The sequence below is a fragment of the Esox lucius genome, chromosome 5, assembly GCF_011004845.1.
Source record: "Esox lucius isolate fEsoLuc1 chromosome 5, fEsoLuc1.pri, whole genome shotgun sequence".
Lineage (NCBI taxonomy): Eukaryota > Metazoa > Chordata > Actinopteri > Esociformes > Esocidae > Esox > Esox lucius.
Window position 1 is genome coordinate 20,746,750 of NC_047573.1, and position 142,221 is coordinate 20,888,970.

The following is a 142,221-nucleotide window of genomic DNA, read 5'->3' on the forward strand; positions in this document are numbered from 1 at the left end:
CAGTCACCAGATCTCAACCCAATAGAGCATCTTTGGGATGTGGTGGAACGGGAGCTTCGTGCCTTGGATGTGCATCCCACAAATCTCCATCAATTGCAAGATGCTATCCTATCAATATGGGCCAACATTTCTAAAGAATGCTTTCAGCACCTTGTTGAATCAATGCCACGTAGAATTAAGGCAGTTCTGAAGGCGAAAGGGGGTCAAACACAGTATTAGTATGGTGTTCCTAATAATCCTTTAGGTGAGTGTATATTTATCAGTCTGGCCCCGTCTCCCCAACCCATCCTTTGCTAAGCCCCTGCCGGTGCCTTGGTAGCCTGCACTACATCGGCCTGAAGAGGTGAATCCAGGCTACAATCCAATCAGGTCAGTTTGGGTTAAATAACTGCCTGCCCTGTTACTGAAAATAGGTGATTTAATAGTTTGAATGATGATTTCTGTATTCGGAATACAATCAAATGTACTAAAGGTGTGTTTTTCAGGGACCACAATATAGGCAATCCAAATCTGTGAGTTTGGTACGGGGGAACCTAGCACTAGACCTATATGACTTTGACCTTTCTGCATGGGCGGATCATGTGGGACAATGTAAATATCTTAAGGCATTATAGTAAAGTGCTAGCAGTAGTATATTAGGGACACTGCCGTCCCGGCCATCCCCGGTCCACCAGACCCCTCCAGAGATCTACATGTTGCTGCTAGTCCAGTAGAGGTTGTCATAGTTACTGCTGGAGTCCGATTCAAGTAACAGTGCTGTTTCTACGGTATTCTCGTTCCCCAGTGCTATAAACTTACCAGCCTCTGTTATATCAGTTAATGCTGTTGTTATACCATCAGAAAATAAGGATATCAAAATGACAGGTTTAGATAAGGACTTAGTTATATATATGTATGTATGTGAGGACTTAAGATGGCTCATAATGCTACCTCTAAATAATGCAGGATAATTAATTGGTACATTCATGATTATGTGCTCTAGATTGGGTAGAATGAAAGTGAATATTGTTTTTGTATCTTAGATGGCTACCAGACTGGGAGTGACCAACCCACTTGATACCTTTGCCCCTCTCTCCCTTATTTTAAATCCTGGGTGAAGTGCTTGTTAATTATATAATGAAGTTTTTAATCCTTGATACGGTCCACCTTTTTCTATGGTACCACTCGGACAGAAGAGAAATACAAAAGCCTTCATAAAGAGGTGGTGGTGCGTGAAGCATTCAATATGTTTATTGCAAACTATTTAAATTAAATAAATGTATTTCTATCAATTACATTTCTACATCTAGTTGTACATTTCTACATTTCTACATCATTTCTACTTTCTAGCTTTACAGCAGATTCCCTTTTATATTGCACATTGTGATATTTAACATAAATTAATTAAAACATGGAAGAAGCCATTTAAAATGATATTTGTTAAAGCAGTAAACCAAGAAAAAGATTCCATCACATCCATCAAATACTGCGGATGGATTCTTAAAGAAATTAACTACAACATCAAACTCAGGAAGTTTGTGTTTTAATTCAATGTTAGGTGTGAACCTTTCAATGTTATTACATACAAATGCTGTTTTACTGTACTCTCTTTCTCAATGGCTTTCTGTTTTTAATAACTTCATGTAACCTGTAGCTGAGAAAACATTGCTCATTGTAAAGCAACAAAAAAAACAGGCATAAATAAAATGTGTGGTTTGGACTGGGCTCAAGTTGCAGCGAACGTGGGAGAGTTGTTCTGGGTAATGTGCAGGAGGGTAACATGTGTGAAATCACTGATGCTCTTCACTGAGATCCCGGCGATGTGACTGAGCTCCTCCACTACCTGGTGAACAACAGTAGGATCGTTACCAGTTCACTGTTCTTTACCACAGCCTGCACTGTGGTAAAAAAAAGCACACTCTTGGTTTTAACTTAGCAAACTGCAACATATAGCTGTAAATTGAAGAAGAAATAAAAGTTGCCAAAACAAAAAATGGACAGATTACAAAAAGGATGTATTAGGTAATTCACCAGTTCCCAGTTGAAGACATTGAGGATGTATGCGCCTACTGCAATGACACCAACACCAAGAAGCATGCAGTCTTCAGTCACTGACACAAAGGAATTTCTGTTGGTTTTCAAAGAAGACACATTATGACTTCCTGATGACTATACAGTACACACGTGACCTGCCTATTGACAGATGAAGACGACTGCTATCAATAGCCTTTGTTAAAGTAGTGCGCTTGTTTGGCACTAGAAACGAGTTACCTGAGAATTACATGAAAATGGTGATGCTGTGTGTTGTTATGATTCTGAAAGGTCAGATGGCAAGCAACAAAGACAAGAAACTGCTCTCTGGGGCAGTGTCTCCCAACCTTTTTCAGTTACTGTACCCCCAAAATGTTTTTGCACTGCTTTCAGTACCCCTGAAGTACCCCCTCATGTTAATATCACTAGTAAGTCTATGGTGTCATGAGTGTTTTACAGTACCCCCTGTGGAGAGGCCAAGTACCCCCAGGGGTCCTAGTACCCCTGGTTGGGAACCACTGCTCTGGGGAATAGGAAAAGTGGCTTGTTTCAGGAGTGGCAACTTTTTCAGCCAGAAGAGTCAATCAGGCTCACTTAGGGTGACAATATCTCATAGCAATTACTTTAAATGTATATATGTTCCTATATTAAACAATGTTATTGTACAGCAAGTTATTGCTAGATTAAATTAACAGGTATCTAGCAGAAGAATTTTCGTCAATGTTCAGGTCACCAGAACCTTGGTACATACTTTATTAGAAGAACCAAAATATCTGCTTTAAATGTGTACATTTTGAACACTGTTTGACAAGTACTTGTAAAACATTTTGCCACCGATTGGTCAATTACTCATTGTTAAAAACAAAAAGAAAGTAGGACGCTACCTACCTCTGTTCCTCTGACGGACTCAAGCACCCAGTGGTGGCCACCAGCAGGGAGTCATAGATGGCCTTCCTCTCAAGGCAAATAAACTGAAGCACACGACTGCATAGTTGATGCAGGTGTTCCAGGGGAACAGAAGAGTCATTGTGCCCTGCAGGATGGGATGGGTAGTGACTAAGTCATCACTTTCATACCAGTATCAGATTCCGTTTTATTTGTACTTTAAGACAAACCCAACATTTTACCAGGTATAATGACACTGCTAGCAGTAAACAGCACATAGGGACAGAATACACAAAATCAATGCAAAGTATGCAATTATATACAGCAGGTGGTGAGCATCGGAGTATGTGAGCAGATGAGCTGTCAGAAATCCCACTCACAGAGGCACACTGCTCCCAGAGTTTAATAATCATGTTCCTGCTCAGCAAAAAAAAAATCACTCAACTGTTCAGTATTCTCACAGGAAATTCCGGAAATGCTGCGCCATACCGCTCCGTTAATGCCTGGGTTTCAAAACATATTTAAAAAAACATCTCATCTAATTAGGTAAACTACTATTTGGTTTTGAAGTAGGCCTCAAAGCACGCAGCAGATGTATAGGATGATGAAGGCAACCAAAATGGTCTTCATAACAGCAGAGTGCTACCGGAGTGAAATTGAAGCAGGATGATTCTTTCTGTGGATGTGTTGGACGAGGTAAAAATAGACTCTCCAATGGATGTCTAGAGCAGGGTCAAGACAGCCTGGGAGATTTCTTAATTTCGCCGACACAAGTGGTACAACTACAGGTCAGCCTTTGGTGGATGCTGTCCTCCCACATGAGATGGTGGGAAATCATGCCCCCAAGGATTTAAATGATTCAGCCAAATTGACAGCTCAGCCCTCAATCTGAAATGGACTTAAAACCAAGTAACACCAAGAAGCATTTGACTGCACCATAGGTGCCATCTGCAGTTGCTCAATTTTCTGACTTAGAAATGAATAGAATTCAGCCATTACCTGTTTGTTTAGGTGTGAGGCACCCATTGCATGGCAAGGGAAACTGAAACTTTCTGCTGCACTATCACCCTAGAAATGATTCAGCCAGGGACCACATTGCAGTAGTTTCAAATCCAGTGACGAAAGTTTGGAATTTTGCTTTACCCACGTGTGACCCGGCCCAACCCATTGTTTTCTGGGACCAATCGTTTTCTTTACGGCGTCAACCGCTGATTGCTGTGTTCAAGACTTTTTTTAATTGGATTGTATTGAGCAATGTGTGTTATTGGGCGGTAAATAACTTTGGACTATTGATTATCATACATAACGTGACAGACTTACCAAGCACCTCCAGGAGTATCTCCACATAAGTCAGAGGGTTGGGGGCATTTAGCTCAAAGTCAAGTGCTTTCAAGATCATCAGTTCTGAGTCCATGACAGTTTGCTTGGACACGCTGTGGCCCATCGAGTGTAGAAACTGCACTGCTGTGTTGTTATCAACCACCTGGTGAAAGAAAGGATGAGAAACATCACAGCTATGTTACAAATGGTGGTACCAACGTGGACCTATACAGAATCCCATTATAATAACAACAATCCCAATACTCACAGAGCTGTGCAAAGACAGTTTGCTTGCTAGCTGCACACAAGAGAGGAGAATGAGAGGGAACTTGTCTCTCAGTTTCTCATAAACAAGGTCCTCATAGTTTCCCGTTTGGGCAGCTGCTGCACCAGCCGGTGTGTGTGGGGTTGAACAGAGATCCTCCAGGTGCTTAATCATAAACCTGTAAGGGAAGTCAGAAAATAATGAATTGGTTGTACTAATATTGACATATAATTGATCATTCCAATCCTACCTTTCGAGTAACTCAGCAGCATGATATCCAACTAAGGGGTCAAGTCTCAATTCTTCAGTTGCCAGGAAAATGCATTCTGTTGAAATGATTGCCAACATCAAATCAAATCAACCTTCTCTTAGAAAGCCCTTTTAATGAGCAATTGTCACAAAATGTTTGGAAAGATACCCAGAAAACGTAAAGAATAGGAAGACTACACAAAGGTTTGGAAGCTGTGATTTCTGTAATAAGCGTGGGTGTTAGTAAATACTACTAACTGATAAGGTGCCCAAACATTTGCAATTGCCACGTGTAAAAAACTTTTCAGTCAGTTAATTCAGCAAACTGCATTTCAATTTGCATAAATATTTGAAGTTTTTGTTCACTGTAAAAAAAAAAATCATTATAAAAAAATCATAATTTGCCACGGGTGCCAAAACTATCTGTATATCATGTTAAAAAATTAACCCAGTTATAACACGTAGCCTATTCCTTTCTATTAAATAGCAATTATTCAATCATATAACATCAAAAAACGGCCCTTGACTGGGACAGGCCACAAGACTAAGAATGTCCTGCAATATCAGCATGTGGAGGCAGTTAAGTAAAAAAGGGCGGTTAACGTCAATGCTGGCCGTTACCAACCAGGTTATCCGTGCTTATCTAGCAGCAGAGGCGTAGCTAGGATCATAACACATTCGGAAATGTTCGATGTTCACGCTAGCGACGTCTATATTGCCATAAAGCGCGATCGGAATTACAGATTAATAGATAAGGGGCTATTTTTGGGGGGATGGGGTCTATTTGAGATCCGGGGCTATTCAGAAAAGAACTGGGGCTTATAGCCCCGGACGCCCAGGGCTAACGATGCCACTGTCTAGCAGTTGCCTGCAGTTATAGTTATAGTAGTAGGTAAGCAAGCAACTAACGTATACTTAGATAGCTAAATACTTACCAATCAATCTTTTATCTTTAAAATCCCCACTGTACCTCGATAAATTGCTAAGTTTCTCTTTGTTTCTGATGTTGAGATGTATGAGAAAGTCTGATAAGATATCAAAAGAAGCTTGCCCAAATATAAGGTTTTTGCATTGTCTTTGAGAGAATATTATATTTTTCGCCATAGCTAAAGTCAGAAGAACGTTTTTAGCTTGCTGTTGAAATACGAATTTCAAATGAAGATGAAAGGTCAGTATAAAAACGGCCAGGTTTTCTCACGCTGTCTGTTCTTTAATGCAGTACTTAATATTCCCATGAGATGGCGTAGATTCCGCATCGACATCTCCACAAACGTAACAAACCGCAAAAAATATTTTCAAGTGGGAACCGGAAGCTTCTGGGGGACCATTTAGAGTGTTGAACAAGCAGACAATTTACATTTTGTAGTGAAAATGGCTGACCGTAAACCGACGGCGGATCCTGAAGTCCCTTTTGCAAAGAGGATAGACCCGAAAAGTGAAGATCTTACAAGGGACGAGTTGTACTTTATCAGACAAGTGGAACTGGCACAATGGAAGAAGAAATCCCAGAAACTAAGAGGCCGTAATATTGCCACAGGACTTGCTATTGGAGCTATTGTAATGGGAATTTGTATCCTTGCCAAAGCACGTCCACACAAGGTTAAGGACGTAACGTATTGTGTTACAATTACCTAACTCAATAGCTAGTACTAACCGGCATAACAACCATTGAATGTATGAATTAACTAGCTGTTGAATGTCACTTTACACATTTACATTTGTTCTTTCGTAGATGTTATTATTGAACGCACGTTGTGGTGATGAACAACATTTACTACGTTTTTAATTAGCCTTGTTGTGTCTTGAACTGTATTATCTAGCGAGCTACATGAGACGTTAATTAGCTACTTGAGAGTTAATAAATAGAACCCCAAAGCTCGCTCTGACTGCAGGTCACTATTGACAGCGGTTGCAATTATAGCTGAGGTCGGGTGTGAAGCATGTCTGCCATAAGTGTATTTAATGATCTTGAAAGTACGTCATGGTGGTTATGTACATAGCTAAGCTTGTTAGCCTGCACATTTCCTGCATTTGCACATTTGCTTTGACTGCTACTCCTAGATGGCTACACGTTTTACTCGGTGTCACAGGAGAAGATTATGGATGAGCTGGATGACCAGGCCAAGGTCGCGAGGATGGGGGCATCAAAAACCGGTGCCAACTAACAATGATCAGTTGGACTGATCTCAGATGAGACTGTGCGGTGTGCCACCTGGTCTACCTGAATTAACAGGCGGGGACTAATGCTGACAAATGCTGGATTTACAACATTTCCCAACTGTTAGCCTCTTACAACTCAAAAGGCAGACATGGACCCCGTTTTGACCTGGACATGTAGGCTTGGTGTCGTTGTATTGCTCTTCAATGTGATTGAACATGTTTGTCAATAAAAATAATGTACTACTGCCCGATAACCCCTTCCCATTACAAGACACTTGGAACATGTTCATTAAGCACCATAGTGATTGAAACAGGAGAGACATTTCCTGTTAAGTGATTTCATGAATTCTATTTGTGTAAATTGTTTTGTAGTTCCCTACAACAGAATCATACCTTTTTTTTCTAATCAATCTATGAAAAAAAATATAATTTTAATTGTTAATTATACAGTGGCCTTGGCATTAATGGGGCTATGAGATACAAACACATACTACATTACAAAATATTTATGTTGTTAAAAGTATAATATTATGAATTTGTTTTTTTACAAGACAATAAATTACATACTATGGTCATTGGCATGTTTCATGTAGTTAAAGTCTCAAATGTACTCCTATTGCTACACGATCACAGAAGCAGAGAACACAATCATAATTCTAACTGTATTTATTACATATGTCAAAATATAATTTACAGAACATAATGTAGCCAGCAATCCTACTAAGTATAAAATAAGACATTGCAAGGGAAAGGCACAGATTGAGCATGGCAGGACAGGAGCTTTGCCTTTGGAAGCAATGCAATCGGCCAACAATCATACATTTGGTACATTCATATATTCAACAATGTTTTTTTCTAGAAATATATACATTTGTGGAAATCTTGGATGTGTCATCTGCAGTACAATTCAGTGTGTATATTTAAGGCAATGGCTAATATAGGCTCACAGTTACATTGTTATGGTAGTTGTACACTCCACTACCTGTGCATAGAAATATGCTACTGTATTTACTGTAAAGTAAATTAGTGACTACTGAAGTAACATTTACTAAAGTGCAGAGGGTGCATGAATAATTACACATTGCAACTCTGTCTGTGTGTGTGTGTTCGCTCACTGTCAATGTTTTGTGAATGTGCAAGAAATATAGGTTTTGAAAATGTAATTTAATTTCTAAATGCATTATTTCATATTTACAAATCTACAGTAATAGTGAGAACCAGTAGAGACTCAGTAGTCTAGACCTATATATTTTTATTTATGTTGAAATTCTAATATCAGCTGAAAGAGACGTTTGTTGCAATTAACCTTTCTTTTTTCAGAAAATCCGTGTGGCTGATTTGGCAATACTTTCAGTGGATTAAGGAGTAGGTTAAATTATGTTTCCTTCATATAGAGCAGGGTTGTATCCAAATTCCAATACTGCATAACCTTTTATTCTTCATTTTACTACATAATGTTATATTAAGACTGAAATCTAAATTATGTTTCTGCCAATACTATATTGTTCAGCAAGGTAAAGGTACTTATATTGTACTTAATGCCTAATGTAAAACAATGTCTTTCTGCATGCTTTTACATTTCCAGCATAATCATTTTTAATTAATCACAAATATTGCATCACTAATTTTACATTTAAAAACAGGCAGACCTATAGTAAAATATATGGACTACCATAGTCAGAATCTAGATGGCAGTAGCGAGCTGGCAAACAGACAGTCCAACCTGGAAAGTGAGTGAAAAATCATGAGCGCTGTTTTTGGAGAGCCATCGGTGATACTTACTGAGCTTTCTCCCAATACGTTTTTGCAATGATAAAGAAAAAAAGATTGATAAACTGCCCCTCAAATCTCTATAGTATCTTCTGCAAGTTATTACCAGCTTTTTACTTAAGGTACCAAAGGCAGAGCTGTTGATCACTGTGGTATTTTCTTTATGTATAGCCAACCCACAATTCTCCAGTATTGCATAGTATGGGGAAAGATATTTGGGTGCGCTACTTATCGTTAACTCTTTTAGGCTTTAGCCTCAGTTGGAACACTGTCCTCACATTCTTGATTTGGTGGCGTCCTAAAACAGAGGGCTCGTACTTCACTTCACCACTGTATCTGGAAGTGTTTTGTTGGGGGAGGGACTGATGACAGAGGTCCTGTGGTCCCCTTTGAGGTATATCATTCATTAGCTGTCCCTTCATTACTGTGGGTTAGTGACTTCCTCCAGCAGGATGGGCTTGACCACTGCAGTCACTTAAGATGAGGTAGTCCAGGTATTCTACAGCATACTTGGCTAGAGATTCTTACTGGTGACAGAAAAAATATGCAATGGTTATATATCTCTTCAGTACTGAGATGGAATAGAGCATTTTGCATCTGGTTTTCCGGTCAAACTATTTTAGACAGCAGAATACGTATAAGACTTCTGTACACAGGAGTTAAATGTCCTTTGCCTCAAACTGAATTCTGTGCACTAAATATACCACATGCTATTTAGAATGTACCGTTAAGTAAAACTATGCAGTCAGCTGCAAATATTAACATACTGCGCTCACCCATAATGACTGCTATGTCTGGAGCTCATTAATTTCTTCTATCCTGCGCTGACTTTGCTGATAGCTACTCCGCTGTGTGTACTTAGTATTACTGGGTTGTGCAGTTGTCCCACTGGGCTACGTGTAAACGAATGGACTAACTGTAAGTCGCTCTGAATAAGAGTTTCTGCTAAATGACTAAAAGCCTACTATTTCTAACCCGTGGGTACATGGGGACTTAGCCACCATGAAGACAAGGTGAAAACCCACCATTCTACTGACGTCCGAGGCGAAAGTCACCCCTTTAGAGGGCTTCTCCTGAGAGCTGCCGCCACTCAGAGAGTTCCTCCGGATGACACTTTGGAGGGAGAGAATTTCCAGGCGCTGCAGGCTGTTTCTGCGGGAGGAGGACAGGTAACTCCTCTCCTTGGACAGGCGGCGCTGGCGACTGGACAGCATGACGGCAGGAGAGACGATCCCTGCAGGCGGAGCCTTCCCCACCCTCTCATACAGCTCCTCGATCTCCCGCTTCTGGGTCGCCTGGAGACGCTGCACCTCCGCCAAGTGCCTGAGAGAGACAAGAAACATGACCTCGTATGTATTTACTAAGGACAGATGAGGAGAAATACGTTTCTGACACTTTGACACAGTTAAGAGAAGTAAGACAAAGGAAACGTCAAAATGAAACAAAACGGCTGCAGTCCCACTAAACTCACTTCTCTCTCATCTGCTGTAGCTCCTCCCACACGTCCTCGTCCTCACTCTCCGAGTCGTCACTGCTCATGCAGGTGAAGTTCCGGCTGTAGCTCAGCCACAGGTGGTGCAGGGTTGAATTGTAGGCGGGGCTCCCTGCTCCTCCATCCCACAGGCCACGCCCCTCAGAGTCCACTGCCGTGACAGACAGGCTGCTGTCAGCAGACGTGCCCATCAGGCTGAGGCTACACGTTCTCCTCCTCCTCTTCCTCACTCTGTGCTCTTCCTTTTTCTCTTCCCCCTCGTCTTGTTCTCCCTCTTTGTCTTTCTCCCGTGCTTTTTCACGCGGCTGCTCGTCGGTTCTAGCCCACCCTACCGGGGGCTCCCGGTCCTCCCCCAACGGGAGGTGCCGGTGAGGAGGGGAGAGGGTGAGGGATGTGTTTAAGCTGCTCTCGGATGCTCCATGCTCCTGCTCCTCTGTGCTGCTGTCTGAGGGGGTGGAGCTGCTTACGGTTTTGGATCTGGGGGGTCCAGAGGTGCTGGTGCCTACTGACTTGGGCCCGGCGGGGTTAGAACCCTGTCCTCCTGGTGGAGCAGGCACAGGGATATCCAAACTCGGAGTTACTTGGAAACGTCCTACTGTGACAGCAGCAGGCGTGGGATCTATGGACAGCAGCAGGCAGGATTAATATCAATACAGAGATAATAATAAAAAATAATGAATGATCACAAACTATAATGGTTTCATTTTATTTGCTATTAATGTTGACTCCTATTCACACACTGAATTAAGTAATGCTTTAGTTACGCAACTTTCTGCTGGAAAATCAATCTGACTGCTACACACTGAACTGTAAATACTGGCAAAGTCTAGCTGTGGTGAGGCAATAAGAAAAGGATTTAGCTTAAGGTCTGCCGCTAAACGGGCCCATCTACCCTACTGGCTTGAAAAGTTGCTTTTCTCTGTTTAATGGGAGCCTGGCTGTGCCTTCTCAAACAGAGCCTGTTTTGTGTGTTCAGAGTGGGCTAAGTTGCTCAGGGACTGGGGCAGAGAGGGTTGGTGTAAACATAGACAGGTAAGGAGGATGTGGGAGGAGAGGCCTGTAATGAGCTTGGAAGCCTTCTGGTTGGTCGGTTCTGCTGGCCAAAGCATCTTATTGGTCAATACTGGTAGGAGGGCAATAGTCACAGCTATGTATTGGTTTAATTCAATGGAACATTTCTGCCAGACGTGGTTGTGCAACAGATCTCCAGGCGCTTTGCTAGGAGGTAATATTGGCTGTATTTACACCGACAGCCCAAATCTGATCTTTCTGTCACAAATTGGTATTAATGTATGAGCTATGAATAAAATCTTATGTGAAATAACATGATTCTATCGGTTTATAGACAAATTAGTGGGAAATAAATATCATAATTGTGTTGCTTTTGTAAACGCAGCAAATGTCACAAACATTCAATGTGGACAAGTAAAAACTAAATACGGAACTGTAAACAAAGGGAAGGGCCGACTTTAATTAGGTCTTATTTAGGATGAGTACAACATAGCACAAATTTACACAACAAACAAATGGCCGCCCTCGTCGAGTGTTTGTGTGTCTGGGGTTGGTGTGTCTGCGTACTCTGTGTCTAAATACTGTGCATTTATTTGTGTGCTAACAAAAGCCCCATATGTCACGCGACACCCCTCACATCCCACCATCAAAAGAGAGCTTCTTTTATTGCGTTTTATTATTGTGCTTAAGCCCTATTACACAATAGATCATGATGTCATGTATATTATCATGTATTTTGTATTATTATGTATATTAACATGTGTTTCTGGTTGGACCCCTGGACACTGTGGTATATTGGCAATATTCCACAACCCCCCAAAATGCCTTATTACGCTTAAACCAGTTATCAAGGCTAGTAGAGCAGTGATGTCATGTCATTTCACGGCTATCAGCCAATTAGCATTCAGGATGCAAACCACCCAGTTGATAAATATAAACCTACACTACCCCCAACAGAGAAGAAGTGGAAAGTCTTTAAGGGCCTTACCTCTGTAACTGGAGGACACTCTGGGTTTGGGAGCGCTGGCCTTTATCCCGGGCACCATAGGTCTCGACATTGATGTGGTTGAGCTGAACGATAATAACTTTGGAAAAAATAAGGTTTATTAAAAAAAATATATCTTCACACAATAATTTGAAATTAAGTTGATAAAACATTTCCAGTAAGCTAGGCTTGCGATGTGCTAACATCAGCTACGGTATGTTTCAGTAAACAAAAATATTCTGCCGGAATGACAGCACGTGTCACTATCATAGTTATTTATGTTCTGGTTGATTCCTTACGGAGATCTCTGGGCTGTCTGGGGGAGAGACGGACAGGTCAGAGCCGGATGCAGAGTTGGACACGTCCGACTGGTCCTGAGGAACCATATAGCATCCCTGGGAACTGTTATGTAAATGACTCAGGGGTCTGGAGGACACTGTTTGCTGTGAAACCATCTGTGGGCTTCTTTTCTGGCTTTCGTTTCCCATTGTAGAGGGAGATACGTGGTTATGCTGCCAGGCGGGAGGCCCATTTTGAGAGCCTACGGATCCAGAACCTTCCATCCGCAGCTGTGGGGGAGTGTCTGGGCCCTGGTAGACACCGTGCTGCCGCCCTTGGTTGGGCATCCCACCCTGGCTGTAGTTGACCTCCACTGGGCCTGTCTGGTAGTGGGGAGAGTAGCTGGACGGATAGCCGGACTGGGAGTGGGCTAGCTGGGGGTGGAAGCCTGCCAGGGGGGGTATGCCCTGGTTCGCCAGGCTACTGGCTGGTATGAAGGATTGGGCCATGCTCATGGCCATGGAGATCACGCTGGCCAGGGAGAACAGAGGCTGTGTGTGGGCGGGCCACATGTTGGGGTGCTGCTGGAGCTGCGCCGGGGGGGTCAGGGGGTTCCCCTCACCACTGTACTCAGGGGTGCTCGGGACGTCAGAAAGGGGGCCACCGGGGGAGGCCGGGCCTGGGGAGGAGACCGAGGGGAACGCGGTGTTGCTGGCGACACGCGTCAGGGGAGAGTGGGCCACCGCTGGCTTGGGGGAGCCAGGGTTCACTGTGTAGGGGAAGGGGAAGTGTGTGTGGCCCATGTAGGGGGACATATGGTAGAGCTGCTGATGTTGTTGCAGGTGGGGGTGTTCTGGAGAGCACATGGAGTGTGGGTGGGGCTGATAGTGGTGATAGTGAGGAGGGCCTGGAAGAAATAGAACAGAATAACACAGTTGTTATTTCCAGAAGACAATAAGACAGCACTCTTTTACAAAAGGACCTCGACTCCACACGCAGAGCTTGAATTATCACGATCATGCGTGCTTCTCTGTTTTGTTTGAGGGTTGACATCACATGGAACTCCCATCCATACTAAATGATTCAAGAAAAAAGCAAAATGACCTTTAAACAACTGATAAAACAACATGTCTTGGCATGACAAGGTCTGTTAAGAGAGAAACACACACTCAGTGTAACACACCTTGACACACACACACACAATCCACACAGGTTGTTTTAGGTCGTTTTGTGAGACTGTTCGGTTCTATAAATGCATCAATGTTTTGTTATTTGACACATTTTCTGTGGACTAACTGCTTCTTTGACAGGAAAAATACGGAGATTCAAAAAAAGAACAAACAAACTTAAAAGAGCTAATTTGTGTTGCCACACTAATGTTTCAGGTCAGGGTCCTTCAGCATTTATATAGAGGCCATGGCAATACATTTGACAGCCACAGGCCACACCCTCTTCCTCAGTGTTGGCCCAATCAGAATATTCTATCAAGGGGATCCGAAAGTAATTAAAAAAAAATTGTATAAACAGAAAACTAGAAAAGGAACATTCCTCAGTGAGACCTGCTGGGCAACTGTAACCAAGTGGTCTATCTAACTTTGGAGCAACAACAAAAACTGTTTAACCCCAACCAAACACAAATAACATATTTCCTGAGAGGGAACTTCACACTTCACTAGAAACACTGTTTATGTAAAAGAGCAATGTCTCTATGGTGATTTTACTATGTCCTCACACAAACTCTCATTAGATATCTACTTGAGCAGAACCCCTTGGTTATAAAACAGTGGGAAATGTTGTCTTGTTGGTCCTTCAATCATCCTGCCAAGTGACATCAGACGGCAGGAACATAAAATCCCTTTTGTGTGGTGTAAAGATGGTTTCCATGGCGAACGGCTGGGTTTAGTCTTACAAAAGCCCTGTTTACGAGAGAGCTGTGATGATGACGTCATTGCATAACTGGTGATAACCAGAGCGGTCGGTGGTACATGGAGACAAATCCAGTTATGGGTGATTTCTCGATGGCGTCCTATTCGTCAAAATGAAGTGCACTACATAGAGGATAGGACGCCATTTGGGCCATGGACGCGGATTTGGTTGAGACCAGAACATTCATGTAGTGAGGAAGGACTAGTTTAAACATTTCAAGTGAGACGGAAGTTGAAAACATGTGTATTTTTTACCAGTCTTTAGTCAGTTTGGGAAGACTCAAGTGGAGACTTTAGCTCGGGTAGATAACTCCTTAGGGACTAGAGCGAACCCCACTACACCACCGAATCCACTGATGTGACATTTAATTCAACAATGGCTCCCCACAGTCATGAACCAATGTGACACAGAAGAAAACCATCCGTTCACATGTTAAATGCAGATGGAAACAGTTTGGGCAAAAGTCCAGAAATGAGGTTGCAGGCTAGCAGACATTAAGAAATCTCACTGGGCTGTTGATATGTCCGGCAGAGTGCTGGTTCTCAACACCAGGCCTCGGGAACCAGAGTACTCCTGGCTTTCATTGTAGCCCTGTAATCAGGGAGTGATTTAGACCTGGGACGCAGAAAAACAGCAGTAGTATGGGTCCCCAGGCTCCCGGAGATAATGGAGCCAACGGAGTTCAGACCTAATGGGTGGGGGAGGGCTGTGTTTTTAATTTGCTTCCAACAGCCTGTCTTACAGGGAAACGGCGTGGGAGGGGTGGCTCGGTGCATGGTTTTGTGATGAGGATACGTGTGTGTGCGGGCAAACACGTCGCAGAGTTTCATACTGTAGGTGCGCCGGGCTGGGTAAGCTATACAGTGAGAGCATTCAGGTCTTGAAAAGAGGCAACAAGCGTCCTTCAGGTGAGGTAATTACCCGAGAGGCCCTGGGGCAAGGCCGGCTCAGCACCAGGCAGGCACAGACCTGGGCTTTGAGGTGCAGGGAAGGTTAGCCGGCGCCATGCAAATGTCCTGACAATACTAAGAAACGGGCCAGAGGAGGGGTTTTTACTACAGTGTCGGCCCCGGTTTGTGTTCTTTCGCTGCCAGGATGACGACACGTCCCAAAAGGCACCCTGCTGCTCAATAGTCCACCATTCGTGACCGGGCCCTTGTCAGAAGAAGTGGCCTAGGTGTAATGGGGCACAGTTTAGAAAGCAACCGTAGTATTCAGCTGTGACGTTTCTCCTCTCTGTGCAGTGAACAGTAAACAACGCTAAGTGTCTTCAGATGTGACGGAGATGGAGGTGAGGAGAGGTGGGTAGTTGGAGTACCTGAGGTGTTGTGGAAGGACTGGGAGCGTAACAGAGGTCTCCCTGCTGGTGAGGCCGCCTCCGACGGACTGTAGTTGTCTCCAGCACCCGAGGGGCACAGGGGTGTAGCGCGCACTCCAACACCGGGACCGGACACGCTGTAGTCTTCAAGAACAGACACACAGACCCACACAGTCAGTCTCAGTCAGTGGGATGACACACGGTGGCATGAACACAAGCCAAAGCTCAGTGTTCCAACCCACACTGAGAACGGCCATGATTAGACCTGAACGTGAGCGAAGAGAGACTAAGCACCAAAAGATGATGCTGAGACGAAGAACTGAGTTTGTTCAGGTATCTCACCAGGTAGAGAAGAGGAAGAGTGTGTCCGTTCCAGAATATGATTGTGAAGATTAGGCTAGAACACAGGACACAGAAACACAGTTAATCTTATCCATTAGTATTTAGTATTAATGAATCATGTTAATCATTAGTTAACCCAGTGTTTCTTTGTGAGATGTCAGCTGAATTTAACTGGGATCATGTTAATGATCCATTATAATTTAGACCCATTATGACAACCATTAAGACCTATTTAGTGTTCCCACTCTGCTTTGGTCCAAACATTTGAACCACTATAATCTGAGCTAATAACTAACTGTAAACCCTACTAAAGAGGAACGCAACCCTCTAGAGTCAAAGCTTTATCTTATTTCCTTGAATTACTGTAGAGTAATGATTAGTCACAAGAGAACGTGCAGTAACAGCAAGGGAAGGACATTTATGTCTTGGAGTAGACTTCTGTCCTCCATGCCAAGTTTCTTCTGAGAACAGTGCATCTGAGATTAAAAAATAAAACAATTGAAGCAAATAAACCCAAACCACAATCAGGACAAAGACAAGCAGTTTTCAAATGTAGCTACATTCTATCAGACAAATCCCATTTTGTGTGGTTTTAAAAGGGGGAAAGTCCGGGGGTTTACGGTGGGAAGAAATTGTTCTGAAACATCCATGGGGGGGGGGGGGGGGGGGGGGGGGGGTCTAACCAAGAGATGTATTTGGATCGACAGCCTGTTTTCAATCAGGTCCTGGTCTGGAGCCAGGAATGAGAGATTTCCAGGATAGCCTGAGGTAATTATGTACCCAGGAGGTAGTGTGTATGTATGTGTGTGTATGTGTGTGTGTGTGTGTGTGTGTGCTTGGTGTGCATGCATGGGGTGTGGGTTTCTTGTGTGGGATGGATGTGTGTTCCATGGGGATGTGCATGTGTGTAAATGTGTGCATGCATGTAAGTGTGTGTGTGTGTGTGTGTGTGTGTGTGTGTGTGTGTGTGTGTGTGTAAATGAAAAATCCTAACTTTCTCAGTACATAATTAAAACATCTGTAGAGTTGGATGGCTGTGTACTGATTCCAGTCCATAACTCCTTAACCCGTCTCTGTTTCTGAGGCCTTGATACCCAAAAGGCCCCTATTAAACACACTTCTTAGTATATATTTTACAGTCTGGGATAAACACAGAAGGATGTGATGTGTTTGGAGTATAGTGCATTAGACACCATAAAACAAAAACTCTCTTCCATAACTCTTCATTCTACAGCCCCAGCCCCATGTGACCTCAGTAGGAAATCAAACATGGATTTAGTTCTATGGTCTACTCGTTAGAAGACACATTAAATGTGACCTAGAAAAATAGGCAGGCTGCTGGAATTTGATTCTATATTAAAGGCACCATGGTGATAGAAACAAATCAGTGATATTTATTATGGGTACCCTGAGTTGGCACCGACCTGTGATGCGGACAGCGAGTTGACCCCATTAGGGTACTGTTGGCGAAGAGGTCCGTGGACGGTCTGCTCCTTCATTAGAACCTCCGCCCTCTTGATGATGTCACGCATGCGGTGAATAAATCCTTCCTTTTCCGATGATAGGATGAACTCATTGTGCACCTGTAAAACACACGCCGTGAATTATTCAATGTAGCATTAGCTATAACATAATGATACTTAAAACCTGTCTGTCAATTCAATTGACTGTGGTCCACCTTAGCTATTCAAAGGCTTTTTGTGCAACCTCCACAAATGGTGCTAACTTCCTGGAGAGGTTTAGAGTTGGAAGAAGGGAGTTTGTGTAACTCTGTGAATTATTGGGTTAGTTGGTTGGTTGGGTGTGGTGAATGGCTCCTCATGTCAGCATGTTTTAATTAAGCCTGCGCCACTGTACTGAACTAATAACCACACAGGCTTTTATAACACCAGACCATCACAGTGCCAAGACTGGATGAACAAAAGATCACTGTGTTTCATTGAGAGTCGGAATAAACAGAACACTCAGAGAACACAACGAGTTCTAGAACCTACTACCAACCAAGGCCTAAAACACCCTTAGCTAATCATGCCCAGTGCTTCACGTCCTCCTAAAAAGACACAATTTCACGACATAGAAAGATAGAGACAAGTGTGTTTTGACTGGAAGTAGGACACTGTGTGAGACTGGAGTGGATAGGAGTCTGCTGTAAAGATAAACTGAAACTGCAGCAACATGAATTAATAATGTCCGTGGTCCCTGATAATAGTGTATATGTCAATGCGTTGTTTATAACAACAACTGGTTATTAACAATGATATTCACTTGATTAAATGAACTGAATCCCAAAATGACCAAAAAATACTACAAAAAGGCTGTAATATTTTATTTTAAGCACAGCTAACAAACTCCAAACAGTGTCAACACCAATAAGCACAGAATTCGATCAAACCAAAAGAAACCCATTGGTCATAACAAGAGGGAATGTACTAACCATGACGGCGGCAATGTCCTCTGGGTTGTCTCCATCCAGGTCGAACTTGAAGGTCACCATCTTGTCATTGTGAGTCTGTAGCTGACACTCCACCACCCGGTCGTCTTTGTCAGAAAGCTGCACCCAGAGACACCACCCTTAACGGCTGAGTTGGTGTGTGTTACATATAGACTACAGACACACTGAGGCAGCATCAGACATGTGTCTGTGTGTGTCTGTGTGAGTGTTTGTGTTTGTGTGAGTGTTTGTGTGAGTGTCTGTGTGTGTCTGTGTGTCTGCATGTCTGTGTGTCTGTGTGTGTCTGTGTGCATGTCTGTGTGTGTGTCTGTGTGAGTGTCTGTGTGTGTCTGTGTGAGTGTCTGTGTGTGTCTGCGTGTCTGTGTGTGTCTGCGTGTGTCTGTGTGTGTCTGCGTGTGTCTGTGTGTGTCTGCATGTGTCTGCGTGTCTGTGTGTGTCTGCATGTGTCTGCGTGTGTCTGTGTGTGTCTGTGTGTGTCTGCGTGTCTGTGTGTGTCTGCATGTGTCTGCGTGTGTCTGTGTGTGTCTGCGTGTCTGTGTGTGTCTGCGTGTGTCTGTGTGTGTCTGCATGTGTCTGCGTGTGTCTGCGTGTGTCTGTGTGTGTCTGCATGTGTCTGCGTGTCTGTGTGTGTCTGCATGTGTCTGCGTGTGTCTGTGTGTGTCTGTGTGTGTCTGCGTGTCTGTGTGTGTCTGCATGTGTCTGCGTGTGTCTGTGTGTGTCTGCGTGAGTCTGTGTGTGTCTGTGTGTGTCTGTGTGTGTCTGTGTGTGTCTGTGTGTCTGCGTGTCTGCGTGAGTCTGTGTGTGTCTGTGTATCTGCATGTCTGTGTGAGTGTCTGTGTGTCTGTGTGTGACTGTGAGTGTCTGTCAGAGTGTCCGTGTGTCTGTGAGTGTGTCTGTGTGTCTGTGCCCCATATTTGTGTAAGCATGGTATGTTTGTGCTTCCCCAGGCCAGTCTTGGTGACACGGGTCACAACAGAAATGCAGTACGGCAGGTGAAGAAATAACATTTTGTACTACCACCATCCCCTCAGAGAGGACTGAATAAACAAAAGTAACGGATATTCAGAAGGCCGGTGAGGGGAGGATGACTCAAAGTAACAGTATCAGACACATGGAAACCAGCAGTGTCACTTAAGTGATACTGTTCCATTAAGTCTAATTCACCAGGTATTATAAGCCATATTATTATTCTTATTTTTTGTCTTGGATTCATTCATTGATGATTGATTTTCTTTACCCCAGTGATGCGCAGCCTTGAACGGGCCCTCTTCCGGAACAGTTTGCTGGCCATGCGCCTGGTGGCAGTCTTGCCGCTCCGCTCTGATAGGCCCTCGTAGCCGCCGTCACTCAAACCCGAGGTCACGTCGGAGGCGTAGCTTTGGAGGTGATTGGTGCGTTAGAAAAATTGCCGTTAGAATAAGTAATTTTGGAGTTAATACATGGACGATGCTATGAGACAGAAATGACTAGCCATCAAAACCGGATCCCTGCGTTTTGGTTCAGCAACCGATTGCGATTTTTATTTGCTCCAAATAAAACCTGTGGTACGGAACATACATATATATATAATGTGTTACAACATGGGCGTAAAGGGATGAAGACACACCTCCTTCTGAAAACAAGTGGTCATAGGAGAGGAACAACAAAAAAAATGTTCTCTTCAGGAGTGTAGCGTTTATGTCATGTGTTTGGTTACTCAGCCTTGAGAACACGCAGTACTTTTTAAAAAAGCCTCATGGTTAATGAATTGAGTCCCCTGGGTCTTTAAGTGCCAAGGACCCTCCCCCTCGCCCTCTATCATCCATACATCTCTCCCCCACTCTCTCCCTCTATCCATCCATACATCCCACTTTCCTTCCCTCCCTCCCCCACTCCTCTGGGGCCAGTAAACATTTACAGACAGACACTCTATTGATTGGTTCCACAGTGCTTTTTAACCATCCTTTAAGATCGGAAGCACTTCTGGGTAGCAGTGTTATTCGCCTACTTAGGATGCAGGAAATGGAAACGTTCTAGTTTACATTCTTCTTGTTTCTGAGGTTCTTGTTTTGACTTAAGTTTTACTGTATGTCTCAGTGTTTTACTTGTTCTTTTTTTTAACTGTTTACAATATTTCCCAATGGAGAATAAAAGTGTCACCCAATACTGACAAAATATAGCGTATGTGCAAATTCTAAAATTTATTCACGCAAACACACAGTTTAGATTTGACCATCCTCGAGGGACTGTCCTTAACTCTAATCCCCAAAAAATGAAATCTTAACCTTAACTTTTAATCTTGATATAACATCTTGATATAACATCTAACTTGAAAACAGACCACTGAACCATCCCCACAAGGTCACATTGTCCGTGTTTTACTACCATTGCAGGGATTCTTCATCCCCATCACGATGGACATAATCTAGGGGCTTCCCCACAGAGAAGAAAGCCACCCACATACTGCTAAACAGAAAACACACTCATCAGAAACATCTGATACCACAGTACAACAGAAACCTCGGTAAACAGAGCAGAGAAGGAGGGCTAATAATTCCCTGCGCTCAGTCCGTTTGGACACGCAGATGTGTCCGTAGGCTTATGAAGCCAAGGGGTTTGACACGGTTTCTAATAAAACTGGACGGGTAAAGCATCTATTCCGGAGTGGAGGGTGATTAGTGTAGCTACCTGTCCACGGGTGAGTTGAAGTCGCTGGGAGAGTGCCCTCCAGAATGCCCCTGATCCATATCGCCCAATACAGCAATACTCTACACACAGAGGAGAACAGGGACCAGTTAGCTATGACCCAAGAGATATTTGGTGATATACACATGGGTTACTAAGGTAATTCAATGAATCATTTGATGGAGGTATTGTAATCCCTAAATAGGGGCGGGCCATGTAAGACTTGTCAATCAACATCTCCTCTCCACTGCTCAACTCGTACTATTTACACCGCCCACTCACAGAGGGGAAGCGAAGGGCCGGGATAGGGTGGTGATGAGGCAGTCCGTTGAGGGCACCAGGCCCAGTGTTCTGGGTCGGCGTGGGAGGGGTCATGGTTAACCCACTGAGGCTGACCGCTGTCTCCAGGGAGTCCTGGAGGCCGGAGGAGATTAGACAGGCGTCTGTCTCGCAGTCAGCTGTCAAAACAAACACAAGACATCAGCCATGTGATTGACCAGGCGGGGCCTGACTGAAATATTTTTTTGTTGGTGGTGCGGGTGGCTTGGGGGGGGGTGTGTACTGAGGCTTGGCAAAGCATGTTTTGTGTTATCTATATATTTATTTTTAAATGATGCCCACATTACATTTTCCTGAGCTAACGGCATGACTACTCAACCGCAGAATCTCACATACAACCATAATTAAGCTATTTAGTTGGTCAACTTGTAACATTCAAACTGGACATCCTACTGTACATGAAGGGAAGCATTTCCCTATCGCTGCACATTTCTTAATGCAGTGGAGGGAAAATAGAAAACACCCTTGAAACCAGTAGGAAAAGGAGGATCACAGCTTTTTTTATTGTTACTAAAAGAATTTTGCAACTATTAAGCGTTTTTGCAACAATGTTTATCTTGAATGCACTGTGAGACCGGGGCTTAAAGGAACATGGTGAAGTGAAAACGGCAGTCCAACATACAGTATAACTGTCAGTAAATCCTTGGGACTAAAACTGTTAAAGTAATCAGTTTGTTGCCCACTAGTGACGACATAATGATTACATTACATGATTACATTGTAATCTCATTAGCCGAATCATTCAAATGTGGCAGGTTATGTATGGGCGCTCAAACTAGTGACACCCCACCTCCAAAATCTCAACTCTAGCCCTGCATAAGACCATTCAAGAATGAATTATTCAGTTATCTATCAGCTCTCATTCCTTTCTCTCCAGTCAGGGTCATTCAACGCCACAACAGTTAGGAAATCGACAAATAGCCCCATTTACTGTGTAAATCAACATGGCGTTTATACCCAGGGCATGTTAATGAAACTCAACACCCTAGGTCTCAAGGTCGAAAACAGACCCCTGCATCCTAAACAGCCCTGGTCCCTAGTTAGTGCCCTATTTGACACGCAGACACAGTGCGAGTAAGCTGAAGGTCGAGTGTCCTCACAGTTGGCGGAGGAACAGCTGTTGTGGCGAATGTGGAAGTGCTGGTGTTGGTCAGCCTCCGGCTCCTCCGGTTCATGACGGTTGATGCCGGACTCCGCTGAGCTGTTGACTGGGGACAGGGCACGGACCGGGGGGGTGTGACCCCGACTCTGGGCGGGGTGCGGGATGCAGGCGGGGCTCTGGGGAGTCTCCGGCATTAAGGGGGACCTGCCGGATTTCGGGGAGGCGGTCTGCTGCGTCCGCTCGGGCTCTTCCTCCAAAGCCTCCTCCTCTTCCTGCTTCTTCTTCTCCGCCAGGCGCCTCAGTTTCTCCCGCTGGCGCTTGGTGGCGTTGACACGGTCTCGGATGGCCTTGGCTACCGGCTTGAAGTCGGCCTCGCACACGAAGCCCAGCACCACCTGGGAGACGGACAGGGAAGAAAGAGCCCGGGTAACATACCGGTCTACAAGCATCCTGAGTGAAACACTATTCCATTGGAGTGCACCCACAGGCAACAGAATGGTATTTGGAATGCAGGAAAGGGAACATCACAAGGCACAAGGCTGACAAACGGTGGGAATAGTTCACGCTCAATGAACTAGCCGTTTGGAAAAACAGTAATGCATTGAGGTCTTCATCCGGTTCTTTCTATATGACATAGTACCACACATGACAGGAGGCACGTCATCCACAGCTACGGAAGTCTCATCTCAGCCACAAAATGCTCACAGGGCAGGAGACTTGGGTCGGTTTCTGTAGCCCGGGGCAGCTTGGTGTAGTTCCTTCCTGTGTAGATAATCTAATGTACTGAGTGGATCTTGTGTGCGTGTGGAGGGGCTGATCGGAGACCAGTCGATATTCTTAAGGAATCAGTATAACAGACACAGTTGTTAAATAAATAAGGTGAACAGTGCCACCGTCCACCCAACTGATCTTATTGTTGTTACTATTGTGAAAGACTCTTTTTTCGCAGAACTTTATTGTCGCTGGAACATGGCAAACGGACGTGGCAGGAGGTAAACCTTTAGGGAGGTCAGCTTTAAGGGACAGCGGTACATCCTGTCCCAGTCAGAACTTAGTGCTCTAAGCTCAGACAGGCCTGGAGGACAGTGGCTGCATTCCAAATGGCACCCTATACATTGCATCGTCCTGGTTCCCCTGTAGAGAGCACTACTAAGGCTCCGGTTACAAGCAGTGTCCTATATAAGGAACGGGGTGCCATGGGGGGAAGCACAGAATATCTGTAAACGCTCTCTCAACACCCAGTCTGAAAACACTATAAGACTCCCCAAGCCCAGAATAGATGTCCTGGATGATAATAAATGAGATGCTGGTGAAAAGGCAGGAGGAACAGGTAAGGAGTAGTGGCTGTGGGCCAGTCCAGGCCCTCATTAAAAGTCACCTCTGCTAAGGGGCCTGGAGGACACATCCAAAACTGCACACCGTTGCAGAGTGCACTATGTACGTTTACACTGGGTACACTGTAGTGCATCAAGGGAACAGGGTGCCATTTGGGACCGAACTCAACGTGTCCTGTCCGAGATACATAATCATATTTAGAAAGAGTGACCACCACATTAAGCCTGAGCCTCCCTCCCTTCTAACATTTCTACTGCAGATGATTAGACGTCGAGCTGTGAGCTTGACACAGTGTCTTCAGGCACGAAAACCTCACCACATCGGCTTAGCATGGATTGTAATCGCATAATAAACTCTGTTGAAAACCACATTCTTGGGGAATCGCATTCACTGTTTCTGTTGGTGGGGAGTCAGTCGCGAAAGGCGGTTCTCCAAAAGATACATTTACATTTTAGCCATTTAGTTGACACTTGTATCCATCGCTGCTTACAGTCATTTCATTCATCTTAAGACAGCTAGGCAAGAGAATAGCACAATCCAGTAATAGTAACTATACTAACTAAAGTCACTATCACCAAAGAAAATACAAAAAAGCAAGCATGTGCAAGCATGAGTTCACTAAAGAGAATGTGTGTGCAAGAGTGTGTATGTGTGTGTGTGTGTGTGTGTGGGTGTGTGTATGTGTGTGTGTGTGTGTGTGTTTGTGGGGGGGGGGGGATCAAGGATTCTGCTACTTTAATTCAAGGGGAAACTGGTTTCACCTTCAGGGTGTCAGGACAGAGAAGTGATTTAACTGGGCTCTACAGCAGCCTTTCTCAAACCCAGTTTAGTGGGTCGGCGTCGGAGGCACTACCACCAAACTGCAGCACGTAATTCTTAAAAAAGTCTTACTGCTTGCAATGACGCTCATTTAACCATGCTTGCGCAAGTTTCCTCTAATGTCACCCATTTTGGCACAGACAGAATGCTTTTTCTATTTTACTCCTTCGAATGAAGCTGTAGCTATTGGAGCCATTAGCTTTAATGACTTAATAGGAGGACTCTCAGCAACGAGTGCATGCTTCGGTTTCCCTCTGCACTCTAAAGCCGTATAGAACACATAACAAGGTACTGAGGCAAAAACTGCCCTTTTTTTGGGCAATATAGGCCAAATACCACATACCCCTCATTCCATATTGGTTAATGTTTTGTTAAAAATCTAAATAAGAATGGCAACAGCCGAGATTTAGAAAAAATATATATACAAACCCGATTCCAATAAAGTTGGGACACTGTACAAATTGTGAGTAAAAAAGGAATGGAATAATTTACAAATCTCATAAACTTATATTTAATTCACAATAGAATATAGATAACATATCGAATGTTGAAAGTGAGACATTTTCTAATGTCATGCCAAATATTGGCTCATTTTGGATTTCATGAGAGCTACACATTCCAAAAAGGTTGGGACAGGTAGCAATAAGAGGCCGGAAAAGTTAAATGTACAGATAAGGAACTGCTGGAGGACCAATTTGCAACTGATTATGTCAATTGGCAACATGATTGGGTATAAAAAGAGCCTCTCAGAGTGGCAGTGTCTCTCAGAAGTCAAGATGGGCAGAGGATCACCAATTCCCCCAATGCTGCAGCGAAAAATAGTGGAGCAATATCAGAAAGGAGTTTCTCAGAGAAAAATTGCAAAGAGTTTAAAGTTATCATCATCTACAAAAAACTCTATAGGTCAAAAAAGAAGCCGTATCTAAACAGGATCCAGAAGCGCAGGAGTTTTCTCTGGACCAAGGATATTTTAAAATGGACTGTGGCAAAGTGGAAAAGTGTTCTGTGGTCAGACGAATCAAAATTTGAAGTTCATTTTGGAAAACTGCCATGTCATCCAGACTAAAGAGGACAAGGACATCCCAAATTGTTATCTGTGCTCAGTTCAGAAGCCTGCATCTCTGATGGTATGGGGTTGCATGAGTGCATGTGGCATGGGCAGCCTACACATCTGGAAAGGCACCATCAATGCTGACAGTTATATCCAAGTTCTAGAACAACATATGCTCCCATCCAGACGTCGTCTCTTTCAGGGAAGACCTTGCATTTTCAATGTCATGGCTGCATAGAAGAAGGATCCGGGTACTGAAATGGCCAGCCTGCAGTCCAGATCTTTCACCAATAGAAAACATTTGGCGCATCATAAAGAGGAAGGTGTGACAAAGAAGACCTAAGACAGTTGAGCAACTAGCCTGTATTAGACAAGATTGGGACAACATTCCTATTCATAAACTTGAGAAACTTGTCTCCTCAGTCCCCAGGCGTTTGCAGTCTGTAATAAAAAGAAGAGGGGATGCCACACAGTGGTAAACATGGCCTTGTCCCAACTTTTTTGAGATGTGTTGATGCCATGACATTGTAAATCAACTTATTTTTCCCTTAAAGTGATTCATTTTCTCAGTTTGATATGTCATTTATGTTGTATTCTGAATATAATATTGAAATATGAAACTTCCATATCATTGCATTCTGTTCTTATTCACAATTGTACAGTGTCCCAACTTTTATATAAAACTTGTATATTTTTTTTATATTAATGCTTTACTGATATAGACAGTGGTAAAAGAAAGGGGGCGGTATTGTTCTGACAGAGCCGTGAGCTGGACTCAAACCCCCGCTGCAGCAGTCAGACTGCATGCGACGGCAGAGGAGATCTTGAGATGTAAGAATTCCCTCCTCAACAGTCACAGATCATGCGCCCATGGTGACAGGCCCACTTGACATTTATTTAGCGTGGTCGCCAGGCGACCAAAACCCTGCTCTGAGGCAAATGCAGACATTGTTTATTAAACACCGCACATTATGGCAAATAAACCTGAAAATGTAAATGTGTGCTGCTCACCATTTCCTGAGCCACCTCCTCGGGCACGTCCTTGTAGAGTTCAAACAGGAACTCAATGGCGTTGTTGTCCTTGTACTTCCCATGGAGTTTCTTGGTGTCATCCATGCGGAGCCACAGCTTCAGGCCTGACTTCAACATGTCATCCTCCTCAGCCAACTCAACATGGACGCCGTTGTTCTCCTGGAAGAACGTGTGCTCCAGCAGATCCTGAATGGTGTACCTGAAGAAAATGAATAATGCAGCTATTACACTTAATGAATTAATTGTACACTTTTGTTTTTGCAGAGTGGCCTTTTATTGTGGGCAATAATCATGCTGTCTAATCAGCATCTTGATATGCCACACCTGTGAGGTGGATGGATTATCTCGGCAAAGGAGAAGTGCTCACTAACACAGATTTAGACAGATTTGTGAACAATAATTGAGAGAAATAGGCCTTTTGTGTACATAGAGAAAGTCTTCAATCTTTTAGTTCAGCTCAGGATAAATGGGGGCAAAAACAAAAGTGTTGCGTTTATAATTTTTGTTCAGTGTAATAAAGCATCATAATTACAACTCCATTAGGAAATGTATATATTTTAACTAAGCAAAAATGACTGTGGAATGTTAGTTCTACCATGTGTGTAACACATCCAATGTTTTACTAAATGTGAGGAAATTAAAGGAAGCCCACTGGACCAATACCTCTCATCTTTGTCCATCCGGATGCATCCTTCAATGATCTCTTTGAGCTCTGGGACCTTGACTTTGTAAAAACTGTCTGGTTTCATGCCCTGTGAAAAGCACACTGGTTAGCATTGCTTATAAACCTGCTTGGTTTCAAAATGGAGAGCAATGGTGACAGGGGAGCACAAATGTGGTCATTGTATTTGTTTCATTTGATGTTGCCTGAACAGAATCATGTTCCTTTATTGAACCGACTATACACACTATGCAGTAAAGGTGAGTGTGAAGCTGACCAACTAATGCCTAAAGCTGGCTGACATCTGTTGCCATGTAACCTGCCTGCATGGCATCATGCTCAGCCTTCAGGTAAAATAAGGGAGAGGAGGAAAGAACAAGGGAGTGAGACAGTGAGTGGAAATAGAAAATACCAAAGAGTTTGTTTATCTGTCCTCTGTTTAAGTGTTGTCGTTGGCAGTGTGGCTATAGAAAGAATGCAGACCTCTCACTATCTCATCACCCACCCCGGGACAGCTCAGTGAGCAGTGCATTGTGGGTCCTGAACTGGTTCAATCTCCTTTCCCTGAGACAACACTGATAAAAGGACGGGGCCGATCACCCTCTTGTCTAGAGCAGCCAAGGTCAACATCCCAGATGTCCAGAACGTTTTCTCAACCTAATGTGGTTCATTGACCATGACAATAAAATAATTTGGTATAAAAATGTGGTGTTGCTGGTTGGTTAACAGGTTTCCACAGTCAACACTGTGAGGCTGGCTCATCATGTTTGGTTCCGTGTTTGGAATTTGACAAAGGTCAAATCAACAATATGGGTGCACGCATCTCAAATGGTCACGTTTCGTCTGACTAATCTGATTTGCAGAACACTTGGTTGTTAACAGAATCTAAAGGATCGATATGGTAAAATGTGACCTTATGTTAGGACTAACAGCAGATGTGAGATGACGCCCGCAGACTCCTTTGAGTAGGTCCTTTCAAATGTTTCTTATGCACGGTTGACTTTATGAAGGATGAGTCGCCACCCTTCAGAGACGTCTACAGTATACTTAGGGACTGCACACGCACACTGGCTCTCTGGAATTGTCACTCGCCCTTCACAAACTCTACGATCTGTTTGCTTTGCTGTCTGTCTCGAGAGAGGGGCAGAAAGAAGAGAGAGAGAGAGAGAGAGAAAGGTGCTTTTTGTGCTGTAGACAGACGTCATTTTCAAAAACACCTAATTCTACCGTCGCCAGCCCAAACTCAATTTGGCATCCCCACCCTGTACGCTCCACCCCATAGCCCAAGAACATAGCACTCAATGTGGTGGTTCCTGTCTTTCCTTGGTAGTAAACATCCCTTGTCCAGTAGAGTTTTGGCCATTATCAACAGCAGTGAAGACCCTTCACAGTGCATTGCTTTACACCAGAAATTAAAAAGCAATATGGTGCCATTTGGATACCACATCAAGTTAATGCCTGCAATTTAGAGGGATATTTCTGAAAAGATTCTCTCTTTTAATAACCAAATTGTACACAGTTGTTAGCGTTCCTGGTCTTGCTTAGTTGACAAGAAAAAAAGGATAAAATGGGGAAAAAAAGGAAATGTCCTAGATTTCAGGCGAAAGTCTTGATGATAGATTCTGCTTTCCAGAAACAAACGGTTCCCACATGAAAAGATGAAAGTATCATTTTAGTTAATTTACAGCTTGATGTGAATTACCATTTTGAAACCCTGCCACATGTCCCTGCTGGCTCCTAATGGCCGACACGTGACTCAATGGTTCCACCTTTGCAAAGAACAGCACTGGAGGCTCAGAACAAACGTGAAGATTAGATTAAAAAATGTCATTTCCTACAGACCACAAAAGCTTAATTCCCAGGGGGTTAAGCAATACTGAATTTCTACTGGCGAGTCCAACTGTGTTGTGTCAATTGAGACCTTGTTGTCTCAATTTGTAGAGCACATCGTTTTCAGCACCAGGGTTATTTGAAACCGGGCCACCCATATTAAAAGATATACAGTATCTCACAAAAGGGAGTAGGCAAATATTTGATTATATCTTTTCATGTGACAACACTGAAGAAATGACACTTTGCTACAATGTAAAGTAGTGAGTGTACAGCTTGTATAACAGTGTAAATTTGCTGTCCCTTTAAAATAACAACACACAGCCATTAATGTCCTAACCGCTGGCAACAAGTGAAAATGTCCAAATTGGGCCCAAAGTGTCAATATTTCATGTGGCCATCATTATTTTCCAGCACTGCCTTAACCCTCTTAGGTATGGAGTTCACCAGAGCTTCACAGGTTGCCACTAGAGTCCTCTTCCACTTCTCCATGATGACATCACAGAGCTGGTGGATGTTAGAGACCTTGCGCTCCTCCACCTTCCGTTTAAGGATGCCCCAGAGTTGCTCAATAGGGTTTAGGTCTGGAGACATGCTTGGCTAGTCCATCACCTTTACCCTCAGCATCTTTAGCAAGGCAGTGGTTATCTTGGAGGTGTGTTTGGGGTCGTTGTCATGTTGGAATACTGCTCTGCGGCCCAGTCTCCAAAGGTAGGGGATCATGCTCTGCTTCATTATGTCACAGTACATCTTGGCATTCATGGTTGCCTCAATGAACTGTGGCTCGCCAGCAGTACTCATGCAGCCCCAGACCATGACACTTCCACCACCATGCTTGACTGTTGGCAAGACACACTTGTCTTTGTACTCCCTACCTGGTTGCCGCCACACACGCTTGACACCATCTGAACCAAATACGTTTATCTCTGTCTCATCAGACCACAGGACATGGTTGCAGTAATCCATGTCCTTAGTCTGCTTGTCGTCAGCAAACTGCGGGCTTTCTTGTGCGTCATCTTTAGAAGAGGCTTCCTTCTGGGACAAGATCCATGCAGACCAATTTGATGCAGTGTGCGGCATATGGTCTGAGCATTGACAGGCAGACCGCCACCCCGTCAACATCTGCAGCAATGCTGGCAGCACTCATATGTCTATTTCCCAAAGACAACCTCTGGAGATGACGCTGAGCACATGCACTCAACTTCTTTGGTCAACCATGGCGAGGCCTGTTCTGTTAAACCTCTGTATGGTCTTGGCCGCTGTGCTGCAGCTCAGTTTCAGGGTCTTGGCAACCTTCTTATAGCCAAGGCCATCTTCATGTAGAGCAACAATATTTTTTTTCAGATCCTCAGAGACTTCTTTGCCGTGAGGTGTCATGTTGAACTTCCAGTGACCAGTATGAGGGAGTGTGAGAGCAATAACACCAAATTTAACCCACCTGCTCCCCATTCACACCTGAGATCTTGTAACACTAACGAGTCACATGACACCAGGGAGGGAAAATGGCTAATTGGGCCCAATTTGGACATTTTCACTTAGGGGTGTACTCACTTTTGTTGCCAGCAGTTTAGACATTAATGGCTGTGTGTTGGCTGTGTGTTATGCAAGCTGCACACTCACTACTTTACATTGTAGCAGTGTCATTTCTTCAGTGTGGTCACATGAAAAGATATAAAACAAATATTAGCAAAAATGTGAGGGGTGTACTCACTTTTGTGAGATACTGTATATTCTTTGAATAAACGTTTCTGCGAAATTGTGTACAATGCTCCCACTTACGCTGGTGACTTTGCGGTAGATCTGAGCAGCGTTCTGACACTCGGAATACGGGTACTCAGAGGTGGCCATCTCCAGGATACACATCCCTAAGGCATACACATCCACCGCCTCATCATACTTCTCCTCATACATCTCCGGAGCCATGAACTCAGGAGTGCCTTTAGGTTAGGGCAGAGACAAGTAAATAACAGTCACCATAAAACACATACACGTGCAAACACACATGCTATCACACAGGATGTGACAACGTGGGTGATCAAAAGGTATGTATCTTGGCTGGGCGCTGATAGCCAAGGGCTCAACACCAGAAAACCACCAAATGAGAAACTACAACGAAAACTAGATGACTGCTAACTCTTATACACTCACCGATGACACTTTTAGCGAAGGAGGCACTTTTGAGCGTGGCCAGGCCCAGGTCCCCTATCTTGACGGAGCCGGTGGGCCCGGTGATGAAGATGTTGTCACACTTCAGGTCGCGGTGGATGATGGGAGGGGCCCGGGTGTGGAGGAAGTGGAGGCCCTTCAGGATCTGACGACTCCAGCGCTGCAGCAGCTTCAGCTTCATCTCCTTGAACCTCTTCAGGTACCTACAGGTAAACACAGGGTTTACTGGAACGCAACGCCTAACCAAGTTCACATACGAAGTGGTTTCCTTCACGTCATATAGCACAGGGCAGGTCAGAACAGTCAGGAACTCATTTCAGTCAACATTTCAGCTGTTTCACCAAAACTTGTTTTCTATAAAGGTTTGATTATCGGGATGAAAATCAAAACGTTTGGGATTACAAAACAAACGGGACAAAACAGGCACAACAGAGGGTTTGGCCAAGATTGGCAAGACGAACAAGCTTACGTTTTCAGCGTGCCTGAGGTCATGAGCTCGGTGACCAGGAGGATGCATTTGAGGCCCTTGGAATTGTCTTTCCATGAGTCGTAGAAGCGGACGATGTTCGGATGCTGCAGACCCTTTAACATCTCCACCTCCTCGCTGAACCTCTGCCGTTCCACCTTGGTCAGCTTACGCGTCTGCAGGGAACACAGCGCGGATATCATCTAGAATCGCTAGGTACAACTATTCTATAATTCTATTCCATTACCACTATCATTTCGGCCAAGTGAAATTCAGGGCATGTGTGAATGTACAAGGCCCATGGATGACAATATGAATATGATCGCATATGAAGTGAAGTTATGGGCAGAGCGTATTACAGGTAAAACACATTATCAAAAATAAATACAGCATAATCCTATCAAGATGTGTATGACGGAACCCAGAACCACTGACAGCGACATGTTCCTGCACTAATGAGTCAAACTGGGCAAAAACCACAGGTCGGTCATCAATCTTGCTCAGCTATGTTACATAATCATTTTTTTCCCATACAGTTGATATGTGACTTCAGTGCATGGTAACACAAGGTTTTTGAAACCTGTCAAAAGTATAACCAAACATTATAATCACCAGTCGAACAAAGTCATTTCTGTGCGTAGCGCTGGTGCATGAATGGACTGATTGAGTGTGTAGTCACAGAGCGGTGCCGCCGAGGGGGGGGGGGGGGGGGGGGGGGCGGGGGCTGTGGTGGGTGGTTACCCCGTGGAAAACTTCGGAGAAACCGGTAGACTTCTACAACTATGAATCCTGCATTGAGGCTGTTTCGGGAAAAACACTGAGGGCGTGTTTATGTTTACAATCGACTGACCATGACCCCTTGTGGAAGGGTCTCCCGGGCGCTTGTGTTTCCAGGCCAAGGCTGCGTCCCAAATGGCTCCCTACACTCTAAGGTGCTTCTTTCGTTGGCAGCCCGTTCCACACCGCAATGCGGGGTGGTGTTGGGGAAGCAGGCTCTAGCGACACTGGGAGGGCCTGTCTCTGAGCGACCTCAGAGAAGGAGGCGCATGAGGGCTGCCCAGAAAAGCTGTCCCTCTGGTCCCGCACCGACCGACGTCCATCAACTACCAGGCACTTAATTACATGTGGATATCGAATCAACCACAGTGCCTGGTGTTTTCAATCCAGACCACAGACAACTTTTTACCTAAGAGTATTTATTGTAACATGGATCCGCTCTGATGGGACTACAGCCAATACCTTGTGTTATTCTAGTGTGTGCGGTGTCTGTGTGTGTACATGTCTACGTGCGTTAGAGCACGTGGGTTCTCGGCACAGAATCCCGGTTCAGAGCAGAAGGCCACACCTCCTTTGGATTGACAACCACGCTGGCCTATTAACTGAAGGACCGGTGCAAAGGGGCGTTGTCATGTACGTGCCTTCAGCCGCATGTTTAACCAGCCGACCAACAGCTGCCTGAATGCTCGCTACGGTGCACAAACCACGACACATTAAAGAATGGCAAACACAGAGATGTTGGCAGAACACTTGTGGAGGCTTCCGAAGGTGTTCGGTAATAGGTGTCAGATCATGGGCTGGTTATTATTATGTTGACTCATCCAAAACCAGACGCATCGAACATCTGACTCATCCAAAACCTGACCTGTAAACACAGGTTTTGGGGCCATACTTATGTGCTAAGGCCATCAGTAACTTCTGATAGGCAAGTTAAAGACATATCTGGACATATCAGGATAAATAGTTGAATAAACAAGATTCAACACTGCAATTATAATCGTTGCATTTAAATATATATACACATACAGTATATAGCTGGGTGAAAAATGAAGGGAAACACCATCATGAAGTGTCTCAGGAAGGTGTTGGGCCACCAGCCCCAAGAACAGATTCAATGTGTCTTGGCATCGATTCTACCAGTCTGGAACTACTGGATGGATGGAAAGCCATTCATCCAAAAGATACTCCCTCATTTGGTGTTTTGATGATGGCCGGTGGAGAGTGCCATCTAACACATCGGTCCAAAATGTCCCATAGGTGTTTCATTAGGTTGAGATCTGGTAACCATGAAGGCCATGATTCACAACATTTTCATCAAGCCATTCAGTGACCCCTCATGCCCGGTGGATGGGGGGCAATGTCATCCTGGATGAGATCTAATAATGAATCCGCTTTTAAAGTCACTTTTTGTTTAATAACTAACCCTTTAATAACCAGACTCAAAGCTCCAACTGTGATGTTATAGCTCCGCTCATTAATTGTGAGTAGCATTTTTGCAAGACTGGTTTGGTGGGTCCCTTTCACATGTGACCCAGGTTCATATCATGGTCTGTGAGGAAAAAACAAAGGGTGACACTTTGCAGGGCATTGCCAGTGGTATATATCTATGGTAGGGACCTTGATTTGACCAAATTATCCAACTATCTGATTATTATTTTCTGCATGGCTATTGTTAGCCTCGATCATTCAGACAATAGGTCTAGGCTTTGTCAAAAACAGTCCGGAAATTGAATAGCCAAGCCTATAGACGAATGTTGCACGCATTCAAAACAGATGGTGTCCTGCTTGCTTTATGACCTAAATGCATATGAGACTTTAGTCTATCCTACACTTAAATTCACTTTTGGAATTGTAAAGCAAACAAGTGTTCATCCAATCAGAAATAAAGGTTGCAAGTAACTCCGGGATCGGCAGTGGTAGTTTTTCAAATCATACTGCCCTGGAATGGATTACAACTCATTTTGATGATCATGGTTAAGAAGATCATCAGTTAATACAGTAGCTCTGGGCTATAGTGGTTTAATTTTTTATTTAGTTACCAGATAAAATGTACTTGGCCTCTGGCGTCATGGCTGGTTATGTCTGTTTGGCCAAAGAGAAAATCCAATGCCAAACAATTTCGGATGAAGGGTTTTAGCAAAGCTAAATGAGTATGTCCATCTATTATTAAAGTAATGAACACTTCGGGATGGTGTGTAATAAATCAAATGTATCAAAGTTGTCATTATAATTATCAGTCACGTAGCAAAAATGTGTGAAAAAGTAGGAAAACAAGTTAGAGAAGAACAAAAGTACACGTATGCTATCATGGGACAGTCCTACGTGACATGGCCAAATATATAGTGACATATTAACATAATTTAACCATGAACACATGGATACAAGCTGCAGATAATTACGGTCGATAGTTTTCTGCTGTGCCTTATGTAAGAAATAATAACAGGGACAGGCCACTTAACATGGTTTGAACGTAAAGAGGTCCCCTACAGTAAATGCTCACACATGCTGGACCATAAACCTGCCTTCTCAGTACTGAGCAACCTGGGCAAGTCTGGAGCACTATATAGTAAAGCTGGGGCCTCTGGTACTTCCTAGAGGGAGATTACAGCACTGACAGAGAATGCCCCTTGGGTTGATATAATGCATGGTCTTTATCCTGCTTCCCATTGCTGCTGACCCACTGTATCAGACCCTGGCTGACAAACCACTCACATGAACGTTGCACCAAACTACACTACGGAACCACAGACACATTCCTCACTGTCACCTCGTATTCATCTATATGGCCTATGACACTATGTTCAATTACATTTCATCCAATCAGCGATCTGATTAATTCATACGTGACACTACTCCCGAAGATGTTGTTGCACTGCGGCGTGTAAAATTAGCATTGGTGTTGCTAAATGTGTCCTTTCTCTGTTTGGCTGGAGAAGATGTATTTCGGTCACTATGTGGAACGAGGGGATGTGTGTATTTTGAGTTGGGGTTTGTTCTGGCAGGAAGGCCCGGCTGCAGGGATTATTTAGGCCCCGTGCTCCCTGCTTCCAGAGTTACATAAGCAATGTTGATAGTTTGGATGGAGAAATTATCGAGAAATGAGAAGTCCCTGGAAGTCAGCAACATTACTTTCATGACTAGTGTGACTGTTATGACTGTTACACTACTTTTAGTATATGTGCGCACAGTTACACTAGTTTTAAAGCTAAACAAAACAACATTTCTACCAAAGCAGGCATGGAACAACAAGCAAGGGAGACAGAAGGGGAGAGAGACAAATGAATTACTTCGTTACGTGTCATTAACCCCTGACTCCTAGATGTAATACTCCCTACCACGTTATAACCAGAGGCTCCTTTAATAAGCCATACTGATAGATATCTTATAGACAACGTTGCTGATTACATCAGAAACAAAAGAGAGCTCCAACCAGGCACCTGGAGTTGAAGGGTTTCATATTCTGGTGTGACTGGTGGTCATCCTGGTCTGTGGTGTCTGACAGGTCAGGTTAGGGATTAAGGCTGAAGGGACAGGAGAAATCGGACCAGGGCTCTCTAGCCGGTACTGACCGGATACAGTTCAGGATCAGTGCAAGGCACCAAGGCCCATGTGTGATCCCTCACTAGCACACCATGTAAACACACACAGGTGTGTGCGCACACGCGCACACACACGCACACCTAAACACAGAGACAGACAGGGCAGTGTAAGGCACTGGGGTACCACTGTATACTTTCCAAGAAAAACTGGATTTGCTGTCTTAATGTAGCAGGATGGAGAGGAGAGGCAAGGGGAGAGGGATGTCAGTCATTAATCTAATAACCAAGCAGGATTCAGCATGACTCTCTCACCGGGGCTAGCATTCACAAAACCAGCCTGCTGCTTCAGTGGCGCCTAAAGCAATTAACTACACAAGCACACTGTTAGACCGCTGGACCCAATTCCTGTGCACTGCATAGGGGATAGTGTGTAGTTTGGGAATCAACCTTAGCTCATCATCAGAGGGGAACTATGCAGGCCACCTTTGACCTGGAGAATATTCTGGTTCAATGTTTTGTTGTTTTTTTATCTTGAAGGATAGTAAACTAGGAATAATTGCACTGTGCCTGATTGACTTGAAACAGAATGACTTGTGTCAGAAATATAATTATTTTTCAGAGCCAGAAAAACAGCTACACTGCCAGTCTTTGGGGAAAACTTGGATAAGATGTTTGAACTTCACATCTCAGTGAACCGTGCCAGGTAGAATGTTTTTTTTCTTTTTTTTGGTTGAGCCATTTGGGCCCATAGGGTTCTAGTCAAATGCTGTGCACATACGAGGGAATAGGGTGCCATTTGGGCCCATAGGGTTCTAGTCAAATGCTGTGCACATACGAGGGAATAGGGTGCCATTTGGGCCCATAGGGTTCTAGTCAAATGCTGTGCACATACGAGGGAATAGGGTGCCATTTGGGACCTACTGTACTGGCTATTTCCCATCCAGTCACAAAGCTGCAAAGTCACATCTGCAGGTTAGCATTTTGTTTTAACAAGACTGACCACTTTGTTGTGATCTATTGCTGAACTATACTATAGTAGGGCAGTTCAGGAAAACTTATCTGTCCTCTTTGGTCATTGCCTTTTAAAGAAAACACATTTTATCTACCCTGAGCATGACCCTGTGAAGACAAGGCAGTAGCAACAATGTTAACAGGTTTACTGTATGTTCTAAGTACTTCAGTCAGCCATGGGTCACGGTCAGTTGGGGTCAGAATGAATGAGAATTACACTGTAGAATTTGAAAGACTCAAAACACCACGACTGTGTAATGATGTAACCAATGAAAGTAGTATCTGGTGTTTGGAAACCTTTTTTAAAATATTGTTTAAACCCAACGGAAGTGCATAGGTATATAGAATTTTGTTATTTAAGTCCCCTTTGACTTTAAGATCGCCAGAGTCAACATGCACAAGAAACCAACACCTGGTTCCTCTGATGTCTAAAACATCAGACCGGTATCCATTATGTCATTCCAAAAGACTTGAGTGGGCTGTCCCTGACTAACTCCCCTGTCATCTCTCTCACAATGATCTCTTTGACCATAACTAGTCATGCTACAAGATCAACTGTAACAGCTGTGTGAAAGAGGCTCTCTAACTGCCCAAACCAATTCGGTTCTCATACTCCTGGATGTTAGCTGCTGCCTTCCACACTATGATCCATCAAGCTTAAAAAATTCATTTCGAACTGCAATTTAATTTATAAAATCCACTTAATTTAATTCACATTAGTGTGTGATAATGGTTGTTGGAGAGGGCATTCTTCCAACCAGCAACCAAATAGAGTTTCCCGGCGCCTGGCCCGCCACAAGGTCTCCATTAGGCAGTATAATCAGGATTTAAACTCATGCTTCCTATGATATAATGTAGCTGTTCTGTGAAGCATTGTCTGACACCAATATGCACCTCACTTCAATGCAGGTAAAGGCAGCATCAAAACACAAATCTTTTGTTGGCAGTTTCTTAGACAATCAATGGCTTAGAAATGCAAATTGTTAAAGACTAAATATTGATTGTTGATATTTTAGAATTCCACCTTAATTCGTACAATGCTTTTATTTTTACCCAGCTCTTGATTAAATGGTGCAACAACACACCATTTCATTTTCCATTTGAACATTTTGAAAGAAATATGTGTAGGTACTACAGAAAGTTGTGTTTGTTTGTCTCTTTTGAGTTGGTGGCAGCTCAATTACCACTTCCTGTTACAAAGTACTTCAGTTTAAGTGTAGAGAAGGTTCCCTGACTAAGCGGTAACATGCTGTCTGTTTAGGCAATGAAACACAGCTTGATTACCACTAGCCCTTTAAATGCTTCCTCCCCACAGACATATTGGGCTAGATAGAACCCAAAACGTCCTCTCCCTGTACTTCTCTCGGAGATAGCACATCTGAGGTCAGAAAAAAGTGGTTATTCCCAATGTAGTGCACTACTTTCACACAAAGCACATAAGGTGATCATGAAATCTGTAAAAGGGTGCTATTTGGGATACACACAGTGTGGTGGGGAGTAGTTTGGTTATTGTCTTGTGCCATTGGATTTGCTGGATCTATAGACTGGATCAAATCAAGATTGGATAGGGAATTGAACTGGATATTATCCACTGGTTAACAGGCAGTGTAATTCATAGCTTTTTCTTCATCCATCGTCCTATGAAATCTGAAATGAGCCCATACTTGGCAAAGTAGGAGGAACATTTTTGCTAATAAATCTATTTTACTATCCTCAAAAATACTGTGTGTGCGCCACTGATTGTTAGTAGTATATTTCCACTAGCTTGAGAGAACACATTTTACAGAGCTACTGTGTCAGAATTCAATAAACATATTACGTCTCATTTGAGGTTTCTACACCTCTGGAGGTAGGAAAGCTATACAGCCTTTGACGTTTTTTTCCAGTGTACCTGAGAACTTAACAGGCTGTCATGTTCCACCAGTTACGTCTTAAAGGACCAGGGAGGAAAACAGCTCTTAAACTTGGCTTAAATGAGGCTCCCGCAAGGTACTGGCCAGGTACATGTGAAAGGATACCAAATTACACCCTATTCTTTATCCAGTTCACTACTTTCAGGAAGAGACCCTAAATGGTGATTGTCTATTCAGTGCAATGTTTTTGTCCAGGACTATGATTCATCTGTTTCTGCAAAACCAGCCCATTTATTCAAAATGAGAACAGGGTGTTGGGAATGGGGTGCCAATTGGGATGAGGCCTCCTGGCCAGGTAACTAATGTTTTAATACATTTGCCAAGGATTACAGGGGCTAAATAACAAAGGTCACAGCATAACCCAAAAGTACGGCCAGTCAGGTGCTTTCCCACAAAAAAGTATATTGTCTAATCTTGTAGGATTAAGCAGGTGAAAATTAAATGCACCGCATTTCATACCAAACCATTAAAGCACACTGTGAGTATGTAAAGATGGCCTGCTAAGAAATAATGCAATCAGGTTCATATCAGGTAGCACCATGTAATCAAATAGTAGATTCACTGTTTTCCTAGAATTGTCTACTACTGTACTGTAGGTACTATTACAAGGACAATTATGTGTCCAGTATTTATACAACATTAAGGGAAACTGAAATAGCCTGAGAATCAGACAGTGTCCCTAACCACAGTCAAGGAGATGTGAGGTACAGTACCGCATGTATGCATCCCAGATGGCACAATATTCCCTCGTTTTGACCGAGGCCTTGGTCACGAGTAGTGCACTTTCTCCTAGGGAACAGGAACTTGGGATGTACCCTGAGTGTCCTATTCAAAGGGAGTATTGTCTGGCGGGGGCCGGGACTACCCGATACAGTTAACGACATGATGGTATGCAAGAGGAGAGGACAGTCCTTCAGAGCCACAGGAAGTTAGCCAACCATCTGAATGATTTACAGAAAACAACACAGGACACCTGCTGCCAGGGGATGTAACTCTATCCAATGACACGGCCAGCAAATCACATGGTGGAAGTAACTGCTAGCACTGCGTCAGCATGGATGCGATTTGACTTTGCGCAACATTTACTTGGATGTCTAGTTGTCCGCCAGCGTGAGAGGGGATGGTTTTAGTGACTCTAAAATGGGTCTTCCACTGTTAAATTACTGTTTGCTTTTGACCAAGGAAACATATTTGAATATTTGTGGTTCTGTTTGGCCAGGCAGTGAGTTGGACACAAAAACAGGTGTAGCCACCATTAGTGTGTCTAAAAGTCATTACTCCTGTTAACCCTTCAGCCTGTGTATCTCAGTTGGTAAGGCTTGCTGGCTACAACAGCAGGGTAGTGTGTTACTGTAAGTGCCTCCGGAAAATAGCATATGCTAAACGACTTAAAATCGGGGGGAAAAATCACAGCAGTCCCAACATGCACTGCACATTGCCGGGTGGGGGGGGTTTACTGGAACTGAGGCACTGAGTTTGTTCTGAGAACTGTGATCTAGTCTCCTCCAGACCATTAGGCCTCACGTTGGTCTTAAGTGGCCACACATGAACACATACAACGCCCCCACCACCACCCCCCACAAGGCCACACATTGAACACATACAACGCCCCCACCACCACCCCCCACAAGGCCACACATGAACACATACAACGCCCCCACCACCACTCCCCACAAGGCCACACATGAACACATACAACGCCCCCACCACCACCCCCCACAAGGCCACACATGAACACATACAACGCCCCCACCTCCATCCCCGACAGCGCCAGATGTGAACACATACAACGCCCCCACCACCACCCCCCACAGGGCCACAAGTGAACACATACAACGCCCCCACCACCACCCCCCAACAGGGCCAAAGGTGAACACATACAACGCCCCCACCACCACCCCCCACAGGGCCACAAGTGAACACATACAACGCCCCCACCACCACCCCCCAACAGGGCCAAAGGTGAACACATACAACGCCCCCACCACCACCCCCCACAGGGCCACAAGTGAACACATACAACGCCCCCACCACCACCCCCCAACAGGGCCACAAGTGAACACATACAACGCCCCCACCACCACCCCCCACAGGGCCACAAGTGAACACATACAACGCCCCCACCACCACCCCCCAACAGGGCCACAAGTGAACACATACAACGCCCCCACCACCACCCCCCACAGGGCCACACATGAACACATACAACGCCCCCACCACCACCCCCCACAGGGCCACACATGATCGCCACCTCTCCCAGGGACAGAATATAATAGAACACACAGGCACCTACCCTAAAAACCACAGAGCCGTGGAGTGACGCTGTATTTTCCTACAGCTTAAACCTGTTTTTCAACTTAACACAGGCCCACAGGCCCACTGCAGATGATGGATGGTTTAGACAGATCGAACGGCGTCAGAATATCATCCTCCGGCTCTCTGTGTCTCCACAGCAGGCCAGGACCAAAGATCCTCTGCTCATACACGTGTGGCCACATTACTTGACAACATGCGAACCAGCCGGAGCTATCAAAAAAGATTCTGATTCAACAGCTCCATCTGGGACATTTTAAAATAGCTTTGGCATGAGCATAAGGTATGTTCTTAACTCCATCACATATGCATGGACACAAATTAATAAGCATCACTGACGTAACTGGCGGAGGAGAGCAGGAGGAGGCAGCCAATAAAAAAACAGGATTAGGCCCATATCTGGGAGATTGGGCAATAAGCATTGGATTTACAGTCCAACAGAGAATCATTTTTTAAAAAGAGAGAGCAAAACTAAAGATTATCCCCTGTGATTAAGCCACCAAATCACTTATATTCCCACATTTTAACAGACTGGAAAAGTTGACAATAGGCACATTGATGAGTCCTAAAGTTACTGTAACCGTTAATACAGAGGGAGAGTTTCCTATAATGGGAGCAACTTTCGAGTTTTCAGACAACTTTGTCTGATCCAAAAGTACCGCCAGATGTGTGGTAAGTACAATAGCACAATCATGACTACCGGCAAAGGGAGATTTTGGGTTGGGATTGTTCCACTGACTATTTCCTTGGCGACTCAACCACCAAATAAGAGGCACAGCCCCAAAATGTAGGGGGTAGAACAACACATAGTACATATCACAGTTATCAACACATTCCTTCAATTCGGTCACTCTCATCAACTGGGACAATAGCATATTTAATGTTTTAGAAGAGAATCTCGTTTAACAGCATACTACAAGGGATTAGGCAAGGGCATCAGATTTAATTTAAATCAGCCTCTTACGTGATATCACAGGAACTGAATGATGATGCAAACCCAGTATGTCCATATCTTAACGATTACTAAAATACGAAAAGAAAGGGATCTGAATGTTTTTACGCCAACCTAGAACGCGTGATTTCAACAGCCCCTGTCCTACAACATGCACACAAGCGCTTGCGTCCTGTGGAGGCAGGCATCTTTGGCGCCAAGCAAACCAAGAGAGCTCATGAGCTCCAGTCAACATGACGAGTTGGCGTACACACTGCTCCATTGAGAACCTGCACCCTCCACTTTCCCCAAGGATTCAAAGGACTGTGAAGATATTGATGGATCCAGTCAAAGCATAAACAGTGTGGATGTGGGCATCAGTTAAAGTCATAGGACATCCTTCAGTACCATTTAGAACTGAACATGAACCACTCTGTCGGAAATAATGGATTCACACACACATTCAGAGTAAGCACACCACTGACGACGTTAAGAAAATGAATAATCTGCGTCATGATGAAACTCACAATGTACAATTGTATACAATAAATAAGAGTTTAGGAGTTAGGTTTAACCATTTTAATCTGGCACTGATAAGGGAACATGCACCACAAAGCTTTAATGTAAACTGCAGAGCTTCTTGCTCTTCTGGAGCCCACCATGATCACACCAGCTCCAGCACTGACTATAGCAGCCTCGGTGATGTCAGTACAAACCTCCGTCTCAACACTCCTGTTCTGATCCACTGTGACACAAGACACACGTACTGTTTAGCAAGCCTAAAAACAGGATTAACACAGATAACTAAATGTTGAAATGTACTCCATTTGCTGAATGATTTGATTAAAATGCGATCAGTAGATGAATCATTTCCTCCTTTGTCATCACTATTTGTTGCATACACACATGGCTTGTTTGTTCTAACAGTGGTGGTACAGTGTTGCCTTCACCTCAACATGTGGCAGCCAGCCATATGTGTTAGTAAGCCCAAGTTTGTCTTGAAATGGTTTTACAGGGGGGCCAAGTGTGCCAAACACATTAGAGTCCCCTATAGAATTCCTATAGCAGTGAATCAAACACACCACTGTATTTACATACTAAATACTACCAAATCAACATATGGTCACTTCACATCAGTATACCTTTGTTTAAGTATCAACAATGTTACAAAAATGGCCAGGGCAATTCTTTACAAATCCCTTTTTCCCATACTGCCCGGTTAGGTGCTTGTCATCAAATAGATCCACTAGCATCAATAGGGTGAATGCGAGTCAATAATTCAAAACACGTTTGTTTTCACTTCTGAGCTTTTCTTTGCCAAACGCACCCCAGTCTAACCCTGCATTCTGCACAGTGTCTCAGATAGCCAGGGAGGAGGAGACAGTTTAAGACCTCACTGCTGAGGTCCCTCAAAGCCTCCTAAAGGAGCATGTGATAAAGGATTCCTAATTACGGTTTAAAAGGTGAGACAGGAGAATTCATGCCACAACTTATGTGCAATAAAGTTTGAAATTGGACTGTTCATAAATAGAGGAGATGGAGTGGACTATTCTGAAACAACAGCAGGAATTATAATATGTTGTGTAACCTTTCATCAAATTCATTTTTGTCTATTCAAGTACGGTTCCGTGCCTTTGATTAAGGATTAGGCTAACGACTCCAAACTATAAATGTCACCCACAGCCAGTGAGCTCACTAAGACTTAACAAGGAGTTGTCAGAAAGGGTGAATGGTGGTCTTGGATTCAAATAACATCAACTACAAAAAAAACGTTTTATTTTGTTCCCAAAATGATCTAAGAACTCAAACTTAACAGGAGTTGTGCATAAAGGATGTGATCACCAAACAAGCTGATAAAGCTAGACTATAAGGTGTAACATTGGCTGTTATTTATGACAGTCAAGTTATATTAACAATGTTAATATGAAAATGGAGAGAGATCCTTTACATCTGATTAAAAAAGATGTATAGCGTTTTAAACAAAACAAGTCTGAATCGTATTAATAATTTAGGAACTGGTGTTGTCCTAGCTTGGTTACTGTCCGGTTTTAAGATCAAGTGCAACAAAGAAAGCGGTAAAACTAGTAAAACTGAAACTGTCTCAAAACAGAATAGCACGCTAGTCCTCAACTACAGTCAAAGGACTAACATCGACACCATGCAGCAGGACAGTGTGAGAGGTTTAGGTGGAATATAAAAAATTGGATGGTCCTATGAAAAATTTGAAGCCCATGTTGGAATTTAAAAACAACCTGTATTACATGTCTGCATTGACTAATATACTTACATAGCCCACCAGACATGTCATAATGGGTCTCTGCACTGTACTCAAACCAAAAACAGATGTGTGGATCACTTATGTACAATCATGGAATGCTCTGCCAAAAGAGTAGAAAGCAAGACTAGATTTGCTTTCTTTATTTTATCTGTCATAAATATTTTATTCAACTGTAAGAATAGGAAGACTGTATATGCCCTGTCATGTGTTTTTTGTGGACTTCAGAAGAGTAGCTGCTGCATGAGCAATAGCTAATGTAAATCCTAATAAACTAAACCAGGTTTGGTGGATGTAGCTGTAGACATACAAAGATTGAATAGAACAGCCTAACCGCTCAAGTCAATGATGGCATAATGGGTAAATGGCAGTTGTTGCAGATGTACCTTTTGGAGCAAAGCAGATTTTTTGTAAAACAGGAAGATCAAGCAGAAAGAGTACTGATGAGTCTTTGCTGTGATTGGTTGACTCAGCTCAAGGACATTACAACAAATACATACAGCTACAAAATTAAGAGACCACTGCAAATGTAATGCATCTGTTCCTCACTCAAAACTTTCCTTTTCAGCTTTTTTGGAAATGAAAGAAAAAGGTGCAGTGGTCTCTTAATTTTATCCGGAGCTGTATGTCGCATGAGTCACAACGGTTAGCATAATTAGAATGTAAGTATTAAACTACCTTGGAAATTATTGCATAACAATATAATGTTCCTGGTCAGAGCGGCGCTGTCACGCAGGTTTGTTTACTACCCCTGTCTCATTTAGGTACCCGTGGCAACATATGGACAAACATGCATGTGCACAAGAATGTGTCAGCGTCTAACGTTATGGTCAGTCAAGCCATGATAACTTTGTTCTGTGGTGCAGAGGACAGTCAAGGACACCTCCTCAGTGGGGTTGGGGGCATAAAGCTCACAGAGTGACCACTGTTTTCAATGGTAAACAACCGGAGTAATCTTATTTATGTCTATGAACCTATGGGATGAGGGGTGAATGCAAGGAGTACATTGCTTAGTTAACACAGGCGCATTCTTCCCATCTTCAGTAAAAATAGTAAAAATAGAAATGCAAATATCACTATTATATTTAGTTTATATTAGTCTACATTTGCTGTATATTTATATCAGTCTAAGTCTATATCAGTCTAAATTGTCGACATAGCCTAATCAAAGAACATGCAGCCCAGATACCCATGAATACCCCACAAGAAATTACTCAGGGGCCTCTTCAGTCTGACACCAGGGGGCTCTTCAGTCTGACACCAGGGGCCTCTTCAGTCGCCACATTTAAAACAAACTCACAACAAACGATCGTATTGGACAGAACCATGACCACATGGAACCCCTGTCTATTCTCAATTACTCAGGCCAATCGCAAAATTACCATTAAAACACTGATAAAACATCATCCCGTGACACAACAAGGACAGTGAAGAGATGAACACACTCTAACAGAGACCAACACACACAGACACGGTCTCCATGTGTTGTTTTTAGGTTGCATTGTCCTATTTGCATTTTTTTAGACTTGTCAGGTCTATAAACGAATCAGCGTTTCGCACATTCACAGGTTTTCCGTGAATCTCGGGGAAGAGTAGCTGTTGCTTCAGGAAGGAGCCAATGGGAATCTAGACAGATGATATGGGGAGGGACCTGGTCAGGTGTCACATATTTTAATCACCTCCACCCTGACAGTTGTATGCATGCGTTCCCCTGGCTCACAGTAGTACACTGGTTTACCAGTGAAGGGCCCCTGGCAGTGCTGCTCACCAGAGCCATATTAACCCAGTCTTTACCAACAAAGTGTCACGGCACCGAATCTTAACATGACCGAGGTTCAACGCCATAATTAAGCTTGCTGACCTGGCAAGCTCTCCCTCAGTGTCAGGACACCATGAAGATGACTGTGGGCCACAGGAAGCATTAACCTACTTTATTAATTATTTATCCACCATATTATCCATATTATTCTAACATTGAAAGATTGGGAGGTGTACTGTACGTGCCAACGTTCTAATCTAATTGGCTACATTAGCAAAATATAAAACAGGTCAAGGCTTGACAACGGAGTGTTCGTTCCACGAATCCAGTGCATTTCAGCTGGTATAATTTCACCAAATGTTAACATCACAAAGAGCACGTGCGCCAACTTCATAACAAAAGACATGTTATTCAATTTTCTGGGGTAAAAAACTAGAACAGTTTAACCTTATTAAAAAGAGAGGTCAGTTCATGTAGCTGTGTCGACTTTAAAATCAGGGACATGTACAAGGTTTTCTTCCATTTTTAAGACCTTTTAATGCTTTATTGGAAAGAGACAGTGGTGAGAGACAGAGGAGGGTTTCGTGTGAGACAGGTTTGAACGTTGGACCAACCCACATCATGGAATCATGTAAATGAATCACTTACTATGTGAATTTATTTACAAAAAGGTCATCTATAAATATAGAGATTATAAAAAATAAAAATGTTTTACAAAAAGTATATTTATTATGTAATAATTAATTAATCAATATTTATTAGAAAATATTGATATGCAGTAATAACAACTTTACAACAAAACTTTTCTTCAAAGGAGAAGTCTAAATGCAAATACTTTTCACTTTATTGATTTACTTTATTTGACTGCAGTGAATTTCCAAAGTAAAAATAGGTGAACAAGTTCTACTTAAACAATTAAAGAGATGCAAAAATGTCCTCTTATTTGTGGAACGATCCAGCTAACTATAGCACGTCAGGTTAGCGTGCCAAGGTGACATAGGCAGACAAGCCGGCCCTACCAGCTGCTATCTGAATCCTTCTCACAATCCGGGCACGGACATACACCTACCTGCCCAGCCGCCAGATTAAAGCTCAAGCAGCATGGTTAATAGAGAATTAGGCTACATCTACTGACGGCTTCTTATCTAATTCTGCCATGTCAACTAACTCCTTTCCTGCTTTCTGACAGCTGTTCCCACTAACTGTCTTCCGACAGTCAACTGATTCTCCTGAAGTCAACATGGTAGTCCTCAAAAGAGGGGGGACAACACTGATCAAATCAGAGCAGTGTTTTATACCGGGGGGAGCTGAGGCAACTACCTCGGAGGTCAGTTTAACACTCCAGTAACCACACCAACAACGATCACCTTTTAGGCTAATTAGAAGGGATTAGGGGGCTCAACCCGGCTAAAGCCTCCCTTCCGTATAGAGAGGAGAAACCAAACCAGGCCAGTGTGAACCTGGCAGCAGGCCACACTAAGGGATGGATAAGAATCAGGTAAATAACCCGTCCCCTACTGGAACCATTTCCCTTTCATAGTCCACTACACAGGCCTGGGGTGGGGCGTCTTGAAGCTCGACATACTTAATGGAAGATTATTAGGAAGGACTTCCAAACACACCATCAAAAACCCTTTGCTCAGCTATCAACTGTACTCAATGTGTCCCAAATACAACGCTATCTCTTATAGAGTTGTATTTCTGTTAAAGGCCTTTTTTAACCAGAAGAAAGGCATTAGGATGGGAATAGGGTGGCATTTGGAATGCAAGGTGGGAAATAGCTCTGGCTGCTGCTACATTCAATAATGGGGATCTGTGTGTCATGTTGTATTAAACTGACAGACTTGCTTCTGCAAGTCATCATAATAGAGTTTCAAACAGACTGGGAGGAATCGGTGCAATGTGAATCCCCTCAACTCACTCAAATAATCCCATTGTTTTGACTACAGTGTTATCTAGGGCACATGAGCAAATCCCACTAAATTGTGGAATACTGGGACCTGAGGATTTCACTCAAATAAAATGGAGGAACTGCTCCCGAAGCCCTTCAAATAACATAATTTTTTAAATAACACTGAGTGAATAATCCAACAGCAACGTTCAAGGTAATTTGTGTGATTGAGGATTTGGGGCGGAAGGTAAGTACGTCTCAACAGTTTTCATCTGGCTTCAGGTCATTGTTCATACGTAAGAAGGGCTGAGGGTGAGACTGAACGCTGGTGTGTTGGTAAATGAAAACACAGCTAGAGAGAGGATCATGGCAGGCAAGCAGGCAAGCCACCTAGAGATGAACCAGACCATTGACAGGTGGACCTCCTGACATGCATGATTGGCCCTAACCCATAAGGGCCAGCTCAATGTCGGGTAAGGAAATTAAATGCCAACAGACTGTTCCATTTAAATTCCTCAAATATAGGGCCACACATGATTAACATGGAGTACATTGTGAAATTAAAGAGAACGCTCTGGACATATTACCATACTAAGAACCATGAGGTTTTTGGATTTTACTGTATGTCCACAACTACCATTCCAACTCTTAAGTCAAGGACAGAATGTGTAGCCCTTACTCAGTGGTGTCCACAGTAGGCTGTTGTTGAATACCTGGTTGTGACTGGCTATAAGTTTATTCTAATCTTTATAATTAATGGTTGACCATTGAGATTTTTTGAAATATTCAAGTTTGGAAGCACTACAACCAGCGATGTAGAAAAATATGTATGAGAAAAATTAGTTGTCATTTGACTTTCCAAATCTCGAAATGAGGGGGCTTAGCAGGTGCTCCCTAAAAGGCTGCTTTCAGACAGGCAGACCAAATTTGTTTACATTTATTTTAAAACAGACGCACAACATATATCAAGGATAAACATATTTTGTCAATAGATTTACAGAAACTAGGTCTATAGCGTTACCCATTCACCACGAGAATAAAGCATTCTGATATAATCATGACCAAATTGTTACATGAAAAATAATGTCACGTCAAGTGTGTGACTCACCTGCAGCTCGCACCATGCCACTTCCACAGTAGTCTCTGTGTCTAGTCCTTTGTAAACGGTCTTAAACGAACCTCTCCCAATCTCGATGTTGAATTTCAGGTATCTTCCATCAGGTGAGGTGGCCACAGCTTTGGTCTCAATGTCTTCCCTCTCCTCCTGTTCGCATTTGCTTTCATACGGGCTGCGTGACAACACCTTGTGCGGTTTGTTTTGAACAAGCTCACCGTCAGAGTCTGAACTGGCCTCTTGGGTGTTGGGACTAGGGACCGAGCTCCAGTTGTTCTCCGGCGGGTTGACGGAGTCCGACACTTGGGTACAGAGGGGTGTACTGCTAGTGATGGTCGCGCCTGGACTGGAGACTGGAGATGGAGACGTCAGTGGAGTGTCCGTTTTGTCGTCTTCCTCTACTCGGGCCTCGGTTAACGTTAGAATATTCTCCGCAGACCATGACAGCGCCTTGGAAAGGGCCCCTCCATAGAGTTGAGGGTCAATGTCCATGTTAATTTTGTGTAGCCCATAAGAGTTTCTCCTGCCACTTAAGTTGTAGGTCCGAGGCATCGACGGCACCCGGCCAGATAAGCAGTCATCGTTCAGGTCAACTGAAAGGCTTGGAAAGCCGCGTCCAGCCAACTCAACGTCCGCGTGTGACATTGTTACGATTCTTATGCTTCAATTTTTATACTAAATAGGTATTTTAACCAAAATAAGACATTTTAACCAGGCTGTTGGCATAGTAACACAACATGCTGTTATACACATCTGTTTCATCAATGTATGCCATAATCCAATGTAGTAAAAACGTTCTCCATTATAGCCTTATGGTGGAAGAAGAGAAAAAACTAATTGTGGCACGTAGCCTGCAATACAAGCGAAATAGCCTGACGCACATATATCTTAAGACAATTAGGTCCTAAAATGTACAGACAATTGTAATAAAAGAAAAACTTGAAATTAAAATAGTCTGACACAAAAGCTGTTCTAATGCGGATAATGCATATAATACTTTTCAGATATTCCGAGTCAACGGGATCATCCAATGCTTTGGTGTCCGAGTCGTCAGCTTGAACCTCTAGTAAAGAAGGAAAAGCGCTGTCTAAATCAACTGAGGATTGAGCGTTTGGTGCGCTCCGAGAGAACTCCGCCTGGTTGTCACTAGCTTCTACTGCTACACACTGATATTCTATAGCCACAACGTCAGATTTTACAGCAACAAGGTACACTTTTTTTTAACTGAACTGAAGGTGGGTAAAGGTGAGTTATAAGGTTAACCGTGTAGGTAGGGGTTAACTTGGGTCAGGTTTAAAATAACATTGTAATACGACAAATTGTACAAAATAGAGGCGGGGTTATCAGTGCGTGGAAAAGACAGCTACGCCTCCGCCCCAGTCTTTTTAGCGTAGGCTACCTGACTTTGTAAAGCGCTGTAAAGAAGCAGGATTCACAAAGACTTTAAACAAACGGACTTTAACGGGATAAAAGTAAATTCACGTGTAACCAAAATATATTATTTCATGTGGAATAGTTAATATAAATAGTTAGTATGACGTGTAGTAAGCTTTGTTGGGGTGTACTGTACTGTGGGCAACAATCGTTTACTTTCTCGTTTGATTAATGCCAAGAGTTTCGTAAGAGAACCTTATAAGTACAGTGCATCATATGAATCCGTTAGGCACATTTAAAACATTAGATAAATAAATACTTTGAGGTGAAACAGCGAAGGGTAGCATTAACAGTGTACCCAAGAGAAAGGTAATATCACAGAGCTATAGCTTGGACTGTAACTATAGTGTAGCTATTCTATAGCTAACCTGTAGTTGGCTAACTACAGGTTGGTTTATTTTAATAGTCCACTCAGTTTGTAAGCAGAATCCAGAGAGATTATACAAATGCCTTTGTTGATGAGGAACTTGTTTTTGCCAATATGTAATTTTCCGTCAGGTTCCCAAAAGTTTCGCAAGTACGTTAAGCTATGGAATAGCTGGCTACTGTAGTTGTGGTCGAAGGTACCACAGGTCATTTTCTTGTTACAGGCCCTCTCGTTCCGTCTGTCCTCTGGTTTTTTCTCTTGGTTGGAAGTAGGCAGAGCTGATTGTGTCGTTTATGTGACAAACTGCACCTGTGATGGGACAGATCAGGGAATAAACGATTCTGTTTCCCACTTTTGGCTTTTTTATTTGAGTACCTTTTGGTTTTGATAGGTTGTGTTGTGGTTTTTGGTTCAGGGCACTTTTCTAAACATTTTATGCTCATCCATGCATTTCCTCTGCACTATGTTGTTGATTTAATAGTTATGTTTTGTTAGTTAATAAATGAATTTGTTATTCCTTTAAAGTAAACTCTGGACTGCCTTGTTTTCACACTCTCCCTCTAACCTGCTCTCTTGTGCTCTCTTACATACTTACATCCCAAGATGCTTTGCTTATTTAATTGCTAAAGGGGAGAAAGGTATCTGGTCACAATGTTTTATAAAAGTTACAAAGTCTATTGTTTGGTAATGAACTGGATCAAAATAACTACCAATTATGTATTCAAAACTTGGGTTTAGTACTATTCAACCATAAACACTAATTAAATATGTAAGGCCAAAACATGCATCTGGCTATTTGTTCTATATTCATATAGTTGGCTTTACTGGTCTCATTGACAGAAAAGGGCAATTGGAAGGGGACCAGTCTTAATTTTTGCTATTGCTTTTGACCAGCAGCCACTTTATAGATGTATGGCCCTGGACAGCTTAGTAGGTGGAGCTTAGTGCTTGCAACATCAGGATTGTGGGTTCTATTGGAGGGCAGGAAGAAAATACATGTGTTAATATTAACATTTTAGTGCTTTACAAGACACTCTTACCCAGAGCAACTTTCATACGTCCATACATTTTAGCCAGGTGAAACAACCTCAGTTTAGTATTCTAATCAATTAGTTCTCCCTTGCCCAAGCAAATGTCGGCGCTGGAAAGACCAAACAAATAATAAAACATAAAAGTTTACAAAAAACAACAGACAGGTGGCAGTGGAACTATTTTAGGTAGTCTACAGGTACTCTATGTAAAGTTAAGTTGCTCTGGGAAAGTGTCTATTGGTGATCATTCACACAATATCATCAGTCATCCAACTCTGATGAACAACATTGCTCTAAATAAAGATAGTATTTCAGATGGACAAAACGCAAGTTAGAAAGACATGGTTTACTTATGTAAAAGAAGACTGAGAGCCTGTAGGAGCTGGACTCCTCTAGTGTGATGAAACAAGACACTTATCACCAAGGCCACAGACAGCCACACCTGTCACATAGACACACACTCGGGAGTTATCAGCTAACACACACTAGAGCTCTGTTGGAACCAAAGACCAAGCTTAGAAATTGGCAGCTAATTTTTGCAGCCCTCCTCCAACCCAGCTGGCGACACGTAGGTCTTCAGTAAAATCCCAGGTCGAGAGAGCACGTCTGTCTCTGATTCCTGGGAAATTAGTTAGCAATAACTGGGTGGGGCTACATGTAAATAGCACACATCTTGTGTTTAAGCATGTTTTAGTGAAGTGCGAGAAAGCAGAGAGCTCGTAAATACTGCACATATTTTGTGTTGAGTGGGTTTCGCTGATATTTTGTGATGATTTACTATTGGGACCTAACATTTGGAAGGATTACAACAATGGGAGAAAGTCCAACTACTTGCAAATATTTTTGTAAATATAAATATGCATTTTTGATGACAAAACTAACATTTACATTTAAAGTAATATTTTGCATAATCTTATAAATGATAGGGTATGCATAATCAACCTTGTCTCCAGGGAATATGTAATATATTATATATGAAGCTGTGACAGCAAATTTTGTTGTTACATTACTTTAGGGTACATTACAATATGCTATCAAAATGTTTGTTATGAATTTGGAAAAAGGTATCATAAGTTACAAACTCTACTGAAATGTATATCTTATGAATTTACACAAACATAATATGTTCAATGTAAGGTTAGGTGTCACAGTACTGGGGTTAAGGTTTGGGTAAATGTTAAAAAACTAAAAAGTTAGGGTTAAGGTGGCCATTACAATGCTAAGGTTAAAGTTAAATTTAGGGTTAAGGTTTGGGTTAAAAAAGATTTACTTTCCATGGAGTCAAGCTTGCGGCCGTTGGACTAAGGCTCGTGTTCAAAGCAAAATATTACTTTGATTGTGAGTTTTGTCCCCAAAACTTCATACCAAGTTAGAAAAACCTTCAGTTGAATTGGGTCAGTCATATACCACTTATGATGTAGAAATCAGTATGAGAAAATGCATGACTTTGTTACTTCCGGAACCACATTCTCAGATAAAGAGCATGTGGTTACCTGGGGTGAAGAGATTATGGAACTCCACCCAAACAATGAACATGTTGAGGAAACGTGTAAATGAAAAATGCCATATGTGGGGGAGAGATCGCTCCTAGAGAGAGATCTTCTAAACCCCAGCAAAATATGCTTCTATTTAGGGGTCTACTTGTATGCAGGGTTGGGTCCGTAACAGTTACAAGTAACCTGTCCACATTTGTAATCAGTAACGTAACTTCTATATTACTGTAACATAATCTGATTACTTTGAATTGCTTTTAGATTACTTTCATATTAAGAGGCATTAGAAAACAAATAGGAACAGCCTATAACCAGTTGAACACTCTGCGGGATCAGTCAGTGTTAGAGTTTACATTGCTGGCCAAAAACAGAATTTGCATTTTAACTTATGGGTTTTGTACAGTGCCTTTGGAAAGGGTTTCTAAACCATATTGCTTCCTACTTGAATATGATTGGGCTACATCTCTACATTACACGCTAAAGGTCTGTCAGATATTCAGTCATTCCAATTAATCTAATAACCCTCGATCTTCCAGAATCTGGCTGTTTATCTGAAAATAACCTAAAATCGAAGGATGTGTTAACCTTTTCTGTTATTTGTTTTATTCGTGTTTCTAATTGCTTCAAAACATTGGTGAAATATAAATGGCAATTTCTCAAAAAGGGTATTGTCGTTGTATATAATAATCAAGATATCCGTAGCTTTTTGCACGTATATTAACACAGTAGTCTGATGTTTAGCTCCACAACCACCAACATTGTCAAAACGGTGCAGAAACCCTAGGCACGCGAACGCACGTTTGCAATCGTGAACACCCGCACACAAATACGTTTTACCCGCGCGAACGCAACATGATTATTAGGGCCACCAGCAATTGATTTTCAAATTGCAAATTATAGAAATAATCTATATAATCTGTGATTATACAGCTGCACTCTTAGTTAAAACTCAATGTGTCAGCAGCCAATGATAACAATGGATGCAATATTCTGAGATGCAAAGCAAACAGAATCACATGACCTAGCTGTATGAGCTGACTGAGTTGAGGTGGTTGCATCAAATGCATATCATCATCCTTCGGCAGAATGATTCCCAACACACCTTTTCTCCTTAAATATCATGATTAATCCCATCTGGAAGGCAGCCCATGTTACAGCTATCTAACAAATTGTTTTATAGATTTTTTTGAGTTTTTCAGTGCAACTTTTCTCAGCTGTCTTGTTCTGTGCATTTGAAAAAAACACATTGAAACTTGAACTATATAATACATAACATTTGAACTAATATATAACACGAAGTAGGCCTATAATTTTCCTAAGATGTGTCGAGTATAACTAAATCACCTTTAAATGAGTCCTCTAATATAGATAAGACAGTTTTTACCAATTAAACTAGAGCTTCACTAAACTGCTTATGCGCGTCCACGTTTTCGCGCATGATGATCACACACAACTGAGACGCTCAATTGTTATTTTGGTTCAAATAACGATGATTATGTAACGAGGTTTGGTTAAAAAACATCAAATTAGAAAAACAAGCATGCAGCCTGCCATAATTATTTCGCCCACATATTATTTTTCAATTGAATTTATCCGAAGTAATATTTTTTTTAAAGTATCTGCAATCCGATTACAATATTTTAGTTGGTAACGTAACGGATTAGTTACTGTTGTAATCCGTTACTCCCAAACTCTGCTTGTATGTGTATTTTATACTGTGTGGAGGTCAAAAATCAGAGCACGACACATAGGGACATCAAGCTCAATGTCAGCATGATCATTCCATATGGCAGCTACTACAACCACCAATTTACTTTTTGCTGCTACCAATTTTGAATGTAGCATTAGTCATTTATAAAACAAAAATGACATTGTCTAAATACTACGCAGCCCCCATTGTTGGACTGTTACAATAATTCATGGTGAATAATCACTTTTTTATCAGACTGTTTTTCTTCCCCCTAAGTTACATTAACCTTGATACTGCACCTAACAACAAGAACTTGCTTAAAAGTCTTGCTATTTGTACAAAATAAATAGACTGTGTAGCGCAAGCATGTCTTTTTTAGAAGCAAAGGTAATCCATCTGTACAATATAATACTCGTATTGTTTAACCTAGCCTGTAAGGGTGTAATACAGAAACTGCACTTTGGACACTAGGGGGACTCTATATCCATATAATCTTAACACACTTGGAGATACAGTAGGTAATACTTGTTGTAACCTTAGACATCCATTTTATATGCAAAATTAATTGTTCCTTTAATAGGTGAAATCAGACTGTCATGTACAGAAAAGTCCTCAATCATAACAGCAAATACATTTCCCCCATTTAATTTCTTACAGTATTCAATTGATAAAAAAAAAAGAAAAAGCATGAATAGAATACAAAGAAAGAATGTGCAGGAGTGTCATGGGTTGTGTGATAAGGGTATACAGCAGTCTGGTCATCCACTGATATTGTTACAGATGAACTAAACCAGGATGTACGGTCCTGTCACGACCATGAAAATCCTGGTCTGTTTTCTTCCACCCCAAATGTCTCAAGGACCAGGATGTCCTGACAGATTTATTTGGAAAGACTGGTGTTAAAAGAATAGCAATACAGCAGAGAGAGCAGAAGTCCACACCATCACCACCCCAACTAGTTTTTCAGAGTATAGTGTTACACAGGAAGGTTGAGAATTAAAAAGTTATAAATAAAAAAACAGAAGAAAATAGGAAAGTTACAGATAGTGGGAATTGTCTCTCTCCACAAATACCTAGACACAGATTTAGAGGTATGGGACTATCCCCCCCAGAATCCCCCCCACATCTGATGTAATGGACAACACCGGTTTACTGTACAGAAGATTCCCAGGTGACTTCCACAGATGTCACTTCCTAAACTGTTCCTGCAGATGGAATTTACTAGTTAGATTGGTTCCCTTCTAATAGCAACATGTTTTAAACTTGTTTGAACCAATGTCAAATTCCTAAACCAAAATAAGCACCATTATTATTAACCACTTAGGTGGGTACAAATAATAGCCTTTTAAAACAGCAGAAACCTCCTTACCCTGGTCCCAGATCTGTCTGCATTCTAATCGCTGCTTTTGCCAGAATAACTATCACTGAAGTTAACAACGCAAACAGAACTGGGACCAGACTGGCAGGACCCTCAGCCGACAAGGATAAAGGCTCCCACTTTGAGTAGAGCACTTGATCAGTTTCCCATGCAATGCATCTTCAGAAGAACTTGACCCCCTTTCCGTCATCCATGGTTATAATCTCTGCCTTGCCGTCTGTCTGCAGGGCCTGCAGCGAACGAATCAGCATCCACTCCTCCAATCCATGGAATTCTACCAAAAAATTGTTTTTTTAATTACTTTTGCAGTGCAGCCCAAACAAAGACGCACTACAGTGCACATGTCTTTTGGTACTGAGAAATAGCAGGCAAAATGTCCAGCACAATTCATGTTGATTCACCTTCACTTTCTGTGTCATCACCATTGGCAAGCTCATAGAGTGTAAACACTGTATTGACCATAGCGTTTTTAGAGACCTGAAATGATAGGAAAGAGGAATTTTCATCAAAAAATTAACAGCAGTGTTCAACACTTGGATTAAGTATATTACTTGCTTTACAAACTAACTACATACTATCAATAAGATTTCAATGAACTACTAACATGAACCACTCCCTAACACCTATTCTAAACCTAACCTTAGTAAGCATTTACTGTTAATTTGCTGTTAGTATGGAACCTATTATTTAAATGGTCAAAGTAAGCCTTACACTGACCAGGGCCTACGGCAGACATACTCACCCAGTGGTAAATCAGTTTGCCCCATTCTTCAGGCCTCCGCCACATGACCAGACACCGTGTCTTATTCTTGTCTAACCATTCCAGGTTCCCTAAAAAAACAATATACAGTTAAATTATTACTCGTATTAGAATACGTATCTGAACCATCCATCAACAAAAGCAGCTCTTACCTTTTTTCCTCAATTCCTCAAAAACAGTTAATATGGCGTCCGTTGATAGTTTTCCTGAAAGATGAGTTAAGGTTTGTCGCCAACGTTGGGTATCATTTCAGAGAACATCGTTTTTAAGTTTGAAAGTTTCCTTAGCCCCAGGAATGTGGAACCAGATATGTACTCCAAGGGGTTACTTTGCTTTGGTTAGACCTATGACATGTGCACCCATAACTAAAACTTTGACAAATGATGAATAAAAGGATACTATCAATATTCTTGTTGTTGAACACAGGGCTCTCTTGGGCTTCCATGATGTCCACAGTGTAGAGCTTGTGATGGCGGCAGTAGGACAAAGTTAGGGAGCACCATGCTGCAAGCTGTTTCTGTCTCGTATCAACATTGGGCTGTAACCTTTCAACCATCAAAAGCCATCGTTAGTAACAGCATTGCATTAACTTACAGGCTTTCAGGTTAGGAACTGGAAGGCTACACTGGAAGTAGCCTAAATACCAAACAATTATTACATGCTCGTTTGACGTAGTTTGTAGTGTGGACAGTAATAATAAATTCTCAGACCGTGTTTGTGTACAAGTTAATCAAGATAACCATCCAGCTAGCTTCCTAAGCAGGGAGAGCAACAAATCTTAACTTGTGAAATATAGCTGTGCGTATATATAGAGAGTATAAAGTATAGCTGCAAGGAAGATGGTTATATCTAGATACAACTTGAAAAAATATTAATTGTTTGAAGGCATTTTTCGATATTTTGCTCACGAAATGTATGTAAGCAGCTAACCGTTCTTAGATTCACTTCCCTAGCTAGCCGCTAAAAGCTGTAGCAAGCATTATCAAGGTAGGTACACCATTACATTCTCAAAATATATTCATTACAATCTACCATATAAAATCATTAGTTATACCTAGTATCGCAGTTAAATTGTGAAAGTGATAACTTACGTAAAAAACGGAGGAAAATTATACTGCCAGGGCCACTCAAAACTCATTGCAAAATGATGTACACACAGCTGACACCCGGAAAAAAGTGCAACCTCTAAATCGTTCCCCACAGACACCAAACAAATCTGTAAAAGTAGTTCTGTAGATATTACTTTTTGTCATTTCAGATTGATGTTAGAAGACATTTCGAATAGCCAGTGAAATAATGACACGTTTTTATTTAGTTATTTTTATTAAAGGAAAACGTGTATTTGCAGTAATGTACAGCATAAATATGCTATTTATTTCTATGTACACAACAAACATTTTTATTTTATTCATTTTTCTCTGGTCTTTCTTAACTACAATTAATGCTAGCAAACATAATTAAATAGAATAGCCCAATGTCATAATCATTATATTTGTTCATTTACAATGAAGATTTAATTAACAGTACATCTGCCTTCAGAAGAAAAAATAATTACATCTGATATACCAATACAAAATCTAGAATGGCTGTACAATATAGGTCAGTGTCTAACTCACATCATATCTTTTATACATTCCTATATTACAGTTACATACATTAACTAAATAAAAGCTAATTGACCTATTCAGAAACTCAGTAACATTGGTACATTTTAGGAACCGTTCTTTCAAATGTGTTTAAAAGTGTTTGTTTGACCACGTGATAATACAAAGTATCAACACTTCCCCGGTTGAATTGTTATTGGGATGTTAAGATAAAATGTTATTACAAGGAAAAAAAAGTTTATCACTTCAGAGAAGTGGAAAAAAGTGCAGTCATTATTGCGATATAGTGGTTTTTTTTTCCATAAGCGCACCATTCATACATTTGACCCCTGATTGACAAAGTCTTATGAGTGGTTTAACTGGAATTGAAGATGAATTTGTGTTTGTTGAGAATTAGCTCCACTATCTGGTTCTGAAAAACCATGTGCATGGCCATGTTGCTTGATTCCATCTCTGGGCGGAGAAGCGTGGGGCCGAAGACAATAGCCACGTTCTGTACAGTCATACGGTTCTCCTCCCCATAATCTATCACTCTAAAAAAAAAAAAAAGATTACACAGAGGAGAGCGAAGAGTAAAAAACATGTTAGGCTTAGTAATATCAGCAATTATTTCACCAATATGATAGTGCTTTGGTTAGAAATAGTGTTTTATGAAGCATATGGGTGAAATTTCAGACAAATATGAGTTTGAAAGACATTCTTACTTTCCCTAATAAACAACCTTGGTTCCTACTATTATTAGTAGTTTATATTTTTGCCTGGTTTTGCAGGGTTATAGGCTAAGTGTCTGTAAAACAGTATCTGAAACAGATGATGTAAAACAGCTTTATAAAAAAGTTTTATAATTTTTCTATTGTATATTTCCCACATTTTTCTCTGTTGCCAAATTCATAATATCCAATTTGTGATTATGGACTTGTCACAAAAACTCTACAGCAGGCGCTGTAGAATTACCGATCAACATGTGCCTTTCACTTAATTACATACTTTTTATATGCTATGCCCTATAGAAACACATTTTTTGGGCATTTTCACATGGTTGACTGTATCTAATTTCATGCTTTTATCAGTAAAACCTGAACGATTTGTGAAATTCAGTTTAGTAATAAGAAGAAATTGTGAGGAAGGTAGCTAGTGACACGTGATAAATTGTAATCTCATGAAGCAAGTGAAAGTCATACAGAAAAACCACCAAAAACATCTGATAGCTTAGACTTTCTAGCTCACACAGTTGGGTTTTGATAAAACTTACTGGAATTCTCACTATGATAAAAAACTGTGATTTGTGCCTTCACAAATGCAATCGATCAATGCTTTATACTAGCACATTCATACTGTGTGATGTTCACTGTGACATTTTATCATCAACACTTACAAAGCTATTTATAAGTCTAGCAGGTGCACACATCCTGACCAGATCATTCTAATCAGTGTGCCCAACATGCTAATGTCCTCACATTACAAAACCAAAGCCTTTAATAACATACTTGAGTAAATGGCTGAAGAGGAGTTCCATGGTATCATGGTTTGGCCGAGGGAGAGACTCGACCAGCTCACGCATATATAACACTTTCTGGTTGTAATCAACAATTCCTAAAAACCAGACCAGAGAAAACAAAAACTGTATAAAATAATTTGCACACATTTGTTATTAGGAAGATTATCTCAAGTAACTTTGAAAAGGGAAGTAGGGTAAACATGATTGTAAAGTGTTTTTTGAAGTGACAGACGTTTCGGGAAACTGAAGTAACATTTGCTGCATTTGCAATGATCATTTTATTTTAAAACCAGTTGGTATTTTTAAATACAAGCAGATTAGAATGGTGAAAAGCCAGTTAGAGAGAAGGGAAAAAAAAGAATTAGCCTGCCCATGTGAATGCCGCCATTTGTGGGCCAGTACTGAACAGTTTCATATGATGTGCACACTTGTGTGAGGTAAGTTTACATTTTGGGGCCACATCGTGTATAGCTAGTTTCTTACTGATAGCTTGGATGAATCGGCTGAAGTGGCTGAAGGGGAAGAGGGGTTCTGGAAGCTCCCTGAAGAATAGCTTCAGAGCCCCTGTAATGACATGGATGTCCTCCCACTGGCCATCCTCCAGGTCTAGCTCCTCTGTGGAACAGAATAACAAAACAAAGTTAAACAGGACAAAAACACACACTGAAATAAAGACACACACAAACACACACACACACACACACCATGGTCTGCCTTAAATCGTAGTTTCTGAATGACAGCTAGGTTTCCACTGACTCGGTACAGTCCATCCATCTCCAGACCTATGAAGCCAGACAAACATCAGCACTGGGGTCAATCACCTGTGCTTATTAATAAACTATCACAATGTTATTATTTGATTATTACACCACCACAAAGTTATTATGTATTATTACACTATCACAATGTTATTGCATATTCCTTCACTATCACAATGTTATAACTTGCACAGGACAATATCACTTCCATCACGTCATCACAACCTCTCTTTTCCACTGCTTTTATACATTTCTCCACAAAGCAGGGGATTGTGGTTTCCTCCCTCTCACACAGAAGTGCCAGGTGGCAGCCAAACACACCGTCTAAGGAAAAGGAGGATGGCGGTTAGAGTAGCCTGTCGACGCACGTCACATCCGCAGCAACACAAGGTTTGTACGAACTCAAATCAAACAGCATGATGTTTCTGAATTAGGAACCTAATCCTGACAGTCCAAGTAAGCGAGGCTGATTTGGAGAAGTTAACAATGCTCAGCCCTGTGAACAGACAGACTCTATGAGCCAACCTCGAATGTAACCCTTCTCCTTGATGGCCTGCAGGGTTGGCCGTTTCATGAGGAACTTCATCAGCTTGGTCCGAACCTTCTTCTGATCCGTCTCTCCACTGGATGAGTTAGCCGTGTTTGTTCTGGAAGCTAGGGAGGAGGAAAGAGTGTATGGAAAGATATAGTAGCAACTGGGTTTTAGTGTCAAAATTCACCCACAATCATGTAGATAGGGCAATTAACAACAGATGTAAGAGAACTATACTGGTTAATCATGTGCATAGTTAATAGTAAATTATGGAAAAAAGGTTTATATTCAATTCAATAAGATGCATTATGGTAATAAATCAAACAGTGATAGATGGTAGAACTGTTTTTAGACAAGTTGTGACAGAATTAAAAAGAAGGAAAACATAAAACTGAGTACCATGGTACCTCCGTGCACTGTAACAGTCAGAATAATTATATAATCATGTTTTATGCACTTGATGTTTGTTTTCTACTTATTATCTTACTTTGGAAAAATGGATTTGTTGAATATTGTAAATCCGTGATGTGTGATCGTAAAAAAACGTGTTCTTTTTTATCATCTCCACTATGCAATGTTATTTAAATGTGCAAATTAATTCAATAAAAACCTTTTTATTTTTATTTGTGTGAAGGAGGAAAGGGGGAGGGGACAGGGAACAAGTGATTGTCAAGGGGGAGTAGATGAAATGGTTGTCCATTATTATTTCGTACATGGACGCATTATTCATAGTGTGCTAGCCCCCTCTACTGTATCTGACTCCTTAACATGCTACTTCTATATTAACCTGTGCTCTGGTAGAAATTTCACTTTGGTTCCTCCTCCTTTGGTTGACTCCCATTTCATTTTGCTGCAGCCAGTGACTGGAACGAATTGCCAAAGACCCTTAAGGCTGACATTTCGTCTCACCTCACTCTTTCAAAATACACGAAACTATCTGTAAACCTGCTAAATCCACAAACCTGTCTGTAGGTGTCCTGCTGTATTTAGTGTACTTTGACCAGGTTAGCATTGAAAATGAGAATTGGTTTTGAAGTGACTAATCTATTTAAATAAACAGAACAGGTCAAACAGAACTAAAATAAGCACAGTGGTATAGAGGTCTGTGTGAGTCTATCAGAACAGCGTTACATATATTACTGTTGCCATGACAGCGAACCTACATGTTCGTCTCTTGTCCACAGTGCCCGGTGACCTATCATCTCTGTCTGTATTGGAAGACTTCTCAATGACATCCTCATCCTCCTCCTCAGAGTGGTGGGACTCCATCTCCTGGAGCACACGGACACACACACACAAAAGAAGTCACGCACACGAGACAGAAAATACAGACACCCACCACATACATGACAGTGAATGGACCTAAATTAGACCAGATCACAAAATGTTATTATACTCAAAATGAAGACATTCATTGACCAGAATGCAGTTGTTGTAGGAAGAACATTTCGATAGTACAGACCCACCTAAGCGAATGCTAACATGAATGATATTTGAACTGGCAGCCTTTGAGTGAAACCTGTGGTTCTTTGGTCAAATGTTTAGTATAGGAAATAAGGTACTATTTGTGTCAGCACAGGAGAGATCCCTTTCAGTGTAGTGAGACATTGATTATCTATTGACTAACGGACCTACCAGCTGCCACAAGTAAGGGGACCTACCAGCTGTCACAGGTAAGGTGATCTACCAGCTGTCACAGGTAAGGGGACCTACCAGCTGTCACAGGTAAGGTGATCTACCAGCTGTCACAGGTAAGGGGACCTACCAGCTGTCACAGGTAAGGTGATCTACCAGCTGTCACAGGTAAGGGGACCTACCAGCTGTCACAGGTAAGGGGACCTACCAGCTGTCACAGGTAAGGTGATCTACCAGCTGTCACAGGTAAGGGGACCTACCAGCTGTCACAGGTAAGGGGACCTACCAGCTGTCACAGGTAAGGTGATCTACCAGCTGTCACAGGTAAGGGGACTTACCAGCTGTCGAATGGTATCCCCTAGAACTTTGTACCAGTCCTGGATTATATTCTCAGTGTCATACTGTATTAGAAACTCAACGCCATTTTTGCTCTTCAACTGAAAGCAGACAACATATAACAGAGATTATTACGACTTTGTACATTTGCTTTACAGACTTACATCGGCAGGACATGGGGAATTTAGTCACGTGAATGAGTCATAATATTACATTTATGCTTCAATTAAATAAATCCTGACCTCTCTTCATGTATTTAGCACAACTACAACTAAAACATGCAGTACTAGTATAGAATTCCCATATTAGGATTTTAAAACAGTCAACTGACCTCTACTACATTTTTCTTGCTGGATTTATCCTTGGAAGCCCACCCAATCGTCGCCCCTCGCAGGTCCACCGTGACCTCAGGGACAATATGGTTGCTTTTGTACTGTGGAGAAACAACAACAAGAAATGAACAGAGGACGTGATGAAAACAGCATTCTAGGAAATCAGCTGACTGTCCCGTCTCTGAAACACGGTCAGGGATTTCTTTTCTGTACTGTCACTCTGTCATGGCCGTAGCACGCTCAGTCACAGGAATTTCCTCTTATCGCATGACCAATGTCAAACATCTGACTGTAGATGTTTCTGAGATTTAGCCTGGTTGACGAGACCCACATTTTTACACAGCTGGAGCTGGGGTCAGATAAAATCCTGTCTACGGGTCGGAAGAAAAGGCATCAACCTGGTGTCTCAAAGCCTTTCTGCAATAACCACGCCTTCTTCCCTCGGACTAGTACTCAATGTCACATGTGGCAGAGTGGCAGAGCAAGAATGTCGAACTCCGAGAGAGGAAGTCAGAGGTGAAGCAGCGTTGCAGCACAGTGAGTTCTTTATCTGTGCAGGTAGGCGTTTACCTCTGACTCAGAAGGCTTTCATCACTGCAGATTTGTTAGGTCTGTGTTTGTGTGAACATTGTATGTGTGTGTGTTCCTATTATACTATCTTAATGAGGACCGAAGGTTAATTAACATGGACCAAAGGTCCTCACTATGACTGTGAAACAACAAATCATTATTTTAGTGTAAGGGATGTGTGCGTGCGTGTGTGTGTGTGTGTGTGTGTGTGCCCTCTCACTCACCGAACCTCCTGTGGATGTAGACTTGGGATCTTTGTGAAAGGTCAGAACTCCTCCATGCAGAACTGTCCATGACTGGATCCAGTTTTTCCTTCTGGAAGGCCAGTAAATATGAGTTTTTACTGCATATCAGGAAAGGTTGCAGTGTAGAAAACCCATTGATAATGTCATGGATGACTACACATTCATGGATGTCTGAAAATTCCATCCTTTCATGCAGCAATTATGCCCAGAATGTGGATAAGGACAGGATTACCTTACTCTTTTCCCATTCTCTAAAACTTTAGTTTTGTTGAGAATACCAGCTTTTTCTAAAGTCGGCACCTGAAAAATAATCCAAACAATCTATTAAGTGAACCCAAATATTCAAGAGATTATGAATTGACTAATACAGAACAAAGCTGTTAATATTCACACAGAAATGTCAAAAAAAGCAACAGGACTACTGCATTTGACAACTTTGTCAAAATTACATTTAATTCCAACAAGCTTGCTTTATAACAGCTGTGTTTTATAAAGAACAGCATTAGTTGGATGACATCACACATTCTACTGTGAAGAGGCAGAGTGACAGTTGTTTGTTTTGGCTGAGAGTTTGCCAGAGGTGTATTCATTCTGGCAGACCCGAACAAGGAAAACCTGATCTGATGAACCTGATTGATGTACCAGGAAATACCTCACTGAGTCAGATCTGTTATCACCTTCTCATGTGTGACTATACAGCACCGCAGGCCCATGCAACTACTGTTCTACTTCAAAATGATATACATCACAACACTAACCCATAGATAGATGGCACACTAGTACCTATCAGGACATCGATAAGATATAAACACACCGTTCTGCTGAGACTCTGGGCTCTGATTGGACGAGCGTCTCGGAGGTCGAAAATAATCAGCCTTGAGAGAAAGACTAAATAAAAAAAACAGCAGGAACGAAGGAATGGCCACGGTGCAGTGCTACATCTGAGGTGACCCAACATGAGGGTCATTTAGGTTGGGAATTATTCGAGGGCTCAGGGCTGATCCAACCTAATGACGATCAGCAGAAAGCAGAGGGGTGGGACTCACGTGGGGCTGGCCCATCTCGGGGGAGTTGTCAGTACTGGAACCCTCACTGCCGTTGTCGGAGAGGTTTCTTCTGTGAGTCGAGAAGGACTTCTGCCCAATAGAAGAATAGAAGAAGACTGGTTTCGTATCAGTGTGGCCGAAACTAACAATGCACCTAAAAATAAGTTAGTTCATTTTGTCAATAAGCGGAGTGCAAGTTCTACACAGCCAAGAGTCTGCCACAACTTAATGTTGCCTCAGTGCTACCTGTTAAATGTGTTGTATAGAGCCACTGTATTTTTACCCCTGAAAATGTCCCTCTCAGGTGCTTTACTCTCTTTGGGGAGCCTTGTCAAGACGGCTCGGTCTGGGAGCCCTGAGGGTGAGGTATTTCCTACAGGGCTCTCAGTCCCTCCACTCTGCCTCACTAAACAGAGTTAGTACCAACAACACCACTGGTGTTCACTCTCAAATCTCTTACTGTAAAAAGCTCTATATTAGGAGGTATGTGTGTGTGTGTGTGTGTGTTATTGGTTGTTACCCTCTCCTCCGTGGCTAAGCACAGGTTAGCTGGACCGATGGTGTGTCTCCAGTTCTTCACGGCAGAGACCTCATCCAACCCATAACCGTTCCCCATGTTGGACTGGCTCGGTGCTACAGGAGCCTGGGTGGGTGAAATGGGAGAAACATGACGAAATGCCCCTCTAAAACCATGTGGACGAGCCTGGTCAGGATCAACCTCTATTTGATCAATGAACGCACAACATGTACTTAAAGACCAGTCGGAACAATGAACGTTCAAGAAAGATTCAACACAAAAATGTACAGGACCATTGGTCAGGAAAGCAAATAATAAAGTGGCGGTATATCCTTTTTAATATCAGAGTCTGTCGAATGGCAGCAAAGAAGTTATGGTATGTTATGTGATTATGTAGTAGTTAGCTGAAATCCACTGCGTTTGCATTTATTTTTCACTTCTCACAATTGCTATGCTGCTACTGTCCCTCAGTCACACCCAACAAGAAACCTGGTCCCGTGTTAAGAGCACAAGAGTTATGGGATATTTGAAACCCTCTTGTCTTGTCGCTGTACTGTTGAAACTGGCCTGAGGAAAAGGAGGATCTAGTGAATGGTGGCTTCATGTTCCAAGAGGAATGAAGAGGAGTAATATTAATGTTATGTTCTCTTTGATATGGACATGTTTAATTCATTCTGTTTATGTGAACAAGATCTTAAATCGTTATACAGTCTCTGTTTTCTGATCCTGACCTCAGGCAGGTTCCACTCGGACTTGGAGCCGTCTCTCAGGTAGTAGTACGTCTGTCCTCTGTCATCCAGCGATTTGATCCACTGTCACCGCAGAGACACACAGAGACAAAGGTCACTTCAACGATAATGTGAATGTCACATCACAGCAAGTTATTTCAAACCACTGATTCAATCGAATCCCAGTGAACTGATCGATGTGCGTCTTCACGCTGTCACAGTCCCCGACAGGCACGTGATTAAATAACAGGTACACCCGGACGTCCCTCTGCGGCTACCTGCTCAGGTGAGTGCTGGCTGGAGAACACCCAGGTTCCATCGGGGTCGATGCTGAGATTCCAGCCTGTCGGGGCGCTCCTGTCCAGGCTGGCACGGGGGAGGACCGACTGGGTCACATGGCTGGGGTTGTAGTCCTTGGGGAAGGAGTGAGGATACAGCTTTTCATGGGGTTCTGGTGCCTCAGCTAGGTCCAGGTATTCATCTGCTGGGTAGTCTTCCTCAGGGAAGGGAGGCTAGGCGCACGCACACACACACACACACACACGGACATGCACAGAGAGATGCATAAACAAAAATACACAGAGACACAACACGCTGACACAAACCGATGGGACACTGTGAGAACTCTACAGTCAGTTGGCAATAACACCCCTTTCTAGCTTCCTTATAGGGTTTTTAAGTTCCTAATTTCAAGCAAACAGTTTAAGCAGCTACTGTTCCAGCGATACCCTCCCCCACAGCCCTCTTTACAATAGCAGAAATGTCACAATGAGGTCGAAATCGGGGGAAAATGAGAACACACCGAAGGCAATATCTACAACCTTGTGGATAATTACATGATCTACAGTGATGCGCGTAGAATAACTCTCCGCTATGTAGGTGTGGGACACACACTGCCTGACCGAAAAGTCCACTGTATTTGTGGACGTCCCGTGTGTGTTACTAAAATAGGCAAGCTAAAGTGATTGTCTAAGTAGAGCAAGGCCTTACCGGCTCCTCCCCATGGGGCGTGTGCCCACTCAGAAGCCCAATCACAGTGGGGTATGGAGACAGAGGCTCCGGGGCATCCCACGACGACTCTCCCGATACCGGGTTGTAGAAGTACGTTCGCCCGCTGACCTCATCCAAACACTCCTCCCAGTCCAAGGTCCACGTGGGGGGCGAGGTCGAGGCAGACGACGCGGCCGGGGAGAAGGGTGGGGGGGGGCAGGCTGGCTCCTCGCCGGGAGGCTCGGGGTCCATGTGGAGGAGCAGTGGGTTGTCCCAAGTGGTCTGCCCCGACGCGGGGTGGTAGTAGTACTCCTGTCCACTCTCCTGGTCAGTGTGCACCTCCCATCCCTCGGCGTTCCGGCACGGAAGAGAGGAGAACGGAGGAGAAGAGGAACGAGGAGGCTCGGCGATGCTACTGCGGAGTTCTGCTACATTTACATACACTGCATTCTGGGCACTCTCCTTCACGACCTATGGGAAGAAGAGGGATATGTGGCCGGCAGTCTACTGGAGAAGTTCAAAACAACATAGTGACGTTAAACTATCCTAGTCCTTTTTCAAGTTTGCCTGGTCCCAGGCCTCTACATGTGGCGCAGCAATTACAGTCTGTGCTAAGACATCCACTGCAGATGTCTTACTCATGTCAGCGGGAGGCCGGGAGTCCCACATGGTACCCCTCATTGGCCAGCACTGCCAGTGAAAGCCTAGTCAGCAGAGATTTTCATGACTTACTGCACTCTAGTGACTCCCTCAGGTGTCGAGCACAACTAAAAGGAGCTTGTTAGTCAAACGAATGTGAACTCTGGGAGCCTAATCCACTAATTTCAAGGTTGAGGGGGAAGTGTGACAAGAAGCAGAACAACCTGGCGGGACATGTCTTGGAGGACGCTTGTACCCATCTTCAACTCTTTTGAGCTGGTTATGAGTTGCTGAAAATGAAACAAGGTCAAAACCACAGTTGGATGAAATGAAATTGGGGAGAAAAGAGGTGAAATGGTTTAGGAATGACGTCACAGATAAATCTTCAACAAGGCGGAATCCAAGTGACATGTTGTCCAAAAAGCTTCATATGCAACACATCCAATCTTTTAAATGAAACAATACTTCATATTCAGCCTCTCACCACCAAACAGTCAGTTGAGACTGAGTAGATAAAAGTAGCTGTTGTTATATTTTAGGTGAGACAAGAAACGCAGGCTGACAGAATAAAACACAAGCTATCTTCCGGAACACAGTCGGCTCAGGAAGTAAAGTTTAAAGAGTATCGGGCACCATACCACAACCAACCTATCAAACTATTATGATCACAATCACACTGGTCTTCTTTTAGTACATATGCACATATTCTCCCACAGACATGACACATACAATACCAGTCAAAAGTGTGTCCGAACTTTCGACTGGTACTGTATATGCAACACCTGAAATGGAGATGCAATCGGAAAGTTGGAAAGTAGCAAACGTTCCACTCTGCAAAGCATTTCTGTTTGACATTCTTGTCATGTTATGTTACGAAGAGTTAAGAGGTTTCACGCACGTGTTTTGCAACGGAAACGGGTCAAAAATACAGTAGGTTCACTTTTAGTTCCCCAAAATAAAGAACTGTCAAAAGTGCTAACATTACTTAAAAGTTCACTCTCGCTACCATTTATTTGGAAAGTTATATCATTTATAGATACAGCAACTATTCAGAAAGAGTAAAAACACAATTCACATACAGTATTTACATACAGGCTTATTCAATGCCAATATGTTTAAGTTACCCTAGTGGGAAAAATGTCAAAGAGAGAACACACAGCAATAATTATTTCAGATACTGGAACACTCACTTGAGCTGCAATCAACCGTTTTTCACTACTCCCAAGTAATACAGACAAATCCATCTGTTCCAATATTCTGAGTGGCCGCTGTCTGGCCTGCTGTAACCCAAGAAGAGATCTCTGGCTGACTTTATGACACCTATAGTAGGTCTCTCTGAGGACCCGGCTGAAAATGCTGTCATTGTCACAGCACTGTGAGAGACTGTTACCTTTTTTACTTTGTTTATCTCTCTCTTTATCTCCCTCTTATTCTCTCCCTCCCTTACCTCCCCCTTCTGTGCCTCTGCACTCCCCCATTGTCTATATTTAACAGAAACCTCGATCTGCTGTGCATTCTGGTTGAAAGCCCCCAAGTAAACCAGTGGTTTGAGGAATGGTGAGAGGTCTGAAGCCTATTTAAGTAGGTCAACTGTTGTAAGGCAGAAATAGATTTTAATAGTGAGGGGTAAAAATATTGAGAGTTAAATATTGTGAATACTTTCTATCATTTTGACAATATCCCGGTATTATTTTGGTAGTTTACACCATAACAAAGCATTGAATCACAAAACGTACAAAATCGTAATACATTGTTACGACACTTTAGCAATCGGGATAAAATAGTACAGCAAGTTTCCTGGCAGTTCCTATCCCCAGTTACAAATGGGTTCATTGGCCGATTTCCCCTGATTAAGAATAATCCATTGTGATTTGTGGTGACCAGATATGGACTGTGTCTTGTTTAGATGTCACGATGTCCCCCGCGTCATCATTGATCTCATTATCAACACAAAGCAACCAATACACATGACCGGAAATAAACACAGAAACACGAGAGACAACGGAGAGGAAATTGAAAGAGAAGCATCATTGATCGCTCTGGGATGATTCTGGAAGGTACCCTCCTCTGCCCACAGGAAAGACAAATCTATCCACAATGAGAACTGGGCAATAAACAAACAGAAAAATCACAAGAGAAAGAGGTTTTGTTTGGGCAAATCTAAATGTCAGCAATAAAAACATTGGGAATACCCTCACAAATCTTCAAATCAATTCCTGCAGTAGGCAACCCACAGTAAATCCAATACCCACATGTGAGAAATGTTTGTTTGGGCAAACATGTTGAATTACAAGGAGCAGAATCTCTAACCTCCAACCTACATCAAGTGTGCTCAACAGACCTACAGGCTAAACAGTGCTGCAGCAGGGTGGTTGCTTGTGTTACTAAGCATGCTCTTCACACTGGGTGTCAACTGCAACACAGGAAAAACAAATGTGGCTAAGCAGACTACGCAAAAACTAAGAAAGCCATACCAAAGCAAACGTAAATAATGCTAAGCTGGATGATACAAAGCCATAAAACTCGGGTTTGCATTTGGGGCCACCTGAGTAAACCGTAGATCCCTCAAGTTAAATATGAGGTTTGCCTGAGGTTGGGGACACGCCAGTGTCCAATGGTAATGCCCTGTTTACATACTAGTACAAGGCCCCTGGCCAGAAACCGGGGTTCATGCTGATAGTATGGAGTTAGCTATGGACCTACCTGGGTCGCGACCGATAGCGCCAGGCCCCTCTGAGCCCGTGTCCCATGCCGTGGCTTCATGTAAAGATCCACCATGTCTTTGGAGCCCAGCGAGTCGAGCCCTATACCGCGGCGCGCCTGAGTACGGCCCCACCGCATCCACACAACCTACCACTGAAGTGAAGCCTCGGCAGGTGGTTGAGAACACGCCCTCACTCACACATCCTTCTGAAAACAGCTGTGTCTGCTGGTGACCGATGCAAGTTAGAGAACGCCTCAGAAAGGAGAACTGACTAGTCTGTTAAAATGACGGGTGGGGGTGGGTTCAAAGGAAGCGACGGCAGGAGGGAGAGTGATGGTGAGAGGTGGGTGGGGGAGGCACAAAAAGAGAGTAAAGGAGGGAAATACAAAGAAATACAGAGGGGACAGGTCATTTCAAACCACTTCCTGGATGTGTTGCAAACGATGAGAAAGGAAATGTTGGCAACGAAACAAAGCTTTCACAGAGCGCATGCCTTTTTACTTGAGTGGTAAATTATACTACCAGGGTGAAAAAAAGAGAAAATACTGAATGAAACACCTCTCTGGGGTCATCGTTATCAGCAAGAACAAACTTTGGCCAGTCCACTCACAGCCCAGTCCGTTAAACTGTTCAAACTCTGGCTCGGGTTCTACTCAATCTTCTTGTCTTTGTCAAATAGCCTGACAGTAAGAAAACAGTGCAACTCTGAACACCATTGTTTCCAAATGAATCAGACAAATCTGACGTTAATGAAATCCTTGACAAATGAACAAAAAAGAAATTCAACTGCATTCCAATGCTAGGAGGATGACAGTGTAGCTGAATCTTAAAACACTGAATTGTAGATGCATCACTTGACACCAAACTCGAAGGGACGGTTGCTCAACCATCATTTCCTTCCAGGCAGCCTCAAACGGATAAAAGACCAGACAGTTGTAGCAGCTGACTGTCTCTGTGAAGCCCTAGGCACCCAATAACATCTATACCACCCTGAACAATATTGCAGTATTTCTAATTTTCTTCAGTAACTACTGCAGTGTTTTTCAGGTTAAGAATGCCCCCTCACATTTTGAATGTTATTATTGTTGTTTCGTACACACACTGAATTTGATGCATCCAGCAAGAATAGCATCTGTAGTAAACATCCGTAAACTCCACTGGCATAGGTTAGGCAAGACATGTTTGAGGTAGAATTCCCGAAAAAACGAAGTTACAGCCAGGTCCTCAGAGTTACATCCCAAATATTTTAGGCACCTGGGCACAAGGTGTTTTGGTATTCAAATGTTCCATAGCAAGCAGCCACCCACGCTATCCATTTATTAGCATACAGGAAGTTTTGTTTCAGACTCAGTGACATGAGAGGACAAGACTGAGGCAGATACTGTACCATGTAGTTTTCTTGCTACACTTCCGTTTTCTGGATGACTCAAATTGAAATACCATACCTTTTAAATAATTGTCATTGTGAAGCATTGTGAAAAAGGAAACACTGTAAGGACGTAGAACTAGCACCCGGTTAAGAAAGATTACATATTTGGCCTATTCTTTAATTGCTCTGAAGGAGAAAAATATGAATTTTCTCCCATAACCTTCAGCTATGCACAGAGCAGCAATCCCCCTGATTCGTTAACTGCTTTAGCAATCATCCAATCAAACAATGGTGAAGCATATTGGGGCCCAAGTCACGCCACAAAAGACACAGTTGGCCTATTGAATGATTCTGACTCCTCCCCATGTTACATCACTCCTCATGGCCCAGAATCCTAGATTACCCCTGAGAATGCTGTGTGTGGAATTCGTGTTCTACATCCTTCTCCATGTACATAAAGCACACAGACCTTACCGCTTCCTTATATCTAACTTTCCTGCTGTCCATGTTGAATGAAGCTTTACTCTTTTCTGAATGCACAACATACCGTTCTAAAGCATACATAAAGGGAGCAATGAAACATTATAAAAGACCAATGTTCCAAAACAGTGAAAGAGCTGGATAACTGAATTACAGAAGATTACATTATACAACATACATGAGGATTTAATTTACATTCAAAGTCACAATTTCAATGTCTCACGGAATGGACCATTAAGATATAAATTCAACTTTGGATAGGTGTGTCCGTTGTACCCCCGTTCTGAAAACATATTAATTTCCCCGTTCTGACTTCACAGTGGAGCCTCACAAGGAGACCTCACGGGTGGTGCAGAGGTCTGGGGGGGCTCTTATGTAGCCCCAAGCTGACTGTAACAGTGCTAGACCCGATGCAAATAGCCAATGCAAATGGGCCAGCATTGCCCGGGAGAGGGACAGCATCCTAAGCAGAGTTGGTCTCAGCTGTCCCCGCAACCCTTCCTGAGGTAATCAGGTGAGGCAGCATGCTCTCACACCAGTTGACTCACGCGACTTCCTGGTTGTAGGTGTGTGGAATTGCTCCCTTATCATGTCATAATGAGAATTAAATGCTGATGGACAGCTGTGAGTGGAAAAACATGCTTTGAGAGCTTTCTATAAAAGCAATGAAATATGATTGGCTGAAATATATGGAGATTCAACCAGATTTTGCAGTGGCCAAAATGTTCTTTCTTGCAAATATAGGATAATATTAAGTTTATAAGAAACCTTGTTTTATATGGAGATTGTACATTTGGGATCGGCTTTGACAGCTCTGAAGAAGTTTACCCCATCAATACAAATATTTAAAAAGTACAATAAACATTTTTAAAGGAGTATTTACAACGTACAACAAAGCAAATAGGAGTATTTAAAACGTACAACAAAGAAAATATCTAATTGATTCCAGAGCTAATACGATTCTATGCCTAAGGACAGAAGATATACCTGAGACTTTGAATAGTGTCATTAGAGCTGAGGGGCAGAGAAGGGGGACCTCTAGAGGAGATGTATTACATAACAAGTAAACAGAGAAATTATGAATTTCTACTTCTCACTCAATAGGTTTCAATGTCTAAAACTGTTGGTTAATTCATAGTTTCCCTTTCATCTATATTGCAGATCATTAAAAGGTTAAGAGGATAGTTTACTTAATATCCCAACCAATACTATGTACCATAGGGTCTTGTTGTGATCACAACGTGTTCATCTATTGGATTTATTTTAATTAATTTAGCCATTATCCGTCTAAAGTCATGAAAATTGACTTATTAAGCCGCTCAGGAATATGTAAATATTTTGACTGAAATTTGAGATTTACAATAGGGAGCAATTTAAACCAGTTAATGATGGAACAAATATGAGGAACAAATAGACATCTGACCTGTCTGACCCTGACCTGAGTTCTATTCTGTCAGAGAGCAGGAACACAATCTCTCACTCCCACTCCCTGTCCCACTCCAAGTTCCCCTCCCTGTCCTACTCCCAGTCACTGTCCCATTCCCAGTCCCAGTCCCACTTCCATTCCCAGTCCCACTCCTTGTCCCCCTCCCTGTCCCACTCCCCCTCCCAGTCCCTGTCACACTCCCTCTCCATGTCCCCCACCCAGTCACTTTCCATGTCTCTTTCAGATCGGAGAGACTTTCTCACACTACCAGTCAGAGCAGTTTCATAGAATTAGATTTTGGATAGGGCACCATGTCAAAACAGAAAGTGCCTGAGATGTGTTTAGTTGATTATGTGGCATCTCTTTCAAAATATATATGGGACACAGGACCTACTGACACCACTGTACAGTGTAACACCAGAGTCCTATTGTACAGTGTAACACCAGTCCTTTTGTACAGTGTAACACCAGAGTCCTATTGTACAGTGTAACACCAGTCCTTTTGTACAGTGTAACACCAGAGTCCTATTGTACAGTGTAACACCAGTCCTTTTGTACAGTGTAACACCAGAGTCCTATTGTACAGTGTAACACCAGTCCTTTTGTACAGTGTAACACCAGAGTATTATTGTACAGTGTAACACCAGTCCTTTTGTACAGTGTAACACCAGAGTCCTATGGTACAGTGTAACACTGCAGTGTACAGTGTAACACCAAAGTCCTATTGTACAGTGTAACAATAGAGTCCTACTGCACAGTATAACATCAGAGTCCTATTGTACAGTGCAACACCAGAGTCCCATGATACAGTGTAACACCACAGCCCTATGGTACAGTGTAACACCAAAAAAGTATGTTACAGTGTAACACCACAGTCCTATGCTACAGTGTAACACCAGATACATATGGTACAGTGTAACACCAATGCACCATGGTACAGCCTAACACTAGAGGAATAAATACAGGACTGATATCCAGCTTCATTAAAAATCCATCTATTTTCAGGGGTCTGTAGCACATGGCACATTGTTACAGCTTGATGACACAGTGAACTCAACTTGGGGGTTTTCTCTCAGTTAAAGAATCTCTTCATTAAAATGAATGTACTAATTATTTGTATGCATACTGCATAGAGATGCTAGCTGTGAAAGGAAATGTACTGAATAGGCAAAAACAGTGGTGGTCCCCAGGCCAGGAAGGAAAAAACAGCCCTAGGTTATATACCTAATAGCACATTGTTTCTATATATCTGGGATGCTGCCCTTGACGCTTCATAGCAGGGATGCCACAAGATCATTCAGTTGCCACTCATTCACCACAGTCCCACCAACCAACCAACCAAAGTTAATACAATTGATGTATTTACATATAGGGGTCCAATGCAGGAATCAATGGAACCCACAGTACATGTCAAAGAGTGAATAGAGAATTGAACATCAGCTACAGTATGTGAGCCAGTATGTACGCTGTAGCCTGCCTATACACACACACACACACACACACACAAACACACACAAGAATGCATTGTATGGACAGCAACCCCACCTAACCAAAAGCACTAGCTAGCTGCATCTGGGTTAAACTCTAAAGCCCCCACACATTTCCATGGCGACGGGACCTCCATTGTGGGAAGTGGGGCTCCACTTGAAGGGTCCTGGCACGTCCACATGAATTGCAGCTCCGTTTTTGACCCAAACGGCACCCTATTCTCTAAGTGTACAATTTTTGCGCATTAAAATAGCATTCAAATAGGGTGCCATTTGGAATAGAAACAATTTCATACGGAATAGTTTGCCATTTGTAATGCAGAACTATTGTCAAGACACACTTAGGAAACGGAGGGATCATTCATTCCAATAGGGAGTGTTTTGAGAGACGAAAGAAGCTATATCTCTGCCCATATCTTTAATTTCGTGACACCCTACAATAATATATTAATACCTATTTTAGAAAATAGGCAAATCTCAGGGGTTTTAATTTGCAACCTAAATATATTCACAAGTCTCACTTTCCCAACTAAATCATGGTATGTTACAATTATAGCAACTTAATGCAAAACCCCTAATAAAAACCCACATGTGATTGACAGGCGACTTTACTATAGAGGTACTACAGTGTAACTTCGCATTCTAGTTTAATAAGCAATGTCAATGTTTCTACTGATTGAAGATAAAGTCATCGAAAACTTCTTAACGTTGCGTCTGTTGGACATAGGTTTTTCCATGCTGTGCTGGCTCGCAAACATAGCCTCCCTACAGAACTCATAGAAGTGATCCACGTCACTTACCTAGGGAACAGGTGAATAGACGATGACAGAAGACTCGCAGGAAAGTTTCAGGTTTCTCCAAAAAACTATATTAATTTATTGTGATTCCAAACGACTCTATATAGTATAATTTGTACTTGCTTGAAACCTATATTTTTAACAGCGCGAAAATTATCGTTAACGTAACCGAAGCACTAGGAAAAGTAGTAGCTAGAAGCAACTAAAGCCAACCCTTGGGGAGTGGTTGGTTATTTCGTTGCCTGAGTTTCTGATTAACTCTTTCCCTTCTAGTCACAGCAGGTATCTATTCGAACCAGCCGAACCAACCTGTTTTGAACCTGTTTTGTTTCCCCAATAACTAAACCACACCCACATTAGATCAGTAGTCAAAAATAATTATAGGTTGACTAACAAAGAGGATGTCACTTTTGGGAAATCTGACGGATGGTTAAATGTTCCAATCAAATTGCATAGGTTCATACCGTGCATGCGTACAACAACAATGATTTGGTCCGGCAAACCAAAGGGCGTAGGCTATTCCAGGCAGTTGCACCGACCCGACAGAACACATTAATCAGCTGGCCAGGACCCAGGGTACCACTTACCCCGTTTGAGTGGCACACAAATGGCGTGTTTATAGACTATTCATATGTGGACATATTTGCATGAAATAATCAATTGAGTCACATAGCCAATATCTGCTATTGGGTATATTGCAATTATATATTAGCATGGACCTTACCACCTTTTTCAAGTATCAAAACCGCAGATGTTATAAATGTAAACCGTTTTATAGCACAACTTTCTACTGAACAAACTTAATAATGTTAACCACAAACTCACAATGTAGTGCAGATCACAAGGCTCAATTACTGAAAGCATCTTTTCCAGACGTCAACATTTCCCTGAATATAATACAGTTTGTGATTCATTAGCTAAGCTCTGGGGTGACCATAATACTTTTCAGGAAATCTGACAGAAGACCTTTCTGTCATTTGTGACTCTGAATCATTGGGCTCGTCCCAGTTGACACACAATTTATTTATATATCCCAGTGCTTTTGACCAGGGAATGAAATATTGTACACTATATAGGGTATAGGATGTCACTTGGGATACAAGCACTGACTACATTAATAATTCCTCTGAGAACAGTTATAATGCATCTGAGTCATGGATCATATCAGACGTCTGCTTTTCCTAAAATAAATTCAAGAGAACTGTACCAAACCTAGCAATATCACGTCCTGAAAAACAACAATATACCAAGGCTTGATTACTTCTGTGCTTATACAGAAAGCCAATTCTACCCTGATACTGTATGACCCCGCCCTCTGATATCAGAAGTTAGTACTAAGTTATTATGTAAATCAAAAACTATGAAATACGGTAACTGCATATGGTTAAATTGATATGTAGCATGTTAAGCATGTCTTCAGTAACACTTAAATTTACCTGATCTGTGTGAGAAGGGGCTTTAACATCAATCGGACCAGACGTGTGATTCAGGCTCTGTTTCAGACAAAATTCAGATAATTTTGTCTCTATCAAGTCTGTTAACTCGGAGTGCTGTGTAGTTGATACAGCCTGATGGATATCCGAATCCTGAGCTGAATTAGACTGCCCACTAGGATGCCCGGGCAGTGTTTTCCTCCATTCCTCTGAGTTCTGCTGTTCAACTGAATCATCAATAGGTGGTGGTGGAGGGAACTGCAGCAAATCACCAAGATCTGGAGCCAGTGAGTAACCTGGATCTAAGCTACACCTCTTCAGATGTGGCGGGGTATCCCTGGTCCCGCTGCTTGAGGTCTGCAGTCCGACCATTATCTTCATGCGTTCATGATGCTTGATATCGTCGATGACCCGTGGGGTACTAAACGTGGACATCCTGTGAGTGGAGAGTGATCTTGCGGAGGGATCCTGGGCCACACGGACTTTTGCGGACACGGTGGCCGACATTGGACCTCTGTCAGACAGGTCCACTGGGTCTCTGTCTGCCATTGCCTGGGGGGTAGTCCAACTCCGAGCACGAGGATTGGTGAGGTCCTTTGGTCCTTGGGACTCCACCGACAGACCCTTCACATACTTTGCAGGTATGTAGAAGGGCCTGGTTTTCTGGTCCTTCTGGACATGCCACCAGTGTTCGTTAGTCCTGGAGACCAGGATGTACCTGCGAATGTTATTGTAAACTGTATATTCATGGTGTTTTGTTTCATATTGTTCTGGACAGTAGTCATTTTTGGTTGATTTAGTTACCTCTCATTGGGTTTGATGGAAACCCGAGAACCGTTCCTGGCTGTGTACTCGTACTCAAACTCCACCTGGACCAGCTCCATGTTACAGTTTACTGTGTGCTGGACCGCAGGCTGGGACCTCAGGGTTGACATCCAGATTCACGTTTCGGAAGAGGTCATCTTGGAGCTAGAAAAAGTCAATAGGACATGTTGAGATTGGGCGTGGCTGATTTTTGTGTGACTCAAGTGGATGTCTACCAAGTTTTTGTCCATGGCTATTAGGCAATAGGGTGGCATTTGGGACAAACATTTCACAGTAATCTCCCAAATAATTGGCATCCTCAATAAAGATGAAAAAAAAACACTATATAAAATTAACAACAAAATGTATAAATGTTGCAACCAAAATCACCTATGAATTGATGTTCAATTGTATACTAAAAATTATATATTTATTTACCCAAAAATGTGTACAAATTTAATGGCACCTTGGTTATCAGTACTTGCTAGTTCCAGATGATTGAGAGCCAATGGATTGCTCTCTTAATTTAAAATAGTGGGATCCAAGTCCAAGGACAAATATGGCAATTGCAAAATATTAAAGTTGCGGTCAATTAACAGTTTTTCGATAATGCCACAAGGAAGTGGATCTTACTGCTTGTCAGTGGCTTTAAGCACACATTAAAATGCACAAATAAATTATGAATTGAGCAGAAAATTAGCAATTGCCATCTCAGTCTACACACTTGAATCCCATTGAACACCTGTGTTTTGGGAGTGAAGTTAGCAGTCCTTTCAATATGATCTCCAGTGTAATTATATATGGGGGAAATGTAAGAGATATTATTCTTGCATGGGACTGGGTGCATAGTACTTAAAACAAAGGTGCTGATAGTTGTGAACTTTTTTGGGTAAGTACAGTTATTATTTCAGATAAGAAATTTTGTTTGATTCTCTTGAATCATTAATGAAGCATAATACACACTGCTCAAAAAAATTAAGGGAACACACATTGGAACTCGATGGAGGAAATCTTTACTGTTCATTGCGTAATTCGCTGAGAACAAACGTACGTAACAACGGTCAATGGAAACCAAAATCACCAACTGATTGAGGGTTGGATTCAAACACACCGAAAATCAAAGTAAACAACTGAAATCACAAGCTGTTCCAACTTGGGTGAATTTCATCATGGCAACTCATAATGTGACTCAGTAGTGTGTATGGCCCCCACATGCCTGTATGCACTCCCGACAATGACTGGGCATGCTCCTGGTGAGATGGCAGATGGTGTCCTGGGGAATCTCCTCCCAGACCTGGGTCAGGGCATCAGTGAGCTCTGGGACAGTCTGTGGCGCTACTTGGCAGCGTCGGATACACCGATACACAACGTCCCAGAGGTTCTCAATTGGATTCAGGTCTGGGAAACGAGAGGGCCAGTCAATGGCATCAATGACTTAATCATCCAGGAACTGCCTACACACTCTGGCCTCATGGGGCCTGGCATTGTCCTGCACCAAGAAGAACCCAGGTCACACTGCACCAGCATAAGGTCTGACAATGGGTCTGAGGATTTCATCCCGGGACCTATCAGCAGTCAGGGTACCGTTGGCTAGCACATGGAGGTCTGTGTGACCCTCCAAGGATATGCCTCCCCAGACCATCACTGACCCACCGCCAAACCAGTCATGCTGGATGATGTTGCAGGCAGCATAAGGTTCACCACGGCATCTCCAGACTCTTTCACCTCTGTCACATGTGCTCAGTGTGAACATGCTCTCATCTGTGAAGAGAATGGGATGCCAAAAGCCCTGCCAATTCTGGTGTTCTCTGGCAAATGCCAATCGAGCTGCATAGTGCTGGGCTGTGAGCACAGGTCCCACTAGAGGACATCAGCCCTCATCCCACCCTCATGGAGTCTGTTTCTCACAGTTTGTTCAGAAACATGCAGAAACACCAGTAGCTCGCTGGAGGTAATTTTGTAGGGCTCTGGTGGTGCTCCTCCTGTTCCTCCTCGCACAAAGGAGCAGATACTGGTCCTGCTGCTGGGCTGACGCCCTTCTTTGGCCCTGGCCAGCTCTCCTTGTGTAAGGGCCCATCTCCTGGTATCTCCTCCAAATGCTCTTGAGACACAGCAATCCTTCTTGTGAAGGCATGTATAGTCAGTAATGGGTTGTCTTAATGGGCTGCAGATACCAACTTATGCTACCAGTAATTTTTGTCATTTTCATTTGCACCAAAACAGGTGCCACTGATTCACGATTGCTTATGCTTCCTAACTGGACAGACTGATATCCCTGAAGTTGAATTGACTTGGTGTTATACTGTGATGAAGACTTGTTTCCTTCATTTTCTCATTACCTCATTACACAGCCTTTTTTGCTTACCTTTATCAAGGGTGCAAATCATTTTATATATTCAATGTATATGCATTGAAAAACAAGTTAAGCCAGGACACTACTGTGTCCAAACACTAATTAACATTCATAAAACCTTAAAACTGTCAGGCTATTAGAATCACTTACATACTTCCTTCTTTCTCCTACAGTATATCCACATGAGGGAGTCGCCTTATAGATCAGCATCATAGAGTAATGATTACTTGTGTTCCTCTATTCGACCTGAATCAGGTTTCTGCTATTGCTGTGCCACAGGAAGTTGCAACCTGCAGCGACTGCTGGCAGAAACCTAACCCCACAACTTGGAGCATAACAAGACACACAAACCTATGTACACGTGGGCACACAGACGTATGCAGACAGCCCACAGAACAGGAAGCCTGTAGCCCAGCGCCTCTCTGGGGTGACAATGCTCAGCTTTTCTGCTGCAATCACAGGTTCCCATATAAGGTCTTCAGAAATCCAGTAGACGATTTCAGAAAACAGAAGTCAGTTTCTTTCTCTAATGTCAGTATTTGGAATGTGTCGAATGTAGTCCAAGTCCATTCCCTCTCATTAGTAACCCATTCAAAGTGAGTGGACTGTCTCTGGGGCCTTTATTCATGACCAATAAAAAAATATATCAAAACTGAGATCTTTGAGGAAGTGCCACTAGATTTGTTGTTGACAAATGTTTTGAGCGTAAAACAATGTATGCAACGGTAAAAATCCAAACCTAACAAGTTAAACCCATTAAGACTTACACTAAGGAATAATACACACACTAAGGAAGTGTTATTTAAAGGGAATCCCAAGCAATAATGAAAAAACAAAAATCACTTCAAACATTTGCAATAAAACAAATACAATTCAAGGCGTGACACTACAGTATTCATACCTGGAGGGAGGAATGCAGCCAAAACCCAATTCTGTGCTCTCTGTTCAATGGCTCCCAGACATCAGAGGGCTCTTAATATAGTCATCCATTTGCATTAATCCCATCTTATTAAACCCAGTCAATATTTTTCCATTACGTTACTTGTCCAGGAGAGCCTAGGTTCTCTTCAGCTATGTGACGTGCTGTCTGGTGGTCTGCGGCAGAGTGCTGTGTACACAGGTTTCAACATGACTGGCTCTACCGTTTCCTGTTCTATTAACTGTGCATAAGAACAATGTCGAAAGAATAGAAAAAAGGGGAGAAAAACTCATAGAGGGCCGTGACAAATTGGAGTTACTATCACTGCATTTAATTCTATTCAGTAATTCAGTTACAAATAATCCTATGACTCCATGACCTATACTTATAAAGTGGAGAATATTATTTGGGGATAGGAAATTGATTTACATTCAGGGGCAGGTTTATTAGATGACACGGTAGCTAAAAATGGATCACTCCTAAAGACAGTGAGTCACATGGATTGCTATATAAAGCAGACATTCAGATATTGAATGTTAGAATGGCTAAAATGGATGACTATGATCGTCAGGGCCAGGCACACTAGTTTCCGTATCTCAGAGACTGCCATCCTCCAGTGAATTTTGCATAAAACAGTGTCTACGATTTGCAGAGAATTGTCATCAGTTGACATAACCCAATCAGTGGCAGTCCCTGAGAAGAAAGATGGTTTATCTGAGGTCAAAGGTGAATGGCAAGATGCACAAACAGGCGGGGTAATAATAAAAACAGCACAGTACAGATGGGCTACTGGACCAGATGAACACACTGAGTTTCACTTCTATCAGCTAAAACCAAGACAAAATGGCTCCAATGGGCATGCAATCGCAAACACTAAACAACTAAGGAGTGGAATAACAGAGTTGCTGGGGTGTCATGCCGATGGCAGAGACAGTATATGGGGTACAACGTTCTGCCAGCTGTCAACGATGTAGGTGATGACATTGGAATTTTGACTTTGGAGCCACAGTTTAACACAAATAATATATTTGAATGCCACATGGTTACATATGAAGTCTCACCACAAATACTTCCAAAACATGTTCTCACAGCTCCTTTCCCATTAGAGCCACTTGGTCCTTAAGAAGTCTGTATCATTGTTGTGGTTTCAAGTCCAGTGCACACAGACTGTTGTTACATTTGGGTCATTTGAGGAGCACAAATCTCTAGCTAAGTCATTTGTAGAATTCCTTTACATGATAGCTAGGTTAAAAAAATGAATAAAAGGCAGCTAAGATTTCTGGTCTTGTGGACAGAAACATGACATTTGAAGATTCTGGCCAAGATCATCAACATCTGTGGCCTAGCCTTCTGATCTTAGCTCTTGCCCTAAACAGGAGACCCACTTTGCAGGTAGGAAAGACCACAAATGGTACTACTGTTCACAGAACTCTAGTCAGAATCACTCTAGCTATGCCCTCAACAACACTACATAATCTTTAAAAATACTTCCTAAAATGCAAACTATTAGGGCAAGCATATAAATATACTGTACTGACACAAGATGTGTACAACAAATGTCTTACCCACCGTTACAACCATACATAAAACATTCTCAATCTAAACACAATACCACACAATGGCGAAGCAAAAAATAAAAATAAAAAATAAGATCAGCTGAGTCCACATGATGTGGAAAGGCAAACATGCTATAGAAGGTCCCACAGTTGACAGAGCATGTCAGAGCAACAACCAATCCATGAGGACGAAGGAATTGTCACTCAAGCCCCAAGACAGGGTTGTTCATCATACGGCGAATCGTGGAGGTGGGGAGGTTTTTCAGAGTCAGGGACTGAGAGGAAAATCAGGACCGAGGCAAAGACGAAGAGTAAAGAACAGGGAGATCCTTAATGAAAACCTGCTCCAAAGTCCTCAGTACCTCAGACTGGGGAAAAGGTTCACCCTTCCAAAAGAGCAACCCAAAGCACAAAGCCAAGATAAAGCAGGAGTGAAACCCTGATCAAACACCTCTGGAGAGACCAGAAAATGACCACCGACATTCCCCATTCAACCTGGCAGATTGAAAGCTATTTCAGATAAGAATGGGAGAGACTCCACAAACACTGGTGTGCCAAGCTTATAGCATTATACCGAAGAAGGCTGTATTCACTGCAAAAGGTGGCTCAACAGAGTACTGAGTGAAGGGGTCTGAACACTTAAGGAAATGCTATTTCTGTTTTCTATATTTTAATACATTTGCAGACATTTCTATGAACCTGTTTTGGCACAGCCCATAATGAGGTATCATAGGTAGATGGATGAGGAGAAAAAAACAGACCCAGCTCAAAAGTTTCCCAATGCACTGTACTGTATTTGTGAACCCAAATGACACAAAGTACAGTTCTGAATAGGTTGCATCTAAGCGGGCTGGTGTTTATACTCCGCACAAGTCCTTGACAAGGTAAGCAGCTGCACACACTCGCAGCTTTAAGTAGGAACACTGCCTGTCAGAGCTATTAGGACAGGCAAATCTGTTAAGGCTTCAGAGTAGAAGTCATTGCCATAAAAAAAAGGCTTAGTGTTGGTGGCTTTACAGCAGAAACCTGTTTGTCTACAGCTCAAATTATTTTACCGGAGATGTTTATTTTCCTGGAGCACATTTGCCTGATTTTATTTTTATTTTTTTAAGTAAACAATCCTTGAGTCTGTCACAGTATATAGTTTGGCAGTATGGATGTGAAGACATCAAGGTAATTAACTCTATACACTCATGGGGACATAGTGGGTGTAGGGCAGAGCTGTGTACAAGGGGGACAACATAACGGTACTATAAAATAGGCTTGGGAGCTAGCGCCCTAAACAAAGAATGTAAAACACATGTTGTGCTGAAGGTCACATCAAGTGTTCAAATAGTTTCTGGGGGGCTGAAAAGAAAATTTATTCCATTTCCTTGTATCGATTTTTTGAATGTTCGATACCACCTATCTTGCTATCTGAATATACTGTTGAATATTCTGTAGGTCTGCACATTCCATTTTAAGTCATTTTATTATACATTAATTCTTCATTCAAGACAGAATTATTGACTTAGATGATAATTTTTTTAGAAAACCAATATATTCTGGTGTATCATAGAAAGTTAACTCACACAAAATCATTGGTCCCCGCTAAAAGATGGGCATGTGTTTATGATCCCAGAACAGAGGGAACATTTCCCATAAAACGTAAAAGATAACAACATAACTGTCACATCGAGCTCTTTCAAAGTGTCTTTTTGTGCCAGTGTCTATAGCTCCATAAGTGCTTGGATCTCCTCTATCCGAGAGGTCTTCCTCTTGCTGGGATTGGTTCCAAACGCCTTCTCCACCAGATCCTGCTTCTGCCTCTGAATCTTCACCATGTTCTCCTCCACAGAGTCCTTCACTATGAACTACAGGCACAATAAATAGTTTTATAAACACACTGCTTCTTCCTCACCTTCCTCCATTATAAACCACATAACAAAACTAAAAAAATGACTCACAACCCCCATTGCCCTCTGACCTTAGTGATGACAACGTCTCTCGTCTGGCCAAGGCGGTGACAGCGGTCCACACACTGGTCCTCTACTGCTGGATTCCAGGCCTGGGAGGCACGCACGTGTACACACACACACACACACACACACACACACACACACACACACAGGCTCAGTATGTTGTGAAGAAATAATAGACTGCTAAACAGATGACACTAGGGTGCAACATTACACCTAACCCACTGTGTGGTATGTATCGCGGTTTGAGAGTCTCTGTTCTGTACTTGAATGCATTGGGGAGACAAAGCTTTGATCAGGGCTGCCACAAACAGCTATTTGGAAAGTGGATTAATTTGTCGATTATTATTTCAATTAATCCCATTTACAGGATTTAGAGGATTATATGAAAATCTTTACATTATATATTAAATTAGTGTCATTGCTTATATTGCAAAATACTCTCTGTGAAACAACTTGAGATAGCTGTATTAAATAAAAAATGTGCAAAAATAGAGGTTTATAACACCACTTTAAAATCCCACCAAATATTCCAACATTTAACCTGTTGGAAACCCCCCAGGATTAAGGAATCTTAAAACAGTCCGTTTCCAAAACACCCTGGTACTACTGCCAATGTTACATTAATGCAACACTCAACCAACATTCAAGATTTTTTCTCTATGAAAAGGAAGTGTTTCACTTCCCTTTTCACCACTCACTGGGTCCATGAGGAAAACGTGTGAGGCAGCTGTTAGGTTTAGCCCCACCCCTCCAGCTTTGAGTGACAGCAGCATGACTAATGGACTGCCAGGGGAGTGGCTCTGAAACTCCTGGATGACCTGAGCCCTCCTCCTCTGACTCATAGTACCATCCAGACGCACAAACCTAAAACCCTCCTCCCTAGAGACAGACCAAGAGAAAAGTTAAAAGACAGAAATACATGTATAGTATTTGAATAAATGAGTACAGAGACAAAAGGAGAGACACAGGTCTCAGAGAGGGAAGAGGAGAGAGACAGACAGGAAAGAGAGGGAGAGACAGAGAACGGTCCTGATAAAATATTTGAAATGTGTTCTGTGTGTTACCTGAGTGGGACCTCCAGTAGACTGAGGAAGCGTGTGAACTGAGAGACAACCAGGCTTTTAATGCTGCTGTCCTCACAGCGCAGTCTGAGCAAGCTGGACATTAAAGCATCTACCTACAAACACATACATACACACACACACACACACTTTGTTTAAAGGGCATGTGTAACAATAGCTGAAACATTTCTTATAACTAGGGCCTCAAGCTTACTGTTTTGTCCACCAGCCACTGAGATTTAAAAACTACGAGCCATTCATTTTTTTTACAGCTTGTCCCCAAACACAATTAAAAAGAACTGATGACTACACTGATTACCAAACAAGAACTAAATTCAAAGCAGCATGGCTTGATATCCATAAATATGCAAGCTAATTCTTAAAAACAAGAAACCAGGCAAGCCTAGTTCAACCGGCCCGCAATAGAAAGTATTGATCGTGGCTGCCCCCTGGAGAGTCGAACCCAGGTCGCCCACGTGAAAGGCTGTGTCTTTAACCACTACGCTATTTAACAAGGGATAGTCAGTCAGTCAGTCAGAGATAGACGGACGGACTCACTCACTAAGAGACATTTGCTCTTCTAGGCTGGCTCTGCTTACACGGACATACAAATGTCATGCTGGCCCTTTAAGGGCAGTAGGTTACCATGGTAACAGCCTTCAGCTAAATAACCAAGGTGTCTGTGGGAGAATCTCTTCCCAGGGCCACTCCCCAGCTTGGATCAGTCTAGTCATAGCACATTCCACCAAGCATGTGAATCAATGTCAACAGACAAACAGACAACCAAAGGACAAAGTTTCCGGAAGAGCGGGTTTCCAAAAATGAATCTTTCAATGCATCACCAAAGATAGGCTAGGGATATGTACAACTAAACACAACAAATATTTGAAATACTGAGTATTTTGTTTAACCTTACAAACTGAGTGAAATGCTGTTACCATCCAACAGTGTGTTCCATCTACCTTAGAGCTGCTCCTCCAGTTCTCTGAAGGGTAGCCCCCGGCCTCCTCTTCCACCTCCTGAGGGAACTCCACCAGCTCACTGGCCTTGATCGGGCCTCTGCAAAGGGGGCACCGCGCCGGCTCCTACACGCACGCACGCACGCACGCACACACACACACACACACACGTTACGCAAAAAAAGCCCACAAGCGCCTGCCTCTGTGCAGCCAGAGAGAGATGTGTGTGTGTGGCCGGCTAACCTGCTCCGTGCGTAGGACCTCAGCGATGCACGGCCGGCAGTAGACGTGTGCACAGTGGGTGATGACCGCCAGACGGACCGAGCTCAGACACACGGGGCACTCCTCATCAGAACCGCTGCCCAGCACCAGTCTCAGCCTCTCAATCAGACGCTCCCTCAGCTCAGCGGGAGTCGCGGTTACCACTCCTGTAGGCGGAGTTAGAGGGGTTCGTTACGGCGCCGCCAGGAATTCAAACCGAAACGCTTAGAGAACGTACAAAAAAGTCATTAGCGGGCATGTGTTTGTGCTTCGAGGCGACGTGTCGTTGTGTACCTGTTTGTGAAAGGGTGCTACCCAGCAGGTCCGGATGGCAGCAGAACTGTCTCAGTCTGACCAGGATGGCCAGAACGTCAGCGTAGTTCCTGAGGACGCTGCCCTCCTCAACATACCTACACACGCACGCACACGCTTGTTAAACACGCAAAATCTACCTACACACGCATGCACGCACACACAGACACACACACACACCTGCTGATGGTGGCACGTCCCTCTGTTCGTGCCAGCTCGTACTCCTCCCTCTCTCTCGTGGTCAGCTCCACCTCCTCTATATTGAAGCTCCTCTTGGGAAGAGAGACCAGAGGCCGTCCTCCCACACGGCTGGTCTTGGTCCGACGCAGGGTGATACACCTCACCAGAGCCTGGAGGTTACTGGAGAAACAGACACGCTCCAGTCAAAATTATTTGTTGCTGCCTTACTGGGAGCGCTCTGGAAACCACACGGCTGTACAGTGCAGCATGACCAGTTGAAGGACAGCTGTGTGTGTGGTGTGCGGACCCTAGGCCAGTCTTGTCTCCCACGGTGACCGGTCTCTGAATGACTCTGTTCCACCACTCTCTCACGTCGAACGGCTTCAGGCGCAAGAACGCCACCAGCATCCATAGATCTTTCAGGCTGTTCTGGATGGGAGTGCCTGGAAACACGTGCACACACACACAAATGATGAGTTCTCCAACCGGCCAATCGTCTGAATGAGAGTCTGCCCGTATGCATACCATGTTCAACACCAGGTGGAGAAGGTGTGTGTGTGTGTTTGTGTGTGTGTGTAGGGACTCAGTCTGACCACCAGGCCAATAACAAACTCAATGCACATCTACCCAGCCCAATCAGCCAGTGGAGATGAAACGACATGACAAATCGGCTAGAGAAATTTCAACAGAATTGTAACCATCTGGAACACCTGGGTGGCCAGGCCAGTTCTTTGACATCTTGGGCTTGTTTAAAGAGGATGCTGCCTGTTGGATAAAATGGGAGCAGTGCATTCATACTGACACATATAAACATACATATCACAGGTAATATTTCTTCCCTAGTCATATTTAAGCAACTCAAGTGATACAAAACATGTCTAGTGCTTTTTTTAATAATACATGGACCATGAGGGCCAGTTTACCCGCTCACTGGCTACATCTGCTGGCCATGAGGGGAAACACGCCAGGGGATAATTAGCTCTCAGGCTTGATGGTGGTTATTTATCCTGGCCTTGCCAGATTGATTAAGTCTTGTTTCTCCAAACAAACTGATAACTACACAACACAACCTGAACATGGCAAACGGCTTGGACTGTTCTCAGAGAGGAACCGGGGAAAAAAGATGGAAAGGTTCAGGGAGGAGCTAGGATTTTATTTAGTTTTATTATTGCTTCCCAGTTGCCATGGCAAACTCTCTCACCCAGTTCCCTAATAGGTCCAGAATCAGATCCCTGGAGGTCTAACATGATTGTTATTCCTTATTGATATCACTTGTTTTAGGTGTATATAGAGCTCATAGCCCATCATTTAATGGGTTCATAATAACCTAATGGATTAGATGCTGTCAAACTGTGAGACGACTCCCTCCGCCAGTGTGTGTGTTGAGTACCTGAGAGAATCCAGCGTCTGTGTGCGTTGAGATCGAGCACGGCCTTACTCTGCTGGGCATTGGGGTTTCTGATCACGTGGCCCTCGTCCAGGACTACTCTGAGCCAGGTCACTGAGTGAAGAGGACCCCCACTGCCCTGAGACTGGCAAACAGAGAGACAACAGTGAAGAAGACCCCCACTGCCCTGAGACTGGCAAACAGAGAGACAAAAGTGAAGAAGACCCCCACTGCCCTGAGACTGGCAAACAGAGAGACAAAAGTGAAGAAGACCCCCACTGCCCTGAGACTGGCAAACAGAGAGACAAAAGTGAAGAAGACCCCCACTGCCCTGAGACTGGCAAACAGAGAGACAAAAGTGAGGAAGACCCCCACTGCCCTGAGACTGGCAAACAGAGAGACAAAAGTGAAGAAGACCCCCACTGCCCTGAGACTGGCAAACAGAGAGACAAAAGTGAAGAAGACCCCCACTGCCCTGAGACTGGCAAACAGAGAGACAAAAGTGAAGAAGACCCCCACTGCCCTGAGACTGGCAAACAGAGAGACAAAAGTGAGGAAGACCCCCACTGCCCTGAGACTGGCAAACAGAGAGACAAAAGTGAAGAAGACCCCCACTGCCCTGAGACTGGCAAACAGAGAGACAAAAGTGAGGAAGACCCCCACTGCCCTGAGACTGGCAAACAGAGAGACAAAAGTGAGGAAGACCCCCACTGCCCTGAGACTGGCAAACAGAGAGACAAAAGTGAGGAAGACCCCCACTGCCCTGAGCGAGTTCACTGATGCCAAATCAGCGCACAAACTAACACTCTCTCTCTCTCTTGCTCATTTTTTCCCATAAATTAACACGGCTGTCACTGTCCTTTCCCATTTTCTATGCTACAAACAGTACATTTTGTTATAATCTGTAAAATGTTACATTTAATTATGAAAACACTGGAGACAGGTAGCCTAGAGGCCCTATCTTGTAGCAATACCTAAAAAAATAGAGAATTTTTTCAGTCTTTGAGGGATCATAACTAGGTAGCTAGTAATAAGATGGTTCTCTCTCATTCTCCATGGTAATTTGTTATTGTCTCAAACGGGGGTAAATAATCTGGTGCTGTCAGACATTTCTAACTTTGCCAGCATGTTCCTTAGAACTCTCCCGTTAGTTGCATGCAGTCTTACAATGTTATGTCATTTATTTTGGGATTTATGATCATTTCAAACTATAAGTTGTAGGTAGCACAGAGGCCCTATCAGATGGACCAATAATACTGATCATTTTATTATAACACTTCATCTGTTGTGTGAATTGTTTAACTTATTATAGGAAATTAATAGATACAATCCATATTCATTACAAACAACTGTAGATATTTGTTATATTATGAAAAATATAGTAGAAATAACTACATTTAGGAAAATAGGGCATCTTGGAGACCATAACCCTAATGCTGTTTTACAAAATTAACTAAAACTATGTCAACATTTTTCTCTAAATTAGGTTTAATGTTTGGGGTAGAATTTGTTATTATACACAATGTAAAGTGTGAATGGAAACCTTTTAAGTTTTATTGTCTGATAATCATCTGTTTACATCCCAATAGGGCCTCTTTGAGACCTCTCTAAATTCTAACCCCAACTCTATTTCACAAAATGATCTAAAACAATATCTTAACTCTATTTTTCCAGCTGTATATTGATAGAACATTTAGAACATGCTATGACATAGCATGAGAAGTGTAAATGTAAACAACATCATTTTAATGTTCTCAGATAATCATACCTTCACAACCCAAAAGGACCTCTCTTAAAACACACCATAAATGTCCCTAAATGCACAAAGCAGACAATGCAGCAAAAACAACAATAGGTAACATTTCCAACCTGGTATCCTATTTACTACACACTTGTATCTACAAGATATTACAGTATGAGTCAATATTACTGTGGAATTTTGATGTTACTGATCCTACAAATTACCATCTAAATTGTCAAATTGAACAACCCCTGACCTCTGAAAAATATGAAAGCTTAACAGTTGAGACTGGTGCTTTGGATATGTCAACAGCGGGCTATGTCTGAAGAAATGGATGAAGTGGCTAAGCTAAAACGTCATTAGATTGTATATACATCTTGATAACTATGATGACTAGCTGAGACCGCATTAAACATGCAACCATACCAAAATAACAATAGATAACAGTTTGGAACTTTTAAATTGTCAACTACACCCTTGTATCTATATACGCATTTAAATGCACAATTTATCCTTACGGAACGACCCTTGACCTCTTTGAAAAATATGAAAGCTTAACGATTGAGACTGGTGCTTTGGATATGTCAACTCGGGCCTAAGTCTGAAGGAGTTGCAGAAATAGCTTGCCTGTATCTTTATTTAATGCCAAGATATGGAAGCTTGGGAGTTGAGACTATTGCTTAGAATATGTTGCATGTTCATATTTTACACAGGGGTCAGGGGTCGTTCCATGAGGATGAATTGAATGCTTTGCGGGTTACTTTTCAGGATCAATAACTAAAGAATTCCACAGTAGAATTGTCTGATCTGGTTCCAACCTACAGATAACAGTGTGGAGTTGCTAGATTAAATCCTCCCAAAATGTTACCTATTGTTATTTTGGTATGGTTGCATGTTAAGTGCAGTCACAAACAGTCAAAATTGTATGCCGATTTTGACAATAGTTTTATAGATTTATGGCCATATCTTGGCCTTAGATAAAGATACAGACAAGCTACTTCAGCAACTCCTTCAAAACTAGTTTCCAGGTGACATATTCTAAGCAATAATCTCAAGTCCAAAGCTTTCATATTTTACACAGGGCTCAGGGGTCGTTCCATAAGGATGAATTGAATGCTTTGCAGGTTAATTTTGAGGATCTATAACTAAAGAATTCCTCCGTAATATTGTCTGATCTGGTTCCAATCTATAGATATTTGTGTGATGTTGCTGAATTTAATACTCCCATGTAACGAATTTGTAGATTTGTTGCATTATCTTGGGTATTGAACAGGTTAAAGGTAAGCTACTTTTGCCGTTACTTCCAAATGTTGCCAACTGTTGTTTTTGCAGCATTGCCTGTTTTTTCTAGTCAGGGTTATTTATGGTAATGACCCTATTGGAAGACATGGTTCTAACAGCCATAAAGGTATGTTTTTGTCCTCTCCACTTCAAATACCATCTCACAGAATGTTCTAAAATATCTATTAACATCAATTTAGTTTTGTGAGTCAGGTTAATAGAGAAAATGAGTTTTTTAGCCGCGATGCCCTATCGAGTAGCCGAGATGCCCTACCGAGTAGCCGAGATGCCATATAGGTAGCCAAGATGCCGTTACAGATATATATATCTCACACACACACACCGAGTAATCAGCAGTCATCACGTTGTATGTAGTGAGGACCACGTGCTGTGTGGACAGGAAGCGCGGGTCCCTGTTGCGTTCCGGGCCGTAGTACAGATAAACATTCAGCCTCACGTCGGGTCGCACATGCTGCTCCAATTGGTCCTGAAACACAGGCCGGATGTTTGAGTGTGTGTGTGCAGTCTGTGCGCGTGTTTGGCCAGACGATGTGAATTGGGCAGACCGTGGACGAGGCCTCACCAGCCAGTTGCTGAGCACGGACAATGGGCAGATAATGAGAGTGGTGGTGGCCGCCGTGTCGTCGGGACTCGGGGAGGGGGCCGCTATGGCTGCTCCGACCTCAGACCCTGCCCTTTTGCCTACACAAACACACGTACACAGGCAGAGAAAGGCAGGCATGTTCCCGGGGCTGTTTTCACACACTCTCAGCCTGGGAATACAGTCAGTTTGTCTGAGATTGGAACACTGCAGAAAACCCACCGGTCCTCTTCTTCTCAGGACCTCCCCGCGGTGGCCCAGTTAGCGCTGCCGCGAAGCCTGTGTCTTCCTCCAACATAGCAGCCCCTACATACACACACACACACACACACACACACACACACACAGTCCAATGCAAAGCCTTAGGGGACATCCGACTTATGGTCTGAGCAGGTAAAAGAATAGGTGGGATGTTACTGTAAATCTGACCAATCAATCACCGCGCAAACACATCAGCTTAGTCAAAGCAACCAACACGCGCGGTGAGTTACCTTTCTCTGTCCTGGTGGTCTTTCCTTTGCTTCCCGCTTTCTTTCCCCTCCCTGTGTGGTGAAAAAGATACAGATACCACGTCAGCTGTGTGGGTCTGTGGTCTGCACATGGCAGCAGGACAGCTGGACTGAATAGTTTAAATTAATCTTTACCTTTCTTTTCAGGCAGCCAATCCCCATCCTCCACCTGGGATCTAGGCCCACCTGCTCTGAAACACACACACCTCAGGTGATAAAACACAGTCCTGCCACCAACCTGAGGTGATAACACACACAGTCCTGACACCAACCTGAGGTGATAACACACACAGTCCTGACACCAACCTGAGGTGATAACACACATAGTCCTGACACCAACCTGAGGTGATAACACACAGTCCTGACACCAACCTGAGGTGATAACACACATAGTCCTGACACCAACCTGAGGTGATAACACACAGTCCTGACACCAACCTGAGGTGATAACACACATAGTCCTGACACCAACCTGAGGTGATAACAAACAGTCCTGACACCAACCTGAGGTGACATGAACACTAACTCACCTTTTACAAGGGGAGGGACCAGCAGAAGCCACCAATTCCTCATCCCCCTCTCCCTTCATCCCTGAAAGAAAAAAGCCAAGTCCATCAACAAGACAGAGCTCATACAGACATTAAAAAGATAATGAAAGAAAAACCTGAACTAAAGTATCGGTTCGCTGAAATATGGGAGAAGTGCAGCAAGTGGAGCTTTATTTTGAAATGTCCATTGTTTTGTTTTATCTAAATAACAATTTCCCAATAACTATTATGCCAACAATATGCCAATAAAGCCCTTTAATTTGAGCTTAAAGAGAGAGAACATATGATGGTGTCACCTCCAGGGAGTGAGTGTTTCCTTGGAGTAGCAGAGGTCTTTGTCTCAGGAGAACAGGTACGCTGCAGAGACAAAGACTGGTCACTGACATGGCAGTCACACATCCATTCACAAAGTCTCCACACTGCCATTCATGACAGCTAATCAGAACAAGCACACTTGAAACAAACTGTCAGCTAAAATTCAAGCCCCCATTATGTGTGCTAGCTAGCTAGCTTACAAGTGACCTCATCCCAGTTTGGCGCATCTAAATCAAAAAGCCACACGTTCATTTGAGGACAGGATTGGGAAACTGTCCAATCATTTCACCTATCAGAGGTTCGGAATGAAAATCAGATAAGAATACTAACCCGAGGCGCACACTTCTCCAGAGGCAGAGGTTTTCCGTTGTGGAAGTTGGAAAGTATCAGAGCAATGGTGGTTAATGTTTTCCCCTGAAAACACAAACCTCAGTGAGGATGGAGAAAAATGTGTGTGTGTGCGCTAGTGTCCTGTAAACAGTGAGTAATGTGTGCTAGAGTCCTATAAACCTACAGTAATGGGTGTTAGTGTCCAATAAACCAGTCAGTAATGTGTGTTAGTGTCCTATAAACAGTCAGCAATGCGTGTAAGTGTCCTATAAACAGTCAGCAATGCGTGTAAGTGTCCTATAAACAGTCAGTAATGTGTGTTATTGTCCTGTAAACAGTCAGTAATGCGTGTTAGTGTCCTGTAAACAGTCAGTAATGCGTGTTAGTGTCCTGTAAACAGTCAGTAATGCGTGTTAGTGTCCTGTAAACAGTCAGTAATGCGTGTTAGTGTCCTGTAAACAGTCAGTAATGCGTGTTAGTGTCCTGTAAACAGTCAGTAATGCATGTTAGTGTCCTGTAAACAGTCAGTAATGCGTGTTAGTGTCCTGTAAACATTGAGTAATGCGTGTTAGTGTCCTATAAACATTGAGTAATGTGTGTTTGTGTCTTGTAAACATTTAGTCATGTTTGTGTCCTGTAAACAGTCAGTAATGTGTGTTTGTGTCCTGTAAACAGTCAGTAAAGTGTGTTAGTGTCCTATAAACATTCAATAATGCGTGTTAGTGTCCTGTAAACAGTCAGTAATGCGTGTTAGTCTCCTGTAAACAGTCAGTAATGCGTGTTAGTGTCCTGTAAACATTGAGTAATGTGTGTTTGTGTCTTGTAAACATTTAGTCATGTTTGTGTCCTGTAAACAGTCAGTAATGTGTGTTTGTGTCCTGTAAACAGTCAGTAAAGTGTGTTAGTGTCCTATAAACATTCAATAATGCGTGTTTGTGTCTTGTAAACATTTAGTCATGTTTGTGTCCTGTAAACAGTCAGTAATGTGTGTTTGTGTCCTGTAAACAGTCAGTAAAGTGTGTTAGTGTCCTATAAACATTCAATAATGCGTGTTAGTGTCCTGTAAACAGTCAGTAATGCGTGTTAGTGTCCTGTAAACAGTCAGTAATGCGTGTTAGTGTCCTATAAACATTGAGTAATGTGTGTTTGTGTCTTGTAAACATTTAGTCATGTTTGTGTCCTGTAAACAGTCAGTAATGTGTGTTTGTGTCCTGTAAACAGTCAGCAATGTGTGTTAGTGTCCTGTAAACAGTCAGAAATGCGTGTTTGTGTCCTGTAAACAATCCGTAATGCGTGTTTGTGTCCTGTAAACAGTCAGTAATGCGTGTTAGTGTCCTGTAAACAGTCAGTAATGCGTGTTAGTGTCCTGTAAACAGTCCGTAATGCGTGTTAGTGTCCTGTAAACAGTCAGTAATGCGTGTTAGTGTCCTGTAAACATTGAGTAATGTGTGTTTGTGTCTTGTAAACATTTAGTCATGTTTGTGTCCTGTAAACAGTCAGTAATGTGTGTTTGTGTCCTGTAAACAGTCAGTAAAGTGTGTTAGTGTCCTATAAACATTCAATAATGCGTGTTAGTGTCCTGTAAACAGTCAGTAATGCGTGTTAGTGTCCTGTAAACAGTCAGTAATGCGTGTAAGTGTCCTATAAACAGTCAGTAATGTGTGTTTGTGTCTTGTAAACATTTAGTCATGTTTGTGTCCTGTAAACAGTCAGTAATGTGTGTTTGTGTCCTGTAAACAGTCAGCAATGTGTGTTAGTGTCCTGTAAACAGTCAGAAATGCGTGTTTGTGTCCTGTAAACAATCCGTAATGTGTGTTTGTGTCCTGTAAACAGTCAGTAATGCGTGTTAGTGTCCTGTAAACAGTCAGTAATGCGTGTTAGTGTCCTGTAAACAGTCAGTAATGCGTGTTAGTGTCCTGTAAACAGTCAGTAATGCGTGTTAGTGTCCTGTAAACAGTCAGTAATGTGTGTTAGTGTCCTATAAACATTGAGTAATGTGTGTTTGTGTCTTGTAAACATTTAGTCATGTTTGTGTCCTGTAAACAGTCAGTAATGTGTGTTTGTGTCCTGTAAACAGTCAGCAATGTGTGTTAGTGTCCTGTAAACAGTCAGAAATGCATGTTTGTGTCCTGTAAACAATCCGTAATGTGTGTTTGTGTCCTGTAAACAGTCAGTAATGCGTGTTAGTGTCCTGTAAACAGTCAGTAATGCGTGTTAGTGTCCTGTAAACAGTCAGTAATGCGTGTTAGTGTCCTATAAACATTCAATAATGCGTGTTAGTGTCCTGTAAACAGTCAGTAATGCGTGTTAGTGTCCTGTAAACAGTCAGTAATGCGTGTTAGTGTCCTGTAAACAGTCAGTAATGCGTGTTAGAGTCCTGTAAACATTGAGTAATGTGTGTTTGTGTCTTGTAAACATTTAGTCATGTTTGTGTCCTGTAAACAGTCAGTAATGTGTGTTTGTGTCCTGTAAACAGTCAGTAAAGTGTGTTAGTGTCCTATAAACATTCAATAATGCGTGTTTGTGTCTTGTAAACATTTAGTCATGTTTGTGTCCTGTAAACAGTCAGTAATGTGTGTTTGTGTCCTGTAAACAGTCAGCAATGTGTGTTAGTGTCCTGTAAACAGTCAGAAATGCATGTTTGTGTCCTGTAAACAATCCGTAATGTGTGTTAGTGTCCTGTAAACAGTCAGTAATGCGTGTTAGTGTCCTGTAAACAGTCAGTAATGCGTGTTAGTGTCCTGTAAACAGTCAGTAATGCGTGTTAGTGTCCTATAAACATTCAATAATGCGTGTTAGTGTCCTGTAAACAGTCAGTAATGCGTGTTAGTGTCCTGTAAACAGTCAGTAATGCGTGTTAGTGTCCTGTAAACAGTCAGTAATGCGTGTTAGAGTCCTGTAAACATTGAGTAATGTGTGTTTGTGTCTTGTAAATATTTAGTCATGTTAGTGTCCTGTAAACAGTCAGTAATGTGTGTTTGTGTCCTGTAAACAGTCAGTAAAGTGTGTTAGTGTCCTATAAACATTCAATAATGCGTGTTTGTGTCTTGTAAACATTTAGTCATGTTTGTGTCCTGTAAACAGTCAGTAATGTGTGTTTGTGTCCTGTAAACAGTCAGTAAAGTGTGTTAGTGTCCTATAAACATTCAATAATGCGTGTTAGTGTCCTGTAAACAGTCAGCAATGTGTGTTATTGTCCTGTAAACAGTCAGCAATGTGTGTCAGTGTCCTGTAAACAGTCAGTAATGTGTGTTAGTGTCCTGTAAACAGTCAGCAATGCGTGTTATTGTCCTGTAAACAGTCAGAAATGTGTGTTAGTGTCCTATAAACATTCAGTAATGTGTGTTAGTGTCCTGTAAACAGTCAGCAATGTGTGTTAGTGTCCTGTAAACAGTCAGAAATGCGTGTTTGTGTCCTGCAAACAATCCGTAATGTGTGTTTGTGTCCTGTAAACAGTCAGTAATGTGTGTTAGTGTCCTGTAAACAATCAGTAGTATGTGTTAGTGTCCTGTAAACAATTAGTAATGTGTGTCAGTAATAATTGAGGTTATTCATGGGACTTAAATGGCTTAAATTTCAATTTAAAAACGGGGGTGTTCTAAATCATTTGAACGGTTTTGCATATGCTGCAGTTTCTAATAGAAAGGGGAAAAAGCAGTATCCAAATCAAAGACTATCGAAATGGCTCTTTCACAGATAATATTCGGTTCCAAACATGTTTATATGTGTTAGTGTACTGAAAAGGTTTCAATGTGTTAGTTAATGTACAGAAAACTTTTCAGTGTGTGTTAATGTCCTGTAAACTAAATGGGTGCATCTCACCAGTCCCATGTCGTCAGCCAGTATGCCCCCACGGACCCTCTGCGGTCTCTCTCTAACAGAGGAGTATGTCAGTGTGTTATAGAACAGCCCCCCCTTATCCTCCCAGAATGGGGGCAGGGCAACGCTGTTCTCACACACACACATCCAACTCAGAGCCTGCTTCTGGTGGGGTAGCAGAGGAGTACACACTGCCTAAACACAGACACAAACACAGACATGCGTAACTTGACGATTCTACCACCTTTCTTGTCTCATTCACATCTCTTTTCTTCGTCTCACAAGCAAGGACATGTACACTACAGATCATAAACAATTCAACATTTTGGGGGGAATTGACTCCCATTCAACTGCTGGTGTCACCAAGTCTCCAAAACAATTACACGCCACCTCCACCCAATTGGCATTGGGTTCTATGGTCAGTGTGTGGGGGTGATGAGGGTAGACAATGTCCTTCTGGCAAGACGTCCAAATACCTTGCTGGCATGGCGGTAAAACTGTAACCAGATCGGGCCCTAAGTCTATATTGAACCCACAGCTCGGGCATTGCAAATGCCCTTGTCTATCAATAGAGCCCCAAATGTCTACATTCAATTTGCAAATCGATATTCTGTATACTACTTCAATAAAAATTTTATAATTTCATTTGAGGCAATTCTCAGTGATAATTTGAATGAAGCACATCACTGACACATACACAGGCACTCACCTTCACTGCCTCTCTCTCGCCATTCTTATCTTCCATCAGATCTTCAAACAAACTGTCAAACGCGTTCTTCAACTGCAGGAGACAAAAACCCGAGTGATATGACAACACACACCAGCTGCAGGTAATCGTCATTTTATAGTGCATCTTGATGTATCAGTTTATACTACATGTTATGGATGTGCATCTTTCCCTTTCAGGACATTTTGATATGCATTTAGACGTATGGGCTCCCACAGGGCAATGACACCGATCAATGTGCTACAGTACGACAACTTTTATGCGCATAGGTCAAAAGCTAGGTCAATAGTAATACCTCAAATTAGGCAAAGGGTTACAATTTGGGAAGCAGCGTTTGCAAATTACCTCTTCTGCAGTCAGTGGGACAGTCTTCCTCGGTGGAGCTTGACCATCTGAGACCCCTTTAACAACTGACACAAACACACAGCGTGAGACAAATGCCTACGCAGGAGGCTGCATTGGCACAATGTGCGTGAGTGTTTGTACCTGAAGAGCCAGTTTGCAGTTTGAAGCCATGTGAAGAAAGCTGCTGGACCACTGCATGTCTGTTTTCCTCTGTCCCCCAGAAGGACAACACCACGGGCATGGTGAATACATTGGTCGCTCCGAATGGCACCACCCTAAACACACACAGGAACACCCAGCTGTACCTTCAAACACCGAACAACGCACAACTCCGGAACGTTTATATTACCAATGGGCACTGTCAACCTTGCACGCGCTCACCCGTCGATCCTGGCTAAGTTGTTGTCCATAATGTTAGCCAACGAAGCAGCTAGCTCCCGTTTGATGTGCCCCACCTGGCTGCCATAGACGTTAGCCACCATTACTGCATTACGGTCGTGTGGGTTTTGAGGCTGACGAACCAGAGACACCATCTCCCTTTTGTTCACCTACATATACACATACACATGCCACGGGAAAGTATAGTAAGTGTCGAAATGTATTTAAGAGTTAACCTAAAGTTAGAGGTATCTCCTGATCAGGACAAACTCGTAGACATAAAATTAACTGATTTGGCCAGGCCTTGGCGTAGTTAGATACAGTAGCAGCTTACCACACCAGTGTAATACCGGAGCCCCACCACACTCCCACGTAGATTGCCAAACAGAATCTCTGTGTCTGGCTCCCGGTCTGGCTGTTCCCCTGTACCTTGGAGGGCTTGGGACAACGTCTCTGTAACAGAGTCATCCATAAAACTAAACCACCCCCTGGACGACTGCATGGTGCCTGAAACACAACACAACAGCAGAAATGGCTCCTTTTATCTAGAATAAATAATTGTGCATATTTTTGTTCTAACCCAGCATAACAACAGCTGATTCAACTAGTTGAATATTGCATAGTTGACTGAATAAAGTGTTTTACCTAGTGCTACAATATATCAATGACAATGTTGAACTGGCAGTAGAGCTATTGACTCTTCCTGGCTAGCAGGGAGATTCTGTAACCATCAACAATATAACTTGCATAAAGAACATGATTACAATCTCAAGGTTCAAGTAATTGAAAAACATTTCACTAGTGCTGGCATTTGTATGTCGTTATGGCTCTAAACCGACAAAGCATGATGATGTACATGTCCTATGCCGATTAGTCAACTAGCATCAGCTACAGTACTAGCAAGCACCTAACGTAACTTTTAGCCAGCTAGCCATGAGCTTTCAATCTGCAGGCTAACTTGATTACGTGTATTTCAAATAGATCCGTCAACAAATAATTAATATATACAGGTATTGATTCACCTTGACGAGACAACCACTAGCTAATTTTGTAGCTTAACCGTGCTCGTGTAATGTAAAAAAATAAAAGTGTATTCTTCTTTTTTTTGCGTATTTACACAACTAAACCTTTGTTGCCGCCACCTACTGTGCGGCATGTAAATAAACAAAAATACTGTAACATGCGCCACGAAAAACGATAAAAAGAAAAATAACACTTCAAAACGTAAAAATAGAACAAACAAAAATTCTGATACGTCTGATTGACTATTATCTACCCCATACTTATTTTTCTAATGTGTTTATGTGACTCTTCAGGTTGGATCTTGGTATAGAATTCGGGGGAAAAACGTAACCCATATGGAAAAATATTTATTTTTGCAATGCAAAATGTATGTAGAATATATGTTGAATATATAATAATAATAATAATAATACATGGGATTTATATAGCGCTTTTCAATGACCCAAAGACGCTTTACAAAAACAAGCAAAACAAAGAACACTGAGAAATAAAATATACAACAACAAAGGGGCTATGGGAAGGCTTGTTTAAACAGAAATGGCTTAAGGTGGAGGCGGAAGGTGTTAAGAGAGTCAGAGTCATGGATGGATTGTGGCAGTGAGTTCCAGAGCCGGGGAGCAACCCTGGAGAATGCCCTGTCACCACAGCTCCGTAGCTTGGATCTGGGGATGATGAGGTGGCCTGCTGTACAAGAGCGGAGTGAGCGTGAAGGTTGATAGTGTTGAAGAAGGTCCGAGAGGTAGGGGGGAGCAAGTTTGTGGAGGGCTTTGTAAGTCAGGAGGAGTATTTTTTATTCAATGCGCTGTTTGACAGGGAGCCAGTGAAGCTCACAGAGGATGGGGGTGATGTGCTGCCAGGACTTTGAATGAGTAAGAAGCCTAGCAGCAGAGTTTTGAACCATTTGGAGCTTATGGAGGTATGAGGAGTTGATGCCGGACAAGAGGGAGTTACAATAGTCAAGACGGGAGGAGATGAATGCATGAATCAGAGTTTCAGCTGCAGGTGGGGGGAGGGAGGATTTGAGTTTTGCAATGTTACGAAGATGAAAGAAAGATGATTTGACAGTCTGTTTAATGTGTTGCTCGAAACATAGGGTGGAGTCAAGGATGACCCCAAGGTTGCGAGCACAGGGGGAAGGAGAAACTACAGTGTTGTCAATGGTGAGAGAGAATGTGCCAGTTTTACTAAGGGTGGATTTGGTGCCAATGAGAAGAAGTTCTGTTTCACTGTTGAGTTTGAGGAAGTTGTGATGCATCCATATTTTTATTTCAGAGAGACATGATTCAATATGGGCCACAGGTGGGTTGGTGAGAGACTTGGTGCTGAGATAAATCTGTGTGTCATCAGCGTAGCAGTGGAAATTAAGGTTGAAGTGGCGGAGGATCTGACCAAGGGGGAGGATGTAAATGATGAAGAGTAAGGGACCCAGAACAGAGCCCTGGGGGACCCCCTGCGTGACTGTAGATATTTCAGATTTTTGGTGACTGAGGGAGATGTAATGGGTTCGATTTGTGAGGTAGGTTTGCAGCCAGGAGAGTGCGGTTCCCTCAACACCCAGACCCCTGAGCCTGGTGAGGAGGATCTGGTGGCTCACGGTGTCAAATGCGGCACTCAGATCCAGGAGAATCAGGATGTTGAGGGAACCAGCATCAGCAGAGATGAGGAGGTCATTGACAACTTTGAGTAATGCAGTCTCTGTGCTGTGGAGTGGGCGGAAACCAGACTGGAGGGGTTCAAACAGGTCATTGTGAAGCAGGTGTTGTTGGAGTTGAGAGGCAACCGTCCTTTCCAGGGTTTTATATGTCGAACACATTTAACTTAATTCAAAATACATTTCAGGTATCAAAATGTAATTCACCGATTACTCTGAAATGTATATACAAATGTATTTTTTAACTTTATTCAAAATACATTTCAGCTATCAAAATATATTTCAGCTTTTATTCCGAAAAGTATTTGAAAATGTAAAAATCCATTACAGTTTTGTCCAAATGTATTTCACCGTCAACGATGCTCTCATTACAATTGTAATGTATTATAGAAAATACATTACAAAATGTATTTTGAAGCCCATATTAAAATGCATTTTTAAAGTAAAAAGCACAAATGTAATTACTGATATATTGATTATATCACATTTAGGTGAAATACATTTTATAGATATACATTACCAAAATACATTTAATCTTATAGTCACAAATATAGTCTAATGTACTAAGGCAAACTTGGTAGGACCACTACTTGCCTCATCCATAAATATAATCCTGTTTGGAGTAGTGGTTAGTGTGCCTTGCTGGAGAACATATGGTTGCAGGTTTGAAACACCTCCTGGCTGATATATGTTTTAAAAATGCATTAAATGTTTTTTAAATAAATATATTTAAACTGCCAATTTTTAACATTTTGACATATATTTACCAAATGTATTCAGGAGTTTCCTAATGCAGAGCCAGGTTGTTACAATTTATGTATAGGACACGTGAAACCCTGGAAGCTTTGAGAAAACAAGACTACATTGGAGACGGTCTTTGCATTTCTATGAGGCATAGCATATCTCTACTAAGTATAGGTAGTTCATTTAAATTCACCAATAACTCAAATAATTCAAATAAGATGCAGCCGCCATTATGAGCTTAACTTTGTGCCTTTGCAATCGGACTTCATGACCATGTTCTAGTCTGGACAACTCCCATTTATGGACAGAGACATTAGGATCTCATGATTAGGCCATATACTGATCCTTGGTACTGATAAGCTGCCAGGGATAGATCTGTTCTGTGTTCAGAAGATGTTTTCCATAAATGGCAAGTCTGTAACTAACAAGAGACAGTACAGCTTCTAACCCTAAAAAGAGAATTAAATAATGAGTAATAACCCCTATAAAGTCTTGCGGCAAATCTTTAAAAGCGTCTCTTTCGGTTCTAACTTCTTCCATAGGGAATTTCACTTAAAATAATATCTATGTTTCGTGTAGGCCTACACCACCTCACTATTTTCATAATTGTGTTAATGTCTTAGGACAAGTTGACATTTATCAATACACCTATTCGCTTAATAGACTGATCAAAAATATTAAGGGAACACGTAATCATGAAAGTGACAACAGGTGCACTGGAGAGGCTACAGCAAGACAACCCCCGAAAAAAGGAATGGTTTTGCAGGTGGTGGCCACAGACAATTGCTCTCTCCTTATACTTCCTGACTGATTCTTCTCTAGTTTTACGTTTTGCTAGTGCCCCTGTCACTACTGGTAGTATAAGGCAGTACCGGCAGCCCATTCAGGTTGCACAGTCAGTCCAGCTCCTCCAGGATGGCACCTCCATACATGCTGTTGCAAGGTTTGCTGCGTCTCCCAGTACAGTCTCAAGAGCATGGTTGAGAAACCAGGAGACAGAACCAGTATCTGCTCCTTTGTGTGAGAAGGAAAAGGAGGAGCACTGCCAGAGCCATTAAAAATTACCTCCAGCGGGCTACCGGTGTGCATGTTTCTGAACAAACTGTCAGAAACAGACTCCAAGAGGGTGGCATGAGGGCCCCGTTTCATAAATTGTGGGACCTGTGCTCACAGCCCAGCACCATACAACCCGATTGGCATTCGCCAGAGAACACCAGAATTGACAGGTCCGCTATTGGTGCCCCGTTCTCTTCACAAATGAGAACAGGTTCACACTGAGCATGTGACAGACGTGAAAGAGTCTGGAGACACCAAGGTGGATGTTATGCTGCCTGCAACATCATCCGGTTTGGTGCTGGGTCAGTAATGATCTGGGGAGGCATATCCTTGGAGGGACGCATGGATCTCCACGTGCTAGCCAACGGTACCCTGACTACTATTAGGTACCGGGAGGAAATCCTCAGTCTCATCATTGGACCTTATGCTGGTGCATTGGGCCATGGGTTCCTCCTAGTGCAGGACAATGCATGGTCTCATGTGGCCAGGGTGTGTAGGCAGTTCCTGGATGAACTAAGTCATTGATGCCATTGACTGGCCCTCACGTTCCCCAGGCCTGAATCCAACTGAGAACCTCTGGGATGTTATGTATTGGTGCATCCAGCGCCACCAAGTAACGCCACAGACTGTCCCAGACTGATGTTGTGATACAAGTCTCGGAGGAGATCCCCCAGAACACCATCCCCGTCTCATCAGGAGCATGCCCAGACATTGTCAGGAGTGCATACAGGCACGTGGGGGCCATACACACTACTGAGTCACATAAAGAGTTGCCATAATAAAATTCACTCAAGTTGGAACAGTCCGTGATTTCCATTGCTTACTTTGATTTTCAGTGTGCTATTATCACTATATATTTTTTGCATTATTGAGGAGAAACTTGCTATAATTGCATAGTGTAGTTTGTCTTAATCTATACATCCTGTACGCTTCTGCCGCTACCGTTAATTACATTTCCGCTTCCTATTCTCCATCGTACCTTGTATTGCCGCGTCAGCTTTTAGCTATAAGTCTACATTTATATGACGAATTTGACAAGCCATTTATTTGCTATACTTGACAATCCGGAATTAACATGACAGATATCAACGTCGTAATTACATTGTGACTATAGTCAGAATTTTGATTCAAGATATCTGTAACGTCATTCTGACTAGTCAAAACTACAGTTAAATATATCTGTACTACAGTTTTGACTAGTCAAAAGTGAATTACAGATATCAGCGATGACCTCCCTGAAAACGATACTCGACTCGTTACACATCCCAAATGGAAATTGGACTAGTCAAAATGGATAATAGTTGCAGATATCTCAAACGTCATTATGACTATTTCGAATTGTTTTTTATGACGTTTCTGATGCGAGGCATTAAATCATATTGTTCCAGGAACGCATTTCGGTGTTAGCAAGAATGTCGGTTTCAGTTGTGAATAGAATAGTTAAAACATTTCATGAAATAGAACGATCTTATCGTCTGGGATTTTGTGGCAAACAATATAATAATCACCTAAAGGATTATTAGGAACACCTGTTCAATTTCTCATTAATGCAATTATCTAATCAACCAATCACATGGCAGTTGCTTCAATGTATTTAGGGGTGTGGTCCTGGTCAAGACAATCTCCTGAACTCCAAACTGAATGTCAGAATGGGAAAGAAAGGTGATTTAAGCAATTTTGAGCGTGGCATGGTTGTTGGTGCCAGACGGGCCGGTCTGAGTATTTCACAATCTGCTCAGTTACTGGGATTTTCACGCACAACCATTTCTAGGGTTTACAAAGAATGGTGTGAAAAGGGAAAAACCTCCAGTATGCGGCAGTCCTGTGGGCGAAAATGCCTTGTTGATGCTAGAGGTCAGAGGAGAATGGGCCGACTGATTCAAGCTGATAGAAGAGCAACTTTGACTGAAATAACCACTCGTTACAACCGAGGTATGCAGCAAAACATTTGTGAAGCCACAACACACACAACCTTGAGGCGGATGGGCTACAACAGCAGAAAACCCCACCGGGTACCACTCATCTCCACTACAAATAGGAAAAAGAGGCTACAATTTGCACAAGCTCACCAAAATTGGACAGTTGAAGACTGGAAGAATGTTGCCTGGTCTGATGAGTCTTGATTTCTGTTGAGACATTCAGATGGTAGAGTCAGAATTTGGCGTAAACAGAATGAGAACATGGATCCATCATGCCTTGTTACCACTGTGCAGGCTGCTGCTGGTGGTGTGATGGTGTGGGGGATGTTTTCTTGGCACCCTTTAGGCCCCTTAGTTGGGCATCGTTTAAATGCCACGGCCTACCTGAGCATTGTTTCTGACCATGTCCATCCCTTTATGACCACCATGTACCCATCCTCGGATGGCTACTAACAGCAGGATAATGGACCATGTCACAAAGCTCGAATCATTTCAAATTGGTTTCTTGAACATGACAATGAGTTCACTGTACTGAAATGGCGCCCACAGTCACCAGATCTCAACCCAATAGAGCATCTTTGGGATGTGGTGGCCCTGGATGTGCATCCCACAAATCTCCATCAACTGCAAGATGCTATCCTATCAATATGGGCCAACATTTCTAAAGAATGCTTTCAGCACCTTGTTGAATCAATGCCACGTAGAATCAAGGCAGTTCGAAAGGGGGTCAAACACAGTATTAGTATGGTGTTCCTAATAATCCTTTAGGTGAGTGTATATGGGGGATTCTTTAACTATGGTACTTTTCTTGTCCCTGGATGAAATAATAAAAACTAAAAACCATTTCTTCTTTTTTATTTTTGTCATACTTACTTCACCCTAAGGGGAACTTGTAAAAAATTGATCATGGCTCAATCATTCTTTTTATTATATAATATGAGGCCTTTTATGCATGTTTTTTTATGTTTTACCTCTGTCCCTAAGCCATACTTTGTATCTTCAACCTCGCTTAATTCTAAATATAATATTTAAATAATGTAGATTTCAAGTACAAATGATAAAATACAGTTTATTTCAATTCTACATATTATATATTGCGATATTTATTCACATTTCCCTATATTTTTCATAAGTAGAACCCTTGTCCCTTGGATTTACTGTCATTTCCACCACGCTGTACAAAATAGAATCCTGGGATCATTGTTTTAGGTTTGTATCTTATATATACAGTCTATGGTTTGTATACTGTCCTCTACAGGGGGTAATGAAAAGAAGAAAAATCAAGGTAAATATGAGTAAAACTGAGAGTATGTTTATTGGTCGTCATTTCCAAACAGCTCATATTTCACATGGATATAAAAATAACTGGATAAATGTTATTTAATAATGTATAATCTGTGTATATTTAATGCTAACTCTAAAACTAATATTAGCAGGCTAACATAGCATGAGATTTTAGAGGGAAAGGGGGGAAATGTCATTTCCACCAGTCATTTCCATCACGGTGTTCATTGTAGTGGTAAAGACGGGTTGTGGTGGAAATGACATTGTTCGTGCTCAACAGCAAATTATTAGGGCTATAATACTAAAACATGTAAAAAAAAAACCATTTAAAATCAAAAACAGTTTTAACAATATCAACCTCAGCTGTGTGAGCCTACACCAGAGATAACTCCACAGAGGAAAAAGGTTGTGAAGGCAAGAGCAAAGGTGTACAGAGATCTTAATGACATTAATCAAAAGCTTGATGCCCTCAGAGAAGATGAATAATACAAAAAAAGAAGTAATTGACTTAAGAAGAACCTTGCGACCCTAGAATCACCTAAAATGAAAACAAAGCAACAGATGCAGCAAGAAAGCAAGCAATTAAAGAAGACATTCCTATTCCATAACACCATTATGTCAGAAATAAGAAAAAAGTATCAGAATGTTGACAATCGTAAAGCTCGGCAACTGATCTCCAAACTTGTGGATGGCAAGATCTTAAAAAAATACTGTCTGGTCACCATGGCCAAGAAGGAGTTTGGATTCTCTACAAAACTAATCAGGACAAACATGACAAGGGGCCGACAAACTCAAATACACCCGCAAAACACAACAAAACAGAGTCAGCCAAGAAGTGAAGGAAAAGATAAAGTTTTTAGAACGCGACGATTACAGTAGGGCCACTACTGGAAAGAAAGAGACAATTACAAAGATGAAAAATAAAATGCAAAAGCGCTTCCTGGTGGATTCTATGCAGACACTGCACCTGAAGTTTAGACACGAGAATCCCGAAGTCAGACTCTCCTATGCAGAGTTTTGCAGAAAGCGACCCTTTTGGATTGTAACACCAACGATCAAAGACAGAGACACGTGTCTGTGTAAGCTACACTCAAACATACAGTTCATGGCAAACAAACTGTTCTTTCACAAAGTCATTAAAACTTCAAAAGTCACCAATCTCGTGTATTCAGTTGCATGCAAAAAATTAGACAAAAGAATGCATGTATAGGGAGTGTCTGGATTGTAAAGACCATGAGCTCCAAACCTCTGCCTTCGATGCTGGGGAGCAAACCTGGTGGTTTGAATGGAGAAGCTCTGTGGAAGGCCGAGGAAAAAAGAAAAAAGACAGCTCCAAAGAAATGTTTAAGGTTCACCACACAACGAAAGAAATTGTATATGGGACTTTGAAGACACTTTTGTATGACTTTTCGGACCAACTGAAAAGAAAGATCGCAAAGCACATTCACAACATAAAACACCAGTATCTGTCTTTGAAAGCACCAAAAGAAAAGATTGTCGAAGACAGTATTGTTCTACAAATTGACTTCACAGAAAATTACAAATTTTACAATGAAATCCAAGTGGCCCATTTTGGCGATTCCCACCTGCAGGTAAGCCTCCATACGGGTGTGGCTCACACTAAGAATGGTGTTGTGTCTGTTTGCACCATTAGTTCCTCAATGCGCCATGACCCATCTGCAATCTGGGCTCACCTCAAAAAGTGCTTCCCTACCTCAAACAACTAAACACAGCTGCAACCACCCTGCCTGTCATAAGTGATGGCCCAACCACTCAGTATAGGTCAAAAAAGTTATTGTTTGACCTATACCATATGAGCTGGGATTCCAAAAGGTCCAAGAGGCCAGACATGGGAAGGGCCCAGCTGATGGAATTGGTGTGGCTGTTAAGCACCAAGCAGACTCGCTTGTGGCCAAGGGCATTGACTTTCCAACTAGAAAAGTATTGTATATATTAAATAAAGTAAACCTTCTGTATTTCTTGCTGAAAGCGCCTGTCGTGCACTGGCTGCAGCCTCAAAAAATCTGTCAAAAACTAGAACTTCGGCCTCACACAGGTCTGACATGGCGGTTAATGCTTGCCATAACGTGGAGACGTAGTACCATCTGTTTGAATACAAGCAAGCCACTCCCACCCCAGACTCCTATGTAACTTATCCCCAACGTCATTTTGCCTAACTAAACCCACAATTCAAGAAATATGTAATTGCATTTTGACTAGGCAGAATGAAAGTTAAATTAATCACCAATTTGAGATATCGCCAATCAAATTTATTTCGAAGATATCTATAACTTGATAATATATCTATAATTACATTATGACTGGCTGTAATTCCAGTTTCAGATAGATTCAATTTAATTCAGACTAGTCAGAATTCCAGTTCAAGATATCTACAACTGATTTATGACTAGTTAAAACTTTATTTAAGATATCGCAAAAGAACGATCTAGATATCTTAAATTGAGCGGGATTTAAGATATCTTGAACTGGAAACTTGCCTAGTCACAGTTAAATTATAGATATCCGGAACTGTAATTACAAGTAGTCATTATTCAGTTATCTACAATAGATATTGCGTATATCTGCAACAGATTTAAAGATATCTGTAATGAGAAACCTCACTGACATGAATGGCAATAGTCGTTTAAAACTGACTAGTCGGAAAAACGGAATTACAGATCTCTCCAACTGTCGTTTTGACTAGTCAGAATTACGTTAGAGATATCTTGAATTGAAGATTGACTAGGCGAAATTATTTTGCAGATATCTGTAAGGAATATCGAGTTTAGCGAATAATTGTTAAAACGGCTTGCTATAGGTACTTGGCTACTGCATCCTTCAAACCGTGTAAAATACAACTGTGCACCATAGACTGTATAAGCTGTGCACCTACAACTCACTTCCGGGCACGAAAGGCGTTCAACCACAAAACCATAAAGGGGCGTGTCTTAGTCGTCTGTGACGCGTTCCGCACGTTTCATCGAAGTACCCGGATTTGCTGTATTCTTCGAGGAGAACTGTAGATGGTAAACGGAATATATTTTCTTTCAACACAAATGTATTTCTGTGACAACACTATAAATCTGGAACATCAGTTCCATCAAGGATGGCAAAACTCATCTACTAATTCAGGTTTTCTGTCGAATATTTGGCAAGGATTTGACCGTCCTTTCCAGTACAGAAACAGATGAAATATTGGTTCTAGCTCTAACCTCGTGCTGACTATTTACTGTGTGTCTAAAAATCCTAGGTGCAGTCAAACCGGTTTAGAAGGCACATAGTTGGTTGCATCTGCTGCTTTGTTAGAATTATCACTGTGATTCTGCAAATGAATGTCATAAATGATGATCCCACAGAAACAGAAACGGATAGACCTGCAGGCAATTCCAAAGCCCTTGCTTTGGCAGTGTGCTCGGCTGCCATCGGTGGCACTTTTCAGTATGGCTACAACCTCTCCATCATGAACGCCCCCACCAATCACATCCAAAGGTTCATCAATGACACCTACTGGGAGCGCTGGGGCGCCAGCCTGGACACCTCCAAGGTGACGCTGTTCTGGACTGTAATCGTGTCTGCCTTCTCCCTCGGGGGACTGGCCGGGGCACTGCTGGCGGGACCAATGGCTGTCCGGTTTGGCAGAAAGAATTCACTGCTTCTCAATAACTTGTTCCTGTTTCTTGGTGCAGTCCTAGCTTTGTCCAGCAGGACGGCGAGGTCCGTTGAGATGATCATCTTGGCCCGCTTGCTGGTTGGAGTCAACGCTGGGATGAGCATGAACATCCAGCCCATGTATTTTGCGGAGAGCGCTCCCAAACACCTGCGGGGCGCTGTGGCTTTCTCCTCTGCAGTGTTCACTGCATTTGGGATCTTCATGGGTCAGGTGGTGGGTTTGACAGAGCTTTTGGGTACCGAGCCCCTCTGGCCCTACCTCCTGGCCAGCAACACCCTCCCAGGCATTCTCCAGCTGCTCACCCTGCCCTGGTTCCCTGAGAGTCCTCGTTACCTACTGATGGACCTTGGTGATAAGGAAGCGTGTGCTGAGGCTCTGACTAGGTTCCGCGGAAAGGGCACCATCAGTTTGGAGATGGAGGAGATGCTGCAAGAGCAGGTGGATGCTGGTGGGGCTCTGGCTAAGAGTCAGACTCCCTGGGACCTGTTCTCTGACCGCTCCCTTCACCCCCAGTTATGCACCATCATGGCGACTAGCAGTGCAATGATGCTGTGTGGTAACGACTCCATCTACTTCTACGCCACGTACATATTCCTACAAGCTGGAATCCCTGTGGAGAAGATCCAGTATGCCTCCATTGGCACGGGGGCCTGTGAATTTACTGCCGCTGTCATGAGTAACCTGCTGATTGAGCGTGTGGGACGCAAGATGCTCCTCAGTGGTGGATATGCCCTCATGGCAGTCTGGGCACTGGTATTCACCCTGGCACTGACCCTCCAGGGCTACTCAGTCCCAGGGATGCCCTACCTCAGCATGGCCTGTGTTTTCTGCTACATCCTAAGCTTCGGCATTGGCCCTGCCGGAGTGACCGGAATCCTCCCCGCTGAGATCTTTGACCAGACGGCTCGACCGGCTGCCTACATGGTGGCCGGGTCTCTGATGTGGATCAACCTCTTGATAGTCGGAATGGCTTTCCCCTTCATAGTGAGTTACCTAGGCGCCATCTGCTTCGTCCCGTTCATTGGTGTCTGCGTGGTGGCCTCTCTGTTTGTGGGCCTCACACTGCCTGAGACCAAGGGCAGGACACTGGCGGAGATCACAGCAGAGTTTGATAGGAGGCATCCTGTGAAGATGCAGGGGGCTGAGCCCATGAAGCAGCACTATCAACTGGGTAAGGCTCTCTCTCTCACCCGCCTAGACACAGATCCTCCCTCTCCCGCCGGCATAGATCCAGAGCCTACAGGGGAGGGGCAGTCTGATGGTATTCGGGTGGGGATATGATGTTAAATATATTTAATGTTATTGTATGAGTGTAGTGCCTTGGTTCCATACAATAATAGCATGTACTTTATTATATACACTATAATCACGAATGCTGTTGACTGAATAATTATTTTTGCACTGTTACTCCTATGTTGGCTACCTCCTTGTATGTGTTGGCTACCTCCTTGTTTAACCCAGTACCTCCATTATGTTTAGACGGATGAAGTGCTGCTTGAGTCAGACATGTTACTTCTATGGATGTGTGTTATAGGACATGACTATAGCCTGTTCGTGCTGAACGACTCTTATCAAGTGCCTCTACAGTTATAGAAGGTTTTAAGCACTATTGTACTGTAAAAAAAAAGATTTAATTATTCATATTATGGACTGTAGTTACAGTTATACATGTTTTCTGTATAAATATGATTTATTTATAATTGTTAGATTTTATATTTTCATTCTGATTTGAGTTTGATCAGGGGATCACCAGCTATTTTCACTCTGAATATTTCAACCTTTTGGTTTAAAACACAAAATAGGCAAATGTTGACTTAAATAGTGGTTAAATAAATTGTTGTGCTCTTCAGAGAGAAAGTTCACAATATGGTGCATGTTATTCATACCCTGTAAGTCTATGGGCAAAGTATGAGTTAGTCTTGCTTTGTTTTACTTTCCCTTGCATTATTTCTAAATGCTAGCATTTCTGCCACAAATCCCTTCCAAGTCCAGGGACCTATGTCCTAATTTATTTCCAGTTTAGAATGTCCAGTAGGTGGCACTATTGTTCCATGTCTATCCTTGGTTCAATCTCAGGGTTACATGTTCAGTATCTTGTTAACTGTGCCCTTTGCTTTGTTTGACTACCCAAATATTCTCTGTGCATTTTCAAGCATGTCAAATAAACTCTTTGCAGCCAATACATGAATCACTGTACCATATTTTCAATTATATAATTTGAGTGTTGGACTAAGAAAAAGGCTTATTACAACAATAATTTGCAATATTTTGTCATCATGATCTATATAATACACATAGTATTCTATATAGCCTCTAATATTGTTACAGCATGCTGTAAGTTTTGACATTGTAAATGTCATTGCCAGTAATTTAAAAAATACATTTAAATCTAAGGTGACTTGTGTTTATTGTATTGTTACATTTAATCACATTACTCTGTCCCATCTACCACATTTTTGTTCATGTTACACAAACGGTGAACTCCAGATTCTGGCATAATGGAAAATGTTAATTTGAAATCCCACTACAAAAGGCAGACACTAGATGCAAAAAGGCATTGGTTGCCACTTTAAACCCTGTAGTCGGCCTGAAAACACACCAAGTCTACTTTACATTTAATAACCAGCATTTAGTTCCTACTCTCATGGCCCTTAAAATTAAGTATTCCCCTCTCAAAGTGCAAAGCCATTCTTATCATTGATATCATGAAAATGTAAGTGGTGATTCTGATGATTCATGACTTTCATTAATACTGATTTTAATCATAAGGATAGAAGCATCTTTTAAAAGCTCTTTATTAGAGATTATTATATCAATAAATATTTTTTTAATGCAATTAGTGACAAGTTGTTTTAAAATGTTTGTATGTTTATCGCGGTACTTCTTATTTTTAATGGAAATTGCAGAGGTCACGGCCCGAAGATTGAAAACGGGGAAACCGTAATTTTTTCTCTGGTGGTAACCGGTGGTAACAGGCAACAATGTGATGCTGAAGGATCCGTCTTTTTTTTTTTTTGCGCAGCGTTGATAAAATGACAAACAGCAATGTGGATACTTCAGAAAGGTTTTCGAAAATTTGGATTGTACTGAGAAGACTTGATAAAAACGGTTAGTTTCAATTTTTTTAGGAATCATTGCAGCGTTTTTCCTAAGTGGTTCTTGTTTGTTTACACTGCTGGTTTCCAACACTACATGGCTCGTGACGTTTGCATTTTATGCGGGTGAGCGGGAACGTAAAGGCGAAAATGAAATTACTTCAAAATCTACTTCAGTATCAAGAACAAACGGCGGACCAAAATGTTGAATAAAAATATACTGCATGTGCACATCACATGTTCAGACAAGTGGAAGCATTTGGATTTTATGGTTGGATCATAATCTTACAAGAGGCCATTATTGTGTTGATTCAGTTCAATATAGGAAATTTTGCTAGCTAGCCTGCTAGTCTATAGTATAGCTAACATTCCACTCATAATTTATAATAATTATGTGTATAATTATGTGTCATCTTTGTGGCAGTGGAATTAAACACTGTGACGTCTGAAGATCTGTCCAAGTGGGAGCATGCATAGCAGGAAGAGAATAAGACCTAGCGCCAACACTTGTGGGACACCACAGGTTAATGTGAACTCCTCTGATCTTGCCTCACCGAGAAACATACTGCTTGTGGTTAGAAAGGTAAGAGGTGATTATTTTAAGGCAGTCCTAGAGATGGCAGTGTGCTCTTTTAGGCGCTGAAGTTGAATGGTGATCTACTGTATCAAAAGCAGCGCTGAGGTCCAGAAGAATCAGAATGGAGGGGGATCCTGTATCTGCAGCCATGAGCAGATCATTAACAACCTTCACCAACAATGTCTCAGTACTATGCAATTGCATGAAGCCAGTCTGGAAAAACTCGAAAAAGCTGGTTAGCACTGAGCTGTGAGTGAAGTTGAGTTGAAACAATCTTCTCTAGGACTTTAGATAAGAATGGGAGTTTGGAAGTATGTGTGTAGTTTGAAAGAATGTCTGAGTCAAGGGATTGTTTTCTGGAGCAGAGGGGTGATGGCTGCCAACTTGAATAGGGACGATACCCTATCCCAGTGTGCAGGGATTCACAAGTAAAAAATTAAATGAGAGTGGCAGAGCATTTTCTAAATAGTGATGTTGGATTAGGGTCAAGAGTGCCACTGGAAGTTTCCTTTTTTAATATGATTTCCTGAACAGTAGCAGGTGTCACCAGAGCAAAGTCAATTAGAAAAGGAGCAGATCTGGGTGGTTGGGAAGGAGCCTGAGAGGATTAGGGTTACATGATAGAATGTTCACTCTAATGTTGAGTTTATTTAACATGACACGCCGTGAAATGAAAGCTAGACCTGCAAGGAAGGCTGTAGTTAGGAAATACCATGTCAAGGCTTCACATTGTTGCACATGTAGTCCGGAGATTATAATTGGCTGGCTTAGCCAATTAGAGGGAGAGTAAGGGGAACGAGGGACAAGGAGAACATGTGCGAGACTAAGAATTTAGTTTAGAGATGTTTTTTTTGTGTTTTGGGTTCGAGATGGTTGGTCTTGTTACTGGAGAGATTGTTTGGGGCCAACTACACTAGAGAGTGTTTGGGGCCAACTAGTAATGACACTAGATAGCGTCTCTGAATTCTGGCAATTCTGTAGTTTCCTTTCCGTTTTTGAGTGATTCATTGAGTTACAACATGTTAGTACGGTTAGCTGCTAGCTAGCCTTTTAACTACAAAGTTACCATAGCAACCTTAGTATCTTTTGCAGTGAAAGGTCTAACTTAGGTATATCGGTATATCGTTATATTGCCTACTGGTAATCGACAGTGTGAGTTACCAGTAGGCGAACTCAGATAGCGACCCTAGGTACCAGGAGATCCTTGGGTTTCCTCTGAGGGAAAGAATCTCTGGCTAACCAGCAAAATCAAGCTCTCCGTGATCCACCACAGTGATGGACTCAGCAGCGGTTTTAGTGATTTGGGGGCCCTTGGCAGAGACTGGTTGAGGCCCCAACATCTATTTTTTACCTTGTTGTCCTTATAAAAGCCATACCGGCAACATTTTGAACATCCCTTCTTTATTGTTTAATGGAACTGCCAATTCCAAAGACACTGGCATTGCTGCCCCTTTCAGTAGAGTAAATCAAATCAATTTGGTTAAAAATTATTATCTGAAGGCTATATACTGCCTTATAAAATATGACTACAGTGAAGTACAAAGCACTTAGCCACTTTGTTCAAGTGTACAGTCCACTTTGTTCAAGTGTACAGTTTCTTAATTATGATCAACAAGTGCATTCATATAGGCCTACCTTCCCTTTCTCACTATGCTGCACCTTTCCTTGTCTGTCAGCTGGGAGGGCCACACATACCTGGGTCAAACATTATATTTTTGTCACTACACAGTCAGAGCTTTCTTGGGGAACCAAAGGAGGGTCAACATCAACATTGCTTATTTGTTATCAATAGCACTGTCGCTATCACCATCATAATCAACATTTGCATCACTGTAGTCAAAATGTGTGATGTTAAAATAACGATATGATGGAATTTAATCAGTCTTCATAACCTCTCTGATGGCCATTCGTGATGGTACAGGTCAGGGATAGAGCTTTCTTATGTGAAACCGTCATATTCAGGAATAGCCGCAGCCGCTAAACTAGTCAATGCTACTTTCCTCCTTATCGCTGCCCTGCTCACATGAGTATTTTAAAAACTTTGGCGTCCATCTCTTGTGTACATGTATTGTAGCAGGCTCAGGCTGACTGAGTAAAAGCTACCTAACGTCTTTCCAGCAGCCACAGACCATTTGAGTAAGACTAGGGGGTTCGGTCTCATAAATAAAACAAACACAAATAATGTAATAGAAGGCATGATTTAATTTGAGTATAATTTTGAGAAACACTTTCAGATCTTAAGAAAACAAATTAATATAAAAAAAAAAAATATTTTTTTTTTTTATTGAATTTGTCCTTCTGGGGCTATAGAACCTCGCACACTTTCACACACAGATACGCATCGACAATAGGACCTCGTATATTACAGTCATCATTTGTTCTGGTCCAGTTTGTTCAGGCCTGCAACGGTATTATTTCAGAGCTTTGATTAATATAGTATCTTAATAGGTGTACGCCGGGTTTAATTATTATTTATTTACGAGTGCTGAATTTACTACATTTACTTTATTTACTACAAGTGAATATAAATGTATAAAACAATAAGTTGCTATGCGTTATAGTTACTGATTAGTCGCCATACTGACTAGATTGTTTGAATTATACAGTGTGTATATATTCTTTGGACAGTGTATATATTATTTTGTGTGCTCGATTAAAGTTAAGGGCCTTTGTCTAGGGAAAGAGGACAACTTTGGTGTTAGTTCAATGGTCAGATCACCAGATCACCCCTTACCACCAGAAATCACCCTGGTTAGGAGGAAAGGGGTGTTAAGAATGTTTTGTGTACACGTGTCTTGGACGGGGTATCATAAATAAATAGGTGAATTCATTATTCCAGATGACAGAGTAATTGCCTTGCGAGAGGTCACCATACCAACGGGGATCGAGGCCACTACAGTTAAACAGGTAGGCAGACTTGCTACATCAGGCTACATTTTGCATTATCATATTATCGATCACATTGCTCTCTTATTCTTTCTCCTTCAAGATCATAACACATTCATTTGGATTAAATTCTGCTGATGTGCCACTGACATTTAAGGTATGCCATTATTTATTTTTGGGATATTTTCATTCTTAATATTCAATAACAAATAATATATAATGTGACTGAGAAAATCACGAACAGTATTATAATATATCCATTATAATTTGAAAATGTTGTTTTTAGATAAGAAACCATCGGGGTTGTCTGATTCCTTTGAACAGCTATATACCAGTGAACAGCAAGCGAATGTAAGTACTGTAACATTCAGTGTGTATCACTCAAAGCAAATCATTTTAATTAATTTGTATTTTGTTTATAAAAAATATATATGCGTCCAGAGTACCTACCTCATTATTTCTATAATTGCCCAACACTAACGTCAGTTTCTATCTTTGGTATTCATAGGCCATATGTTCTGGAGGTGTCAACAGTCTTTCAGCATGGTACACATTTAACTGTTATTCATACATTTCACATTTAAAAATGATCTTAATGACAGATGCATCTATTTCCTTGAAATAATGTGGTTGATTCTTAGTCATTCCAAAACCACGGACTGTTGCCATGACAGTGATCAATAAAAGTATACGAACACGACTACAGAGTGCGGTCAGAAGGGTAAGAGAATGTTTTTCATGGCTTTCTAGCTATTTTTATAACCATGAAAGGAATTATGTAATACATGCCTGGCAAATGTATTCAAAGCCTTGATTACTGTACCCTCTCGTTACTGAATTACGCTGACATTTAATTTGGCTCAACATTTTATTTGAAAACTGTTTAACTCCAAACCCATTATTGCAAGGTGACAAGAACTTAAACATTTTGAGTGAATAAATAATCGACTCCTATTCCTAATTCTAACCTTAAAGGGGACACAAGTACATTTGCATCCCCCTGTCCACCACTGAAGTGGCTGTCTTATATTCTGGAAACAAACTCTTGAAGGATTGTTGGTCAGGCTGTAAATATAAAGGAAAATGAAGACCAAAGAGCATTCAACAAAAGTTTGAGTATAAGTAATACAAATGCATAGATTTAGAAAAGAGTACAAAAGTATTTGGATATCCCAGTAAGCACAGGTGGATCAATAATCTAGAAGTGGAACCTGCATTACACCACCCAGACACTGCCAAGAAAAAGCTGTCCCTTAAAACTCAGCAGCGCTCAAACGAGGAGATGTGAGAGAAGTCACAGAGGCCAATTATCGCTTCCGTATGAGCCGTATCAAGAGCTCTGTGTAACACTGGCCTATATGGGAGCTTTTTGGACAAAACTCATAGAACTACATTTTAGTTGTTTTAAAATATCAAACAAAAGGAAATTTCAATGTGCCATTTGTAATTCAGTGAAATAAGAGAATTTGTCAGGGGTTTGAATAATTTTACAAGACACTATACACTCACCTAAAGGATTATTAGGAACACCAAACTAATACTGTGTTTGACCCCCTTTCGCCTTCAGAACTGCCTTAATTCTACGTTGCATTGATTCAACAAGGTGCTGAAAGCATTCTTTAGAAATGTTGGCCCATATTAATAGGATAGCATCTTGCAGTTGATGGAGATTTGTGGGATGCACATCCAGGGCACGAAGCTCCCGTTCCACCACATCCCAAAGATGCTCTATTGGGTTGAGATCTGGTGACTGTGGGGGCCATTTCAGTACAGTGAACTCATTGTCATGTTCAAGAAACCAATTTGAAATGATTCGAGCTTTGTGACATGGTGCATTATCCTGCTGGAAGTAGCCATCACAGGATGGGTACATGGTGGTCATAAAGGGATGGACACGGTCAGAAACAATGCTCAGGTAGGCCGTGGCATTTAAACGATGCCCAACTAAGGGGCCTAAAGGGTGCCAAGAAAACATCCCCCACACCATTACACCACCACCAGCAGCCTGCACAGTGGTAACAAGGCATGATGGATCCATGTTCTCATTCTGTTTACGCCAAATTCTGATTCTACCATCTGAATGTCTCAATAGAAATCGAGACTCATCAGACCAGGCAACATTCTTCCAGTCTTCAACTGTCCAATTTTGGTGAGCTCGTGCAAATTGTAGCCTCTTTTTCCTATTTGTAGTGGAGATGAGTGGTACCCGGTGGGGTCTTCTGCTGTTGTAGCCCATCCGCCTCAAGGTTGTGCGTGTTGTGGCTTCACAAATGTTTTGCTGCATACCTCGGTTGTAACGACTGTTTTTTTCAGTCAAAGTTGCTCTTCGATCAGCTTGAATCAGTTGGCCCATTCTCCTCTGGCCTCTAGCATCAACAAGGCATTTTCGCCCACAGGACTGCCGCATACTGGATGTTTTTCCCTTTTCACACCATTCTTTGTAAACCCTAGAAATGGTTGTGCGTGAAAATCCCAGTAACTGAGCAGATTGTGAAATACTCAGACCGGCCTGTCTGGCACCAACAACCATGCCACGCTCAGAATTGCTTAAATTACCTTTCTTTCCCATTCAGTTTGGAGTTTGGAGTTCAGTTTGGAGTTTGGAGTTCAGGAGATTGTCTTGACCAGGACCACACCCCTAAATGCATTGAAGCAACTGCCATGTGATTGGTTGATTAGATAATTGCATTAATGAGAAATTGAACAGGTGTTCCTAATAATCCTTTAGGTGAGTGTATTTCAAATGTTTATTTCTTTTAATTGTGATGTTTATAACTGACAACTAATGAAGATCCCAAATTCAGTATCTCTGATAATTAGAATATTACTTAATACAAAAAAATGATTTTCAGAAATGTTGGCCAACTGAAAAGTATGAACATGAAAAGTATGAGCATGTACAGCACTCAATACTTAGTTGGGGCTCCTTTTGCCTGAATTACTGCGGCAATGCGGCGTGGCATGGAGTTGATCAGTCTGGGACACTGCTCAGGTGTTATGAGAGCCCAGGTTGCTCCGATAGTGGCCTTCAGCTCTTCTGCATTGTTGGGTCTGGTTTATCGCATCTTCCTCTTCACAATACCCCACAGATTTTCTATAGGGTTAAGGTCAGGCGAGTTTGCTGGCCAATTAAGAACAGGGATACCATGGTCCTTAAACCAGGTACTGGTAGCTTTGGCACTGTGTGCAGGTGCAAAGTCCTGTTGGAAAATGAAATCTGCATCTCCATAAAGTTGGTCAGCAGCAGGAAGCACGAAGTGCTCTAAAACTTCCTGGTAGACGGCTGCATTGACCTAGGACCTCAGAAAACACAGTGGACCAACACCAGCAGATGACATGGCACACCAAACCATCACTGACTGTGGAAACTTTACACTGGACTTCAAGCAACGTGGATTCTGTGCCTCTATTCTCTTCCTCCAGACTCTGGGACCTTGATTTCCAAAGGAAATGCAAAATGTACTTTCATCAGAGAACATAACTTTGGACCACTCAGCAGCAGTCCAGTCCTTTTTGTCTTTAGCCCAGGCGAGACGCTTCTGACGCTGTGTTCAGGAGTGGCTTAACACAAGGAATGCGACAGCTGAAACCCATGTCTTGCATACGTCTGTGCGCGTGGTGGTTCTTGAAGCACTGACTCAAGCTGCAGTCCACTCTTTGTGAATCTCCCCCACATTTTTGAATGGGTTTTGTTTCACAATCCTATCCAGGGTGCGGTTATCCCTATTGCTTGTACACTTTTTTTTCTACCACATCTTTTCCTTCCCTTCACCTCTCTATTAATGTGCTTGGACACAGCTTTGTGAACAGCCAGCCTCTTTAGTGATGACCTTTTGTGTCTTGCCCTCCTTGTGCAAGGTGTCAATGGTCGTCCTTTGGACAGCTGTCAAGTCAGCAGTCTTCCCCATGATTGTGTTGCCTACAGAACTAGACTGAGAGACCATTTAAAGGCCTTTGCAGGTGTTTTGAGTTAATTAGCTGATTAGAGTGTGGCACCAGGTGACTTCAATATTGAACCTTTTCACAATACTAATTTTCTGAGATACTGAATTTGGGGTTTTCATTAGTTGTCAGTTATAATCATCACAATTAAAAGAAATAAACACTTGAAATATATCAGTCTGTGTGGAATGAATGTATACATTATACAAGTTTCACTTTTTGAATGGAATTACTGAAATAAATCAACTTTTTGATGATATTCTAATTATATGACCAGCACCTGTATATATAATGTATATTTTTTTATTGCAGATTGTGAGACTTGAAGAACTGTTTCCTCAGATTAAATTAAGACGTCATGAGAAAATTTATCAGGTACAATCCATCATATTTAACTATAGTGTCATCATACATGTAAAAGGGTTAGTTAAACTAATGTATTTTTTTAAATAGGAAATAGAGTTAATGAACCAACAGTTGATATTCCTTCATAAAAGAATGCAGGTAAGCATTGAAAGCTAAAGTCAGCATTATGGATTTATTATACTGCATATGAAAGGAGTGTTTACTTTGTTGCAGAGTTTTATATAAATCTAATTTTGTCTTTTATTTTCAGATGGCTGATTCTCACAACTGGATGGGAATGTTCATTAGAATGCCTATGTGGTAAATGTTTTTAGGTAGCAGAAAATTATTTTAAATGGCATCTGGCAAATGTACACCCAGGGTTGGGTAGGTTACTTTTTAAATGTAATCCTTTACAGTTACAAGTTACCTGTCCACATTTGTAATCAGTAACGTATGTTTTAGATTACTCAAAATCAATGAATTACTTTCATACTTTCACATAATACTTTCATATAACCCCAAATCGAAGGATGTTTTAACTTTTCTGTTATTTGTTTTATTCATGTTTCTCATTGCTTCAAAACACTGGTGAAAAATAAATGGCACAGTAGTCATGATTATTAGGGCCACTAGCAATTGATTTTCAAATCGCAGATTATAGAAATAAACTGTGATTATACACGTGCACTCTAAGCTTAAAGTCAATGTGTCAGCAGCCAATGATAACCAATGGATGCAATATTCTGAGATGCAAACCAAGCAGAATCACATGACCTACCTGTAGGGATGGAGTTGAGGTGGTTTTGTCAAATGCATTTCATCGTCCTTCTGCAGAGTGCTTCCCAACACACCGTTTCTCCTTAAATATCGTACCGATACCATGTTACAGCTATCTAAAAAAAGAGTTGCCTAATCTTCAAAAACGTTTTTCAGTGCAACTTTTCTCAGCTGTGTTGGTCAGTGCATTTGACAAATAAACCTTGAAACGTGGAACTATATAATATGTAACACTTGAACTACTATCGCCTATCATTGTTCTGAGAAAGATGCGTCTAGTATAACTAAATCACTTTAAATGAGTCTGCTAATATAGACACTGTTTTTACCAATTAATCTAGCGCTTCATCAGTCACTAAACTGCTTACGCGCGTCAAGGTTTTTGCGCATGATGATCACATGCAGAATTGAGGCGCTCAGTTGTTATTTTGGTTCAAATAACATAAAATTAAAAAAACAAGCATGAAGCCTGCCATAATTATTTTGCGCACCTATTCTTTTTCATTTGAAGTAATGATTTTTCAGAAGTATATGTAATCCGATAATATTTAAGTTGGTAACGTAACAGATTACAAAAAACAGTAACTAATCATGTAACAGATTACTTGTAATCTGTTACTCCCCAACTCGGTGTATACCTACTGTAACCATTATTCTATTAGCATAGCATATCTTGAAAATGTAATGAAGTTTCAATAGTGTAGAAATTCAGTAATATGATGGACATAGATCAACCTTAAGACATTTCATCAAACTTTGTTAATAAATTCCCAATAGCCTGGATAGTAGTTTGTCCAATCATTCAAGTCCCTGACATGAAAGACAAAACTCCCTGAAGCAGGTGTTAAACAAAATAGGGGGGGGGGGGGGAATACAGGAGTTTGACTTCTTTATTGATTGAAAGAAAGAAAAATCCTGTGCAATTCACACAGATGTTCTCAAAAAGTAACAAAATAAATGTACTAAAATATGTTATATTAACCCTTCTTGAACTGAGTGGACATCAAAGTCTTGCAGACAACATGGATACATGAGGTGAATAGTGTTACCAAATCCACTAACAAAAGCATTTGCTAAACATTGATCATAATTGGATCATGAAGGCAGTGTTGCTACCTTAAACCTTAACAGATGACATTGAAATAGCATAGTGGCCTCAACTCAGAACAGGGGGTGGGGACATTTTTCACAGAATTTGAGAGTGCAGGGAATGTGAAATTTATACTTGATGTAATCACAACTAGTACAGACTAATGTGAATTTAATTGTTTTTGTATATCTACCAAACCACTGAGAAGAGGGGAGTTTGAGTGTTATTTTCCCCAAGCAAACATAGGGTTTGTCCGTGTAAAATAAATAGACAAGATGTCACTCATAACATTATTTTTAAAAAATGTATTTGTATGTAATTACATACTGGTTTCAAAAAGATATGCACCAATTGTCACATTGATCCACAATTACAAAGAAAATGCATTTCTTCAATCAAGTATTGAAAACTATATACATAAAGAAGGGCATGGGTTACAAAAACAGTTCACTAGGATTCACAGGACATGTTTCCAAAGGGGAGTTAAGCAAAATCAATAATTACAAAAAGAAAAATGGCTGTTTTACATTTATACTTTCTCTTCTGTCTTGGGACATTAAACTAAAACTCATCATATCCCAGAGACCAATGCCTTTAAAAAGTTTTCAGAGATGGAAAAGTTCTGACTTGTGAAAAGGACTGGAGCCATTGTACTGGTTGGCAGTTCTATTCGCTTTTGGCCTTTTTGCAGTCATTCCCGTTCTTTTCTGAGTCCACCTCTTCTGGCTTCCTCTTCTTAGTGCCATCGTCCCCACTGCCAAGGTGAGCGCCAAACGTGATGATGATGCAGGTCATGTTGTCACAGCCTGTGCCATCTCCAGACGTGTCAGGTGCCAGGCAGTGGTCGAGTAGCTAGTGGTCAACAGATTTGAGAGAAAATTAATCGTTGAATAAATATGACTGCATGCTTAGGAGGAGAGCCGGGTTTTATGTACATTAACCAAGGCTTTCCTGTGTAGTAACCAACATATTACTTGCCTCTTCAACGATAGAGGACAGGGTCCTGACAGCCCCACTGGCATTAGGCTTTATTCGCTGACTGACAAAGTCCACAACCTCCTGGCTGCTCATGACATTCCTGTGGAAGACACTCATTAGAAGGGAAGATCAGCAGCAAATCCATTTTAAACACCTGAAGAAATGGAAAAAAGAATTCTGCTATCGAACAACAGACTGTACCATATTCCGTCACATGCGATGACCATGAAATCGTGCTCGGGGTTTAAGGTGAGCACTTTGACGTCAGGCATTGAGGAGATCATCTGCTCCTCGGGCCCAAGGGCCTTGTTTCGTTTGTAAAAGTGATCACCTGAAAACACAAAGGCCATTCAGTTGTCTTTTAAATCTAATGTCAGTTTGTCAACAGAAAAGCAAATCTTTACTGGAAATGCAAGGTTGAACTGCAGTGATAAACCCACCACCTATACTGAACATAAAATCACAGTAAGCAGCCATTTTATTCATCTTAAGTCATAAATTCAGACAATTTATTGCCATTTAGATTTAAGGCCGTATTGTCCAACTTGATTTCCAACTACGGATATAAAGAAGGATCCATTTACCAATGGCCCTGGAAAGGTTAAGTCCTCCATTGACACGACCATCCATGGTGACCTTTCCCCCTGCATTCTTTATCCTGGCCAGTTCCAGCTCATCCTCAGGCTTGTGGTCGTAGGACATGTCTATAGCCTTGCCCTTCTCCGACACCACACAGCGGGAGTCCCCGGCATTAGCCACAATCAACTGTTTACCTCTGATCAGAGCCACCACCGCAGTAGTGCCACTGTCTGATCCAGGCTGAGGAAAAAGATAGCAAGTAACCCGTTTAACAGCTAGGCTGATTAATCTCACAGCAGGACAAAATACAAAGTCAGGATAATATTTTAGGCATCAAATGTAAGACAGGGCTAAATTAGAAATACTTTGAATAAGGCAGATGTGGCACGACAGAATAAAAAGTATGGTATACTAAGGCTGTCACAACAATCCGTACTTTGACTACAGTTGGATTGCAACAGTTTCCATCTCCACTTTTCACATGTTCGCCAGTATCAATGGTACCGAAGAATAATTTTATGTCACAAGTGTCAAACCTATGCAAACAGGACAGAAAGTCTCAATCATCCACCACTACATGCCAGCATATGCTTTGACACAAACAGTCTGAGTTTTAGTGACAAGGAGGGAGCTTGATGTTGTATTTCACATAGCAAATGGCATCAAAATTGTTCATTTTCTTCTTGCTTAGTCCCAACTTTGCTTCGCACTGTTAACGTTATCAGGGGAACGTCAGAGCAGTAAGAGCATTCACGTGTGGCTACTTTCCTACATGAATTCAACAACCCCTGGCTGCTTATGCAGGGTTGAGTTTGTTATCTTGCCACCTAAAGTAGATATAGTTGGCATATGCGGGAATTATATAGCCTAGCTAACCTAACGTATACATTTATGAACATTTCATTTGGTGCAGTTTTGAAATTAGTATTGAGAATTGTGTAATTTCACTGGTATCGAATTTAAGTAGAAAATTATGGTATTGTGACATTCCTTCTCCATACATTACTTACATTTGCAAGAGTAAGCTGTTCTCAGAGTGGGGAAAAAAAGTAAACACACTATATAGAGAATCCTGCATAAGCTCCAGAAGCTGCAATTATTTAACCAGGAAGAGGTTTCTGGAGGATTCCGCAATAGCCACCTTGCTTTAAGAAAAGACTCTCCAATCAATGTCTAAAGGGGCACTGCAGAATGTATTCTCCATGTGGAAACTGGGGAATTGTGACAAACTCAAATCAGTTTTAGAAAACTCCTTGAATATCATACAAGGTGGCATATCCAATTTGTATTTTTTTTTGCAAAATCCTGATATAAAAAAACTCAAATTATCAATAATAAGGGTATTTTACCTCTTCTTTACCATCCATTCCGGGTAAGCACATCTCCTCTTCCTCCTCATCGGAGTCTTCCCCCTCTTCGGTGTCTTCTTCCTCCTCATTATCACTGCTTTCGCCTTCCTCTTCCTCACTGCCATCCTGTAGAAGCACAATTACAACATTAATCCACACAGCACCACCATTACAAATAACTATTAAACGTCTGATTTGAAAAATCGTGTGTGGTGTCCCATGAAAAGGAAATAGAAATGAACACACAAGGCAGTTACAGCGGGGGCTCCCAATCTTCCACCCAGACAACTGTCCTCCCTCAACCTGAATCACCAGAATGTTGGGACTAAAGCCTGGATATTTAGTAGCTCAGCCAGAGTGTTGGCCACAAAAGTTACAACAACCAGAGTTAGCACAAAAAGGCTAGACCTCCCCCCTTACCTCCTCTTCCTCACTGCCCTCTTCATCTTCCTCTTCTCCCGACTCATCGCTGTCCTCAAAGAACTTGGAACTGGTGTCTCCCGGGACCGGAGCTGCCGAGGAGGAGCAGGAGGGGCCGGCATCCTTCTCTCCTTCACAGGACCCGGCTGCTCCCGACGCAGAAGAGCTGTCCCCCCCTGCCCTCCTGCAGGCTCGCAGCTTGGAAAGTCCTGCCCCAGCAGCCGCACTTCCAGCCACACTAGCCCCTTCATCCTTGGACTTCGCCTTAGTGTCCATCTCACTGTCCACTTCCCCGTTGATGCCCTTCTCACTGTGGGAAGGTGGTTCACCATCCCCAGACTCTTTTTTGCCCTCTGGACAGAGCTTTTTGTTTTTGAGCGCATTGAGGTTCTGTCCATAGCGGACCAGCAGCTCTTCAATGGTCATGGTGGCCTCTTCGTGCAAAAGTGCTGCCTCCTCATTGTCCACTAACATAGGGATAGGAATACATGGACTTGAATCAAATTGTTTTGAAAAAAAGTTCATGAATCAAGCACGTTAAAATGATAACTGCATGTGAAACCTGGGATGTTTCTGCAGTTTACTCACAATCATCTTCTTCAGCTACTTTTTCATTTGGAGCTTCCTCTTGTGTGCGCCCAGCTATTTGAACAAGCTCTTTGATCACGTCCTCTGATGTCATCCTGCTATCAATGGCCAGGAACGCATCCTCCAACGCCTGAAAAACATATGCATGAATTCACCCATTAAGTAAACATTTTACATAGTAAGACTAAGCAGCTGCACAATATAGCAGAAAAGATTAATCATCTCTAGGATTTAAGTCCTTTGGTACCATAATATCAGACAATACATTCTGATGCCTTAAATGCAAATACTGGTCATGTAATACTTTTTAAGACACAGGACACCCTGAAATACATTATTGCACTAACCTTTTGTAGTTTGCCATCTTTGTAGGCCTTCTGTTCCTTAATGATATCAGGTAGGTACTTGGAACAGTACAAAGCCACTTCCTCACCTGAGAAATTGTAAACATAACACCTTAAATACCTCAAATACAAATAATAACCGTATAGCCTCAAGTAACAAAACTATAAAATAGAAGTTAATTTACACTGCAGACCAAAAATCCGACATTTTCAAATCTATATTGGAAAATGTGACTATCCAAAAAGCAAGTTAGAAGTGGCCACTGACATAGACAACTCAGCTGGTTGCCACTGTAACAACTTGTGTGGGTGTAGCGTTCTACATCAGGGCTTGCCCAAACTTTCAATTTTTTATTTGAACCCAAACTGGCAAATCCCATTCAACTACTCATTGGCTTACTGATAGGCTGACAAATTGTTAAGGGTTAAATGCATTTTAAAAAGGAGTAAACGTTCTGGTGAAGTTTGGGAAATCCCGGTGCATCAGTATTACAACACTAAAATATGTTGACGTCATAGAGCCCTAATATATTAGATTAAAGCAATTTAACAGGGACCTGTTCTAAACAAGCAACAATAGAAATGCTCAGCAGAAGTGGCATTTAATGTCTATAACCGTTGTATTTCTGTTAACAGTATATAAATACAAACAAGTTCACGCCTACCATGATGCATACAATGAATAATTTGAAATATTTAGAAACATCAATTTTAAACAGGGTTAAATAAAAATACATATGAAAGTAAATGCAGGAATAAAAGAGATAGAGTAGCAATTTATATTTCTTCAAACATTGTCCTGTAGGTATAGCTCAGGTATATTTGGTACTGTTCCCAGGTAAGATGGCCAACCTTTTTGGAAATCAAATGAAACTATAATTCCTCTCACTTGCTTATATCATTGCCTGGTGTAGTTAGACTGTTTGTTCCTGATACATTGGATATTTAGATTGGTGGTGGAGTTTGCACTCACTCAATAATATTATCAGGCCAAGTTGACAACAACACCTTCCAAGAGTATATCTGAGTTTATATGAACGTGCAAATCCATAGCATACAAACAATGATGTAAGTCATTTTGTCTGGCCACAGCAGTCAACAAGCTAACCATTTGTTTAGATTCCTAGCATACTCAATTGTAAACAAAAAATACCTTGGGGATAATAACAATGTTACACAGTACCTCCATGTCCATCATACACAGCAAACATAGCCGTTTCCTCATCCAATTCTGGAATGCAGTTGTGAGCATCCTGTTGCAAGACACAAAACGACTACACTCTCAAGGAATCCTATTTACATTACAAGTATTACGTTATTGAAACAAACATGTAATAGTTGTGTGTGTTGCAACGTGTACGTTTTTTATAACCCAATCGCAGTGGTCTGTGCATTTTACAATGTGACGAACAAAACATCAAATATCAACTTTCGATTGGAATCTCGGTATAAAAATAGATTCAGGAAAGTTAGCTACGTGGCTAGCTAAGTAGTAGCCAACTACATGCAAACACGCATTATTTCGCAAACTAGCGGTTTGTTTGCGTTTGTGGTCAATAAGCAAAGTGTTAAATAGTTTGAATCTAATCAGATAACACGTTCCGATTATTAGTGTGGCTCATTAAACAAAAACTAATGTAGTCTGAACCAAGTCAGATTGTTACAATTCCAATTTACTGGCAGTGGTAGCTAAAATTAGCTAGCTAGGTCAGCTAGCAGCTAGCAAACACATCAGCAAGAAATTACTGCTGAATCCAAACCAGCAACACATACATGTAACACGTTTATACATTACCTCCATAGAGACACGCCAGCCCTGCATAGCCGCAAAGCCATAGCTCATCTTTTCGTTTCCCCCATTGGAAGAGGACTTCACTGTGTTGGGTTGCGACAAGTAGGCTCCCATGATTTACCAACATACAGTGGATTTCAACCTGGAGGGTGTTGGAAAAATCCGATGTATCAGGAAAAAAACAAGGTGATGAAAATTAAACATGCGGCAACTTCACCGTTTAAGTCCTTACATAATGCAATTAAGAATAAACATTGCAATCTTGTAACAAAGATCAAAGAGCTAGACAGTTTGCTCTTGAGTATTGTAGCTTGAACGCGGTAGTTCGCTAAGGTTAGGTAGCAAGGCTAACTAAATGAACACTGCTAACGTTAAAGTTCTTACTCGTAAACTATATCCTTTAAGAGAAAGCTACTGGGACACGTCAGACACCATCAACCGGAAAATGTACTTGCATTCAAAACAATTTAGGCTTAAAGGTGTTGGCCAATTTTTACATTTTACAGGAAAATACAAGCACGTGTAACTGCAAACATTAACAACAGACCTCTCAAAAAAGAACCGGAGATATAAAGGAAGCGGAAATGCTGTGATGAATGAAAAGTGCGCATGCCTACTTTGTGAGCAGGGGTTTTCAGAAAAAGCGCCAAAACTTTTGAAGCAGAGAATAGAGAATTGGGCGTGTGGATCCGGTAAATAATTCTCAATTGTCTAAAGCCATGTGCATAATACATATTATGGATAGCGATATTACTGTGCAAGGTAGACTTTCTATGTTGTATGTGGGTGTCATTGTTGAAGAAGATATCTGTAATTTGCTCCCACCTTGTGGAATTTAGTTGAATTACAGCAACAGCGCATTCAAACAAACTTTCCCGGCAACTTTAACTTTTGGTCCACCAGCTTAAAAAAGCAGTACAATTATTTTACTAATTGTGTATTTAATTGTGTAGTTTAGCGTGCTTTTGGAAATCAGAAACCAAATATATTTTTTTTCTTGTTTTTTACCGTTGGTTTCTGATTTCCAAAAGCATGCAAAACTACACAAACTAGGTGACCTGTGGACAGTTTTAGATTAGATTCAACTTTATTGTTATTGAACAGTACAAGTGCAGTACAACGAAATGCAGTTGGCGTCAAACCAGAAGTGTAAATAGAAGAGGGCAGAACATTTACAAGTATTTACCAGTATTAAGTATATGTATATTACAAGTGGAATGTATAGATGTCCAAAGAAGGCAAATGCAGTACAAATGGCAAAACTAAATGTGCAATCAAGGCAAATAGAGGAGGGCAGAAAATCAGATGACTTGTATCTGCTCTGTGATCTGAAAAAATATAGACTGCAATGTTGTATAGTAAGAGTGTTTTTCCCCCAGACTAACACAAAAGGGTACACTGTCTTATACCCTTGACTTTTCTCCATGTAGCATTGTTTTATAAAAAGCTATTTCTAATGTCCTGGTTCCCTGTTCTACTGTACCAGAACAGAAACCTAGATGTGCCAACTTGGAGACACAGCAGAATATTTGTGTTATAACGGTGAGGCCATTCTGGGCCACTCTGTGTTCCGAGTGGCAGTAGCAATAAGCAGACAAGTAATAATTGGGACATATCCAGTTGTTTGCTAAGCTTCATGTTAAGTCATGTTTGGTGTCACCAATGTTGCCTTAAATCCTGCTTCCTGCATAAAATAGTGACAGGGCAGACCTGGTGAAAACCTAATCGTTGTTTTATAGACACGAAAGAGAGGATTCACACCCGAGCAAATGTAGGGAGGACAAAAAACTCCTCTGCTGTGATCTTTGTGGTATTTTATGTGTAACGCTGTGCAACCTCGAAAAAAGATGATTGCCAACAAGAAAAAAGATTGAGAAAAGCCAAGAGCGGAGTACCTTTCCTAGTACTAAGCCCTCCCTTCAACCTTTACAACAATACGTTGAGCAGGGCATACATCAAGTGAGACATCGTCTTTAGACCTCAGTAGCCACAAGTATCAGTTGGAAAAGCTTTCCATGTTAACTGACATTTTCACCGGTTTTAGAAATAATTTTACAATCACAAGCAACAGCGGATGTTCACAGGAGACCGCCATGTTAGTTGCCGGGTAAACAACGTTGTCAGTGAATTTATACGCCTTTCAGATCTGGCCAAAGTGCTGCGACCGCATGTTTTTTGTCTAAATAGGCTCTAAGTTAACCTAACCCCAATAAGGTCCAGTTGAAACTAGTGTGGGCAGACTGGAACCCCAACCTCACATTAAATGACCTTTTTATAAGAAACGATGGATTGAAGCCCAAAGCATGGCCCGCCCACACCAGTCAAAACACTTTCCCGCTCCAGGATAGTCAAATGGCAATGGGCCATTGTTTGGGGTTTTGTTAACTTAGCTATCCTGACCTGGGAGTGGGCACTGAACAGTGAAACTCACTTGTGTGTCGATGCATTTGCCTTCGTTGCACATCTATACATTCCACTTGTAACATGCATATACTTGATACTTGTACATTTTCTGCCCTCTTCTATTTGCACTTCTGGTTAGATGCTATCTGCATTTCGTTGTACTGTACTTGTACTTGTTCAATGAAAATAAAGTTGAATCTAATCTAATGTAAAATAGCATGAACATAGAAATGCATTTATTTTACACATCCCAACCTCTTCTCACAGACCCTCAAACAGGAATCGGCCATTGTACATGGCAACCCTAGATAGTCAAATGTCTCGCTCAAGGGCAGATTCACAGATTTCTCCACCTTTCACCTATTGGCTGACCTATAACCGCTACACTACTGATCGCCCTCACTGCTACTGGGTGATTTCTGAGTGAGAGTGACTAACAAAAGGAACAGGGTCAGGTTCAGTTGGTAATTTGACCATTATTACTACAAGTTTACATAGAGTTTTGGGGTTTTGGAAATTCATCCGCTGACCCATGGGCCATCAACTTCCAATCCCTGGCTTGTTCTTCATTAAACACAAGGGGGAGACAGACACCAGTTGTCAGGTCTTTTTTTGCCAGAAGGCCTTATGCCTGCTGCTGGCAAAAAAAACTTTAAAGCCTTTCTCATCACATAGAAGTGAGATATAATTTGAGTGACAAATACATGTCCATGTGAGTCACGCTGATCACATTCTGACATAGAAACTCTTCAAACAATTTTTGCCTAGTTAAGCCAATTTCACCATAGCTTGTTAGCAGGTTGAATTACATGGTGAAAAATAGTAGATTTCATACATTTCTGGAGGCCTACATTGTGTACCATCAGTGATCAACATATCTGAGGGCATATTTAAGTTTACTCAGAAAATGAGCTCCTCAGAATGCAATGTGATTTTTCTTTATCCTGGATCAAAGTTTAGCTTAGCAGGCTTTGCTACAACAAAAGGTTTTAACCATGGAATGCATGTATGTCTAAGTTAAATTGTCCTTTGAATGATATTAACTGTTAGGCTACTTCAGTTTGGACACACTGAAATGTGTAAACATCGAAATTGTTGTTTGTTTCAACTCTGCTCAATTATCATCCTGAAAGGAGAAGTCTGGAAAGTGAGGACCAGAAAATAACAACAAATAAAAAAAGGTCCAAATTCTTCCAAAGGGGGTTTGTCCCTGTTGTCGGTTGAAAAACGAGGGACCCTGCTGTGACTGACATTTGGAAAGGGGCCAGTCCAGATGGAGAGGTGTGAGTCTGTGAGCAGCCCTTTTCGCAATGGGAGGGGCTGTGACTCCTACTGCTGAGTCACAGAGATCCCTGAATTGGATGGATTGAAGCAGCAGCTGATGTGTATAAACACACAAGCACAGAACTCCTGCGTGTTACCAGTGTCAGACACAGGGCCTCTTTCTAACAAATATTTGCTACATGACTTTTATTTAACAGTTCCATTTCAGGGAAACTAAACAGTCTTGTTCATTCTGGAAGTTTCAAATGTGATTTCACAGTTGTTTCATCCGAGTTTCTTGCTTATTCATCGTCCATAAAAAATAAATCTCTAATGCAGCCAGCTGTCAAACAGATGAACGGATAAAATAAGTCGACTTGGCGGCCTAAAATTATTCATGGGCGTCCTGGCGACAGATAAGATAAAGGCCTAATCAGGGTTTGAGAGAGACTTGAGTCCCCCTTTTTGCATAAGTAGAACTCTAAAATGTATTAGCTCAATTTGGGGGATTATGGGTGAACAAGAGTCCCGTCTATCTCTTTCTTCCACTCTTTTCGTGCTTTCGCTCTCAATCTCTTACTCTTACTTGGTGTGAGCAACTGATGACCCTGGGATGCATAATCCCCTTGGGGTTATGAACACTGCCATCTGCCACAGGGCACATTCATATACTCAGCAGAGGTCGGCGTCATTTGTTGATATAAATGGATAACTTAACTTTCCCAGGACAGCGTGACCTCAGCAGTCCACTAGAAAGAAGTACTGTCTGCACGTGAGGCGCTGAACCAGAAGAATCGGGCAGAATTTTAAGTACCACCCAAAAATAAAAGCCACCTTTCCACGCAATGATTGATGTCCCTCCGGTAATATGGTGTCCTTGTTCTGGACCGAAGGATCCGGTTGAGGGAAATAACATTGATTGCGTAAGATCGTGAAAACATACAAGATTTCACAGCACCAGTGACAATCTTTCATTGTTGCAGCGGCCATACATTCATCAATGATTGATGTCGGTAATGCGTTTTTTTAATGCACCCTCAAACTAATACAAGAGTCCCAGTGTCCCGTCACACCTCCTTATTGAAACCTAAACAAGCGTTGCCAGTGCTAAAATAGCTATAACACAAAGATTAAAAGCTATAGCACCCTTAATTCACCCTCAGCGGACACCTGAGGGCCCGGTCTTTGTCTGCCAGCCAGCTGCCATCCGCCAGAGTGTGAGAAAGCAGAGATTGACTCATTTGAATACATGAGCTCTCAGACGTCATCAAGCTATACTTGGGAAAAATAAAAAACATAAAAAAGATGGACAATCCTTGAGCATGCCACATGGTATAATGATACTTTTGAATAGCTTGAAGTCGTAGCATTTATATTGTCAATATCGTTTTTGTGTACATTGTTCTCCACACACGTGCACAGACTTACACAGATATGTAAGCTGCATTTAGGTCAAAATCCTGACTAATATTTGCTGATATACACCATTAAGAAGATGCTTTTCTACAAAAGAACTTACAGACGTTTGTTAACAGCGGTTTGTAGACCTTTTAGGGGACGTGTCAGGCGAGGGGATTCTAGGAGGGGATTAAACAAGTGACAGGCCTGAGTGTCCCACTATCAGACTGAGCTCATGCAAGAAATTCCACTGTGGACGGTGAAGAGGATAGGTGTCTCCACTGTGGACAGTGAAGAGGATAGGTGTCTCCACTATGGATGGTGAAGAGGATAGGTGTCTCCACTGTGGACTGTGAAGAGGATAGGTGTCTCCACTATGGATGGTGAAGAGGATAGGTGTCTCCACTATGGATGGTGAAGAAGATAGGTGTCTCCACTATGGACAGTGAAGAGGATAGGTGTCTCCACTATGGACAGTGAAGAGGATAGGTGTCTCCACTATGGATGGTGAAGAGGATAGGTGTCTCCACTATGGATGGTGAAGAAGATAGGTGTCTCCACTATGGACGGTGAAGAGGATAGGTGTCTCCACTATGGACGGTGAAGAGGATAGGTGTCTCCACTATGGACTGTGAAGAGGATAGGTGTCTCCACTATGGATGGTGAAGAGGATAGGTGTCTCCACTATGGACAGTGAAGAGGATAGGTGTCTCCACTGTGGACTGTGAAGAGGATAGGTGTCTCCACTATGGATGGTGAAGAGGATAGGTGTCTCCACTGTGGACTGTGAAGAGGATAGGTGTCTCCACTATGGATGGTGAAGAGGATAGGTGTCTCCACTATGGATGGTGAAGAAGATAGGTGTCTCCACTATGGACTGTGAAGAGGATAGGTGTCTCCACTGTGGATGGTGAAGAGGATAGGTGTCTCCACTATGGACTGTGAAGAGGATAGGTGTCTCCACTGTGGACTGTGAAGAGGATAGGTGTCTCCACTGTGGACTGTGAAGAGGATAGGTGTCTCCACTGTGGACTGTGAAGAGGATAGGTGTCTCCACTGTGGATGGTGAAGAGGATAGGTGTCTCCACTATGGATGGTGAAGAGGATAGGTGTCTCCACTATGGATGGTGAAGAGGATAGGTGTCTCCACTGTGGACTGTGAAGAGGATAGGTGTCTCCACTATGGATGGTGAAGAGGATAGGTGTCTCCACTATGGATGGTGAAGAGGATAGGTGTCTCCACTGTGGACTGTGAAGAGGATAGGTGTCTCCACTGTGGACTGTGAAGAGGATAGGTGTCTCCACTGTGAAGGGAGGCAGACGTACTGTAGGTGGCTCAGAGACTTAGATACTGTATTTCCACTGCTTTTCTATTGGCTCTGGATTGGCTTCATTATTTAGCTTACATGTGCCAAATGATGGCCACCTTATTAAAGATGCTCAATTGGTGTCAACACCATTTGTGACCCATGAGTCGTGAAAGGGTGTTAATACCAAGCTAATGTAGTGCTTCCTTCAATAAGTTTGTTTATCACACCCTCTTATTCACCTAGCCATCAGTATGGAGGTGGAGAAACCTGACTGTGAAAAGTAGCAGCTCAGGCATTTGCCCAGTCTTCATTTTACATCTTTGCCTTACCTTTGGATGTTTCATAGTAAACCATGATAAAAAAATCACAGTTACTTTTAGTAGCCACATGTTTTAACAAAGTTACTATTGATCATATATGTGAGCCAACCCTAAAACCTCAGAGTCCTTGCGCCTAGAGACCAACATGGCAGATTTGACAGACCAGAATGGGGTTTTGACAGTGCAAAAGTGATCAAATAAAATAAAAATAGAACCAAAGTGTGTGCTTTTCTGTCCCTCTTTGTTGTCTGTTATAACAGCACTAAGTAACATTCTGAGTGTAAATGTACTTGAAGGTGGTTCTCATTATTTACTTCTTTTATCACAGCCCCAGGGACAATATCGAAAAGTAGAACGTTGTTACTTGAATTTAAAGTCAAAACTCAAATAGGGGCCCGAGAACAACGTCTGTTAAAGTCTTAGAAATAATGACATTGAGCGGGACTGGAAAACAATCAAATTACGTTGAGGAAAGGGACCGTTTTATGGTCCAATGTGATGGGTCCTTTCACTCTCTTACAACCAGGTTTTGTTGTTGTTGTTGTTTTTGTTGTCTCACCCCTCCTGTTTGTGGAGAGGGTCAGTCTGCTCAATGGGGTGTGCCCTTAGAGAACAAACAGACGTGGGTTGTGGGAACCCCACTGCTGATCCATCTAAATCAATTACGGCCTACTGGGAACACCAGTCTCCACAGGGAGATATAAGAACGGCTATCCACCTTCTCCTTGCTCCATTCAGTCCTTTTTTTCACACTGTCACTAGGCTCATTTATTCAATCTGTTCTTGAAATGGTCGTTCAGGTCTTTGTCTTTAAATGGGCAAGGAATTGTTTGCTTCGTTTACACTCCCTCACTCTTGTTGTCTCTCACACACACACATCACATCCATTCACAAACACACACACACACACACACATGCATGAGCGCACACGCTGAGCTACTTATTTTGTTTTGTATTTAATCAGAGAACTTCCCCAGCACTTCAGGACTCTCTTTCTGATGAGTTATTAATACTTTTTATTGTTATTTGCGACAGGCGCAGGACGGGCAAACTCCTCTCCCCAGGATATCCTTTATCATGCTTGTCATATACAGAGGCTCTCCAGCATTTCCCTCAAAATGGGTCTTTCTACAAAATGACTGCTGTTCTTATCCCCTATACATAGTGGGCAGTTGTGGCCAATTACTGGGCCAACATACCTGAACACAATTATCAAGATACAGGCTAGAGAAACTGTTTTGTTGATGCGGAAAATGAAATGTCTTTCTAGGAAAGCTGTAGGCAATAACAATAGACAATTATGCTCTCACTACGCTTTAAGAAACATATGGTTTATGCTAGCTGGACACCGTGCCGAACAAATAGTCCAGCAAATGACTTAACCTAGATATCCTTTTTCCTTGTCACATCTGTAGTGATTTTTGTTATATGAAAAGACCCAACTTGCATAAAACTGTGGACGGAAACATGGATTGTATGATCAATTCATGAAGCAGTTACAGCCAACTCAAACAGAGTTGATGTATTCACTCTGCCTGGTCTCTCTGAGTGATCTAAGCAACCATGGTGGACTTGGCTATCAATCAAATAATGTCAGTCTTAAGAGCTGAGTCCCTGATCACGTTAAATGCGCATAAAAGAGTGGGGATAATCAGATTAATTTTCCCCTTTCATGGATTTTAGCGCCAGGGCTGACTACGTGAGTAGCAAATATTTGAGGAGAGACTTGAGCAGCCCTTGCTCCACGGTCAATTCCACCAAAGGATGAGGGAGGCTGAGTGTACCCTTCACTTAGTGTATGAACTACACTTTATGACATATGGCCTTGGTGTTATTTCTTTTTCAGACCCAACATATCTTTAGCTGCCCAACCAGATTATGGACGATCCCACTAGGTGTAGATTCCCTGGTTACGGTGGTTTAGGTAGGACTGTCGACTCCGGTTTGTGCCAGTTATTTGTGGCACTCCTTCTCGGCTTCAGGAAGTCCATTGTTGTTGTAGGTTGTTGTTGTAGGTTGGTGAAGGACGTAGCGGGCCCATACCACAGGTCCTCAGGTGACTGCTCCACTGTCACACAAAGGTGCTAATTCAAATCAAACTCCAAAGCAGAACATCCTTTGATCACAAAGGAGACACACACACACACACACACACACTTCTCACACTCCATTTATACAAGTCTGCTTCCTTTTCACCATCCCTGTTTTTACACTTTGGCTCAAAAGAGGCACAGGAGATAGCATTGGGGGCGATGGGGACGGGGGACGGGGGGGAGGGACGGGCGGTTAGGGTCGATGGGGGGTAGGAGAGGTAACACCCCGGTGGCGTGAGGCTGGAGCTCAGCTCTGTCTGCTCTAATGGCACCTCTCACCCACATGCTGGCTGTTATCAGGGCTCTTCTATGCTCAGGGACCGGGCAGTGTTACTGTTGACAAGGCCCGGCTACCTCCTCTCAGCTACTGAACAAGTAGGGCCACGCTGCAATATGGCCGCCACCACCCTGTGGGATGCGCCGCTCACTCATTTACTCTTGTTTGCTGTAATAATAACCAAAACATACACTTGTGAGTTTCAGAGTGAAGTTGCATGAGTGTCCAGACGTGAGATCGTCGTCGGCCTTCTGACTAATGCAATCAATGAAAGTACAGAAAACAAGGGTGCCAATCATTTTGACACCGAATCTTTTGGAAAATACATCTGAAATGAATACAAATGCAGAAATATGTAATTATGGTTGACTCCCTTGAATCATGACAGAATGATTCTTGAATCAAGGACAGCACAAAGACTTATTATTACTAGCTGCTCCTTTCCATGGGCGCAACCAACCCCACCCACCAAGACACCGGTCAGGCGAGGCCCCCATCCCCAGGCCAAAGGGTTTTTCCAGGGATTAGAAGAGCCAAGCCCCACCAGGAACAAGCAGGCGACAGCGAGTCCACTCATAGTAACATGTCGGTGATCTATGTAATTACATTTTCAGCTCGCAGTCTACACGTGGCTGATTGTTCATTACCCCGCGTATTACAAATTTGAAAGGTATGGATTGATAGGTCAATATTTTGTTTTGTATATTAGCTCATATACAGGACAGTTGTCAGACCTATTGATCTTAACTGAAACTGATACATTTTATAGTTTACACTAGTACCATTCCGCCATTTATGATTTTTAATTGCTGGCAAACAAACTAATTCCTTCCACTCTCTTTTTAACAATTGCCTCTGCCATTTCTTGGCGAAGCTACAATGAGTTGATTATAGTTTTGTATTGTATTGAATCATCCCTTGAATCGTTTTATTGAAGTACAATATTTTCCACATATTGTACTTCAAAATAACTGCACTGGTTATTTATTACAGTAGGTAATAAATATAAAAGGGTCCCAATCCTCTTGGACATGACTCTATACTACTTGTTGTGACCTGGTTTTGGTAGCATTTGTGACCGTTACACAACATCTCCAATAGGTGGCGTTTTGGGTCGACTCCACTATACAAGTGATAATCAAGTTTTATCATTCATTTCGATTGCTTGAACCAAACAAGATGCCTTTTCTCGCTCCCTCTTTCCTACCACTCTTTTCCTCCCTCTTTCCCACTGTCTTCCCTATGCTCAGCAATAGAATGAAATTGAATTACTCATTTCAGTTCTTGGTCTATGCCGCTTGCTAGATGCATGTTCCCACAGACAGCACCAAAGGCAAGGGGAGGGGTGCAAAATGTAGACGGCAGACAACAGCTTGTGGTAAAGAGATATAATTAAATCAGATCCCAAATGCAACTTCTCTTCACATGAAACAAGCTTTAGAATTTAAACTAGATAATGCATTACGTTAAAAACAAAAGAAACAGATGTATACTTTATCACGTTAGAATTTGGCATTTTGTGGCAGAATTAAATATGTAGCAAAGGCTAAGCTCAAAGAGAACAGGGAAATCAGTTGCATGCATGTATGTTATGCTTGCACGTTCAATCTATAATGAAAAATAGGTTTGACTTGATATAAAAGGAAAATACTGACACATTAATGTTCCAACATGTGTCACTTCACTCATTGTAATCATCTTGACATATTTTTAAAAGACAGAATACATTTTACAGGATTTAAAAAAAAGCCACACATTGTGTAATTCCTCAATAGCCAATCATCCATCCCTGTTTGAAAGATTTCCACTTTATGTCCTTCTCATTATCAGTATAATGAGCCTGAATTAGCACTTTCTTGTTGTGGAAGATAGTGAACCAGAGCACTGTATATGAGAAACACAAGGCTGTTCCTCCCCGTCTTCAGGATCAGTTGCCACTGTGTTATCAGCCATTCACGTCGCTCATT

The 142,221-nt window shown here is 42.1% G+C and overlaps 8 protein-coding genes across 18 annotated transcripts; 2 read left to right on the forward strand and 6 right to left on the reverse strand.

The window, feature by feature from the left end:
• Positions 1–1,202: 1,202 nt before the first annotated feature.
• On the reverse strand, positions 1,203–5,950 carry cntd1 (cyclin N-terminal domain containing 1). Of its 2 annotated transcripts, none has more exons than XM_010888678.4 (7): positions 5,665–5,950; positions 4,731–4,806; positions 4,484–4,658; positions 4,216–4,378; positions 2,899–3,043; positions 2,011–2,107; positions 1,203–1,822 (listed from the first exon to the last, which is right to left on the reverse strand). In XM_010888678.4, the coding sequence occupies exons 1-7, from the start codon at positions 5,831–5,833 to the stop codon at positions 1,706–1,708; spliced, it is 942 nt and encodes a 313-aa protein (XP_010886980.1). In that variant the 5' UTR covers positions 5,834–5,950; the 3' UTR covers positions 1,203–1,705. The 2 variants fall into 2 exon arrangements, with proteins under 2 accessions (XP_010886980.1, XP_019902398.1); XM_020046839.2 differs by having other exon boundaries at positions 1,807–1,872.
• Positions 5,951–6,017: 67 nt separating this feature from the next.
• On the forward strand, positions 6,018–7,474 carry LOC105021186 (cytochrome c oxidase assembly factor 3 homolog, mitochondrial). The gene is made up of 2 exons (XM_010888679.4): positions 6,018–6,299; positions 6,791–7,474. The coding sequence occupies exons 1-2, from the start codon at positions 6,101–6,103 to the stop codon at positions 6,892–6,894; spliced, it is 303 nt and encodes a 100-aa protein (XP_010886981.1). The 5' UTR covers positions 6,018–6,100; the 3' UTR covers positions 6,895–7,474.
• Positions 7,475–7,540: 66 nt separating this feature from the next.
• On the reverse strand, positions 7,541–50,603 carry wnk4a (WNK lysine deficient protein kinase 4a). 2 transcript variants are annotated; one of them, XM_020046838.3, is made up of 19 exons: positions 49,447–50,603; positions 31,933–32,105; positions 31,446–31,666; positions 31,077–31,234; positions 27,470–27,558; positions 26,786–27,005; positions 22,568–22,964; positions 21,411–21,586; positions 21,132–21,211; positions 19,702–19,840; positions 18,447–18,563; positions 17,437–17,595; positions 16,013–16,067; positions 15,671–15,814; positions 12,447–13,333; positions 12,151–12,247; positions 10,131–10,770; positions 9,685–9,982; positions 7,541–9,182 (listed from the first exon to the last, which is right to left on the reverse strand). In XM_020046838.3, exons 1-19 carry the CDS (start codon positions 50,095–50,097, stop codon positions 9,174–9,176), a joined length of 4,710 nt encoding a protein of 1,569 aa, XP_019902397.3. In that variant the 5' UTR covers positions 50,098–50,603; the 3' UTR covers positions 7,541–9,173. The 2 variants fall into 2 exon arrangements, with proteins under 2 accessions (XP_019902397.3, XP_010886982.4); XM_010888680.5 differs by having other exon boundaries at positions 7,541–9,186.
• A 5,411-nt stretch (positions 50,604–56,014) lies between these two features.
• vps25 (vacuolar protein sorting 25 homolog) lies at positions 56,015–58,801 on the reverse strand. The gene is made up of 6 exons (XM_010888681.4): positions 58,697–58,801; positions 58,005–58,150; positions 57,758–57,811; positions 57,588–57,676; positions 57,247–57,322; positions 56,015–57,119 (listed from the first exon to the last, which is right to left on the reverse strand). Exons 1-6 carry the CDS (start codon positions 58,741–58,743, stop codon positions 57,007–57,009), a joined length of 525 nt encoding a protein of 174 aa, XP_010886983.1. The 5' UTR covers positions 58,744–58,801; the 3' UTR covers positions 56,015–57,006.
• A 145-nt stretch (positions 58,802–58,946) lies between these two features.
• LOC105021190 (rho GTPase-activating protein 27) lies at positions 58,947–83,032 on the reverse strand. 3 transcript variants are annotated; one of them, XM_029119938.2, is made up of 19 exons: positions 82,790–83,032; positions 79,536–79,700; positions 78,735–79,449; positions 68,397–68,867; positions 67,685–67,918; positions 67,410–67,490; positions 66,682–66,804; positions 66,162–66,251; positions 65,348–65,415; positions 65,095–65,185; positions 64,300–64,401; positions 63,971–64,069; positions 63,161–63,269; positions 61,991–62,119; positions 61,691–61,789; positions 61,412–61,489; positions 61,191–61,322; positions 60,697–60,802; positions 58,947–59,742 (listed from the first exon to the last, which is right to left on the reverse strand). In XM_029119938.2, the coding sequence occupies exons 2-19, from the start codon at positions 79,664–79,666 to the stop codon at positions 59,565–59,567; spliced, it is 3,036 nt and encodes a 1,011-aa protein (XP_028975771.2). In that variant the 5' UTR covers positions 79,667–79,700; positions 82,790–83,032; the 3' UTR covers positions 58,947–59,564. The 3 variants fall into 3 exon arrangements, with proteins under 3 accessions (XP_028975771.2, XP_010886985.2, XP_019902434.2); XM_010888683.4 differs by lacking the exons at positions 78,735–79,449; positions 79,536–79,700; positions 82,790–83,032 and adding an exon at positions 71,739–72,228; XM_020046875.2 differs by lacking the exons at positions 78,735–79,449; positions 79,536–79,700; positions 82,790–83,032 and adding an exon at positions 70,226–70,356.
• A 2,677-nt stretch (positions 83,033–85,709) lies between these two features.
• Positions 85,710–102,247, reverse strand: hltf (helicase-like transcription factor). Of its 5 annotated transcripts, none has more exons than XM_029120046.2 (26): positions 102,101–102,247; positions 101,724–101,799; positions 101,413–101,585; positions 101,082–101,248; positions 100,842–100,975; positions 100,701–100,765; positions 100,338–100,409; positions 99,632–99,823; positions 95,810–95,893; positions 95,461–95,521; positions 95,147–95,207; positions 94,752–94,807; positions 94,599–94,649; positions 94,330–94,413; positions 94,090–94,208; positions 93,850–93,993; positions 90,488–91,205; positions 89,405–89,540; positions 89,098–89,277; positions 88,900–89,015; positions 88,588–88,772; positions 88,348–88,470; positions 87,389–87,501; positions 87,023–87,203; positions 86,330–86,410; positions 85,710–86,216 (listed from the first exon to the last, which is right to left on the reverse strand). In XM_029120046.2, exons 3-26 carry the CDS (start codon positions 101,578–101,580, stop codon positions 86,073–86,075), a joined length of 3,435 nt encoding a protein of 1,144 aa, XP_028975879.2. In that variant the 5' UTR covers positions 101,581–101,585; positions 101,724–101,799; positions 102,101–102,247; the 3' UTR covers positions 85,710–86,072. The 5 variants fall into 5 exon arrangements, with proteins under 5 accessions (XP_028975879.2, XP_034147990.1, XP_010886986.2 ...); XM_034292099.1 differs by having other exon boundaries at positions 90,488–90,623; positions 102,101–102,245; XM_010888684.4 differs by having other exon boundaries at positions 90,488–90,629; positions 102,101–102,244.
• Positions 102,248–111,697: 9,450 nt separating this feature from the next.
• On the forward strand, positions 111,698–123,872 carry si:zfos-1056e6.1 (uncharacterized protein LOC107988029 homolog). Its single transcript, XM_010888688.4, has 9 exons — positions 111,698–113,596; positions 118,937–119,004; positions 119,087–119,140; positions 119,270–119,334; positions 119,492–119,529; positions 119,625–119,704; positions 123,238–123,300; positions 123,379–123,429; positions 123,542–123,872. Exons 1-9 carry the CDS (start codon positions 112,084–112,086, stop codon positions 123,593–123,595), a joined length of 1,986 nt encoding a protein of 661 aa, XP_010886990.3. The 5' UTR covers positions 111,698–112,083; the 3' UTR covers positions 123,596–123,872.
• A 1,558-nt stretch (positions 123,873–125,430) lies between these two features.
• Positions 125,431–131,756, reverse strand: ppm1g (protein phosphatase, Mg2+/Mn2+ dependent, 1G). 3 transcript variants are annotated; one of them, XM_020046210.2, is made up of 11 exons: positions 131,738–131,756; positions 131,194–131,332; positions 130,582–130,651; positions 129,402–129,487; positions 129,055–129,184; positions 128,467–128,933; positions 128,047–128,172; positions 126,703–126,937; positions 126,320–126,449; positions 126,119–126,218; positions 125,431–125,992 (listed from the first exon to the last, which is right to left on the reverse strand). In XM_020046210.2, exons 2-11 carry the CDS (start codon positions 131,302–131,304, stop codon positions 125,807–125,809), a joined length of 1,641 nt encoding a protein of 546 aa, XP_019901769.2. In that variant the 5' UTR covers positions 131,305–131,332; positions 131,738–131,756; the 3' UTR covers positions 125,431–125,806. The 3 variants fall into 3 exon arrangements, with proteins under 3 accessions (XP_019901769.2, XP_010886992.2, XP_019901768.2); XM_010888690.2 differs by lacking the exon at positions 131,738–131,756 and adding an exon at positions 131,575–131,731; XM_020046209.2 differs by lacking the exon at positions 131,738–131,756 and having other exon boundaries at positions 131,194–131,731.
• Between the last annotated feature and the right edge of the window lie 10,465 nt (positions 131,757–142,221).

What these genes read in the sequence shown, in the direction of transcription:
- cntd1 (XM_010888678.4), bottom strand. Translation starts at nt 5,833, where the DNA reads ATGGCGAAAAATATAATATTCTCTCAAAGACAATGCAAAAACCTTATA. An exon ending in GCTGCTGAGTTACTCGAAAG is followed by an intron (nt 4,659 to 4,730) that starts GTAGGATTGGAA and finishes CTTCCCTTACAG; the next exon opens with GTTTATGATTAAGCACCTGG. An exon ending in ATGTCTTCAACTGGGAACTG is followed by an intron (nt 1,823 to 2,010) that starts GTGAATTACCTA and finishes GTTGTTCACCAG; the next exon opens with GTAGTGGAGGAGCTCAGTCA.
- LOC105021186 (XM_010888679.4), top strand. Translation starts at nt 6,101, where the DNA reads ATGGCTGACCGTAAACCGACGGCGGATCCTGAAGTCCCTTTTGCAAAG. An exon ending in AGCTATTGTAATGGGAATTT is followed by an intron (nt 6,300 to 6,790) that starts GTATCCTTGCCA and finishes TGCTACTCCTAG; the next exon opens with ATGGCTACACGTTTTACTCG.
- wnk4a (XM_020046838.3), bottom strand. Translation starts at nt 50,097, where the DNA reads ATGTCACACGCGGACGTTGAGTTGGCTGGACGCGGCTTTCCAAGCCTT. An exon ending in CAGCTGTTCCTCCGCCAACT is followed by an intron (nt 21,587 to 22,567) that starts GTGAGGACACTC and finishes TTGTTTTGACAG; the next exon opens with CTGACTGCGAGACAGACGCC. An exon ending in AGGACATTGCCGCCGTCATG is followed by an intron (nt 17,596 to 18,446) that starts GTTAGTACATTC and finishes TGTGTTTTACAG; the next exon opens with GTGCACAATGAGTTCATCCT.
- vps25 (XM_010888681.4), bottom strand. Translation starts at nt 58,743, where the DNA reads ATGAGTTTTGAGTGGCCCTGGCAGTATAATTTTCCTCCGTTTTTTAC. An exon ending in TGAGGAATTGAGGAAAAAAG is followed by an intron (nt 57,677 to 57,757) that starts GTAAGAGCTGCT and finishes TTGTTTTTTTAG; the next exon opens with GGAACCTGGAATGGTTAGAC. An exon ending in TGATGACACAGAAAGTGAAG is followed by an intron (nt 57,120 to 57,246) that starts GTGAATCAACAT and finishes ATTTTTTGGTAG; the next exon opens with AATTCCATGGATTGGAGGAG.
- LOC105021190 (XM_029119938.2), bottom strand. Translation starts at nt 79,666, where the DNA reads ATGTCAACCCTGAGGTCCCAGCCTGCGGTCCAGCACACAGTAAACTGT. An exon ending in GGGATACCATTCGACAGCTG is followed by an intron (nt 63,270 to 63,970) that starts GTAAGTCCCCTT and finishes CGTGTGCTCCAG; the next exon opens with GAGATGGAGTCCCACCACTC. An exon ending in TGTGGACAAGAGACGAACAT is followed by an intron (nt 62,120 to 63,160) that starts GTAGGTTCGCTG and finishes CCTCCTCCCTAG; the next exon opens with CTTCCAGAACAAACACGGCT.
- hltf (XM_029120047.2), bottom strand. Translation starts at nt 101,580, where the DNA reads ATGCAGTCGTCCAGGGGGTGGTTTAGTTTTATGGATGACTCTGTTACA. An exon ending in CAGACGCTGGATTCTCTCAG is followed by an intron (nt 89,541 to 90,487) that starts GTACTCAACACA and finishes ACGTGTTTCCAG; the next exon opens with GCACTCCCATCCAGAACAGC. An exon ending in GGAGACAAGACTGGCCTAGG is followed by an intron (nt 89,278 to 89,404) that starts GTCCGCACACCA and finishes CTGTTTCTCCAG; the next exon opens with TAACCTCCAGGCTCTGGTGA.
- si:zfos-1056e6.1 (XM_010888688.4), top strand. Translation starts at nt 112,084, where the DNA reads ATGAATGTCATAAATGATGATCCCACAGAAACAGAAACGGATAGACCT. An exon ending in ATGTGCCACTGACATTTAAG is followed by an intron (nt 119,141 to 119,269) that starts GTATGCCATTAT and finishes TGTTGTTTTTAG; the next exon opens with ATAAGAAACCATCGGGGTTG. An exon ending in GTCATGAGAAAATTTATCAG is followed by an intron (nt 123,301 to 123,378) that starts GTACAATCCATC and finishes TTTTTTAAATAG; the next exon opens with GAAATAGAGTTAATGAACCA.
- ppm1g (XM_020046210.2), bottom strand. Translation starts at nt 131,304, where the DNA reads ATGGGAGCCTACTTGTCGCAACCCAACACAGTGAAGTCCTCTTCCAAT. An exon ending in AGTAGCTGAAGAAGATGATT is followed by an intron (nt 128,934 to 129,054) that starts GTGAGTAAACTG and finishes TCCCTATGTTAG; the next exon opens with TGGACAATGAGGAGGCAGCA. An exon ending in TAACCTTTCCAGGGCCATTG is followed by an intron (nt 126,450 to 126,702) that starts GTAAATGGATCC and finishes TTGTGTTTTCAG; the next exon opens with GTGATCACTTTTACAAACGA.